Source organism: Oncorhynchus clarkii, chromosome 5, assembly GCF_045791955.1.
Source record: "Oncorhynchus clarkii lewisi isolate Uvic-CL-2024 chromosome 5, UVic_Ocla_1.0, whole genome shotgun sequence".
NCBI lineage: Eukaryota > Metazoa > Chordata > Actinopteri > Salmoniformes > Salmonidae > Oncorhynchus > Oncorhynchus clarkii.
Window position 1 is genome coordinate 9,055,359 of NC_092151.1, and position 144,179 is coordinate 9,199,537.

Genomic DNA, 144,179 nt, shown 5'->3' on the forward strand with positions numbered 1-144,179 from the left:
GAAAAAGCGTGTGTGCGAGCAAGGAGGCCTACAAACCTGACTCAGTTACACCAGCTCTGTCTGGAGGAATGGGCCAAAATTCACCCAACTTATTGTGGGAAGCTTGTGAAAGGCTACCCAAAACGTTTGACCCAAGTTAAAAGTTTAAAAGTATTTGGCTAAGATATATGTAAACTTCTGACTTCAACTGTATATAAAACCCATGTGTTATTGTGGCTATTATAAAGGGCAGACTTGTTCTAGAATCCAGTCAGTGTTTTTTGGACACGCGCTAGGCGTTAGCGTAGCTTAGCACTGGACCAATATGTCAGACTTGGTATAGCACTCTATATTCTGCTCTGTTCACACCGCCCAACCCTATCCACTCAGACACACACACTCTACGCAGACCGTGTCTAACTCAACAGAGCGCTTGGCCAATATAAATCACACTCCCTCTCACTCTGTTTCTTCAAAACCAGACCAGCTCAATGACCATGGCAGTGTGTGCCCCCCCCCCCCCCCCCCCCCCAATGACTGCTAGTTGCCCTCCAAAACACACACACATCAACACACCCAGTTACACACAAAAAGCACTTGTTGCTTTTGGCTGCTGTGGTGTCCTAATAAAGCCTAACAAAGTGATGATTGGAAGTTGAGGCCGATAAGCAAGGGGGGGTTGAGGCCGATAAGCAAGGGGGGGTTGAGGCCGATAAGCAAGGGGGGGTTGGGTGTCTGAAAGGAGTGGCGGACCTCCGTAGGTGTGGGACCCCTACTTGGGACTCCTTTACGTAAGCTGGGAAACAAAAGACTCATTCTAATGTCGGACAGGCCCTGTTTAATGTCCCAGGGAGCCCTAAGAAAGCTGGCAGTCACCCTCGGTTTGGGGTCGTAATTGTTCCTAGCCAAGGTCAAATAAATAGTGCTACGTCTGAGGGGCCATTCTGAAAGCCACGCACACTGAATGGAGCATGTTAACCAAAGTAGGCTACTGAAGAGAAGAGGATGGATTGAGATGGGGGAGGGGGGGGGTACACTCAAAATAATACAGTGCCTTGCGAAAGTATTCGGCCCCCTTGAACTTTGCGACCTTTTGCCACATTTCAGGCTTCAAACATAAAGATATAAAACTGTATTTTTTTGTGAAGAATCAACAACAAGTGGGACACAATCATGAAGTGGAATGACATTTATTGGATATTTCAAACTTTTTTAACAAATCAAAAACTGAAAAATTGGGCGTGCAAAATTATTCAGCCCCCTTAAGTTAATACTTTGTAGCGCCACCTTTTGCTGGGGTATGTCTCTATCGGTTTTGCACATCGAGAGACTGACATTTTTTCCCATTCCTCCTTGCAAAACAGCTCGAGCTCAGTGAGGTTGGATGGAGAGCATTTGTGAACAGCAGTTTTCAGTTCTTTCCACAGATTCTTGATTGGATTCAGGTCTGGACTTTGACTTGGCCATTCTAACACCTGGATATGTTTATTTTTGAACCATTCCATTGTAGATTTTGCTTTATGTTTTGGATCATTGTCTTGTTGGAAGACAAATCTCCGTCCCAGTCTCAGGTCTTTTGCAGACTCCATCAGGTTTTCTTCCAGAATGGTCCTGTATTTGGCTCCATCCATCTTCCCATCAATTTTAACAATCTTCCCTGTCCCTGCAGAAGAAAAGCAGGCCCAAACCATGATGCTGCCACCACCATGTTTGACAGTGGGGATGGTGTGTTCAGCTGTGTTGCTTGTACGCCAAACATAACGTTTTGCATTGTTGCCAAAAGTTCAATTTTGGTTTCATCTGACCAGAGCACCTTCTTCCACATGTTTGGTGTGTCTCCCAGGTGGATTGTGGCAAACTTTAAAAGACACTTTTTATGGATATCTTTAAGAAATGGCTTTCTTCTTGCCACTCTTCCATAAAGGCCAGATTTGTGCAATATACGACTGATTGTTGTCCTATGGACAGAGTCTCCCACCTCAGCTGTAGATCTCTGCAGTTCATCCAGAGTGATCATGGGCCTCTTGGCTGCATCTCTGATCAGTCTTCTCCTTGTATGAGCTGAAAGTTTAGAGGGACGGCCAGGTGTTGGTAGATTTGCAGTGGTCTGATACTCCTTCCATTTCAATATTATCGCTTGCACAGTGCTCCTTGGGATGTTTAAAGCTTGGGAAATCTTTTTGTTTCCAAATCCGGCTTTAAACTTCTTCACAACAGTATCTCGGACCTGCCTGGTGTGTGTTCCTTGTTCTTCATGATGCTCTCTGCGCTTTTAACGGACCTCTGAGACTATCACAGTGCAGGTGCATATATACGGAGACTTGATTACACACAGGTGGATTGTATTTATCATCATTAGTCATTTAAGTCAACATTGGATCATTCAGAGATCCTCACTGAACTTCTGGAGAGAGTTTGCTGCACTGAAAGTAAAGGGGCTGAATAATTTTGCACGCCCAATTTTTCAGTTTTTGATTTGTTAAAAAAGTTTGAAATATCCAATAAATGTCGTTCCACTTCATGATTGTGTCCCACTTGTTGTTGATTCTTCACAAAAAAATACAGTTTTATATCTTTATGTTTGAAGCCTGAAATGTGGCAAAAGGTCGCAAAGTTCAAGGGGGCCGAATACTTTCGCAAGGCACTGTATGATACAAGGCTAGGTAGTGACTTGTTGTGGATTGGTTGTTTCAGACGTACGAGCTGTTGATGTGGTCCATTTTATATATACACACACACACCTCTAATGTACCCCCAAGTGAGCTACCACCCTTCCATTCAGTGTGTGGTTACCTTAATAGGACTTCCTACTGTAACCCTCCTCACCTAAACTTGAATTCTGACTAAGCAATGATTCATCTTTTTAACAACACCTTAGCAATAACCAACCAAGACAATTCCCTTTGAAGTAGAACTTGGAGGAAGAGGCAAGAGTAGTGAATCATTCTTTTGTGGTTTGTCTGTCCCAAATGTGGCACCCTATATCCTAGTGCACCCCCCCCCCCCCCCCTCAGAGCATTGTCCCTTTCTGGAGGCTCATGGGAGAAGAAGAGGCTCTCAGGCTAGTACTGATAGTGGGGGCTGTTTCCGTGACAATGGTTCCCTAGCCCAATCAAACAGAGAACTGGTGGTAGATTAGTGCTCTGTCGTAAATACCAGACTGGAGCAATGCTTTTGTATCTCTGAGTACCCCTTTCTCCTCACTCCCCTCTCAATTTCAATTCAATTTAATGGGCTTTATTGGCATGGGGAACATACACTACCGTTCAAAAGTTTCGGGTCACTTAGAAATGTCCTTGTTTTTGAAAGAAAAGCACCTTTTTTGTCCATTAAAATAACATCAAATTTATCAGAAATGCAGTGTAGACATTGTTAATGTTGTAAATGACTATTGTAGCTGGAGACGGCTGACTTTTTAATGAAATATCTACATAGGTGTACAGAGGCCCATTATCAGCAACCATCACTCCTGTGTTCCAATGGCACGTTGTGTTAGCTAATCCAAGTTTTATCATTTTAAAAGGCTAATTGATCATTAGAAAACCCTTTTGCAATTATGTTAGCACAGCTGAAAACTGTTGTTCTGTTTAAAGAAGCAATAAAATTGTCCTTTAGACTAGTTGAGTATCTGGAGCTTCAGCATATGTGGGTTCGATTACAGGCTCAAAATGGCCATCAGTCTATTCTTGTTCTGAGAAATGAAGGGTATTCTATGCGAGAAATTGCCAAGAAACTGAAGATCTCGTACAACGCTGTGTACTACTCCCTTCACAGAACAGAGCGAACTGGCGCTAACCAGAATAGAAAGAGGAGTGGGAGGACTTTGTACATAGTCAAAGATTTATTATAATTCTGGGTCAGTCACAGTGGTCAGGTATTCTGCCACTGTGTACTCTCTCACTCTCCTCCCCTCTGTCCCCCCCCCCCCCCCCAGTCAAGACTCTGTAATGCTGATTGTTACCGCACCCACACATACTGATTTACAGAGCAAGGGAGAGATGCCCTGTGTTCAGAGATGTTAAACGAGAAAGAAGAGAACCACTCTCACCCTTTTGTCACCATGGGAGACGGAGTGTTGTGTGGGTTAGAATAAACCCCAGTGGAGCAGTGAAGAAGGCCCAGAGTTTTCCACTCATAGTTTTATATGTAATTACCAAGACCGAGTCTCACATGTGGCACAGAAGATGGTCCTGTCTGTTTTGTCACTGGCGAGATTTTGTTTTTCCAACTTGGTGAACAGCAGTTATTAACGGCCTGGCCGCGCTTCCATGTAAACCAATCTCTCCCATTTATTTAATTCATTATCGCCACCTTGTGGTAAAGTTGATTTGTTACTTGCACTGTCATTGACTGACACAAAGGCCACTGCATGAACCCTTTTTAATTTAATCCAGAGGCCAAACAAGTGACATTTCTGTAGCTTTCCCCTCTATTAGAAAAACAAACCACACTGCCTGTGCGTAAATACCTAATTGCCTCTAGTAACGCCATTAAACCCAATTTTCTCCCGGGAGGAAATCTGCTTACAAAACTCATTTACATGGCTTGGTGAATCCAGCCAAAGTAAATGAAACGGTCGTAAACTGTCACATATCACCTCAGAAGGTAATAATCACCTATCCGCTGAGGTAAATATGATGTTTCTCTGCCACCAAAGGCGAAGTTTTCTCTTCGTAGCCTGCAAGGACGCAATGGAGCTCTACCTTGCTGAGGGCCTCAGATCTTTATAGAGCTTCCTAGCAATTAGCATGCTTGTTTGTGGAGAGTTGTAATAGGTCACTTGCTACTTGGCATCGCCCAATCAATGCTGAGAACCCGGGAGTTGTGAGGAACTGAGGAAACGTCTCATCAGGCTTCAAAAGAGGTGCCAGCCTCCCTCTGTGAGTGTAATTCATGTGTGGCTTGTCTTACTTGGCTCAGCGGGCTTCGTGTGGAGATATGGGGCTGTTGTTTGTCAGGTGTGCACACTCTAAAGCTTGTGTTGTTTTTAAGTAAAATTAAGATAAGTTAAGCTATAGCTAAGTCTTTGCTCTTTATGACAAAGAGTCGAACGGTGTATGGGGCACTCTCAAAAGCCAGACAACAAACCAACAATTATTTTTAGCAGCAACCGTGTGCTTCATATTATGTTTAGTTATTGTTACTCCCAGTCCAACTCCACATACTAGCTCTGTTGACAGGTTGTTTGACTCAGAGAATCTCACCCTTTCTAAAAAACCTATAGAGTGAATGGAACTCTGGAGGCTTTTCTCCCCCTCATCCGGTGTGTTCACAACTAACTGCATTGTTTTTGAGCCGTCTGAAGAGTGTCAGACTAATTTGGCTACAGAGCTGAACAGCCTGGCCAATAGGAGCCTGTCTCTGATCCAATACACAGATTGACAATTACTACTGATTCTTGTAGAATATCTGGCTGCCAACGTAAAACGTGACCTTTAACCTAGTGATAAAGAATTTAGTTTATTATTACAATAGATGTAAATTAGAATAGGATGTATAAATGAATTGTTCACTTACAGTGAAAAATATGTATTTTACCTTGAAACAGAAACCAAATGTGTCACCTAACCAAAAGTACTTTCTAAAGAACTTGTCTGTTTCTGAAAACGTTCTTAAAGAGGTTTGCGATTTCTGGTGAAGGGGTCTGGTTTGTGTTAGTTAGGTTGCCATTTGCAAAATGGTTGTGTGTGTGTGTGTGTGTGTGTGTGTGTGTGTGTGTGTGTGTGTGTGTGTGTGTGTGTGTGTGTGTGTGTGTGTGTGTGTGTGTGTGTGTGTGTGTGTGTGTGTGTGTGTGTGTGTGTGTGTGTGTGTGTGTGTGTGTGTGCAGTTTGTGTTTCTACGTGTGTGTGTGTGTGTGTGTGTGTGCAGTTTGTGTTTCTACGTGTGTGTGTGTGCAGTTTGTGTTTCTACGTGTGTGTGTGTGTGCGTGCAGTTTGTGTTTCTACACGTGTGTGTGTGTGTGTAGTTTGTGTTTGTGTGTGTGTGTGTGTGTGTTGTGTGTGTGTGTGTGTAGTTTGTGTTTCTACACGTGTGTGTGTGTGTGTTTCTACACGTGTGTGTGTGTGTGTGTACAGAGCTTAATGCTGATCAGGTAGAATGTTTCCCTTATACAGGTTCTCTGTGTTCTGTGGCCCTCTGGCCTGACCTGGTTGCTTTCCCCTCTCTCCACTCTCTTGGACTCACACAAACCCTCCTCTGTCTCTCCCTCGCCCCTTCGCCCCTGTCCACACACCTTCAGGCTGGCTCCCCCCTGTGAAATGCCCAAACAAACGGCATTTCTGAACGTTGGGTTTCAGCAAAGGGAATTTCATATTTGGAACTTACATGTTATGTGCTTGTTATGTTACCCACTTCTCTCAGTGTGGAGTGGAGAAGGTTTGGAAGGGTGTTTTGTGATGCGGAGATTATGCTGTTTTTCCTGTGATAATCAGTACAAAGAGTTTATTTGGAGCTTGAATGTTATGATACCAATACCCCTCTCTCACTCTTCCTCTGTGTGTTTGGAGAGTTCTGGAGGCTTGGAGAAAAAAATGATACAGCTTTTGGTATTGTCTCGTTTTCTTTGCAGGGACAAACTACAAAGCCAAGTAATCAAGCCAGTCTTTGCAGATAATCAACATTGGGGGGGTTGGAAAAGTTTCCCTTCGTAGCAAAACAGCCCAACGGATCGTGCCGATTTTAAATTAGGTTCTTGAGTCTCTCCCCCTTTTGTGAAATCACATCGAAAACCATCCGGCAACTCGTCTTCGCTGCTATGGAGTTATTTTACTGTCCACAACCTTCTTGAATAAATATAGAGAAGGTTCCAGACTCTCTATATATTTTGTGCAGTCACAAGGATAATAGGTAGTTGAGGTCGAGAAGGAAGGCACAGCTTTACAGAAGTAGATGCTCTCATAGATCAAAAGCTGTTGGAAATTGCTCGCACCACATGAAGGCTTTTTAAAAATGTTCTATAAATACAATTCCTGTGTTTTTCAGTCCAGCTGATGTGAATGAGGGCTAAGTGAAGTTAATGATTATATAATTTTTTTTTGGTGCATAAATATCCAATTCAGTTTCCACACACCACACAATTGTACACTACACACATGTAGTTGTAATACTTTTTTGTGTGGAATGTGTGCTAATAATGCTTGAGCTGCATTTGTAAAAACATGGAGGTAAATCAATGCCATAAGTCTATAAACAATGTCAATGCCAGAGTAGCCTTAGAGAGTTCTTTCCGTCGGTTTTGAGTCTGTAGCTATAAACTATAGTGACCTCTCTCTCGTTCTGAAACTCATCTGACCCTCGGTGCCCACAAGCATTTTAACACACTCTAGCTCCCGTAGCTGCGTTTCGACTGTGTCCAGTTGGAAACGTTTTCCGTCCTCCCTTTTATTCACGCAAGTATTTATTTTTCACCTTCACCACGCATTCGTCGGCCAAAAGGAAGTAAGAAAGTAGGAAGTCGAACCTACAGTAATTCTTGTTAAACTTCAGTCTTCAAACGTGCGTTTTGGGCAAAAATCCCCCGCAGTTGATCCAAACTGGAGTTAAATTGTAACCATATGGGATATTGATGCTGAAAGGACTGCGGGGCTTAAAGCATTGACAGCTCTCCTGGCAACGTGCCTCTCTGGAGGACGTTGAAGCAAACGAGAAGTGAACGGAGCAGACATTCCTTTTCTAGAGGTGCCACCCTCTGCACCATATCCATTCACACGTACCATTTGTTTGAATAGAGAGAAAGCACAAATCGCACAAAAAAAAGCAACAAAAAAAACGCCCTGAAAAATAGGATCCATTTATCCAAGCTGTTGTAAACTTAACCCATGAATTGGAGAAAATATGTCATAGCACTGTTGCTCCTGACCTTTAAACTTTTACAGCAGCATTGTGCTCTCAAGCAGTCTGGTTCTAGTAAGTCCTTTTTTTGTTTACAATACGGCTGAACAAAGTCTGGACGAAGTCCCCAGGGGCCATGGCTGTTTTCAAAGTAGCCTTTGTTGGCCCGCCACATGCAATTATGCCCCCAGTTTACCTGCCACATCTACTCCTGCATTTCCCCTCTTCCCATTGAGGGACAACTACAAAGGCTCTCCTTTTATTTATGAATCAAGCAAGTTTCCTTTCTCTGAGGTGTAACGGCAGTTGACTGCTTTTTGCTCTTATGTTTTGACGTTTTGAAATGTGTCTCCTTTCCGCTCAAATCCACGACAACTTCACGTGTATCCGATGCTTTTTTTGTGAGCAATTGAAGCGGATGACGACCACGGATGACGACACTACAATATTATAGGTCATAGGGGAAAGATTCAGTCAGAGGTGTCAACGATAACTACCGTGAAGAGGATTATAGATAATCTGAGGAAGACTAAACACACTGAGGTACACGATGCACACAAGGCATGAGCACTCTCTGATTTGTGTTCCCTGAGATAACCTAGATTGATTTACGATGGCTGGTCGTCTGCTACTGATTACAGGGCAAGCCCAAACACAGCCTTAGGCCCCAGATCTCCTTAGACTGGATCTCACCAGTCTCTCGAATCTATATCTTGGTGTCAGTAGCATGCTAGCTGTTCCTGTAGACTTCCAGTCATTGCGCTAATGCTAGTTAGCAATTGCTCCAGAAGCTACATTCAACTTCCTTCAAACTGCAAGCAGAGACATCTGACTCTGGGTGAGTAAAAGAAAGGTTTAAGTGCCAAAATCCCTTTAAATCGGAGTTGGATGAAGTTGCCCCCTTGACACTGATCTGAGATCAGTTTATGTCCTGTATGGATTGTGGTTATGATTCATCTTTAGGATTAAACTGGTCCTAGATCTGTTCCTAGGGAAATACATGCCTTTTAGCTGGAAAGTGTGCATGTTCCCCTAATATGAATCTGGTATTCAAGAGCCGTGTGTGGTTATTGTACATTTTTAACAACTGGCTTTGGACCAGTGTTGTTATAGTTAATCTTGCTTAAGCTCAAGACTGGGGTTAGAGAGAACTGATCCGAATTCAGTTGTTAAGGGCACCGAGCAGTAACCGCAGCCTTGAGCTAGCTCTCCAGACAGTTTGTGTTGGTACGGGTTAAGAGATCAGTATCAGGTTTTCTGGATTGCTTGCTTGGGTTTGGAAAAGAGGATGTTCTCACTTCTTATTTTACTACTGCACCAAGATCCTTTAGGGAAAGCAAACGCATTGCACTCAAAGCGGAAGGTAAGCCTACTGTGTATCAAGAATACTGTGTAACCTACAAGAGTCTTACATAAGGGGAATTTTATCCGAAGATCCCCAACCCACAGTACTGTTGTTGTAGTACAGTACTGTTGTTAAACCTCCCCACTGGCCCACCACGTCTTTTCCTTTGCTTGGATCCCACTTTTCTATAATCTGGGAAAGGGCAGATCACGGGACACTAGAATGCTGAAGTCTCTCTTGGCGAGTCGACATACGTCATTGTGGCTTTGCTTCCCAGTGCTGTGGCTTTCTTTTTCCCTTCCCTCCTTCTGCTGCTTCCATATGGGCTGGCTCTGGGGGAAGTTTTCCCTGGTACAGATCTAGGATCAGTTTCCCCTCCCCAATCCTAACCTTAACCATTAGTGGGAAAGATGCAAAGCTGACCTAAGATCAGTGTCTAAGGGCAACATCTTCTACAGATCTAGGATCAGTTTCCCCTCCCCAATCCTAACCTTAACCATTAGTGGGAAAGATGCAAAGCTGACCTAAGATCAGTGTCTAAGGGCAACGTCTTCTACAGATCTAGGATCAGTTTCCCCTCCCCAATCCTAACCTTAACCATTAGTGGGAAAGATGCAAAGCAGACCTAAGATCAGTGTCTAAGGGCAACGTCTTCTACAGATCTAGGATCAGTTTCCCCTCCCCAATCCTAACCTTAACCATTAGTGGGAAAGATGCAAAGCTGACTTAAGGTCAGTGTCTAAGGGCAACGTCTTATACAGATCTAGGATCAGTTTCCCCTCCCCAATCCTAACCTTAACCATTAGTGGGAAAGATGCAAAGCTGACCTAAGGTCAGTGTCTAAGGGCAACGTCTTCTATACATATGGGGCTGCCTTGTCAGCTGAGAGGTCCGTGAGCGGCAGCCGAGTTTTAGGATTGGGAGCTTTGCGATATTCGATGTTCTTCCCGTCTCTCTCCCACTCTCTGTTGTGAGGAAGTATGATTCAAGCACATCCAAAGCAGTGTTTTCTACAAGTACATAGAGTAGCCAGCCAAATAGAAAAAGTAGCCAGCCAGGCGCCCCCGGGCCGAAGGAGCTCTCTCTTGGTGGCCTCTGGTAATGTTCTAATGCCTTCATTACATTTGAAATTAACAGCAAAATGATTGAATATTTATTCGTGTTTACCTCCCAGATTGGATTTTTGTTGTTGTTGTGGTATTGTGTAGGAAAGGCATGACTTTAAAATGTAAATGATTGAAAATGTATGAGTTCAGTATGTTAGTTGTTTTGGAAATGATCTAGGTCTAGGCCTATATGATCAGGACTATTTTCTAAGTAAGAGAACATTGAACTTTATTTCTATTTTTTTCATTTAACCTGTATTCTCTTGATTAAAGACTTGTTTACATTTTAACACTGATGTTAGTTCTTCTGTATTTGATTAAAACAGAAAGATTAAGTAAATAGCCCACATTATCTGGAAAAATACATTTATTTTCACTTATTTATTTTGATTCAGGTTTTTGTTCTCAAAATCACATCTTTTTAAATAGAAAAACAACATAATTGGATGTAAATCCACAACTATGCTTAAACCACATCAGGAGACCACTTTTGAGGTCTGGGAAAAGTTTGATTTTAGATTTTTGGGTAGTTACCCTGTAATTCCAGTGTCCACCTAGCAAGAGGTTGTTGTTTAGTGGTGTGTTTTTTTAGCGCACGTGATGTTAGTTTACAAAACAAATACCCACTGGATTGATAAAAGTAATCATGATATCATTCTGTAAGAATAAGCTACTTTGTAGTTAATATTTAATTGAGAATGTTTTTTTGGGGAAGCCTTTCCGTCTCTACCAGAAGACTGTAATCGTTAACATTATCGCTAACTGCTACACAAAGAAGTAGACGCGCACAGACAGGGGCATTCTCGTTCCCTCTTCAGAAAGTTGCAGGAAATACAAATCACTGATGCCTATCCTGGCCAAGACTACAAAATGATATACAGACAATATAGTAAAAAAACATAGAAATCACAGGAGTATAACGAAATCATAAAACAGCAAATTAAAAACATTGACAGGTCAAGGGATCAGCCTCAAAATCCTTCATCAATGATTTAAAAACAAGTTATTCCATTTTAAAACTATTTTTTTAAGGCATTCCAAGTCGATGGAGCAGAGTACATAATAGCCCGTTTACCAAATTCTGTTCGGACATTTGGAACAGAATGCAGGATAAAGTCCTGCGAACAAAGAGAGTGCCCACCACATTTCTGAAGAATCAAAATGCCCCAAAAGATGGTAGTAAACCCAAAATGGCATTATAAATAAAAGTATACCAGTGACTGAGCCTACGCATGACTAAAGAAGGCCAGCCAACCCTGGAATATAAAGTGTAGTGGTGCGTAAGGGTTTTGCAGTTTAAAATAAATCTCAGTGCTCCATGGTAAAGGGTGTCAATTCATCTCAAACACTGAGCGGAAGCATTCATATATAAAATATCCCCATAGTTTAGTAAAGGTATAAATGTAGCTGATACTAGCCTCCTGGCTTCAATAGAAAAACAGGCCTTATTCCTAAAATAAAATCCCAACTTCAGCTTACATTTTTTTTGTAAGTTGTGGAACATGCAATTTAAAAGAGAGGCCTTCATCAATTAAAATTCCAAGATGTCTATATGAGGTTACAGCATCAATATCATTGCCGACAGGTAATAGGTAATAGGTGAAAGGTTCAGAGATCTATTTCTTGCTATAGTCAGTATTGAGGATAAGCTTCAATTGACACAAGGTATGTTGAACAGTATAAAAAGCAGTTTGCAATATCTGGAAAGCTTTTGTGAGAGACGAGGCACAACAATAAATAACAGTATCATCAGCATAAAAGTGAAGTTGCGCATTTTGCAAACTTTTGTCTAAATTATTTATATAAATATTGAATAAGAGGGGACCAAGTACAGAGCCCTGGGGCACACCATTACAGACAGACAATTTAACAGACATGAGCCCATCAAATTGTTCTATCAGACAGATAGTTAGCAAAACATGCAACTGCATGCGACCTACACTCGACCTACACTCGATACTCTCTGCCTCAGTATAGCATGATCAACTGTATCAAAAGCCTTAGAGAGATCAATAAAAAGTGAGACAGTGCTGTTTTTGGTCAAGCCTTCAGTGATATCATGGCTGCTGTAATTGTGCTATGCTTCTTCCCGAAGCCCAATTGGTACATTGATCAAATAGAGTTAGTATATAAAAACTATTTTAGCTTTTCACTAACAATGGTTTCAAGTATTTTTGCTAAGGGTGACAGCTTTGAGATTGACCTGTAATTTTTTTTAAAGAGTTAGATCTCCCTCTTTTAAAAGTGGTAGGACACATGCTGATTTCCAGATCCTTGGAATTTCATTATATTCCAGGGTTAGATTGAACAGATGTGTAAGTGGTTCAGCTATGAAACCAGCTGCCAGTTTTAAAAAGCAGGGATCAAGAAGATCGGGACATGCAGGCTTTCTCTGATCTAAGGAGTTCAGGGATTTATGTACCTCCTGCACTGAGAATGGCAAAAAGCTAAAAGTTTGACCAGCTCTCACTGGTTCCTCCACACAGGGTTGTACAGAGACAGAGGATAATGAATCAAACAGCCTACCAGATTATACAAAGTGCTCATATGCCTACCTTCAGTCTGTATAATGAGTTTACACACTCAGTTCAATGTGTTTCCATATACCGGTTACTGAAAAGAGACATTTGCACAGAAAGTCACACACAACTTCTCAGGGATACAGAAAAATGATGCAACCCTTCCTACCCATTCTAGATCATGTGTAAACCTAAGGTAAGTCTCACGTTTCAGTAACATACAGGTTTTGTCACTGAAGTCACTGCTTGTTTGTGTTGGGGATTAAAGTCTGTAGTCGGCCCTGGCAGCTACCTAACTGACCTGGAACCAGATTTAAGCCCAATGCAAACACAAAATGCTAATGTTCTCAGAGAAAAGTTTCAAAACAAGGCAAGATTACATTAGACATTTCCCTTTGGTTTAGCTCACAGGCTTACCTGTACATCAGCGTACACAGCCATGAGGAATCGGCCCCAAAGCGGCCCTCTTCCGCGTGGCCGGAACTGATTGAATTGGCCCGGAATCGGGTGTCGGACTCTGCCTGGAATCAAAATGAATGACTGCCCAGAATCGGACCAAGTACATCGGGCCGTTTCCATCTACATCGGGCCGTTTCCGTCTACATCGGGCCGTTTCCGTCTACCGGAATTCAGCCGACTTTGCCGGCATCTTACTAGAACCCCCCCAGAAGCGGCCCGATGCAAATTTAAATAAATGTATACAAATTGTCAAATTTTTGTCATTTTAAATATTACTATTATACCCATCCACAAAATTTTTTTTTTGTGTCGGAGGAAACACCATACAGTCGTGGCCAAAAGTTTTGAGAATGACACAAATATTAATTTCCACAAAGTTTGCTGCTTCAGTGTCTTTAGATATTTTTGTCAGATGTTACTATGGAATACTGATGTATAATTACAAGCATTTCATAAGTGTCAAAGGCTTTTATTGACAATTACATGAAGTTGATGCAAAGACTCAATATTTGACGTGTTGACCCATCTTTTTCAAGACCTCTGCAATCTTCCCTGGCATTCTGTCAATTAACTTCTGGGCCACATCCTGACTGATGGCAGCCCATTCTTGCATAATCAATGCTTGGAGTTTGTCAGAATTTGTGGGTTTTTGTTTGTCTACCCGCCTCTTGAGGATTGACCACAAGTTCTCAATGGGATTAACGTCTGGGGAGCTCCCTGACCATGGACCCAAAATAGTGATGTTTTGTTCCCCGAGCCACTTAGTTATCACTTTTGCCTTATGGCAAGGTGCTCCATCATGCTGGAAAAGGCATTTTTTGTCACCAAACTGTTCCTGGATGGTTGGGAGAAGTTGGTCTCTGAGGATGTGTTGGTACCATTCTTTATTCATGGCTGTGTTCTTAGACAAAATTGTGAGTGAGCCCACTCCCTTGGCTGAGAAGCAACCCCACACATGAATGGTCTCAGGATGCTTTACTGTTGGCATGACACAGGACTGATGGTAGCACTCACCTTGTCTTCTCTGGACAAGCTTTTTTCCGGATGCCCCAAACAATCGAAAAGGGGACTTTACCCCAGTCCTCAGCAGTCTAATCCCTGTACCTTTTGCACAATATCAGTCTGTCCCTGATGTTTTTCCTGGAGAGAAGTACCTTGTTTCCTGCCCTTCTTGACACCAGGCCATCCTCCAAAACTCTTCGCTTCACTGTGCGTGCAGATGCACTCACACCTGCCTGCTGCCATTCCTGAGCAAGCTCTGTACTGGTGATGCACCGATCCCGCAGCTGAATCAACTTTAGGAGATGGTCCTGGCGCTTGCTGGACTTTCTTGGACGCCCTGAAGCCTTCTTCACTCGGGAGGCTCCATCCACAAAGTTTTTAATGCTTATCATTTGTCTTGCACAAAGTATCAAAATACTAAAATACTACACAGGACTCTTAAAGAATTTCATTTAAATGTTAATTGTATTTTTTCACAGAAACATTGAGAAAATATGGAAAAAATAATAAAGAAATGTTAATTATACAAAGCAGCCCATGTAATCATCTGCCAGAGAGTAGTCTCAATCTGCCCGAGCCCCAAGTAATACATTTGGGCCAGATAACTCACACCGGTATCGGCCCGAGCTCAATCCCCGCATCCTAGCCATAAGTAATACTGCCGAAAGCGGCCAAGTCTCGGGCCACATGACGTCGGCCGAGTCTGATTCTCAGCCAAATCCCCCGTCTCTCAGCCGAAATCGCCCCAGATCCACTGTGCTAGCTGGGAGGAGATGCTGTTATGTTAGCTCACAGGCTACCTGTACATCAGCGTAAACAGGAGAGGCTGTTATGTTAACTCACAGGCTACCTGTACATCAGCGTAAACAGGAGAGGCTGTTACAGTGCCTTGCGAAAGTATTCGGCCCCCTTGAACTTTGCGACCTTTTGCCACATTTCAGGCTTCAAACATAAAGATATAAAACTGTATTTTTTTGTGAAGAATCAACAACAAGTGGGACACAATCATGAAGTGGAACGACATTTATTGAATATTTCAAACTTTTTTAACAAATCAAAAACGGAAAAATTGGGCGTGCAAAATTATTCAGCCCCCTTAAGTTAATACTTTGTAGCGCCACCTTTTGCTGCGATTACAGCTGTAAGTCGCTTGGGGTATGTCTCTATCAGTTTTGCACATCGAGAGACTGACATTTTTTCCCATTCCTCCTTGCAAAACAGCTCGAGCTCAGTGAGGTTGGATGGAGAGCATTTGTGAACAGCAGTTTTCAGTTCTTTCCACAGATTCTCGATTGGATTCAGGTCTGGACTTTGACTTGGCCATTCTAACACCTGGATATGTTTATTTTTGAACCATTCCATTGTAGATTTTGCTTTATGTTTTGGATCATTGTCTTGTTGGAAGACAAATCTCCGTCCCAGTCTCAGGTCTTTTGCAGACTCCATCAGGTTTTCTTCCAGAATGGTCCTGTATTTGGCTCCATCCATCTTCCCATCAATTTTAACCATCTTCCCTGTCCCTGCTGAAGAAAAGAAGGCCCATACCATGATGCTGCCACCACCATGTTTGACAGTGGGGATGGTGTGTTCATGGTGATGAGCTGTGTTGCTTTTACGCCAAACATAACGTTTTGCATTGTTGCCAAAAAAGTCCATTTTGGTTTCATCTGACCAGAGCACCTTCTTCCACATGTTTGGTGTGTCTCCCAGGTGGCTTGTGGCAAACTTTAAACAACACTTTTTATGGATATCTTTAAGAAATGGCTTTCTTCTTGCCACTCTTCCATGAAGGCCAGATTTGTGCAATATACGACTGATTGTTGTCCTATGGACAGAGTCTCCCACCTCAGCTGTAGATCTCTGCAGTTCATCCAGAGTGATCATGGGCCTCTTGGCTGCATCTCTGATCAGTCTTCTCCTTGTATGAGCTGAAAGTTTAGAGGGACGGCCAGGTCTTGGTAGATTTGCAGTGGTCTGATACTCCTTCCATTTCAATATTATCGCTTGCACAGTGCTCCTTGGGATGTTTAAAGCTTGGGAAATATTTTTGTATCCAAATCCGGCTTTAAACTTCTTCACAACAGTATCTCGGACCTGCCTGGTGTGTTCCTTGTTCTTCATGATGCTCTCTGCGCTTTTAACGGACCTCTGAGACTATCACAGTGCAGGTGCATTTATACGGAGACTTGATTACACATAGGTGGATTGTATTTATCATCATTAGTCATTTAGGTCAACATTGGATCATTCAGAGATCCTCACTGAACTTCTGGAGAGAGTTTGCTGCACTGAAAGTAAAGGGGCTGAATAATTTTGCACGCCCAATTTTTCAGTTTTTGAATTGTTAAAAAAGTTTGAAATATCCAATAAATGTCGTTCCACTTCATGATTGTGTCCCACTTGTTGTTGATTCTTCACAAAACAATACAGTTTTATATCTTTATGTTTGAAGCCTGAAATGTGGCAAAAGTTCTCAAAGTTCAAGGGGGCCGAATACTTTCGCAAGGCACTGTATGTTAGCTCACAGGCTACCTGTACATCAGCGTACACAGGAGAGGCTGTTATGTTAGCTCACAGTCTACCTGTACATCAGCGTAAACAGGAGTGGCTGTTATGTTCGCTCACAGGCTACCTGTACATCAGCGCAAACAGGAGAGGCTGTTATGTTAGCTCACAGGCTACCTGTACATCAGCGTACACAGGAGAGGCTGTTATGTTAGCTCACAGGCTACCTGTACATCAGCGTACACAGTAGAGGATGTTATGTTAGCTCACAGTCTACCTGTACATCAGCGCAAACAGGAGAGGCTGTTATGTTAGCTCACAGGCTACCTGTACATCAGCGCAAACAGGAGAGGCTGTCATGTTAGTGTTAGCATGTAGCCTAGCCGAGATATCTGGCTGAACAGGCTCTCTGTATCCTGTGTGTGTGTCTATCTCTCGCTCCGCCCCGCCTATACAACGGTAGGGGAAACATTGAGTGAACCTGTGGTTCATTGTCTGTTTGTGTTCCTACAGGACGCATGAGAAGGGCTTCTGCCAGCCCTACCTGGGCATCGCTTGTGCCCGCTTCATCGGCAACCGCAGCATCTACGTGGAATCTCTGCAGATGCAGGGAGAGAGTGAGAACCGCATCACAGGTGAGATCACACCCCCTCGACCACCGTTATGCTCTGAGGGGAAAGTTCCCACTAGGTACAGATCTAGGATCAGCTTCCCCTCCCCAAATGCTAGCCTTCACTATTGGCGGGGGAAACTTCAAAACTGAACCAAGATCAGGGCCATCTAGGGGCAAATTCAGTACACTGTGTTCTGTCTCCATTACTACCAGAGAGATACAATGTTGTGTTGTCTTATTTTGATTTAAATCATAGTGCATTGATCAAGAATACCCTGACGACATCCATAATGTTGCATTCCAAGGCTAGTCCATTATTAGACAATAATGTAAATGTTCCATATTTAGTTCAACACCTAGAACTGGAAAACCGGACACTGGAATAAAAATGATCCCATGTCATTCAGATTTGACTTTGTCTGCTTGGTCGGTTTAGTAGTGATGTGCCTTGAATTTATCTCTCAATCATTTATTGTTCGCCAATTTGCTCCCCACTTATATTATAATGTTCTGACCCACCGTACAGCGCTTCTTTATTTTCACTGTGACTCATATGTCCTGGGTATGGTTCCAAAATTCCAGGAACTTTCAATAAATTCCCTGGTTTTTCCTAAATTCCAGAGGGAATAAGAAGGAAATCCGGATTCCTCCGACCAAGATTTCGGTTTAAACCAGGGAATTTTTTGAAAGTTCCTGGAATTTTGCAACCCTAGACCCGGGAATGCCGATGAGAAGTTATGTCCCTGGGCTGCCCGTGGGGAGGCACGTCCCGGGGCTGCCCGTGGGGCGGCACGTCCCCGGGGCTGCCTGTGGGGCGGCACGTCCCGGGGGCTGCCCGTGGGGAGGCACGTCCCGGGGCTGCCCGTGGGGAGGCACGTCCCCGGGGCTGCCCGTGGGGAGGCACGTCCCCGGGGCTGCCCGTGGGGAGGTATGCCAAAATACAGTCACAAGCTCTGCTGGAGTAAAACTCTGTCTGTTTCTCTCGCTCTCTTGCTTATTCACACCCGCACACAAAAATGCAAGCGCATAATCACTTCGCACAGGCATGATGTGTGTTTTGAACGTTTCCATGTTTTCCACGTGATGTAGATGAAGGGTCGTTTTGTAGGATGCATAAGGAAAGGATTGTTTTTACTTGAGTTGTGTATAGATCTGGAGGCTATTAAAGTATGTATGGCAACCAAATCTGACTGGTGAAAATTGCCCTGGCAGATCGTGGTACATATCAGATCTGTAAAATTGGGGGTTCTGGGGGGGGCATTTTAAACCTTCGGAATGCACGGGTTTTTACACAAAACAGATGCCAAGTACAGTTACCTAACTCGAGTTTAAGATACCATGAGGACATAGAAAATATGACAAAGAAGTATAATCTTATCGTTAAGCCCCTCAAATGAAATACATTTGAAGCAATAACTCTGTCAGAGAAGATATTGCCCCATGATTCCTCTGTCCCAAACTCGGCCTGCATCACAAATGGCACCCTATTCCCTTTTGACCATAGGGCTCTGGTCAAAAGTAGGGCCCTACATGAGGAATAGGGGGTGCCGTTTTGGGACGTACCCTGTTCTGTTTGGCATGGGTTCTCTCAGGAAATGAGGGTATTTTCTTTCATTACTTTCACTCCTCTATGTAATAATATCTTATAGTGAGGACATGGTGTCCCTACCTCAAGTAGAAGACCAACCCCCCAAAACAGAAAAGGCTTATGGGAAGAGTTTCCCGTTCACTTTGCTTACTTTGCATTGATGGCATACCAAAGTTGATATAAAGACAATAGTGCTTCAGAATGGACCCCAGGAAGAGTAGATGCTACCTGTGCTGCAGCTAATGGAGATCCTAATGAAAGGCTAAATACTAGAATCAGAATATACTCTTTGAATGGCATCTCTAAATTTGGCCAAACTCATCACCATCATATATTCTTGCGAATTCAAGGGGCAGTTTGACCAGGGCCCATATTCAATCCAATGTCTCAGAGTAGCAGTGCTGATCTAGTCAATTCTGCCTTTTAGGTCATAATGAATAAGATTTACATAGACAGTGGGCACCTAATCCTGAATCGGCACTCTTACTCTGAGACACATAATGGATAGGAGCCCGGAACAAATAGGGGTCCATTAAGAGTTCTGAACCTCTTGATGAGGTCACTAGGTGTTGAACTCAAGTCTCTATAATATAATGACTCACTGCTCCTGCTCTCCCCCCACAGCTGCGTTCACCATGATCGGCACTTCCACGCAGCTCTCGGACCAGTGCTCCAAGTTCGCCATCCCCTCCTTCTGCCACTACGTGTTCCCGCTGTGCGACGAGGGGGCTCGGGGCCCGCGGCGCCGCCAGCTGTGCCGTGATGAGTGCGAGGCACTAGAGAACGAGTTGTGCTACTCCGAGTACACCATCGCCCGCTCCAACCCTCTCATCCTTATGCAGCTGGAACTGCCCAGCTGCCACCTGCTGCCCCACCCGAGCTCGCCCGACGCTGCCAACTGCATGAGGATCGGGGTGCCCCTGGACAAGCTGGGCACATGTAAGTGGACAATAGACATAGACACATAGACATGAACACATAAGACAAGGACATGTAGGTGGACACCTGAACACAAACATACAGGCAGAGGTGGACAGACGGATAGACAGACACAGGTTGTCGCCTATATTTTGTAATATGCACATTTTTGAATTACATTTCATTACATCATCAGGTCAAGGAACTATGGTTGTTTGTATTGTGTATCTAGGGGGCCCTCTTGTGGCATTTCTGGAAATTGTTACTTTGGCACATTTAGGTAGGGAGAACAACATTTAAAGAAACTCAACACAACTTCAAACTTGCTTCTTCTTCCTTATTTGATTTCCTGGCAGTTATAATTCAAACATTGTAAAAACATAGATGAAGTCATCCAAAACTAACTTTTAATCTTCGTGAAAGATTCGCCAACAGATCACAGCTGCTACAATGGCAGCGGAGCCAACTACAAGGGCACGGTGAGCGTCTCCAAGTCGGGCTACCCCTGCCAGTCGTGGAGTGCCCAGTACCCCCACAGCCACCACCTGTCCCCCGTGGAGTATCCTGAGCTGCGAGGGGGCCACAACTTCTGCCGTAACCCCGGGGGCCAGATGGAGGGTCCCTGGTGCTTCACCCTTGACCAGCAGGTCAGAGTGGACCTGTGCGACGTCCGCCCCTGCAGTGAGTACTGAACCCTCATGGCTGGCCATTGATTTCCATGGAAAATACTCCTGGGCTACAGCACCCACATACTTATTTACTAAACTTAATAAGAGCTGAGCATGTCTTTTTAGAATTTTGTCACCGATTTGCCCCCCCCCCCTCCCCCCCACACTTCACATAAAAGGTGTGAGATCTAAGAGTCCCAGTCTGGTGGAAAATGTTAGGATGAGTAGTAAAAAAGTAATGTGTTTGTTTGTGATGCCAGTGGTACCATATGTGCATAATGATAGTGTTACCTTTTACTACATGCCATGCCATTCCTCTTACATGAGTACACTTGGACGTTTCTACATTGCATTATATGTACACACATAATAGGCCGGTTTTTCCGGACCCAGATAAAACCTTTAATGAACTAAAATCTAGGCTCAGTGAAGAATCTCCATTGAAAGTGCTTTTCAGTCCAAGAATCTGAATCTGGAAAATCTGCATTTAATCAATAAAAACACTAAAGTAGTTAACTCAGCAAGGCCCAGTTCAATGTAGAGTCAGCAATACAGTAAAGTAAAACCGCAATATCGGGTCAATTTCCAAACAAATAAATTCCTCTGTTTTGGTCCCATAGCTACCACATTGCAGCGTGAAGTGTGTCTGTGTAGATGTGCAGATACACTGTGTGAGAGCAAAGTCTTTCAACGTGTTCACTACCTAAATGTGTGAGGTGCTGCTTGCGGCGACATTATACTACTGAGTGTCAGTTTAAGGCTGACTAAAGGCATACCCTGTTTGACCTTTGCCCTCCAGCTCCGCCAGAGAACCTGAAGAAGGAGATCCTGTACATCTTGATCCCCAGCATCGCCATCCCACTGGTCATCGCCTGCCTTTTCTTCCTGGTCTGCATGTGCCGCAACAAGCAGAAGGAGCCCACTGACACTCCCCCTCGCCGTCAGCTCACTGCCTCGCCCAGCCAGGACATGGAGCTGCCACTGCTCAACCAGCACAAGCACCAGGTGGGCTAGCTACAGTCATAAGGGCTAACTACTGTAATGTATGCTAACTACTGTCATATGGGCTAGCTACTGTCATATGGGCTAGCTACTGTCATATGGGCTAGCTACTGTCATATGGGGTTGGCTAGCTACTGTCATATGGGGTAGCTACTGTCATGGGGTTGGCTAGCTACTGTCATATGGGGTTGGCTAGCTACTGTCATATGGGGTTGGCTAGCTACTGTCATATGGGGCTAGCTACCATCATATGGGGCTAGCTACCGTAATATGGGGTTGGCTAGCTACTGTCATATGGGCTAGCTACTGTCATATGGTGTTGGCTAGCTACTGTCATATGGTGTTGGCTAGCTACTGTCATATGGTGTTGGCTAGCTACTGTCATATGGGGTTGGCTAGCTACTGTCATATGGTGTTGGCTAGCTACTGTCACATGGGGTTAACTACTGTCATATGGGGGTAACTAGTGTCACATGGGGTAACTAGTGTCATATGGGGGTAACTACTGTCATATGGGCTAGCTACTGTCATATGGGGTTGGCTAACTACTGTCATATGGGCTAGCTACTGTCATATGGGCTAGCTACTGTCATGGGGTTGGCTAGCTACTGTCATATGGGCTAGCTACTGTCATATGGGCTAGCTACTGTCAAGGGGTTGGCTAGCTACTGTCATATGGGCTAGCTACTGTCATATGGGCTAGCTACTGTCATATGGTGTTGGCTAGCTACTGTCATATGGGGTTGGCTAGCTACTGTCATATGGGGTTGGCTAGCTACTGTCATGGTGTTGGCTAGCTACTGTCATATGGTGTTGGCTAGCTACTGTCATATGGTGTTGGCTAGCTACTGTCATATGGGGTTGGCTAGCTACTGTCATATGGGCTAGCTACTGTCATGGTGTTGGCTAGCTACTGTCATATGGTGTTGGCTAGCTACTGTCACATGGGGTTAACTACTGTCATATGGGGGTAACTAGTGTCACATGGGGTAACTAGTGTCATATGGGGGTAACTACTGTCATATGAGCTAGCTACTGTCATATGGGGTTGGCTAACTACTGTCATATGGGCTAGCTACTGTCATATGGGCTAGCTACTGTCATGGGGTTGGCTAGCTACTGTCATATGGGCTAGCTACTGTCATATGGGCTAGCTACTGTCAAGGGGTTGGCTAGCTACTGTCATATGGGCTAGCTACTGTCATATGGGCTAGCTACTGTCATATGGTGTTGGCTAGCTACTGTCATATGGGGTTGGCTAGCTACTGTCATATGGGGTTGGCTAGCTACTGTCATATGGGGTTGGCTAGCTACTGTCATATGGTGTTGGCTAGCTACTGTCATATGGTGTTGGCTAGCTACTGTCATATGGTGTTGGCTAGCTACTGTCATATGGTGTTGGCTAGCTACTGTCATATGGTGTTGGCTAGCTACTGTCATATTGGGGTTAACTACTGTCATATGGGGGTAACTAGTGTCACATGGGGGTAACTAGTGTCACATGGGGGTAACTAGTGTCACATGGGGGTAACTACTGTCGTATGGGGGCAACTACTGCCATATGGGGGCAACTACTGCCATATGGGGGCAACTACTGCCATATGGGGGCAACTAGTGCCATATGGGGGCAACTAGTGCCATATGGGGGCAACTAGTGCCATATGGGGGCAACTAGTGCCATATGGGGGCAACCAGTGCCATATGGGGGCAACTAGTGCCATATGGGGGCAACCAGTGTCATATGGGGGCAACTAGTGTCATATGGGGGCAACTAGTGTCATATGGGGGCAACTAGTGTCATATGGGGTTAACTAGTGTCATATGGGGTTAACTAGTGTCATATGGGGTTAACTAGTGTCATATGGGGTTAACTAGTGTCATATGGGGTCAACTAGTGTCATATGGGGTCAACTAGTGTCATATGGGGTCAACTAGTGTCATATGGGGTCAACTAGTGTCATATGGGGTTAACTAGTGTCATATGGGGTTAACTAGTGTCATATGGGGTTAACTAGTGTCATATGGGCTAAATACAGTCACATGGGCTAGCTGGTGAACTCTAATGACCTTATCCTTTGCAGCAGAGTTAACTCTGATCTTCCTTTCCTGTGGCGGTCCTCATACCATCATATTGGTTTTTGCGACTGCACTTGTTCCAGATTGACTGACTGTCATGTCTTAAAGTAGTGATGGACTGTCATTTCTCTTTGCTTATTTGAGCTGTTCTTGCCATGATATGGACTTGGTATTTTACCAAATAGGGCTATCTTCTGTATACCACCCCTTCCTTGTAACACAACTGATTGGCTCAAATGCATTAAGAAGGAAAGATATTCCACAAATTAACTTTTAACAAGTCACACCTGTTAATTGAAATGCATTCCAGGTGACTACCTCATGAAGCTGGTTGAGAGAATGCCAAGAGTGTGAAAAGCTGTCATCAAGGCAAATGGTGGTTACTTTGAAGAATCAAAAATGTTAAATATATTTTGATTGTTTACCACTTTTGGTTACTACATGATTACATATGTCTTTTTTCATAGTTTTGATGTCTTCACTATTATTCTACAATGTAGAAAATACTAAAAACAAAGAAAAACCCTTGAATGAGTAGGTGTGTCCAAACTTTTGACTGTTATTGTATGTGTTATTTTAACATCAGCATGAATCAGTGTCAGTTTAAAAAATACTCTAATTCTCTCTCTGTTTTCCCCTTGTGACCCAGGCAAAGCTGCGGGAGATCAACCTCTCAGCGGTGCGCTTCATGGAGGAGCTGGGCGAGGACCGCTTCGGCAAGGTCTACAAGGGCCACCTATACGGCACGGCGCCCGGCGAGCAGACCCAGGTGGTGGCCATCAAGACGGTCAAGGACAAGGACGAGGGCACTCTCCGCGAGGAGTTCCGCCACGAGGCCATGTTGCGCTCGCGCCTCCAGCACCCCAACATCGTGTGCCTGCTGGGCGTGGTGACCAAAGAGCAACCCATCAGCATGATCTTCAGCTACTCGGGCCTGGGCGATCTACACGAGTTTCTGGTCATGCGCTCGCCACACTCAGATGTGGGCAGCTCGGATGACGACAAGACGGTGAAGTCCACGCTGGAGCAGGCCGACTTCCTGCACGTGGTGACACAGGTGGCCGCCGGCATGGAGTATCTGTCCAGCCACCACGTGGTACACAAGGATCTGGCTACCCGCAACATCTTGGTCTGCGACAAGCTCAACGTCAAGATCCTGGACCTGGGCCTCTTCCGGGAGGTCTACTCAGCCGACTACTACAAGCTGATGGGCACCAGCCCCTTCCCCATCCGCTGGATGTCCCCGGAGGCTATCATGTACGGGAAGTTTTCTACCGACTCGGACATCTGGTCCTACGGTGTGGTGCTGTGGGAGATCTTCAGCTACGGCCTGCAGCCCTACTGCGGCTACTCCAACCAGGACGTCATCGAGATGGTGCGCAACCGTCAGGTGCTGGCCTGTCCCGACGACTGCCCCGCCTGGATCTACACACTCATGCTAGAGTGCTGGAGCGAGTTCCCGGCACGCCGCCCACGCTTTAAGGACATCCACACTCGCCTGCGCACCTGGGAGAGCCTGTCCAACTACAACAGCTCGGCTCAGACCTCGGGCACCAGCAACACCACCCAGACCAGCTCCCTGAGCACCAGCCCCATCAGTAACATCAGCATGAGTGCAACCAATGCCGCGCGCTACGCCAACCCCAAGAAGAACTCTCCCTTCCCCCAGCCCCAGTTCATGCCCATGAAGGGCCAGATGCACCGGCCCATGCTGCAGCAGCACCCGCAGCAGCTCTACATCCCGGTCAACGGCTACCAGCCCATGCCGGCGTACCCATACATGCAGAACTTCTACCCCATGCAGATGTCCATGCACCAAATGGCGCACCAGCAGATGGCGCACCACCCGCCGCAGATGGTGGCCAAGGCAGGATCGCACCACAGCGGCAGCGGCTCCACCTCCACGGGTTACGTCACCACGGCGCCCTCCAACGCCTCAGGTACGGAGCGAGCGGCCTTGCTCAGCGATAGCCCCAAGGCAAACATGGAGGACATGGCGGACGGTGCGTCCCAGAATGGGCTGGGGCATGGAGAGGACACAACAGTCCCCGAAACTGAATTACTGGGTGATAATGACCTGCCACAGACTGACGACATGGAGATGCACTCGGAGGCATAGGGGGACCGAAAGTCTGGAGGACTGGGGAACAAACTAGAGCTGAAATGCTCTGTGAACTTAATTTGTTTGAGTTCAATTGAGCGCCATGAATAAGTGAAGGGAACGCATTGGAAAAACAGTGACTGAATGTTATTTATGGGTTGTTTAGTTGTCACTGGTGCATCCGAATGATATCAGTGTCTCAGGTTCTTCCCTGCAGGACCCCTTTAGCGAAGTGTCATAAAACGAACCCTGAACCCTGAAAGCCGCTCGACAGAAAACGTCAATGAAGAGAACCATTTTCACCATTTGGGCTGCGGGTGCAACCGGCATGGACAGTGTTCTCACTTTGTTGCAAAGCCATTCAGAAGAATTTAGGTTCTTACTGTTTCTGTGCAACATTAATTATTTTCTTTTCGACAAAGGATTCCTGAAGTTGCCTTGTGTTAATGTTTTCAAAATGTTCAATTGTATAGTAGTAGGCCTACTCCAGAGACGATTTTACTGTGGTTTTACGTGAGACAGGAGTGTGTCAATTTGGCAGAATGTATGATGAATGGACAGAAACATTTATTGGGAGTTTACAGGACAATTCCACCACTTTTCAACCTCCATTTTCATTGTCTTAATATGTCTATATATGTTAAAATGGCACATGACATCATCAAAAGTTCAAATGTTTAAAAAGTGATTTTTAGAAACTCGTTGCCGATTTTGAAAATCGACGTCTTACTTTTAATCAAAAAAAAAATCGTACTTTTAATCCATACCATGTTATGTCACAGAGAAGCATTTGTTAGGACCACGGATCATAGAAATGCATGCAGTATGGAGATACTGGTAATGTGCTGGAAATAATGAATATGAGGTTGAAAAGTGGCAGAATTGCCCTATTAAAACCTTCCTTAGATACAGTATTTTGGAATAAAACTTTATCAAATAATTGTTATACTCAGTAGATTGATATTGCTCATGGAACATGGATGTGTCACTCACTACTCAACATACATCATGTGATAAGACAAGAAAGAACTGTACATGATAAGTATATTAGCGTGGGAATTGTTGATGTTTAGCCTTATTCCGTTTGAGCCTTATGCTCATATTCTCTTTCTTATGGGCTTGTATGTTACACGTTGCTCAACTTCAACTTTGATACCCTGTTTTACAGATTTGTAATTTATGTAATTATTATTTTTTTAAACACAATTTTTGTTTTATCATGCGTTGTTGGCAAAAAGGTGTTTAGTCTTGAGGTTAATACTTAAATGTCATTGCAACCAGATATTAGCTTTTTTTTTTTTTTCTCCATAAAGGTGTAATAACAAATGTTAACCATATATTGTATACATCCAGCCACATGGAGTATCCAATAAAGTGATACATTATAAAGACATCAGCCTTGTTCCTCTCTTTATTAAAGTCCACACTTTGCATGTTTGTTGCCTAAGTTTTAGGCCTAGTGCTTATTTGATTCATTATAGTTCCCTTCCTTGGTCATTACCTCCCAACACCTGTTTTTGCAGAGCCATAGTTCCCTTGGTCATTGTGAGGTTTGTACCAAAAGACTTATGATGGATTTTCATGATGTCACATAGTTCTATAGAAGCTGATATTCAGAGCATTATGGGTAATGTAGACATTCTTACGTTTCCTAACTGGCCTAATTAAGTAGTATGCATTGTGACATTAGGGTTACAGACGTGCCAAAAACCTTAAAAAAACACATACCAAACAATGAGCGGCCTGTGGCATCTTCTTTTGAGCCTAAAATGAAAATCTGTATAAAACTAGGAGCAAGTTTGTGGTATTACAATATAGATGTACACTTGATCCTCCAAACTCCTAGGGTGCATCCAAGATGGTACCCTATTCCATATATAGCGCACTTCTTTGGACCAGAGCCCTTTAAACTTGTCCCAGGGCCGTTGAGGACCCTGTTAACCAAACCAGACCAAACACTGCAGAGCTGTTGACAAACACAGGTAATGATTGACTATCACACACCTGCACAGGCTACGTGTGTGTGTGTGGGTTACAGTGGGGCAAAAAAGTATTTAGTCAGCCAACAATTGTGCAAGTTCTCCCACTTAAAAAGATGAGAGGCCTGTAATTTTCATCATAGGTACACTTCAACTATGACAGACAAAATGAGAAACAAAATCCAGAAAATCACATTGTAGGATTTTTAATGAATTTATTTGCAAATTATGGTGGAAAATAAGTATTAGGTCAATAACAAAAGTTTATCTCAATACTTTGTTATATACCGTAATTGCTGGACTATTAAGCACATCTGAATATAAACCGCACCCACTGAATTATTAAAAAATATGTATTTTGTACATAAATAAGCCGCACATGTCTATAAGCCGCAGGTACATTGAAACAAAATAACTTTACACAGCCTTTAAACGAAACACGGCTTGTAACAAAAATAAATAGGCTTAAACGAAACACGGCTTGTAACAAAAATTAAACAGTAGCCTACCAAGAAAGTCATTGGTCACTATATTCCTCCTCCTGTGCACTGAAACCACTGAAGTCATCTCCTTCGGTGTCGGAGTTGAATTGCTTCATCCGATGTTGGATCGCTGCCCTCTTCAACACGCAGCAGACCAGCCTTTCGAAACCCGTTGATGATAGTGGATTTTTTTACAATGCTCCACGCTGTCAGCAGCTCTATTTCCTTTTCCAACAGCCAGATCGATCGCCTTCAACTTGAAAGCTGCATCATATGCATTTCTTCGTGTCTTTGCCATGATGAGGGTGACAAAATGACTACCGTAATCAGAATGATGGGAAGTTTGAGCGCGCTCGATTTACGTCACATTATGTGACGGTGCTCAGTTTTTTATGTGACGGTGCTCAGGAGTGTGACTGTTTTGAGGTTGTGGACAGGTGTCTTTTATACTGATAACAAGTTCAAACAGGTGACATTAATACAGGTAACAAGTGGAGGACAGAGGAGCCTCTTAAAAGAAGAAGTCACAGGTCTGTGAAAGCCAGAAATCTTGCTTGTTTGTAGGTGACCAAATATTTATTTTCCACCATAATTTGCAAATAAATGCATTAAAAATCCTACAATGTGATTTTATTTTTATTTTTATTTTTTTCTAATTTTGTCTGTCATAGTTTAAGTGTACCTAGGATGAAAATTACAGGCCTCTCTCATCTTTTAAAGTGGGAGTACTTGCACAATTGGTGGCTGACTAAATACTTTTTTGCCCCACTGTACTTGCGCCTGCATATGTATGTGTGCATATAAGGGTGAGAGATATTCAGAGACTACCTCCTGTTCCATTAGAAAGGTGTGTTTGTGATATGAAGATGCAAGTCTTTGTTGTTCCTCTGCTACTGCTCACTCTGTCTGGGGTAGAGGTCACGAGAGGTCAACGTGAACAGTTCACTAAAGGTAAATGTGTAGAGTTCAAATCAAATCAAATCAAATTTTATTTGTCACATACACATGGTTAGCAGATGTTAATGCGAGTGTAGCGAAATGCTTTTGCTTCTAGTTCCGACAATGCAGTAATAACCAACAAGTAATCTAACTAACAATTCCAAAACTACTGTCTTATACACAGTGTAAGGGGATAAAGAATATGTACATACGGATATATGAATGAGTGATGGTACAGAGCAGCATAGGCAAGATACAGTAGATGATATCGAGTACAGTATATACATATGAGATGAGTATGTAAACAAAGTGGCATAGTTAAAGTGGCTAGTGATACATGTATTACATAAGGATGCAGTCGATGATATAGAGTACAGTATATACGTATGCATATGAGATGAATAATGTAGGGTATAAGGTAGTGTAGTGTAGGGTAATGTAGGGTAATGTAGGGTAAGTAACATTATATAAGGTAGCGTTGTTTAAAGTTCGAGACAAGAAAGGAGGTCAAAACGTCAACAGACAGACATCCGCCGAGCCGAACATCTGGGCTGAGAGCACTGGGGACCATGGTGGTGGAGCTGGGGACATGGTACCCCCAGCTCTCCATCTCATTCCCCCCAGCTCCCCATCCCATTCCCAACTCAGCACACCATCCCATTACTCCAGCTCCCCATCTCATTCCCCCCCAGCCCCCCATACCATTCCCCCCAGGTCCCCATCCCATTCCCCCCCAGCACCCCATCCCATTCCCCCCAGCTCCCCATCCCATTCCCCCCAGCTCCCCATCCCATAACCCCCAGGTGTAGAGTTCGAGACAGAATATAGGTCAACAGACGGACAGACATCTGGGCTGAGCTGAGAGCACTGAGAAACATGGTTATGGATCTGGGGACCATGGTGGTGGAGCTGGGGAAATGGTACCCCCAGCTCTCCATCCCATTAACCCCAGCCGAACATCACCCCCAACTCCACATCCCATTCCCCCCAGCCCAATAGCACTCCCAATTCACCATCCCATCATCAACCTGCCCAATATCACCCCCAACACCCCATCCCATTCACCCCCAGCCAAACATCACCTCCCAACTCCACAACTCCCCATTCCATTCCCCCCATCCCAACTTGTCCATCCAAGTTGGAATGCAGGTGGAAGAGCTGAAGAGAATGCAGGTGGAAGTGCTGAGTGGAATGCAGGTGGAAGAGCTGAATGGAATGCAGGTGGAAGAGCTGAATGGAATGCAGGTGGAAGAGCTGAAGAGAATGCAGGTGATGACACAGTAAACAAGATATTTTGGCAATTTTTTGGTGAATTGGATAACCTACCAATATTTTGTTACTTGTTACTTCAATCAATCAATGGTTAAACTCACTGGTTCCAGCCCTAGCCCTGGAGCTGAGGACTCTTGATGTCTGCTCCACCCAGACTGAGGACTCTTGATGTCTGCTCCAACCACACAGAGAACCTCTTGATGTCTGCTCCAACCACTCTGAGGACTCTTGATGTCTGCTCCAACCACACTGAGAACCTCTTGATGTCTGCTCCAACCACACGGAGAACCTCTTGATGTCTGCTCCAACCACACTGAGGACTCTTGATGTCTGCTCCAACCATGCTGAGAACCTCTTGATGTCTGCTCCAACAACACTGAGGACTCTTGATGTCTGCTCCGACCACGCTGAGAACCTCTTGATGTCTGCTCCAACCACACTGAGAACCTCTTGATGTCTGCTCCAACAACACTGAGGACTCTTGATGTCTGCTCCGACCACGCTGAGAACCTCTTGATGTCTGCTCCAACCACACTGAGAACCAGGTGGAACTCCAGGAGACTGAGGTGGAGAAGCTGAAGATAGAGAACACAGGTGAGACAAAGGTAGACTGGTCTTAGTTTACAATACGGTCTTGAGATACACCTACATAACTGGAACTGCCACATTAATCAACAACAAAATCACTTTTTTGGGTGGATCAGGCCTCTGGTGGGTATCGTTTGATTTTGAGTCTGATTTTGTGTGTGTGTGTGTGTTTCCTCTTACAGAATGGAAGGTGGCATTCCCTGTTACTTTGGGGACTAGTGGTTACCATGGATTACTTTGGGGACTACTGGTTACCATGGATTACTTTGTGGGACTAGTGGTTACTATGGATTACTTTGGGGGACTAGTGGTTCCCATGGATTACTTTGGGGGACTAGTGGTTACTATGGATTACTTTGGGGACTAGTGGTTACCATGGATTACTTTGGGGACTAGTAGTTACTATGGATTACTTTGGGGGCTAGTGTATACCATGGATTACTTTGGGGGACTAGTGGTTACCATGGATTACTTTGGGGGACTAGTGGTTACCATGGATTACTTTGGGGGACTAGTAGTTTCTATGGATTACTTTGGGGGACTAGTAGTTACTATGGATTACTTTGGGGGACTAGTAGTTACTATGGATTACTTTGGGGGCTAGTGTATACCGTGGATTACTTTGGGGGACTAGTGGTTACCATGGATTACTTTGGGGGACTAGTGGTTACTATGGATTACTTTGGGGACTAGTGGTTACCATGGATTACTTTGGGGGACTAGTGGTTACTATGGATTACTTTGGGGACTAGTGGTTACTATGGATTACTTTGGGGACTAGTAGTTACTATGGGTTACTTTGGGGAGTAGTGGTTACTATGGATTACTTTGGGGGACTAGTAGTTTCTATGGATTACTTTGGGGGCTAGTGTATACCATGGATTACTTTGGGGGACTAGTGGTTACCATGGATTACTTTGGGGGACTAGTGGTTACTATGGATTACTTTGGGGACTAGTGGTTACCATGGATTACTTTGGGGGACTAGTGGTTACTATGGATTACTTTGGGGGACTAGTGGTTACTATGGATTACTTTGGGGGACTAGTAGTTACTATGGATTACTTTGGGGGCTAGTAGTTACTATGGATTACTTTGGGGGACTAGTGGTTACTATGGATTACTTTGGGGACTAGTAGTTACTATGGATTACTTTGGGGGACAAGTAGTTACTATGGATTACTTTGGGGACTAGTGGTTACTATGGATTACTTTGGGGGACTAGTGGTTACTATTGATTACTTTGGGGGCTAGTGGTTACCATGGATTACTTCGTGGGACTAGTGGTTACTATGGATTACTTTAGGGGACTAGTGGTTACTATGGATTACTTTGGGGGCTAGTGGTTACCATGGATTACTTTGTGGGACTAGTGGTTACTATGAATTACTTTGGGGGCTAGTGGTTACTATGGATTACTTTGGGGGACTAGTGGTTACTATGGATTACTTTGGGGGACTAGTGGTTCCCATGGATTACTTTGGGGGCTAGTGGTTACCATGGAATACTTTGTGGGACTACTGGTTACCATGGATTACTTTGTGGGACTAGTGGTTACTATGGATTTCTTTGGGGGACTAGTGGTTACCATGGATTACTTTGGGGACTAGTGGTTACCATGGATTACTTTGGGGGACTAGTGTATACCATGGATTACTTTGGGGGACTAGTGGTTACTATGGATTACTTTGGGGACTAGTGGTTACTATGGATTACTTTGGGGGACTAGTGTTACCATGGATTACTTTGGGGGCTAGTGGTTACCATGGATTACTTTGTGGGACTACTGGTTACCATGGATTACTTTGTGGGACTAGTGGTTACTATGGATTACTTTGTGGGACTAGTGGTTACTATGAATTACTTTGGGGGCTAGTGGTTACTATGGATTACTTTGGGGGACTAGTGTATACCATGGATTACTTTGGGGGACTAGTGGTTACCATGGATTACTTTGGGGGCTAGTGGTTACCATGGATTACTTTGTGGGACTACTGGTTACCATGGATTACTTTGTGGGACTAGTGGTTACTATGGATTGCTTTGGGGGACTAGTGGTTACCATGGATTACTTTGGGGACTAGTGGTTACCATGGATTACTTTGGGGGACTAGTGTATACCATGGATTACTTTGGGGGACTAGTGGTTACTATGGATTACTTTGGGGACTAGTGGTTTCTATGGGTTACTTTGGGGGCTAGTGGTTACTATGGACCCTTCAACAAATATAATACCCTGGTCGACAAAAACATTCTCACCATCAACAAAGGGTGAATTGTAATGTATCCTTCACTGCAGTTTTATATTTTGAGGTGGGGGGGGAGTGTATATGTGTTCTTCTGTCTTTTCAAAGTTTTCAATGTTTCTTCACAGCACCAGTAGGGGGGTTATATGACTTCAGAATCATATTGTTTGGAGTCCTGAAAACCAGCGGCATACATTGCAATATTTGCACAAATGGCATTATAACCATGGAGGCAGGTACACTATATATACAAAAGTATGTGGACACCCCTTCAAATTAGTGGATTCGGCTATTTCAGCCACACACATTGCTGACAGGTGTATAAAAATCGAGCACACAGCCATGCAATCTCCATAGATAAACATTGGCAGTAGAATGAGCTCAGTGAGTTTCAACGTGGCACCGTAATAGGATGCCACCTTTCCAACAAGTCAGTTGTCAAATTTCTGCCCTGCTAGAGCTGCCCCAGTCAACTGTAAGTGCTGTTATTTTGATGTGGAAGCATCTAGGAGCAACAGCGGCTCAGCCGCTAAGTGGTAGGCCACACAAGCTCACAGAACGGGGCAGTGATGTGCTGAAGCGCATAGCATAACTTTGGGTCTTCCTTTCCTGTGGCGTCCTCATGAGAGGCAGTTTCTTCATAGCGCTTGATGGTTCTTGAAATTTTCCAGATTGACTGACCTTCATGTCTTAAAGTAATGATGTCTGCTCCAACCACACTGAGAACCTCTTGATGTCTGCTCCAACCACACTGAGGACTCTTGATGTCTGCTCCAACCACGCTGAGAACCTCTTGATGTCTGCTCCAACCACACTGAGGACTCTTGATGTCTGCTCCAACCACGCTGAGAACCTCTTGATGTCTGCTCTAACCACACTGAGAACCTCTTGATGTCTGCTCCAACCACGCTGAGAACCTCTTGATGCCTGCTCCAACCACACTGAGAACCTCTTGATGTCTGCTCCAACCACACTGAGGACTCTTGATGTCTGCTCCAACCACACTGAGAACCTCTTGATGTCTGCTCCAACCACACTGAGGACTCTTGATGTCTGCTCTAACCACACTGAGAACCTCTTGATGTCTGCTCCAACCACGCTGAGAACCTCTTGATGTCTGCTCCAACCACACTGAGAACCTCTTGATGTCTGCTCCAACCACACTGAGGACTCTTGATGTCTGCTCCAACCACACTGAGAACCTTTTGATGTCTGCTCCAACCACACTGAGAACCTCTTGATGTCTGCTCCAACCACACTGAGAACCTTTTGATGTCTGCTCCAACCACACTGAGAACCTCTTGATGTCTGCTCCAACCACACTGAGAACCTCTTGAGTGAGTTTTCGATACCTAGTATTTGTTGTTTCCCCAGTGTTACTGTGATCCTCCTGTTATCGTTTTTCAGTCAAGTATTTACGTTTATCCTAAACCACTGATTCCTCCTCTGGTCTCTTCTTGGCTCCTGGGTGCAACCTCATCACATCACAGTTCTTGCCATAATATGAACTTGGTCTTTTACCAAATAGGGCTATCTGCTGTATACCAAACCCTACCTTGTCACAACACAACTGATTGGCTCAAATGCATTAAGAAGGAAAGAAATTCCACAAATGAACTTTTAACAAGGCACACCTGTTAATTGAAATGCATTCCAGATGACTACCTCATAAAGCTGGTTGAGAGAATGCCAAAAGTGTGCAAAGCTGTCATCACGGCAAAGGGTGGCTACTTTGAAGAATATTTTTGTTTAACACATGTTTTGGTTACTACATGATTCCATGTGTGTTATTTCATAGTTTTGATGTATTCACTATTATTCTACAATGTAGAAAATAGTAAAAATAAAGAAAAACCCTTGGATGAGTAGGTGTGTCCAAACTTTTGACTGATACTGTATAAAAAACTATTTTTGCTTTGTCATTATGGGGTATTGTTTGTGGACAGGGGGGGAAAAAACGATTGAATCATTTTTAGAAAAACGCTGTAATGTAACAAAATGTAAAATGTAAAATGGGTCTGAATACGTTCTCGAATGCACTGTATATGTTCCCTTTAAGTTTCAACTGATCAGAGTAAACCTGAAAATAAAAGTCAAACAAAACTATTTCTTATTTTTCATTATTCCACGGGAGTGTAACTGAATATGTATAATTCAATGAATACAGTGCCCTCCATAATTATTGGGACAGAGAAGCATTGTTTCTACAATTGGCAATGACTACGAGGTTAAATTGCTGTCAGAACTGTCAGAACTTTAATTTGAGGGTATTTTCATCCATATCTGTAAGGTTCAGTATTTATATTCTTAGTCAACCTTGTGTTCTGTTTCTTTGTGTTCTTGAACGTAGCCCTGTCTTTCATTTTTGTTCATTGATTTCACCTGTGTTAGTTACTCACGTGGTCTCATCAGCTCCTTATATTAAGTTCATTGTGTTTGTGCCTTTGAGGTATTGTTCGTTTTGACTCTATTAAGCATTTTCCTAGCTCGTTTGTGAGAACCAGTTATAGCCTTCAGTCCTAGTTTTTGATTCACCTGCTTGTTTGCCTGCCTGTGACCACGATTCCTGCCTTCCTGCGAAGGCGAAATAAACACCTGCCGCGCTCTGCGCGTGAATCTATACCTTTTTCACTACAATCTCGGGTGAACCGTTTAGACATTACAGCACTTTTTTTTTGTACACAGTATACCCATTTTAGGGGACCAAGAGTATTGGGACAAATTCACTTATATATGTATTAAAGTAGTAACAGGTTAAGTATTTGGTCCCATATGCATAGCACGCAATGACTACATCAAACGGTTCACTCAATATGGACGAAAATACCTTCAAATTAAAGCTGACAGTCTGCTCTTTAACCTCCTAGTCATTGTTTGATTTCAAATCCAAATTTCTGGAGTATAGAGCCAAAAGAAGAAGAAATGCGTCACTGTACTAATAATTACGGAGGGTACTATATATCTATATATATATCTATATATATATATAGTATGTGTTATATATATCCACTTCATCACCTGAAGAAGAGCGATGTAATGTGAATTATTTTGTTGATAAAATATCCTCTGCTGATATTGTTCTTCAAAGAAAAATGGGGAGAAGGTTCCTTTTACATAACCTTTACCATCAAAAGACAAAATATATAAATGCATTACAATGAACATAAAATCGTATTAAAGTAAGAATATTTAAAAAAAATTCCTAATCTTTGCAGTGAACATACAAATTGAGTGGTTTTGATATCTCTGCCGTGCTGGCATCCCATTTTACGTTTTTGAAATGGGGGGGGGGGGGGGGGTGGCCTTGGTTCGGCTCAAAACGTCAAGCGCTGTAAAATGCTGCATTGTGATTAACAAAAGTGCACGAGCTGGCGCGTAAAAACATAACAGATACAGCTTCACTCGATTTATCCTTGTGGTTTTGCAAAGTGTAGGCGTGCCTCACTGATCCAACTGACAATGACAGCATCCTCGAATGTCACTCTGAATTCACTTAAAAGGCATGCACATAGATGGACCTCGAAGTTGTGGCCTACAGAATGAACGTTGCCCGTGCACAGAAAAAAGGTTGGATTTACGCACATAATTTATGGCAAAACAATGGATAAGTGTAGGTGGGATGCAGACTAGCCAAGATACATCGCTTTATCCAAAAGTGATGTCCACGACCACCATGTTGTCCTCTCCTTCTCAGGAGTCTGGTGACAACACCAGCAGCCCTGTGCCTCTTTACGCAAACTCAGTTTTGGGATTAAATTCGACCTTTAGTCCTAAAGGGAGACTACGAGTGCGCAGAAAGAGAGAGTTCATACCCGAGGAGCAAAAAGATGTCAATTATTGGTTCAAAAGGAAAAGAAACAACGAGGCAGCGAAAATGTCAAGGCAGCGTCGGAGAATGGAAGGGATTCTGTTAGAGGGGCGAGCAAATGAACTTCTCAGAGAGAACGAAAAACTAAGAGCGACCCTTTCAGCCGTCCAATATCGCGCCATTGGAGTGGACGGTGGTCGTGATAAACCCGTCGATGAACAACACTTCTCAACACATTGTTTTCATCCGGCCTCAACTAGTGTCCCTCGTGCGGCTCCTTGGATGCTGCCACCTGATGTGTCATTTGACACAACGTTTAATGTTTCAAAAGATGTGTCGGACAATACATTTACTCCTGGATTCACCCATAACCCAGATTTCCCCAATGTTGGCACCTGTCGAAGAACCCATCTTAACTGTTCAGATGTTTCTCACCAATTCCATTCTCCGGACAAGGAATGTTTCTCCGGAGCTGGAGTACCCGATTCTTATCCACCTGTGCCAATTTTGAATGACTATCAGTGCTACAGAAATGTTGGTATTGCATGCAATGTTGGACATTATCCTTCTCATATATTTGAATCACCATCCAGATATAGCACCTCTCCAAATGTCGGCATATCATACTCAGTGATTCGGACAAGCGCTCAATACTCCAATGCACGTGCGCACCATGCACGAGATGCCAACATTGAAGATTTTGCAAATGGAAACACACCTGTGGATCTCGACCGCGCAAATAAAGTAATCTCAATTGACGGTCAGAGTCACGGTACAGAACCGTGCTCTTCGGAAATAACTGAAAGGGGCGCACAAGCCCATGACAGAACAACCACCGACGGTGGGACAATGTACCTTTTACCTCACAAATTGAGGTTCAAAGCTAACAAACCTCTAAAAGAACAAACGAATTTGTTGAACAGAGCTTCTACAGATAACGACAATGAAATAAAGAACAGTGGTCAACTGTGCATCTACAATGGGACTAGGCCTATGCGCCATATGGATGAGCAAGAATTGATACAATGGGATTGCGAAAAAGAAAGTAAGCCTAATTCAAGTAGGTCTAACGTTCAACCTGAAAAAGACAAGTTGCCGCAATATTTTGCCAGCTCTTGCAGTAAATTGTTAGTGTCAAAAGAAGCAACGACGCCAGAAATAATGACAAGTTCACCTGCTACAATCGTCTCAGGTGAAATGATTGAGAATGGACATTTAAGGCATCAGTTGGCGTCGCTATGTGCCGAGGTGAAAAACCTAAAGCAAATAATTTTGTCAAAATCGCACAGATTTTTGGATTGAATCCCCATTGACTGTTCTAACCTTTTTTATTTATTTTTTTGATATTTTGCTGCTGTGTTGCCCTTCCAAAATCTGTTTTGGCTTAAAACTATTGAAGCCTATTATAAAATGTAAGTTAACGGTATGTTATGATTAAAATTCCCTAAATGACAATGGTCCTATTGTATGCCTAGTTCGTTTATTATTCAAACATACGTTGAACAGTAAATTACATGAATATGGTCTTTGCCGCCAGGTGATGTCGCACTTTCTTTATAAAGAGCATGAGTCTGTAAACCCTACCTACACATTAGTACTGCTCATACTAATTTGTTTTTCATCCTTCATCCCATAATTTAGCAATTTGGATAACTGATCTTACTTGTGTTAATAAGTTAGTCTAGTCATTGTTGAGGGCAGGTGTAAATAGTCATTGTTGAGGGCAGGTGTAAAATAAATAGGCACGGTTATATGCTCATGTTCCATTACTCCAAGTCTTTTTCCTGAGTAGCCTAGAAACTAAACTGCACAATTCGATTCATATTAACTTGGCCTAAGTTATGGTCATTTAAAAAAAAAAATATATATATATATATATATATATATATATATATATATATATATATATATATTGTAACCAAAATTATTTAAACGGCCTCTAAATATGGCATCAAATATGGCATCATATCTAGTTTTGATATATTTTAGTCAATAGAGGACACTCTTGTTTTGCAGGGTCACGTCATTGTTATAAATGTACAATATATGGTGGTGTATGCTAGCTCACTAAAGAGTTGACTTTGATTACTTTAATGCAAAAATCTTTAACATTAATGTTTTTTTTTCTAGAATCATATTTGTACTCGAAATGTTTCCATCTAATTAAAATATTAAAAATTGCCATCAATCAAAATTCACAATGTTTTAAATTCTTCCATTGATATGAATATCTCATTGTTACTGTGTTCCCCGAAAAAGATTTGCGACTTCACGAGCATCAGACTTGATATGTCTACTGGAATAAAGAATCATTGGCTCAAAACAGAAAATGCTGGGTTTCAATTGGCTGCGTGGGCTTTCACTCACTGCACGCCGCCAATACACTTCTCCACTGACCTACTAACACAAATTCACGAGGCAGCGGTCACTTCGATTACTGTTCTCCTGGCAACAGGATATTATGCTCGAAGCACGATTGCAGATTTTTTTTTTTTTCCTAAGTAGGGTTGGGAATATTCAGTAGGGTCTGTAGAATCTATATATGGGTTTTGTTTCTTGGGGGACTGTGGTCTAAACACCCTTTCTACTCCACCCATTCCATTGGTCCAATTCCAACACACTGTAGGGCCTATCAATTACATATTGGCTTATAGAGAAATACAATTGGCTAAAGTGTTATATATATTTTTTTATTACCTCATTTTTTTCTTTATAAGCCAATGTGTCATTTACAGGCATTACAGTGAATGGAATGGTTGGAGTATATACTGCTGCTGGGTATATAGACCTAAGTACCCCCAAAACACCATCTATAGATTCTACAGAGCCTATTGAGTATACCCAACCACACTTTAACTAAAGGCATATAGAATCGTTTTTTCTCTATAAGCCAATATGTAATGTATAGGCCCTACAGTGCATTGCATTGGGACCAATGGAATGGGTGGAGTGGAAAGCCCAATATTGTGAACATTGTCTGAACATTGTATTTTTTCGATATGGTTGTCTTAAAAAATGTTTTTAGAAGCATATGTGTAATTGTTTCCATAAAGTCCTTATTTCATTCGCTTCTAATCACAATAACATGTCCATTGATTAAAATCTAATATCTTAAATGAATTAGTTAACCACATTGCAATGTTTTGAAATGCGGGCTTTTATTTTGAATAATTCTTCATTAGCATACGTCACCGTTTATGCTGCTGGCAGAATACTAGTGTCACTCCGAAAGGAAAAGCGAAGCAGACAAGGAACGTTTCTCCAAATTTACTGGATTTTTACCTCCGGCAAAACTATTTGTTTTTGTAAATCAGAAATTCAGCCTATACTCTTTTACACGGTATACATCGGAAAACAATACTTTTTTTTTATCACCCTGATGCTTGAAAAGGTAATTTTTATTTTAGTTAAGCGTTGGAAAGCCAGCCATACTGGTGGAAATTATGTTTACGCAGTCTAGTTGGCCGCCCTAACTATTTAGTCTCTATGGACAAAATCTCTAGCTATTGTATTGTACCATATTCATTAATTTTAAAAGTTTACCTGTTATTTTTTTTAAAAAACGTATTACATTAACTCATAACAAGTGTATTACTGTGTAATTAGCTAGTTGGATAGCTGTGGTATCACGCATGATGTAACGTATGAGGTTCGCCTGCTTGGTTAGCTGTAACCGCTGGAGACTTCACATGTTGCTACAGTAGCGAGCGTGCGGGTTAGTTTGATATTTTGTATCATTTTAGGCTCGATAACTACCAGTAAACATTACGCGCAGACGGAACATGGCACAGTGACCTGGAATTCGATGTGGGTGGATTTGCTGCTGTCTCTCTGCGGATGGAAATAAGTAAAAAAATGTTTTAAAAAATCGTATATATATATAATAGCCTAATATGCCCGTGTTGGTAGCTTATCCAAGTACTGCTTTACATCACACCGTTGCAGTTTAAAATGGGCATTAGCCTACATACCCATACAGCAAGCAAAACATGCATGGGACTATCTATGTGTGATGCTTTCCATTGAGGAAATAGGCTTGGATAATGTACTTCAAGTAGACATGTATTTGTTCTTAGTGTTAGATCATTTTTCTTTAAACAAATTTACCAGTCCTGTATAGGCTAACATTGCATAACCTCCTCAGCCTCAGAATTTGCTGGGGAGGGATGGAGTTGATCGCGCTTATTTTATAATCCTGACACAATGAAGTAATCAGGGGCAATGGGACATGACGGTGAACGAGCACCTCATTCTTTCGGGTCCTGTTCTGACTGACAATCAGAACATTCCGTCGCTGTTTAACGATTGAGGAACTTTGCACGTTACACCTATAGACTGTCAAGAGTTTTTGCTCATAGGCTAAAATGACTCACAAATCCGAGCATGGTATCAAAAAAAGAGCGGGGAATCAATATTTGCAGAGTGTATTGTTCAATTTGGTACGCGTTTGGCGACATTGTAAGCAACCGTAGTATAAAACGTTATTGTACCGTTGTTGCCTACACTATTGCCGCGATATTGACTCAAGTTCATTCCAAAAAACAACTCCATTATAAATGTATAGAAAAACATCGCAGACTCATTCGCACGTGTTTCGGGCCTTTAGTTAGCATAGTGTCAATTGTGAGAGTCTGACGTCATTGTTCCCTGATTTTGTTTTATTTTGTTGTTTCTGTCCGACCACGTGTGATGATTATGACTGGACGCATTCCTTTGTTCCTTGCTTTTGGGAGTTATGGGAGCACGGTGTAGGCTTCAATATAGGAACACAATGTAACTACAGTATAGCTGTGTAGTTTTTTTTATTCCATTGCTGCTTAATCTGACTATAAGCCTAGGCTGTGGTTACTAAAGGACCACGCCTTTTGTAAAGCCCACGCATTTGGCTCCGAGTTGTTTATCTCATTCGATTTGAACGCACCGCCGAGTTTGACCATTGAAGGTCATTGTCAGGCAGTCTCTCAGCTCTTTTACGACTGGAGCTAAACATCTATGTTTAGGGTAGTGGGTTTACGGCACTAATAGATCTTGCTGTTCAACTGACTTGCCGCAAGAAAATAGCAAATAGCTTTTCCTCCTAGACTGTTTTGAAACGGGCATTGTTTCAGTGTGCATGACTTAATGCTTAGACCTCTGGCGATGACATCATTTGTAGAGCCTGAATGGGGTCGTGCGCGCTCAAAAATCGCATAATTTTCGTCACTCTCCGACCAATGGATTTCGCAGTTGTGTCATCCTAAAATGTCAGAGTAGTCTTGTCCTCCATTCGTCCTGGAAAACGTTGTACTTGTTACACGCATCTACTTTGTCTGTAGATACAGATGGACAGTCTAATGCATTTATGATAATGTTTTTACCTAATTCCTCCACTGTACTTTTAGAAGGAGAAAGAGAGAGAGGGAGAGAAAGAGATCAAGAAAGACTTGCTTTGGCCATGTAAACATGTTTCCCATGCCAATAAACCCATTTGAATTAGAATTTGAGAGGGAGAGAGAGAATGGGACCCAACTAATGGTAATAGTTAATAAAACATTGAATCCACTGTAATACATTTTCTCTAGTGAAGAATGAAGATAGGGCATCTGATTGGTCTGTTATAATAGGGAAATGGAGACCTGATTCAGCAAGCATATCCCTCTTGATATTGTGATCTCAAGAGGTTGCAAAGTTTAACAGTTTATGTCCCCTCTTAGGATGAGTAGCATCAATCAATCAAATGTATTGATAAAGCCTTTTTTACATCAGCAGATGTCACAAAGTGCTTATACAGAAATCCAGCCTAAAACACCAAACACCAAGAAATGCAGACGTAGAAGCACAGTGGCTAAAGAAAAACTCCCTAGAAAGGAGAGGACCTAGGAAGAAACCTAGAGAGGAACCAGGCTCTGAGGGGTGGCCAGTCCTCTTCTGGCTGTGCTGGATGGAAATTATAAGAGTAGATGGCCATTAAGGCAAGATTGTTCTTCAAGATGTTCAAACGTTCATAGATGACCAGCAGGCTCAGTGTTGTAAGATGTGTGGCCAAGGGCCACCCTCAGTGGTGTAACCTGCTCACAGGCACCCTGTCAGTAAACAATACAGAATTAAGCAATAAGGCCCGAGGGGGTGTGGTATATTGCCATTATATCACAGCTAAAAACTTTTCTTACGCATGAGCCTGGATACAGAAATATTGGCCAAATACCACAAGCCCCTGAGGTGCCTTATTGCTATTATAAACTGGTTGCCAACATAATTAGAGCAATAAAAATAAATGTTTTTGTCATACCCATGGTATACGGTATCTGATATACCACAGCTGTCAGCCAATCAGCATTCAGGGTTCGAACCACCCAGTGTATAATAAAGAATGATACATACCTATACCTAAACAGTGTATTGGACATGGACTGGTGTAAATCTACTGTTAAGCAGGAGGTGAATGTTAAAGACATTACATAAGCTTGCTATGCAGACATTCCGTCATTTGTTACAAAGCTCAACTGAGCTCAGACATTCATTTTCCTCTGCTGTAAAAGTCGCTTTACATTATGGTGTAATAATACAAGATGTCCAAAGTCTAGATTACAAAATGGGTTTTAAATAATGGCGTGGAGGATATTTCACGTCTCAAAACCGCTGAGGATTTCAGCTACTTTGAGAGTCAGTTATACTAAACGTTATGAGATTATTATGGCATCACGAACTCCAGATCCAGTTTTTCAAGTTCATCCACCTATAGCTGCTATACGTTTGAAGACAAAACCATATTATGGTGCCTGGCTTGCTTAACAAGCCTGGCTACTCCTTTGCGGGTATATATGATATGTTCTGCACAAAAAAATCCCAGTCAAACACAAAACGTGCCCTTTATTACGCAGTATGTAGAAAAGGTCAGCGTGCACATAATCTTCAGAATGTGTTTCTTACAGTACTCTATGAGTACTAAGCAACATCTATGTTTACTCAGCCGAAAGATTCATGTGATAGTGATGTACACTGTGACCAAGCACATGAAATGGAAGCCAAAGACAAATGTGAAAAGCCATCTGATCTTAAACTTTGATATCTAAAACTTCCCTTTTTCTTTTCTCAACAGCTTTGGTGAATTCTAAAGAACCATTCCCCTGTTGGAACTACCATTGTTGGACACAAATGTCATTGGTACCTTTTGGTTTAAGATAACGAGATGTCCAGTCAAAAGGACTAAGGACCTATGAGTTTCTTGAACACAAATATCCCAATCGTTGAAATATGCAGACCATCAAGAGTGAGCCACTGTCAAATGGCTCCTACAGCGGAGAGGACGCCCTGGTTCTGGCTGTGGCCCTTCAAGGGGCCGACAGGGATCTGATGGACCACAAGCTCTCCACCATGCCCTTCAAGGCCAAAGGCACCTCCTGCCGCAGGAAACGGGAGTTCATCCCCGACGAGAAGAAAGACAATCTCTACTGGGAGAGGCGGCGCAAGAACAACGAGGCGGCCAAGCGTTCGCGGGAGAAGCGGCGCCTCAACGACATGGTGCTGGAGAACAAGCTGCTGGCCCTGGGCGAGGAGAACGCTTCCCTCAAAGGAGAGCTGCTGGCCCTGAAACTCAAATTCGGCCTGGTCAGCTCTGCGGCCTACACGCAGGAAGTGCAGAAGATCTCTGTTACAACGGCCGCCCTCTACCACGACTTTGTCTCGCCGGGCGAAGCCCGAGACTCTTGCATCAGGGACCTAGAGTCCCCTCACCTGGGCAGCAGCTGCATATCGGTCATCAAGCACTCCCCTCACAGCACGCTGTCTGACATGGCCGAAATCTCTGCAGCGACCAAGGGTAGCATGTGCAGGACCCCCGAGATCATCAAGCAAGAGCCAGCTGAGCACGGAAGCTACGTGCGTGAGAGGAGCAGTCCATACGAACTGTACAGGAACTACATTACCAGCCCTTTCCCCGGGGTTTACTCCCAACCCTCCCCGTTCCTGCCGCTCACCAGGTCGATCAGCAACTCCCCGAGGACCTCGGACGACGGGGCCGTGAGTAAGTCCTCGGACGGCGAGGATGAGCAGCAGGTCCCCAAAGGCCCCATGCCACATGCCGCTGACCCGAAGAGCGTCATCGTATCCCGCCTCAAAGTGCCAGATGCTTGTTCGTCGGCTCTGCCCCACAAACTGCGGCTCAAGAACAGGGCCATTCCAATCAAAGTGGAGGCCATCGACCCTGACTACGACTCTTCTGGAAAGTCCTCCTCTCCCATCGACATGTCGGCCAGAGAAGACTACCAGAGGGGCCAGGGTGCCGTGGCAGACTACATGCAGTCGCCCCTCAGCCCCTTGTCACTCCAAGTGACCAACATCCGGGATTGGACCCACCGACCAGAGCACTGGCACAAAGACAGCTCAGAGAAGCCACAAAATGGCTACCAGAACAGGCTCTCCCCGGTCCCTGTCTCCAAAAAACTCACTCTGGACCTTGAAGACGGCTCCTACGCCCACTCAGACTCTGAGAACTTGTACTTAAAACGAGGCATAGCTGACCTGTCTGCAGAAGTTTTGTCTCTGAAAAGACTGATAACATCGAGACAAGGGTCCGTGATAGAATCAACCAAAAGCACTACTGATCATGAGTCATTATCGAAAGGATGTTACTCAAAATGAGTTCTGTTTGCACAATGCCTTGTTTTCCACTGTATTTACTATTGCACTGTGCGGTTGATATGGTGTATAAATGCAGTACATTTAAAATGAATGGTGTGTTGTGCACTTGCTGTTGTAGTTCGGCGTATCTTCTTCATAACTCCACCTGTAACCCAAAGCCAAATGTCAGGCTGAGGCTACTGTACATGCACATTTTATGTCAACTTTTGAAAGTTTTGTTGTAAATGGTGACTTTTTTTGTTGACAATAAATATGTGTAAGCACTGAACCGTGTGCGTGTGTGTCTTTTAGCAGTGTTATTTTCAGTTGATCTGTTAAGTATTTCAACAAACAGTTCACGACAAGGATGCAAATAAATCATTGTCTCTGACACTGGTAGGATTAATGCAATACACTCATCGGAAACGGTTCATGTCCATTACAATCTCTGAAGAGTTTAGCAGGGGAAGCAGGGGAAAAACTACAGGTGAGACATGTACATGAAGGGAGCTCTGCAGATGCCCGCTTTTGTGTTCCCAACCCAGACAAGTTAAAGAAACACTACGTGAGTTAAATTGCTTATTGTTTACATACAATTTTGGATAGACTCTTTGCTGATTGGTTCCTAGTCATATACATTTATGATAATTATCAATTTCTTACAGTATATCATGAAACCACACAAAGTATTAGGCCAACAATAGCCTATATGCTTTTTGCTGATAAGTGTGGGGAGGTGTTGCCCTTTCTGTCCAATGAGGTCATTTATGGACAATATTTCTGTCCATTTAAGGGGACCCTTTTTGGCCCAAGAGCACCCCTAAGCAAAACAATAGTCTTTTTAACCATGAAAATCAGCTGACTAACATACAACTAACTATACAACCTTACCTTGAAATTAGAACATTACATTTACATATACAGTAAATTAATAATTATGAATAAATTAGTGCCATCTGAAGCCAACAAATATATCCCATTGAGAACTTGTTTTCTCACAGCAACCAGCCTAACTTGCATTTTGTCCATTTTTTTTATTGATTTCGGTCATATGGCCACAACTATAACAAAGTAAAGCATTGAAGACCATGTTGGCTCTGTCCCCAGTATCTTGGTCAAATCAAATAATCAAATCACATTTTATTAGTCACATGCGCGGAATACAACAGGTGTAGCCCTTACAGTGAAATTCTTACTTACGAGCCCCTAACCAAAAAAGCAGTACAAATAAGAATAAGAAATAAAAGTAACAAGTAATTAAAGAGCAGCAGTAAAATAACAATAGTGAGACTATATACAGGGTACCAGCACAGAGTCCATGTGCGGGGGCACCGGTTAGTGGAGGTAATTTGGGTAATATGTACAAGTACAGTTATTAAAGTGACTATGCATAGATGATAACAACAGAGAGTAGCAGCGGTGTAAAAGAGGTGTGTGTGTGGGGGGGGGGGGGACAATGCAAATAGTCTGGGTAGCCATTTGATTAGATGTTCAGGAGTCTTATGGCTTGGGGGTAGAAGCTGTTAAGAAGCCTCTTGGACCTAGACTTGGTGCTCCGGTACCGCTTGCCGTGCGGTAGCAGAGAGAACAGTCTATGACTAGGGTGGCTGGAGTCTTTGAAATGTTTTGGGCCTTCCTCTGATACAGCCTGGTGTAGAGGTCCTGGATGGCAGGAAGCGGTGCCCCAGTGATGTACTGGGCCGTACGCACTACTCTCTGTAGTGCCTTATGGTTGGGGGCCGAGCAGTTGTCATACCAGGCAGTGATGCAACCAGATGCTCTCGATGGTGCAGCTGTAGAACCTTTTGTAGATCTGAGGACCCACCTGAGGACTCATGCCAAATCTTTTCAGTCTCCTCAATTACATTATAAGATAATGCCTGGGATGTAAGTCTACAGACACGTAATAATAACAATATCTCATTAAATCTGGGTCAGTAATCCAGCCTCATCACAGCAAAAACTACTATACAGTCGGCATGTCTACATTCCTTCACTGGCTGACTGGGGTACTACTGAAATTATTGGTTTAAAGACTACAGTCTCAGTCATTTAAATGATTGAAATACCACATCATTTTCATTAATAGCCTACCTTAATGAGATTAATACAACTGTCTTTCTTAATCCATTATAACCATAAAACTAAGCCACAGGAGAACAATGGTGTCATGCAAAGTCATGTTTGCTAATAGCAAACTGCTTAATTTCATTGAATATAATTCCTTGAGTACTGCACACAGGATCAAAGGGCAGTTACGATGTAAAGAGATACAGCACACTGCAGTGTTTACATTTTGTTGGTGGTTTCACTCTTTGATGGACAACCTGAGACCAACGCATCTTGAGTGCAGGCAACAATTCAAGTTGCTTCGTTTTTGTCCCATCTAATGCATGTTTGGGCAAAAAATGCGTTTGTGCCATAGCTCAGAATTTCACTGTAGTGTTTATTACGGCCTCGACGAAGATACACAGGTCAAAGTGATGGATTTCGATGGCGAGTTTTTTGTTTGTTTAAACAATTATGGAGAGAGCATTGTTTTATGGCTGTAACTAGCAGAGGGAATCCTATTCTGCGGCTGGTCACGTGGTCAACCCCACGTCACACTCGGTTCAAAGTTGAAAGTCAAAACAACACTGCAGCACGACAGTATGGCGGTTCTTGTGGGTTGCCGAGTACTTCTGCAAGCTATTCGACCCCAAACGGGTACCATCGAGGGAGTGCGCAGATTGCAGGAGCATACGAAGTCTTTGCACAATGTCCTCAACAACAAACTACAGTACATTCGTCCGACAAGCAATGGAGCGACCCGTCATTACAGCTCCGATATTAAGGATGACTTGAGCATTAGATATCTGGACGGAGAAGATTCAGGTAGCTAGCCATTGCCATTAATGTATAAAACAATCCCAAATCGTGTTGTTGGTGTAAGACGACTTTGTTTCAGGAAGTGTGTTGCCAAATCAAAAAGCTATAACAACTCAACGCGACACGCTTGAGTTGCCTGCAGATAAAGCTGCTCTGTTAGCTGCTACGCTATCTATCGCTCAACATCTTAACTGTCAAAAACAATGTTGCAGTGACTAATCCTTGAAAGAGAAACATTGTTTCTTAAAATATGTTACAATGTCCTATGCTAATTACCAAACGTTGAAAGAAAACGTATAGAACGAATCCTATTTCACTAGTGTAGACTGTAAAGTGAATGCTGTGGTGAAACCACTAATCATATCACTTGGTCCAAGCTTCCTGACATCTAGGCTCTTTATACCAGCCGGTGTCAGAGGAAGGCCCCCAAAAATGGTCAGACTCCAGTTACCCCCAGTTACCCCCCCCCCTCCATTTTGTACACTGCTACTACTCTCTGTTTGTTTGTTACCTATGCATAGTCACTTCACCCCAAACTACATGTACAGATTACCTCACCTAGAACAACTAATCAAATGGCCACCCGCCTTTGTTTTTACACTGCTGTTACAAGCTGTTTGTTATCTATGCAAAGTCACTTTACAAATTACCTCGACTAACTTGTATCCCGCACATTGACTCGGTACCGGTACCCGCTCTCTATAGCCTCGTTATTGCTATGTCCTTTTCTTGGTACTTTTTAATTTAATTTAATTATTTTACCTTAGTTTATTTCTTGAACTGCATTGTTGGTTAAGGGCTTGTAAGTAAGCATTTCACGGTAAGGTGTCTACCTACACCTGTTGTACATGACCTATTGCCTACATAGCGGATTTGAATGACTGACACATAACACTAAAGAAAGCTTAAATTGCCAATATTTTCTTTATTTTAGTATTTTTTGCTGGGGACTATTTTGGTAAAACAATTCCCAACTGATCCAATTGTAAAACTAGATAAATCATCTCCAAAAAAGATTTGTCACATTTTCTCTAGCTATGTCAGAGATAACTATCCAGAAGTCGTCTACGTACAACATCCATGTTCAAACTGACTCCAAGGTATTTGTCAGTGTCAATTACTTGACTCTGCAAAATCTCACCACTTCCCAACTTTGTGATCTTGTCCTAATGTCAATATAAAGGATGATGAGTTTGGTGTTATCCCTTCAATCCCCAGTCCAGGACTTGCCAGTTAATGTCAAAAGTATTTTGCTCAATTCCTCGCCGGCTTATCGAAATGTCAGAGAGAGTACTGCTTCCCTCTGACGTCTTTCATGAACCCCCCCCCCCCCCCCCCCCCCCCCTCGCCTTTTCATGAACCCCCCCTCGCCTTTTTTCTGCTGCTGCTAATCGCTGTTATCAATGCATAGTCACTTACCCCCTACCTACATGTCAATATTACCTCAATTACTTAACTATCCTGTACCGTGCACATTGACTCGGTACCGTTACCTGTGTGTGTATATATATATATATATATTATTTAACCTTTAACTAGGCAAGTCAGTTAAGAACTAATTCTTATCTACAATGACGGCCTACCGGGAACAGTGAATTAACTGCCTTGTTCAGGGGCAGAATGACAGATTTTTACCTTGTCAGCTCGGGGATGATTCAATCCAGCAACCTTTCGGTTACTGGCCCAAACCTCTAACCACTAGGCTATAGCCTCATTATTGTTATTTTGTGTTACTTTAAGATTTAAAAAACTACTTGAGTTTATTTAGTTTATTTTTCTTAAAACTACATTGTTTGTTAAGGGCTTGTAAGCATGCATTTTTCACTGTGAGGTCCAGGATTTTCCTTGCCTCCTCAATCAAAACAAATCAAATGTTATGTCACAGGTGTAGGTCACACCTGTTGTATTCGGCGCATGTGACATAACATTTGATTTGTTTTGATTGAGGAGGCAAGGAAAATCTTGGAGGATTCTAGAGAAACACTTTTGAGATTCACCCATGGCCATTGGCCTCTGTCTGGAGACGTGGAACCAAGAATACATTCCCACAACCCTCTGTGGGCTCAGTGCCATAGTGTTATCGATGGTATTCAGTATGATCACAGACGTAGTATGTCATGGTGATGTCTCGTTATTCCATAGGACACATTTACACAATAAGGGATCATATTGATTTATGGCGCACCAGATTATATAATTTCCATGTTATATCATAGTACTATGGGTGTACTATATTCAATCATAGTGCTATGGTACTGTACTATATTATATCATAGTGCTATGGCACTATACTATATCATGCTACTATACTATATCATAGTACTATGGTGCTGTACTATATTATATAGTACTATGGGTCTATATTATATCGTACTACTATGGTACTACTACTGTAGTATAGTACTGTACTATATTATGGTACTGTACTCTATTTTATCATCGTACTATGTTACTGTACTATATTATATAGTACTATGGGTGTACTATATTATATCATAGTACTATGGGTGTACTATATTATTTCATAGTACTATGGTACTGCACTATATTATAGTACTATGGTACTGTACTATATTATAGTACTATGGTACTGTACTATATTTTATCATAGTACTATGGTACTATATAATATCATATATCATGTTTGTTATTCATGGCCCCCACTCTGTCTGCTATTCATGGCCCCCGACTCTGTCTGCTATTCATGGCCCCCCACTCTGTCTGTTATTCATGGCCCCCCACTCTGTCTGTTATTCATGGCCCCCCACTCTGTCTGCTATTCATGGCCCCCCTCTCTGTCTGCTATTCATGGCCCCCCACTCCGTCTGCTATTCATGGCCCCCCACTCCGTCTGCTATTCATGGCCCCCTCTCCGTCTGCTATTCATGGCCCCCACTCTGTCTGCTATTCATGCCCCCCCCCCCACTCTGTCTGCTATTCATGGCCCCCCACTCTCTGATATTCATGGCCCCCACTCCGTAGTCCTAACGTTTCATCTATCTTTTAGGGATTGTCGTCTTTGGGATCAATCGACCAAAGCAAAAAAATGCCATCAGCAAAAACCTTGTCATTCAGGTATGTATGGACATCCGTGAGGTAGCCTACACATAGTGTGGCTGTCATTAGCACCCGTTTTGATTGTGTTCTCTGTTAGATGACTGAGGCTGTGGAGAGTGTAAAAAAGAACAGCAAAGTGCGGACTGTCATCATTTGTAGCATGGTGCCTGGGATATTCTGTGCAGGTACACAACAACTTTATATCTTGGGTGACAATAGGGGTCAGACAGTTGGAACTATACCCATGATGCATTTACTGTGTAAGTGATAGTCTTAGAAATAAATACAAATCTATGGGTATGTTGTTAATTTAAAGGCTGACATTTATTTGTGTACATTTGAAAATATCCTGCATGTATTTTTTATAACTCACTGGGGTGTGGAATCAGTTACCGCTAGCCGTAATCTGTGTACATTTTTGTTGCTTTTATGGTGTCTGTAACTGTAGCGTAGATGCTGGCGGAAAAGCTGGGGGGGAGAGAGAGCACATTTTCATTCTATTACATGATTTATTGGATGACAATGACATGTTGTTTTCTCTGTACAGGTGCGGACCTTAAAGAGAGGGCCAAAATGCACCAGAGTGAAGTTGGACCCTTTGTGTCCAAGGCAAGGGCACTAATCTCAGAACTCGGTGAGGGAATTGTTGACGACTTATTTCATAGGGACGGTACCAGTATCGCAATATTTTTTTCCCAATACAAAAAAAAAAAAAATGGAAACACGAAGCAGACCAAACTCTTTGCTACTTTAAACAGACATATGTTTTGTATTATAGAAATTAGATTTCCGCAGGGGCGTGGACATCGACTCTTAAGGGGTTAAAAAAACTGCTGTATGTAAAATATTGTGTGCTATAGCTTGGAAAATCAGGTAATGTGACTCTGGATGACAACATAATGATGTTTTTTTTTCTTCCAACATTAGGGAAGTTAAATCCGCTTCGTGTTTTGTTTCCTTTCCACGATACTAACTAGTATCGCGATACTGGTATTGTCGCGGCCCTGTTGTCGCGGCCCTAGTATTTCGCACAAATTAGTCTGGACATTATGTCCCAAATTGTTTCATGTTCACAAAGCAGCACATGAATCATTTCATCATCCTCAAATCCATTCGAGTCATTGATGATAATTGCTCATTTCCTGTGGTTATAAATTCATGCCAGGTGGACTGGGAATGAGATGACTCATTCCATTCCATTTTTAGAGTCTTGTTATTCACTAGGCCAGTGGTATTCAACTCTTACCCCACGAGGTCCGGAGCCTGCTGGTTTTCTCCTCTACCTGAAAATTAATTGCACCCACCTGGTGTCCCAGGTCTAAATCAGTCCATGATTAAAAGGGAACAATGAAAAAAAAACAGTGGAACTGGCTTGGAGGTCCAGAGTTTAGTTTGAGGGCACCTAGCCTATATGGGATAAACACTGAGCTGCCACACTGCACCTATAGTGCATTCGGAAAGTACACAGTCCCCTTGTCTTTTCCCACATTTTCCCCTTCTAAAATTGATTAAATAGTTTTTTCCCCTCTTCAACCTACACACTATACCCTCTAATGACAAAGCAGAAAAAGGCTTTTAAATAACAAAATGGAAATATTACATTTACATAAGTATTCACACCCTTTACTCAGTACTTTGTTGAAGCACCTTTGGCAGAAATTATAGCCTTGAGTCTTCTTGGGTATGACGCTACAAGCTCGGCACACTTCTATTTGGGGAGATTCTCCCATTCTTCTCTGCAGAACCTGATGGTCACTTCCCTGACCAAGGCCCTTCTCCCCCAATTTCTCAGTTTGGCCAGGCAGCCAGCTCTAGGAAGAGTCTTGGTGCTTCCAAACTTCTTCCATTGAAGAATGATGGAGGACACTGTGTTCTTGGGGACCTTCAATTGTGCAGAAATTTGTTGTGACACAATCCTGTCTCGGAGCTCTACAGACAATTCCTTCGACCTCATGGCTTGGTTTTTGCTCTGACATGCTCTTCCAACTGTGGGACCTTATACAGACCGGTGTGTGCCTTTCCAAATCATGTCCAATCAATTGAATTTACCACAGGTGGGACTCCCAAGTTGTAGAAACATCTCAAGGGTGATCAATGGAAACAGGATGCACCTGAGCTCAATTTCGAGTCTCATAGCAAAGGGCCTGAATACTTATGTAAATAAGGTATTTCTGTTTTTTAATTCTTATACCTGTTTTTTCTTTGTCATTATGGGGTATTGTGATGTCATTATTGGGGTATTGTGTGTAGATTTGATGAGGGGGAAAAAAAACAATTTGAATCCATTTTAGAATAAGGCTGTAACGTAACAATATGTGGAAAAAGTTAAAGGGTCTGAATACTTTCCCGAATGCGCCGTATGTATTTACACAAGGTTCAGTTCTTCAGGGAGATGTGTTCATATTGTCTGTACACATTTTACTCTGTTGTGATTGAGGGCTAAGGACTCATTGCTAATTCATAGAGTCATTTATACATATTTCATTATGTTATTGTTTTATGTTGTGGATGTGTGTGAGACATACCTGTCTTCAGAGAGATGATCGATGACATGTCTTCTTATTTTCTTTGTGTCTACTGGAGGAAAAATGCTTTCCATCCATACTCCATTTTGACAAATACCCCTGTTTCTGTGTAGGCAATCTTCCCATGCCAACAATCGCAGCTATCGATGGAGCCGCCCTTGGTGGTGGTCTGGAGATGGCTCTGTCCTGTGACATCAGAATTGCCTGTAAGTAACCCATTGTGCTAAAATGGGTGTGCCGGTGCTTGTATGTAAACAGGTACATATAGGTAAGCAGGTAGCCTAGTGGTTAAGGGTTTTGGGCCAGTAACCGAATGGTCACTGGTTCGAATCCCAGAGCAGACTAGGTGAAAAATCTGTCGATGTGCCCTTGAGCAAGGCACTTAAACCCTAAATTGTTCCTGCAAGTCGCTCTGGATAAGAGAGTCTGCTAAATTACTAATATATAGGGGTGTAGCATAGACATTACAGTACACACAGCTAGAATTTCTCTAGAGCCTCCAAAGATTCATACTAGCAAAACAAAGTGTTGACACAGTGTCTTTGTGCTGGGTCGATTATAAGACATGATAACATTCCTGTTCAACAGAGTTAATGTACATGTTTTTTCAAATACTGTACTTCTCTAGTTGACAAATGATCACGAGCAAATATAAGAGAGTGCACATGCCCCCACATGCCCTGATGAATGAATAGACTGTACAGAACAGATTTAGTAGAATTTACCTGACCTATATTTTGTTTCCCCACATTGAGAGATTAGACTATGGCAGTTGGTTGATTCATTTACTGATGAAATTAGTATAATTTGATTTAGCGTTATGATATTTGTAAGATGAATGCCTATCTAAAACATCACTGTATTTGATCAAATTGTTGTTGAACGTACATGTTGTTGTCCTCGTCAAGCGTTTATAAGTCCCTTCTATTGAGATGCACACGGCTTCCATTCGCTGGAGCGAATCAACGCTCCATCTTTAAAAATTACCAAGGAACAGATGTCAGCGTGTGCAATGTTTTTCCTCAGCCTCAGAATTAAATCTGTTCCTCGTTTCTAGCACGTCACTCCCCTCCCCCGTACGAGAGAGCTGCGATATTCCCTATTCTTTCACACATGTTCTCTGATGAGTTTATTAGCATCTATTTTAAGCATCGGATTGGATGGGGGGAGGGGGATGTGTTCACAGATGAAAGTGGCTTTAAAGTTTCATGGCATCATAGCACCACAGATTGGATGTGATCATGATGATTGGATGTGATCATGCTGATTGGATGTGATCATGCTGATTGGATGTGATCATGATGATTGGATGTGATCATGATGATTGGATGTGATCATGCATGTCAGACTTGAGTGAGTGAAGAGTCCTCTCTGAATGAATCAACTGTCGACAGCCATAGTGGTTGTCATTGTTGTTAGTGAGGGATGAAACTAAAGTATTTTGTGAGGGCCGACTCAGTAGCTGTGTGGTTCTTGGTGCCTGGGTGGGTGCAGAAAACATTTTACAACCTAGAATGTATAAGTCCCTCCTTTATTTACATTAAAGATACCTGCAGCAGTTCTGTGGCCTGTAAGCCAAAAGGTAAACACCAAAAATAAGGGTGCAACAACGGCATGGTAGTTATGTTTTTAACCATTGCCGTCTGTTACCGATATGAATATATTGTGCATCCTTACAAAAAAAAAAGTCACTCACATTTCACACCCTATGTAGGGATGGAGAGCAACTTGCACCCTCTCTCTTGTTTCCCTTGTTTTCGCAAACAACCAACTAGACTTAAAGTCTTTCCATATTTCCCTTGTTTTTAAACAACACCTGCAATGGTAAGAAAGCATACCCAAACACGCTTCAGCCCAGCTTGAAACTAAAAGGGGAATCGGGTGCTCGACCCAGGGACTCCCCAAAATATTATTTACCCCAGGACACGTCAACTGGTGAAATAAAGAAAAAAGAGCATTTTGTTTCTGCATTATTCATCCAATATTTATTGGCAGGACATGAACAGGCTTACCTTCCTGCAATGGATTCACTTTATAAGTTACTGACTTTTCAAAACTGGGTGGTTCGAGCCCTGGATGCTGATTGGCCGACAGCCATGGTATATCAGACCATATACCACGGGTATGACAAAACATGTATTTTTACTGCTCTAATTATGTTAGTAACCAGTTTATTATGTCAATAAGACAACTCGGGGTTTTGTGATATATGTCCAATATACCACGCGTTGCGTAGCGCCGAAGAACAGCCCTTAGCCGTGGTATTTTGGCCATATACCACACCCCCTCAGGCCTTATTGCTTAAGGATAAGTCCCTCTAAATATACATATTCAAGCCAAGACATATTGGATTTGTTAGTTTGCTCTGAGCCGATGCTGGAATTCCCTTTCTATTGAAAGGAAATGGATCAAAGATGTTTGTCTAGAACTGATTGATTCCAGATATTCTGACTCTGTCACATTTCCCTTTTTCTGTAGCTAACAATGCAAAGCTCGGCCTGACTGAAACCAAACTCGCCATCATTCCAGGAGCAGGTAAGGTTTAATTTCCTAGAGTGCTGTTGTGCCTTTGTGTGCTAAGACTACAATTCGTGAAATTGACAATCAAACCAAAAATGCTTACCTTTCAAATTTGATCACAAGCGATATGGTGAATATACAACCACTTTCTAAATTACACAGTTTTGTATTTCTAAGAAATGTCAATCTCAAGTGCATGTTGTTGTTTGAAATAAATTGCGGCATTTGTCCAGGCGACATTCTCTCTCTTGGCTGTTAACACGTCCTACGTCGATGGGCCACATGGCCTTTTTCTTTCCCAGAATCCCTGAGGGTTCTTTATTTAGTATCCCTGGTGTACCAACTCTCAAATGTTGACCAGATATGAGGTTGACTGGGTCAATTTGGATAAAATGGTGCAGCGCATGACAATGTACACAGAGATATATTTTGGTTGCAGAATTGTTTAATGTGGCAAGAAAATCAAAGCTTAAGACAGTGTCTGTGTCTCTGTCTAACCTAAAAGAAAAGCTGCTTCGTAAGCACGGGAGAGAGATGTATCCTTGTGTCCTAGCCATGTATGTGGAAAAATGCCTGTTTGTTTCCTGCCTTTTATCATCAATTGTAACCAGGAAGGAACACACTTCTCATTTGTTCGCCTACAAATGTACACAACCTTGACCTGCTGTGGGTCAGCCTTTTATTAGGAGAAGCTTACACTGACTCATTCTAGCACATATTCCTCAACAGTTTTTATGGCACATACAGTATGCTACCCAAACTCTTTGGACATCACTTAACCAATATAATTGTGTCATATTTGCAACATGAATTGATGAGTAGTTATAAGGGAGGTCACAGTAGGGAACTAGGTCAATCCATGTCTGATTGAGCTACACTGGTGTTGAACCCCCTCCAATGATTGTTTAATAAAACCAGCTTACTTCTCTCCAGTCTTAAGAGTAGAGAGGCATCAACAGAGGTCTTGTGTCTGTTTATAGCTATTAGCTGCACAGCCACCCAAAGGGGAATGGAGAGAATTCTGAAGATGTGTAGACTGCTAAACCTGTCGAGCATAATGAAACGTAGTTCTCTATGGTAGACTGCATCTAACGGCTTTAATGAAGTGACAGCTGCGTTCATATAGATGATGTCGCCGTAGTCTAGGACCAGTACGAAAGTCGACTGAATGATCCTCGTTCTACTATTGAGCGAGAGGCTTGACCTGTTTCTATCTTTCTTGTTTTTATAGAAGTCCCTTTTTATTCTCAGATTAATAGTTAACTCATCAATGTGTTTTTTTTTTTAAAAGACAAAAGACAAAGGCACCATGTTGGACCTATCTGTCACAGAGATGTACATTTGTCTGTCGGTGTGAATTCTGTTCTGACAGGTGTTCTGACAGGTGTTCTGACAGGTGTTCTGACAGGTGTTCTACATTACATAGAGTATGTCAGTCATTTCTGAGGCACCACCAGCCCATTGCTGTACGATTCATCAGGGTTGATGTCAGACCTTTGTCCGTCTCTGTTCAGTCTCATCCAGGGATTCAGGTGCCCTTTGTCTTCGTCTCTCGCAAGGCCTAAGGGATTTAGCTCTTGACATTTCGCTGGCTGCCTCTCTGAAAAACAATTTCTCTCTCTGCTGATCCTCTCCTCACACTTTTTATTTTTGTGGGATATTTGACAGCCACTGTTGTCACACGTTTCATTATTTTTAAAGTCAAATTTGACTATTGAGGATTGACCTAATGAACTGTCAATGGTTCTAAAATGTATCATTGAAGTTTTACTTGTGATTTGTTTTCATTACAGTATCAATCGTGTCCACGGATAAGCTCTTGCAGCATCAAATGTTTCCCAAAATAACAGATTTGATGTTGACGGATTCAAACCCAAATGAACTTTAGGAAGACAGCTGGTGATTTGCATCTCATTGTTGCACTATTTACTTAAATCTTGTGTAAATAACCTCTGCCTTCTCGCTGGGCATCGTTTAACATTTTACATATCACTTCCCCTTAAAAATAATGTTCTAAGGATTATTTGGGGATTCTTTTTTGGAGTGTGGGGGGGGTGAAAGGTCCTCTAAATTAAGAGCAACAAAGAGCTCTTGAGGTTCTCCAGTATCCACAGCTGAGAAACTGAAGGAAGTCAGTCCAAGGGTGTGTCCCAATAATATCTCCTTTCTCCTGAAGTGTGCACTTGCGTTGGATTGGTGTAGCCAGAGGCTAGTGGGAGTGTTTCCACCGTATTTCTGACACATCATTTCCTTTCAATTCAGTGAAGGGAATGGAACAAGTGCACACTTATGGAGGAAGGAGAGATAATTGGGACATTATTCAACACTATCCTCCCCTCCCACTCCATCAGGCTGAAGGAGATTCTAGAGCCCTGTAAAAGCAGTCATTTTATTATTCACCACCAACATTTTCACAAATTTAGTTTTTTCCATTTTGTTTTTCCCAGGTTTCAGTTTTCGATTTTTTTTCTCCAGATTTTTGCTTTCAAAATCACACTTTTTGAAATAGAAAAGCAACAAAAATGTATGTTTTAAGTCCACAACATTAACCCACTTCAGTAGACCACTTTTTTTAACTCCGGGGAAAAAATCTAAGAAATGTAGATTTTTTAAAACATTTTAGTAATTTAGCAGAGGCTCTTATGCATACATCCAGAGTGATTTTACAATTAGTGCATTCATTTTAAAATTGCTAGGTGAGATAACAACACATCACAATCGTATCAAGTACATTTTCTCTGAATTTTGGGGGGTAGTTACCTTTTTAATGCAAGTGCAGACCAACCATTGTTTTGGTGGTGTTTCTTTAGTGCTCATGGGATTGCAGAGTTTGCAAAACAAATGTCCACTGGGAGGATGCCAATACTCATAATTTAATTCTGCAAGGTAAGGCATAGGCTACTTTGTAGTTAACATTTAATTGAAAAGGTTTTTGGGAAAGCCTTTCCATCTACTAGCAGACAGTTATCGTTAGCATTATCGCTAATGGCTACACAAAGTGTAGACTAGACATACCTGCGCCTCGCAACACACACTGACGGGAATTCCTGTGCCCTTTAAGAAAGTTGCAGGAAAATACCAATCACTGATGCAAATTTGTTCATGTCTTATGATTAACTTGGCCAAATTAAATAATTGTCTATGAAGTTCAATACATTTAGTTGAGTTCCTACTAAATTCAATACATTTTGTTGATATCAACACATTTTTGAAAATTGTTGAATTCCATTTTAATGTCTGGATTCTGTGATTCCGTTCGTGTTTTCCGCAACATAGATTTTATACGGGCCCAAAGCTTCACTACAACAGCTGAATAGACCCGTGACCAAGCAGCGGATCAGAGAAGACTGCCTGTCTTCTAATGAGGTTTCACTAATGCACCCAAATGCCTTTATTTATTTATTTTTAAATCTGTTCGGTCTCTATTGAAATTTGAGAGCGAGATATTCTTATCTAGGCCGGAGAGGGGGAGAGAGAGAGAGAGGAGGGGAGAGAGAGAGAGGGAAAGAGAGAGAGAGAGAGAGAGAGAGGGGGGGAAGAGAGAGAGAGAGGGGGGGAGAGAGAGAGAGAGAGGGGGGGGGGAGAGAGAGAGAGAGGGGGGAAGATAGAGAGAGGGGGGGGAAGAGAGAGAGAGAGGGGGGGAGAGAGAGAGAGAGGGGGGGGGAGAGAGAGAGAGGGGGGGAAGAGAGAGAGAGGGGGGGGGGAAGAGAGAGAGAGGGGGGGGAAGAGAGAGAGAGAGGGGGAGAGAGAGAGAGAGGGGGAGAGAGAGAGAGAGGGGGGAGAGAGAGAGAGAGAGAGAGGGGGAGAGAGAGAGGGGGGGAAGAGAGAGGGGGAGAGAGAGAGAGGGGGAGAGAGAGGGGGGGAAGAGAGAGAGGGGGAGAGAGAGGGGGGGAAGAGAGGGGGAGAGAGAGGGGGGGAAGAGAGAGGGGGAGAGAGAGAGAGGGGGAGAGAGGGGGGGGGAAGAGAGAGAGAGGGGGGGGGAGAGAGAGAGACAGACAGAGAGAGAGAGAGCGCTCCACCTGGTTGAAAATAGGTCACCAAATCCTTGGCACCCGTCCAAGTCTTTGGAGATTTATTCACCGCTGCCGCCGCACTCCCTGGAAATGTGGGGGTGGGGTGGCAGGGGAGACGTCAGCAGGATACAGTTTTTGTCTGGCAGGCGTGTCGTCCTGTGCCCTGGAAGACATTTACTCACTGGCCTGTTATTAAGCGGCGTCTATCTGAAGGGCTGTTGCAGTTACCCACGGAAATGTCTGGCCCCCTATGTCTGACCACTGGCCCTCCAACCTGTCCGTCTGGGTGTGCGCTGTCTCTCTTTGTGTTTGAGCTGTCTGTCTGTGTGTTGTGTGAGAATTTCCATGAGAAAAATGTGGGGGAAGATTTTAATTTACTGGCCATTTTCAGAAATGTACCGGTGCGTAAATATTTAGCATTCATCTTAACATACCATGCAACTCCTGTAATCAAATAAAACATCATTTTAAAACGTTTGCCAAAATGTAGTTTTACGAGATAACAACATTCTAAACACTGCACCTGATGTGAACCTTACGTAACAGAGAGGAAAATCTCCCTCATAGGTACACTTCAACTGTGAGAGACGGAATCTAAAACAAAAATCCAGAAAATCACATTGTATGATTTTTAAGTAAATAATTAGCATTTTATTGCATGACATAAGTATTTGATACATCAGAAAAGCAGAACTTAATATTTGGTACAGAAACCTTTGTTTGCAATTACAGAGATCATACGTTTCCTGTAGTTCTTGACCAGGTTTGCATACACTGCAGCAGGGATTATGGCCCACTCCTCCATACAGACCTTCTCCAGATCCTTCAGGTTTCGGGGCTGTCGCTGGGCAATACAGACTTTCAGCTCCCTCCAAAGATTTTCTAATTGGGTTCAGGTCTGGAGACTGACTAGGCCACTCCAGGACCTTGAGATGCTTCTTACGGAGCCACTCCTTAGTTGCCCTGGCTGTGTGTTTCGGGTCATTGTCATGCTGGAAGACCCAGCCACGACCCATCTTCAATGCTCTTACTGAGGGAAGGAGGTTGTTGGCCAAGATCTCGCGATACATGGCCCCATCCATCCTCCCCTCAATACGGTGCAGTCGTCCTGTCCCTTTTGCAGAAAAGCCTCCCCAAAGAATGATGTTTCCACCTCCATGCTTCACGGTTGGGATGGTGTTCTTGGGGTAGTACTCATCCTTCTTCTTCCTCCAAACACGGCGAGTGGAGTTTAGAACAAAAAGCTATATTTTTGTCTCATCAGACTACATGACCGTCTCCTATTCCTCCTCTGGATCATCCAGATGGTCATTGGCAAACTTCAGACGGGCCTGGACATGCACTGGCTTGAGCAGGGGGACCTTGCGTGCGCTGTAGGATTTTAATCCATGATGGCGTAGTGTGTTACTAATGGTTTTCTTTGATACTGTGGTCCAGGCTCTCTTCAGGTCATTGACCAGGTCCTGCCGTGTAGTTCTGGGCTGATCCCTCACCTTCCTCCTGATCATTGATGCCCCACGAGATGAGATCTTGCATGGAGCCACAGATCGAGGGTGATTGACCGTCATCTTGAACTTCTTCCATTTTCTAATAATTGCGCCAACAGTTGTTGCCTTCTCACCAAGCTGCTTGCCTATTGTCCTGTAGTCCATCTCAGCCTTGTGCAGGTCTACAGTTTTATCCCTGATGTCCTTACACAGCTCTCTGGTCTTGGCCATTGTGGAGAGGTTGGAGTCTGTTTGATTGAGTGTGTGGACAGGTGTCTTTTATACAGGTAACGAGTTCTAACAGGTGCAGTTAACACAGGTAATGAGTGGAGAACAGGAGGGCTTCTTAACAGGTCTGTGAGAGCCGGAATTCTTGCTGTGTGGTAGGTGATCAAATACTCATGTCATGCAATAAAATGCAAATGAATTACTTAAAAATCCTACAATGTGATTTTCTGGATTTTTGTTTTAGATTCCGTCTCTCACAGTTGAAGTGTACCTATGATAAAAATGACAGACCTCTACATGCTTTGTAAGTAGGAAACACTGCGGATTTTGCAGGTTATCAAATTCTTGTTCTCCCCACTGTATGTGAGAATGCTATTCATTAACTACAGCTCAGCGTTCAACACCATATTGCCCTCAAAGCTCGTCAATAAGCTAACAACCCTGGGACTAAACACCTCCCTCTGCAACTGAATCCTGGACTTCCTGATGGGCCGCCCCCAGGTGGTAAGGGTAGGTAACAACACATCCGCCACACTGATCCTCAACACTGGGGCCCCTCAGGGGTGCGTGCTCAGTCCCCTCGTGTACTCCCTGTTCACTCTTGACTACACGGCCAGGCACAACTCCAACAACATCATTAAATTTGCAGATGACACAATAGTGGTAGGCCTGATCACCGACAATGACGAGACAGCCTATAGGGAGGAGGTCAGAGACCTGGCCATGTGGTGCCAGGACAACAACCTCTCCCTCAACGTGATCAAGACAAAGGAGATGATTGTGGACTACAGGAAAAAATGGACCCAATCTCATCGACGGGGCTGCAGTGGAGCAGGTTGAGAGTTTCAAGTTCCTCGGTGTCCACATTACCAACAAACTAACATGGTCCAAGCACACCAAGACAGTCGTGAAGAGGGCACGACAAAACCTATTCCCCTTCAGGAGACTGAAAAGATTTGGCATGGGTCCTCAGATCCTCAAAAGGTTCTACAGCTGCACCATCGAGAGCATCCTGACCGGTTGCATCACTGCCTGGTATGGCAACTGCTCGGCCTCCAACCACAAGGCACTAAAGAGGGTAGTGCGAATGGCCCAGTACATCACTTGGGCCAAGCTTCCTGAATCTAGGACCTCTATACCAGGCGGTATCAGAGGAAGGCCCAAAAAATTGTCAAAGACTCCAGCCACTCTAGTCATAGACTGTTCTCTCTGCTACCGCACGGCAAGTGGTACCGGAGCGCCAAGTCTAGGTCCAAGAGGCCTCTAAACAGCGTCTACCCCAAAGCCATAAGACTCCTGAACATCTAATGGCAAACCAGACTATTAGCATTGCCCCCCCCCCATCCCTTTTCACCGCTGCTACTCTCTGTTGTTTTCATCTATGCATACATTGAGGGGGAAAAGTATTTGATCCCCTCTCCAGAAAACGCATGTCAAAAATGTTATACATTTATTGGCATTTTAATTAAATCAAATCAAATCAAATTTTATTTGTCACATACACATGCTTAGCAGATGTTAATGCGAGTGTAGCGAAATGCTTGTGCTTCTAGTTCCGACAATGCAGTAATAACCAACAAGTAATCTAACTAACAATTCCAAAACTACTGTCTTATACACAGTGTAAGGGGATAAAGAATATGTACATAAAGATATATGGATGAGTTATGGTACAGAGCAGCATAGGCAAGATACAGTAGATGGTATCGAGTACAGTATATACATATGAGATGAGCATGCAAACAAAGCGGCATAGTTAAAGTGGCTAGTGATACATGTATTACATAAGAATACAGTAGATGATATAGAGTACAGCACATACGTATGTATACATATGATATGAATAATGTAGGGTATATAAACATTATATTAGGTAGCATTGTTTAAAGTGGCTAGTGATATATTTTACATCATTTCCCATCAATTCCCATTATTAAAGTGGCTGGAGTTGAGTCAGTGTGTTGGCAGCAGCCACTCAATGTTAGTGGTGGCTGTTTAACAGTCTGATGGCCTTGAGATAGAAGCTGTTTTTCAGTCTCTCGGTCCCAGCTTTGATGCACCTGTACTGACCTCGCCTTCTGGATGATAGCGGGGTGAACAGGCAGTGGCTCGGGTGGTTGTTGTCCTTGATGATCTTTATGGCCTTTCTGTAACATCGATTAGGGAAATAAGTGCACGCACCCCTGCTCAAGAAAGCACATATACATGCCCGTCTGAATAGTTCACTTTTTTTCAAATGCAAATTGTCTGGATAACCATTTGACGATATGTTCAGGAGTCTTATGGCTTGTGTGTAATGATCGTGGGTCAGGTTTGTCTGTTAAAGTTGAGGGTGCGTGCACACCTGAGCACATATAGACATAGCCTACCTGACCTGCTGCTCATAAATGTAAGGAAGTGTCCATTGGGGGATGTCTGATTGTCTTAACTCACCTCGTCCACCACTAATAAGCTCTGCTTCTCAGTCATTTTTTTTCCTTCACCTCACACAGTAAGTCAACAACGTATATCTATTGCGAATGATAGCCTAATAGTTCCTCACAATAGTCCTATTTGAAAAATCTTTTCAACAATCTCCCCCTCGATAATCACCAAGCCTCGGTGTGAAAGAGCAAAATATCATTATCTGATGATTCCATATATCCAGTAGAAACATCTTAAAATATATTTTCCTTGCTCAAAAATAGCTGTCTGTCCCTAAGCTCACTGGCAAATATACCTCTGGAATAGACTAGTTTATACAATGTTGCAAGTTCGCTAGAGACAGCTTTTGGCTGGATCCAGTTGATTGATTTGATACAATGTTGCGCTTCACTAGCAGTAGCTCAAGTCAAGACAGATAGAAGGGCAGACAGACAGGCTTGTAGAGAGCTTCATGTGATTGAATGAACCTGCATTTTAATCAGTATATTTTCTACTGTTTTTATTTGTCGGCTTTATGTCTTTTTACTTGGTTGACAATGGAAGTTATAGGTCAACGGCTGCATTGGCCATCTCAGAGTTCCATGTGCTCGTTTAGGCTATTTATCTGCCAATGATCACTGTGTATCACTGTGTCCATATAGCAGAGGCCAATGATCACGGTGTATCACTGTGTCCATATAGCAGAGGCCAATGATCATGGTGTATCACTGTGTCCATATAGCAGAGGCCAATGATGACGGTGTATCACTGTGTCCATATAGCAGAGGCCAATGATGACGGTGTATCACTGTGTCCATATAGCAGAGGCCAATGATGACGGTGTATCACTGTGTCCATATAGCAGAGGCCAATGATGACGGTGTATCACTGTGTCCATATAGTAGAGGCCAATGATCACGGTGTATCACTGTGTCCATATAGCAGAGGCCAATGATGACGGTGTATCACTGTGTCCATATAGCAGAGGCCAATGATCACGGTGTATCTCTGTGTCCATATAGTAGAGGCCAATGATCACGGTGTATCTCTGTGTCCATATAGTAGAGGCCAATGATGACGGTGTATCACTGTGTCCATATAGCAGAGGCCAATGATCACGGTGTATCACTGTGTCCATATAGCAGAGGCCAATGATGACGGTGTATCACTGTGTCCATATAGCAGAGGCCAATGATGACGGTGTATCACTGTGTCCATATAGCAGAGGCCAATGATGACGGTGTATCACTGTGTCCATATAGCAGAGGCCAATGATGACGGTGTATCACTGTGTCCATATAGCAGAGGCCAATGATCACGGTGTATCACTGTGTCCATATAGCAGAGGCCAATGATGACGGTGTATCACTGTGTCCATATAGTAGAGGTCAATGATCATGGTGTATCACTGTGTCCATATAGTAGAGGCCAATGATGACGGTGTATCACTGTGTCCATATAGTAGAGGCCAATGATGACGGTGTATCTCTGTGTCCATATAGCAGAGGCCAATGATCATGGTGTATCACTGTGTCCATATAGTAGAGGCCAATGATCACGGTGTATCACTGTGTCCATATAGTAGAGGCCAATGATCATGGTGTATCTCTGTGTCCATATAGCAGAGGCCAATGATGACGGTGTATCACTGTGTCCATATAGTAGAGGCCAATGATGACGGTGTATCACTGTGTCCATATAGCAGAGGCCAATGATCACGGTGTATCACTGTGTCCATATAGTAGAGGCCAATGATGACGGTGTATCACTGTGTCCATATCGCAGAGGCCAATGATGACGGTGTATCACTGTGTCCATATAGCAGAGGCCAATGATCACGGTGTATCACTGTGTCCATATAGTAGAGGCCAATGATGACGGTGTATCACTGTGTCCATATAGTAGAGGCCAATGATGACGGTGTATCACTGTGTCCATATAGCAGAGGCCAATGATCACGGTGTATCTCTCTGTCCATTTGCTGGTGCTCTCCAGTTAGTTGAGTTTTTACTTTTATATTTGTATTGTTTTCATTAAGATTTATACAGTATAATTAACCACGTGATTTTGAGAAATAAAAACATAATTATTGAAATTAAACTGTTCCACATGTGCACATGAAAATCATAACTGGCACGTAAATCGCTAGAAATAGTAGCTAGAATACATTATATGCTTCCCCAAACTTTGAAGTCTTTATAATGCTTCTATGGTTGGATTTTCAAGGTAAAACCTGAAGTAAGACATTCAGGTTTCAAACAGGTTTTCCGATTTTTTTGTTGTTGATAAAAGCCGTTGATTACCGGCTAACGGAAACCCTGGTGTGGGTGGGTGTGTGGGCGGGTGGGTGGTTGTGGGTGTGCGCTGTCTGTAAATAGTCATTAAGGATGTAACCATATTTTGTGTCTTCATTTTTAGCCCCAGTCAGAGTGTAGCCCCAGTCAGAGTGTAGCCCCAGTCAGAGTGTAGCCCCAGTCAGAGTGTAGCCCCAGTCAGAGTGTAGCCCCAGTCAGAGTGTAGCCCCAGTCAGAGTGTAGCCCCAGTCAGAGTGTAGCCCCAGTCAGAGTGTAGCCCCAGTCAGAGTGTAGCCCCAGTCAGATTGTAGCCCCAGTCAGAGTGTAGCCCCAGTCAGAGTGTAGCCCCAGTCAGAGTGTAGCCCCAGTCAGAGTGTAGCCCCAGTCAGAGTGTAGCCCCAGTCAGAGTGTAGCCCAGTTACTTCCTCACTAAGGAAATGGAGCACACTTGAATGCGAGATGAGTTAGAGCTATTTTCATTGCTCTCTGTTTTGTGTGTTTTATTATAAAAAATAACGAGTTGTAGTCTCTATTTATAATCAGCTGACGGATCTCTTAGTCAAGCGGACTGTAAAGCTTAATTCCGGAAGAAGATATACACTGACACACAGATCTAGATTTAGGACATGAGAAAACACCGGCCCAGAGGCCACCACCAGTTAGGTTAGAACCACCTATTAGAACCACCGATTAGAATCACCAGTTAGAACCACCGATTAGAACCACCGATTAGAATCACCAGTTAGAATCACCAGTTAGAACCACCGATTAGAATCACCAGTTAGAACCACCGATTAGAATCACCAGTTAGAACCACCGATTAGAATCACCAGTTAGAACCACTGATTAGAACCACCGATTAGAACCACCGATTAGAATCACCAGTTAGAATCACCAGTTAGAATCACCAGTTAGAACCACCGATTAGAATCACCAGTTAGAACCACCAATTAGAAATACTAGTTAGAATCACCAGTTAGAATCACCAGTTAGAACCACCGATTAGAATCACCAGTTAGAACCACCGATTAGAATCACCAGTTAGAACCACCGATTAGAACCACCAGTTAGAACCACAGATTATAATCACCAGTTAGAACCACAGATTAGAATCACCAGTTAGAACCACCGATTAGAATCACCAGTTAGAACCACCAGTTAGATAGCTAACTTTTGAATCCATTAGACTTTTGACTCCATTGGCACCCAGCAAGCACATTCACTGCCGTCTTCTGAGGGCTTTGTATGTCTTAAAAACAAAGGGACCTTTGACTGATGCCGCTCTCTCTCCTCAGCGAGTGACAGAAGCCAAAAATCAACAGGCTAGTCCAGTGGTCACCAACCTTTTCTGAGTCAGGATCACTTTCTCAGTGAAAAAGCAAGCTGAGATCTACAGCTCAGATTCTTTTTTTAAACTTGTAACATTAACTTAATAAAAATGAGGTTTATGCAGTGGGCCTAGTACATTACCACAGCATATTGGCTACATGCCTGGCCTCTTTTCCTTTCTTCTCAGGCGATATTATATTTTAAAACGCTAGCTTTGATAACAAAATATATCAGTTGGTGTAGCACTTGTGAGGTACAGCTGAGCATACATTGAAATAATTTGCAAATAATTAGCTTTTCTATTTTACTGGCCTGATGGCACCTGCATCTGATAGTCATGGTGCTTTCAAGACAACTAGGAATTCGGACAAAACAAGATCAAAACATGACGTCAGTGATCTTATGGTCAGAAAGTCAGAGCTCTAGAAAAATATAAAAAAAGTTTCCGAGTTGGATGACCATTCAAAACTATTTTTCCCAGTCAGATCTCTATTTTTCTTTTCTTCCAGAGGTCCCAGTTGTCTCGAACGCACTGAAGTCGGAAGTCAGAGATTTCCGAGTTCCCAGTTGTTTTTAACACAGCATTAGTCTCAACGGAGGGAGGGAGAGAGCAGCAGAGGGTCTGCCTCACACGGTCCCTGCTTTCTCCTTCCTTTCCTCCGGTGAGACTGACCAGAGAGAGGAGACACCGTCTTCCACGTGATGGCGAACCCTGAATCGCACCGCATCTGCCTCGTGCACAAATTCATGTTGTTCCTATGACCAGAGAAAGTGAAATATTCCTCGATATTAAAATAGACACAACGAGCTGCTAATAATAATAAAAAGCAGGGCTGTCGATACACTTGGCTACTCGTTTGTTGCAGGGCCAGTGGAAGTACGGAGGAGTTTTGTAATAGTTTTGAATAAAAACAGTCTTGACAGTGCTGAATACAAACTTAGACATGAATTCACTTGTAAAAACAGCAGCTATTTGCTGTATTCTTTGACAGTTTCTCTCTGGTCAAGGTTTTAAGTTATGAATCTCACGTTTTTTTTAAATGTATTTGTCCTTTATTTTTAACTAGGCCAGTCAGTTAAGAACAAATTAACTGCCTTGTTCAGAGGCAGAACGGCAGATTTTTACCTTGTTAGCTCGGGGATTCGATCTTGCAACCTTTCGGTTACTAATCTAACACACTAACCACGAGGCTACCTGCTGCCCACGTAACTTAGTATCAAACTTTGCTTGTGGTTGTGGAAACTGTATACACAGTGATTTGAGCTATCTGATTGGCCAGAGCATTAGGCGCACCACAGATCTCCCGGTCTACCGGGTAGGCGGAGTATGTCTGAATCAAGTGCATCTACTGCCAACATAAACACAAAAAAAGCAGTTCAAACCTTTATCGTTGGCTTTTCTACTGAAATGTTTGATCGCGATCAATTGTTATTGAAAGAAAATACAGGTAGGCTATAACCCCATCTTCTCATAAAATTTGCTCATGAAACAGTAGTTTCACATCAGTAGATCTGCGTATTCCCACAAAACTGATTGTGATCAGATGGGTTAGTATGCGCAGATGCAGCTCATGTAAAACGTGAAGAAATATAATTAACGATTGACAGTGATGATGGACTATTTTGAAATTAGATCTAATTTAAATGGTATTAAAAATAGAAACATTTCCGTGAGCCGATATGTGTATGTATAGGCAGACATTGCAACTTTGATTGAGAAATGATGTCATTTTTTAAAAACCGCTTGGCACCTGAAGAAATGGCACTACACCACTGGTCCCTCTACGTTTTGGCCTGTTGGCTTCCATTTAGTTCCTATTGAACACAACCCCAGTCCTCTGAACTGTTGTTGTTTACAGTAACCAAGGCTTGTCATTATCTCTCTATGTAATCCTAATTGGAAAAGTGTTTCACTTAGTGCCTGACTGTGGTTCCCTATGTGAGGAGACACCCATTGTAGTATAACAAATGTGATATTTTACTACTAACGGCTACTGGTAAGTACCAACATAAAGTGTCTTAACAGGGTGTTAGGCCACCATGAGCCAGAACTGCTTCTATGCGTCTTTACATAGATTCTACAAGTGTCTGGAACTCTATGGGAGGGATGTGACATCATTCTTCCACGAGAAATTCCATCATTTGGTGTTTTGATGATGGTGCTTGGACAACTACAACTATCTTAGGCACCGCTCCAGAATCTGACATAAGTGTTCAATTGGGTTGAGATCTGGTGTCTGAGACATACGTGCACACACACACACACCCTTTAAACCCCCTATGGTCCTTTGAGACCTCTTTCAAAGTCTCAGATCTCTTCTAACCACGGTAGCCAAAATAATGGGCAAGTGAGCGTTTTTATACATGACCCTAAGCATGATGGGATGTTAATTGCTTAATTAAATCAGGAACAACACCTATGTAGAAGCACCTGCTTTCAATATACTTTGTATCCTGCATTTACTCAAGTGTGTCCTTTATCTTGGCAGTAGCTGTGTATATAAGTGTTTGAACACCTACCTGTATAGCCAGAACATAGAACAAAGAGTGGTTGTTTCACCTGCTAACCTGTGATGTTTGGTATTTGGAAAGTAAGTGGTTAACCCGTGAACTGAATTACTGTTGTATACAATGAAATAACAGCTAGAATGTAAAACCTCGCTGTGTATTGTAGAGAGTATTCCAAGCCTCAAATGCACGTCACTTTCAGTCATTTGCTAATCCGCTCACTCAGTTGTTACGAATGGGATATAATCAAAATAATGTTTCTCCCCAACTATAAACACGAAACAAAACCTTAAAAGGTCATGTGCATGCCATTCTCCCTTTGCCCTTCCAAAGTTCCCTACGTTGAAACCCTTAGCTCCCTGGCAAACCCTTTGGCAGCCGACTGAGCCATTTTCAGTGATTCAGCATTCAACGCCAAGGCCAGAGAGCGGTCTGTACAGAGACCTTGTTTTCACACTCAGACCTGACCTATCAGGTGACAGCGTGTCTTAGAGGTTGATGGTTGATGGATGCCTTGACATGTGAGGTGCAGGCCTGGAAGGGGTCAGGAAGGGGTCAGGGAGCTCCAGGCATCCCAGGGGGATCTTAAAGGTGATGTGTTATCCGAGCTCAGGTGGATTATGCTGGGGTTAAAAGTCGAGGGCTGTCCAAGCTGTTTGGATTGAATAACGTTCCTTGAACAATGCAGAAGTTGTATTCTTTCCACATTGTTGTATTGGAAATGTGTATTGTTGTAGTTTATAATGCCCCCATCTAAAGTATATTCCCCATGTATTTTTTTGTATTTGAGGGAATCTATAAGGAAGGAAGGTGAATTAACACATTAAGTGCAACTGAGCACTCCGTGGGTCTGTCTGTATAATGAAAGAATTTCAGATATTGCTTGTTTTCTTTGTACTTTATTTTTAATGATGTCGATATGCCTGGGAGCTGTTGTTATCAGGGGTTATCTGCCTTGCTACCACACTGGGAGCTGTTGTTATCAGGGGTTATCTGCCTTGCTACCACACTGGGAGCTGTTGTTATCAGGGGTTATCTGCCTTGCTACCACACTGGGAGCTGTTGTTATCAGGGGTTATCTGCCTTGCTACCACACTGGGAGCTGTTGTTATCAGGGGTTATCTGCCTTGCTACCACACTGGGAGCTGTTGTTATCAGGGGTTATCTGCCTTGCTACCACACTGGGAGCTGTTGTTATCAGGGGTTATCTGCCTTGCTACCACACTGGGAGCTGTTGTTATCAGGGGTTATCTGCCTTGCTACCACACTGGGAGCTGTTGTTATCAGGGGTTATCTGCCTTGCTACCACACTGGGAGCTGTTGTTATCAGGGGTTATCTGCCTTGCTACCACACTGGGAGCTGTTGTTATCAGGGGTTATCTGCCTTGCTACCACACTGGGAGCTGTTGTTGTGGGGGGTTAACTGCCTTGCTACCACACTGGGAGCTGTTGTTGTGGGGGGTTAACTGCCTTGCTACCGCACTGGGAGCTGTTGCTGTGGGGGGTTAACTGCCTTGCTACCACACTGGGAGTTGTTGTTGTGGGGGTTTAACTGCCTTGCTACCGCACTGGTAGCTGTTGTTATCAGGGGTTATCTGCCTTGCTACCACACTGAGAGCTGTTGTTGTGGGGGTTTAACTGCCTTGCTACCGCACTGGTAGCTGTTGTTGTGGGGGGTTAACTGCCTTGCTACCACACTGGGAGCTATTGTTGTGGGGGTTTAACTGCCTTGCTACCACACTGGGAGCTATTGTTGTGGGGGGTTAACTGCTTTTCTCAAGGGCAGAACGACCGATTTTTCACCTTGTTAGGTTGAGGATTCAAACGGGCAACCAGTAGGCCACCTGCCGACGTTGATAATAAAGACATTGATATTAAAGATGTTGATGATATAGACATAATTAATAAGATGCTGAAAACAGACATAATTAATAAGATGTTGATGATATAGACATAATTAATAAGATGACGATGATATAGACATAATTAATAAGATGTCGATGATATAGACATAATTAATAAGATGTTGATAATATATACATAATTAATAAGATGTTGATAATATAGACATAATTAATAAGATGTTGATAATATAGACATTGGTAATGAGATAAGACGTTGTTAATATAGACATTGGTAATGAGAAGACGTTGTTAATAAAGACGATAATAAGATGTTGATAATAAGACGTTAATAAGACGTGGATAATAAGACGTTAATACGTGGATAATAAGAAACGGACAATAAAGACGTGGATAATAAGACGCGGATAATAAGACACAGACAATAAAGCCATGGATAATAATACGCGCATAATAATACGCGCATAATAATACGCGCATAATAAGACGTGGATAATACGACGTGGATAATACGACGTGGATAATACGACGTGGATAATAAGACGTGGTTAATAAGATGCGGTTAATAAGACTTTATAATTAATAAGATGTTGATAATATAGACATTGGTAATGAGATAATAAGACGTTAATAAAGACGTTGCTAATATAGACGATAATAAGACACGGGTAATAAGACACAGGTAATAAGACACGGCTAATAAGACGCGGTTAATAAAGATGCGGATAACAAGGCGCGGATAATAAGACACAGATAATAAGCCGCGGTTAATAAGATGCGGTTAATAAGACGCAGATAATAAGACGCGGTTAATAAGACGCGGTTAATAATACGTTGATAATAAAGACATTGATAATGAGATGGTAAAGACATTGATAATGAGATGGTAAAGATATTGATAATGAGATAATAAAGACATTGATATTAAAATAATAAGTGCCCTTGTCATCTGAGGGGATTTCCGAAATACTCAGGGAAGTGTGGTTCCTGTGCCCTATTTGGCACCCTTTTCCCTATATAGTGCCTTACTTTTGACCAGAGCCCTATTAGAGTAAAAGTGTTGGTCACCAGTATGTTGGAAATATGGTGCCTTTTGGGATGCAGCCGTGTCCCGGGCAAACTTTTACCAACTATGACACACCTAAATTCTAAGAATACAGTATCCTTACACAGAATCTTGGCATGTTCTTTAATGAGAAAACCAGTTAGGATTTACGGGAAAAGAAATGAAAGCTCATTTGTTTGGCATGGCCATGACTAGGGATTTTCCAAATTTGTTTGCCTCATAGTCTGCTGGTTTCCAAGTGAGCTCTACTTGGATCAATGCATACCGTGCTTTGACTAAAGTCTGGACTGCAATGCCATCATTTTATGATTTCAATTAGTTTACAGCCTAGTAAACTAATTGACATTTTCGTTATGTGTCGGACCCCTGTAAGACTACCTGTCGCCATTGGCGTCGGCTAATTGGGATCCTGACAAATCTAATAACAAATAATAATAGAAAGTATTAATGCATTGTTATTGTTTGGTAAGTATGTTGTATCATACCAGAATTAGGCCTAATTCTGAAAGACTTTGATGCGTTATGAAGGTGTAATGAATCTTACGTAGTCCTTCTGTTTAAGTATTACTCAACTGTGAATGTTACAATCTTCATTTTATATCAACAGTGATTTCCTGTGATGATGGTGTTTGCATCAGCTCTGATTCTAAGAATTCAGGATGTGCTTTACTCCTCTCAGGATGTAGTGGTTGCCAGGATGCAAATTGGACAGAAAACATTCTACCTTGTTATTAATTTCTTGACATTGCCAAAGGAGCTTTTCTTTTATTTCAAAAAAAGGTAATTCACCATTTCTGAGAAATCTGAATTTCCTCTGTACTAATGACAACCTCATCCCCATTTAGTTTATTTTAGAAAGGGTGACCAAAAGGTTAGAGCGAGCAGCGAAAAATTGCTGCAGTGAAATATTTTAATACAGCTAGTTGTTCAAAGGGTTGTCTATTCAATTTGCCTTTCACACAGTTCCAATTTCGCTTTTTTGAAAGCATACTTAGTAACCGGGTTCAAAGTGCACTTGGAAGTATTGTTCAAACCTGAGAATACTTATTCCCTTTTTCATTCCTTGTCATCTGGTACCTCTATGAAGACTGTGGTTGAATCCCAAATGGTCCCTATATAGTGCACTGCTTTTGACCCAGGAATAGAGTGCCATTTGGGATGCATATTTAATATATAAATACCAGACACCAATACTGAGAACATGGTGTTATGACATGTTTTGCTCCCAATCATAAAGTGTGCCAACAGGTACCACTTGCTGTGAAGTGCAACATACTGTATCTGTGAAGTACCACATACTGTATCTATAAAGTACAACATACTGTATCTCTGAAGTACAACATACTGTATCTGTGAAGTACAACCTACTGTATCTGTGAAGTACAACCTACTGTATCTGTGAAGTACAACCTACTGAATCTGTGAAGTACCACATACTGTATCTATGAAGTACCACATACTGTATCTGTGAAGTACAACATACTGGATCTGTGAAGTACAACATACTGTATCTGTGAAGTACCACATACTGTATCTGTGAAGTACCACATACTGTATCTGTGAAGTACAACACTGTATCTGTGAAGTACCACATACTGTATCTGTGAAGTACCACATACTGTATCTGTGAAGTACCACATACTGTATCTGTGAAGTACCACATAGTGTATCTGCGTGACTCCATTGACCCAGTTCATGGTCTCCTCATAACAGTCAGTGCTTGGCCCAGATCCTTTTAAAAGAGCCTCTTTGTCTCAGAAGTAGGCGTTTTTAATATCACAGGCCCATTATTAATGTCCAGCAACCCCGTGGGGATAACAGACAGGACATTATATAAGCATATCTAAAAGCACTGTATCAGGTAACTCAGTAGCATAGTGGCATGGGGTTTGCTCCCCCCCCCCTCTTTGACCTACAGTAAACAGAGAGACAGTGTAGGAATATAAGTATTTGTTTGGTGCAGATAATAAAAAATGTTCTCTTGTTTGTGAGCACGCTTCGGAACCATAGTTACGCATTTGCCACGGTCAGAGTTCAAAACTGGGCCAACTGAGATAGAACTCAATTGATGAATTGGATAATGGCAAATGTTGTCAACAGCAGTGTGAGCAGAAATGTTAACAAACCCAGGTTGAATGGAGCGCCTTGAAATAGGCTAGCACAGTAGAGCCCTGTTGCCTAGTGATGAGCAACGGTAACACAAGAAGTAGATCCCTGCCTGTAACTATATATATATATATATATATCTATCTCCCTATTTTTCCCCTGAACAAAGTTCCAAGCATGCGCCAAGGTACATGTTCGTGACATCGCTGCCAAGTCTCTCGCAAAGCATCCTGCTACAGTAAAGTAAGTTTTGTTTAGTAAGTTTTGTTTTAGTTCCACAGTTGCTGTCAACAAAAACATGGCCCCATGTAGGCAACACTTTATGTAGGCCACAAAGGAGGAATTCAGAGGTGAAATGTAGCCTATATGTGTACGTTTGTATTGCTCACTATGCTCACTTTTATTTTTTAAAATTATTATTATTATTATTTTTTTTTTTTACAGATTATGCTCATGAAAGTGATGGGTTATTGAAACCATTAATAAAGCATTAATCAAAGGAGTTATCGGAAGTTACCATGTGTTGTACCATGCTCTGTACAATTTGGAGTGTATTTTGTAATTGATTTAGAATGGTTTGCTTTCCAAAGCCATGTGGTTTTTGTTTTGTGTCTAATGAAATAGAGATCGCATTCTATTTACTTTTCAAGATTGCAATACAGCGATGTTTCTTGGGGGGGGGGGGGGGGGGGGGGGTCAAAGTGGGGTTTGGGTGGTGGGCGTAGGGGGGACTTGGCTGTGGGCGTGGCCACTGGTGTGGTCGCAGACCGAAACATTTTAGAGGCCCTCCTTTTGGCCGCAGTGAAAAAATGGTGCAAAAGAGCATTTTGAAGTTTTAAAACAAAAAAATTAACACATTTTGCTTTTAGGCTTAGATAAAAAAAAAAATCCTTCAATTCTACACATTTTGGCTGGGCTTGTGCTATCTGAGTGACTGAAACATTCTAACAAAATCACTGGGGGCCCCATGCCATGTCAAAAATACTTATTGTTAGTTTTCAAAGATCTTATTTAAAAATACACTGAGTGTACAAAACATTAGGAATACTTCCTAATATTGAGTTGCTCCCACTTTGGCCCTAAGAACAACCTCAATCTGTTGTGGCATGGACTCTACAAGCTGTCAAGCTTTCCACAGGGATGCTGGCCCATGTTGACCCCAATGCTTCCCACAAGTTGGCTGGATGTCCTTTGGATGGTGGACCATTGTTGATACACACAGGAAACTTTTAAGTGTGAAAAACCCAGCAGTGTTGCAGTTATTGACACACTCAAACTGGAGCGCCTGGCACCTACTACCATACCCCGTTCAAAGCCACTTAAATATTTAATCTTGCCCATTCACCCTCTGAATGGAACACGTACAGTGCATTCGGAAAGTATTCAGACCCCTTGACTTTTTCCACATTTTGATACTTTAGAGCCTTGTTCTAAAATGGATTAAATAGTTTTTTTTCCCTCATCAATCTACACTCAATACACCATAATGACAAAGTATAAACAACAGGTTTACATTTTGTTTTGCAAATGTATAAAAAAATAAATAAATGAAATTACATTTACATAAGTATTCAGACCCCTTTACTCAGTACTTTGTTGAAGCACATTTGGCAGCGATTACAGCCTTGAGTCTTGTTGGGTATGACGCTGCAAGCTTGGCACACTTGTATTTGGCAATGTCGTTGAGTGGCCCAGCCAGAGCCCGGCCTTGAACCCGATCGAACATCTCTGGAGAGATCTGAAAATAGCTGTGCAGCGACGCTCCCCATCCCAAATTATTTTCAATGTTTTCTTGTTTTACCGTTTGGATATAGGCAGCTGAAAAAACACCCTTTTCTATGCAAAAAACCCACTGTCCGTGTACAAGCGGTTGACATTTTTCCATGTCATGTGAATATGACTTTGTAATTTGTAGAGGCCCATCCTTTTATTTAACCGGGCAAGTCAGTTAAGAACAAATTCTTATTTACAATGACGGCCTTCCCCTTGCTAAACCCGTACGACGCTGGTCCAATTGTGCACCGTTCCTATGCGACTCCCAATCACGGCCGGATGTGATACAGCCTGGATTCGAACCAGGGACTGTAGTGACGCCTCTTGTACTGAGATGCAGTGACTTAGACCGCTGCGCCACTCGCAAGCTCTAATTTATTTATTATTCATTTTGATCTTGCTCAAATGCTAGCATACCCTTGCATCACTACTATGATATTTGAGACTACTACACAATCTGCTACAGTAACTTCCTGATTGATGGATTAACCTAGATATCTACTTTTACATTTCTGTGCTGTTTTTATGGTAACTCTTTACATTAAGGTCATCTTTAATGATGGTTGTAAAGTCATTGTAAGTCATTTTATTAGACAGTTATATTTTAGTTAATAGTATAGGCTAGTATATAAGTCATTAACAAACAGTTACGATTTAAGACTTTGGTTCGAACTGTGTGATTTTGGTGCTTGCAAAATAAACTAATAAATCCTTCACAACCCCCTTAAAGGTTATCTTAATGCAAAATGTTAATGGTTTTTATTCGTTCATTAAACAGTTTGGTTTTGTTAATCCTGTCACATGACCTGGATTTGAACCTTTTTATTTAAAGCTTTTTCATCAAACTGTCCCATTTGTCTTTTTATGGTAGATGGTCCAGCACCAATATCCAGCACCCATATCCAGCACCAATATCCAGCACCAAACCTTCCAGCACCATTCTCAGATCATTTCCTTTCATTTTTGGTCTAACTCTCATTTCTGGAAAAGGCTGAAAACAACAATATTCCCATTGCATTTGGATAAATGAATCAAATAAAATGACGTACAACACTGTATTAACCTAATTGTGGTACCTTTTGTACCGAAAGGGACATCTATCATAACCCAGCTGTATTGTAATAGCCTTCCATACTACATACTGGTATCCTGAATGTATTCAAATCAAACTTTGTCACATGCGCCGAATACAACAAGTGTAGACTTTACCGTGAAATGCTTTACTGACAAGCCCTTAACCAACAGTGCAGTTCAAGAAGAAGAAAATATTTACCAAGTAGACTAAAATAAAATATAACACAATAACAATAACAAGGCTATATACAGGGGGCACCGGTGGTACAGGCTAGTTGAGGTAATCTGTACATGTAGTTGGGGGTGAAGTGACTATGCATAGGTAACAAACAAACAGAGAGTAGTAGCAGTGTACAAAATGGAGGGGGGGGGGGGGGTTAATGTAAACTGTCCGGTTGGCGATTTTATGAATTGTTCAGTCTTCTAGCTTTAGGGTAGAAGCTGTTGAGGAGCCTTTTGGTCCTAGACTTGGCGCTCCGGTACTGCTTGCCGTGCGGTAGCAGAGAGAACAGTCTATAATTTGGGTGACTGGAGTCTCTGACAATTTTATGGGCTTTATTATACCTCATTGTACCATTTTTCGTCTTGTTACACATACACACAACGCTTGCCTGTGGGGTCCACGTGAGTGACAGCAGAGCATACTGTGGTGACATCACTAGTCCACCTCGCCCAGGTTGTTATTGTGGGTTACCTCGGTGTGTGTGTGTGTGAGTGTATAAAAGAAACGTCCCTTTTTCAGGACCCTGTCTTTCAAATAACTTCACAGATCTTCATTGTAAAGGGGTTTAAACACTGTTCCCCATGCTTGTTCAATGAACCATAAACAATTAATGCACAAGCACCTGTGGAGCGGTCGTTAAGACACTAACAGATTACAGATGGTAGGCAATTAACGTCACAGTTATGAAAACTTAGGACATTAAAGAGGTCTTTCTACTGACTCTGAAAAACACCAAAAGAAAGATGCCCAGGGTCCCTGCTCATCTGTGTGAACGTGCCTTAGGCATGTGGCCAGGGCAATAAATTGCATTGTCCGTACTGTGAGACGCCTAAGACAGCGCTACAGGGAGACAGGACGGACAGCTGATCGTCCTCGCAGTGACAGACCACCTGTAACAACACCTGCACAGGATCGGTACATCCGAACATCACACCTGCGGGACAGGTACAGGATGGCAACAACAACTGCCCGAGTTACACCAGGAATGCACAATCCCTCCATCAGTGCTTAGACTGTCCGCAATAGGCTGAGGGCTGTAGGCCTGTTGTAAGGCTTGTAGGGCTGAAGAGCCTGGATATCAATCCCATTGAGCACATCTGGGACCTGTTGGATCGGAGGGTGAGGGCTAGGGCCATTCTCCCCGAAAATGTCCGGGAACTTGCAAGTGCTTTGGTGAAAGAGTGGGGTAACATCTCACAGCAAGAATGGGCAAATCTGGTGCAGTCCATGAGAAGGAGATGCACTGCAGCACTTAATGCAGCTGGTGGCCACACCAGATACTGACTGTTACTTTTGATTTTAAACCCCCCCTTTGTTCAGCGACACATTATTTAATTTCTGTTAGTCACATGTCTGTGGAACTTGTTCAGTTTATGTTTCAGTTGTTGAATCTTGTTATGTTTTTACAAATATTTACACATGTTAAGTTTGCTGGAAAATAAACACAGTTGACAGTGAGAGGACATGTATTTTTTTGCTGAGTTTATATATAGTACGTGTTGTTCCCAGGGTGTCAGCCAGCCAACACCACTTCTGCCAGCTCTCCTTAAAAGCTCTAGAATACCTAATAGCCTAGTTTATGTCTAAGGCTGGCCTTATTTGGCAGTCTGTTTCCATAAGATACAACATTTTGATTCAGATTAATTTTTAAATAAGACTCTCGAGTGGCTCAGTGGTCTAAGCCACTGCATCTCAGTGCTAGAGGCGTCAGTACAGAACCTGGTTCAAATCCAGGCTTTATCACAACCGGCCGTGATTGAGAGTCCCATAGGGGCGGCGCACAATTGGTCTGGGTTTGGCCGGGGTTGGCCGTCATTCTTAACAGACTTTCCTGGTTAAATAAATAAATACAAATAATAAATTTAATTTTGCATTTGACAAAATCAGGTCTGTCCTATCAAGATTGTTTTTATCATCTTCATTAAAAAAAAATAATTAAAAAGTACTTTTATATAGATATTGAAAAATGTCTTCTGTTATAGTATATATAGTATGTGATTAAGTCAATGTTGTTCTAACGTAATTTGTCACGTATTGTGACGTGGAATCTATGTGGAAAATAAATTGGATTTGCAGAAAAGTTTACAAATTATATCTCCAATTTAACCAAAAATGAAAGTTAAGGAATAGGATTAATTTGTATTTATTTTTTATTTTTATTTCAGCTTTATTTAACCAGGTAGGCTAGTTGAGAACAAGTTCTCATTTGCAACTGCGACTTGGCCAAGATAAAGCATAGCAGTGTGAACAGACAACACAGAGTTACACATGGAGTAAACAATTAACAAGTCAATAACACAGTAGAAAAAAAGGAGAGTCTATATACATTGTGTGCAAAAGGCATGAGGAGGTAGGCAAATAATTACAATTTTGCAGATTAACATCAAATGATCAGATGGTCATGTACAGGTGTGCAAAAGAGCAGAAAAGTAAATAAATATAAACAGTATGGGGATGAGGTAGGTACAATTGTGTGGGCTATTTACCGATGGACTATGTACAGCTGCAGCGATCGGTTAGCTGCTCAGATAGCAGATGTTTGAAGTTGGTGAGGGAGATAAAAGTCTCCAACTTCAGCGATTTTTGCAATTCGTTCCAGTCACAGGCAGCAGAGAACTGGAACGAAAGGAGGCCAAATGAGGTGTTGGCTTTAGGGATGATCAGTGAGATACACCTGCTGGAGCGCGTGCTACGGGTGGGTGTTGCCATCGTGACCAGTGAACTGAGATAAGGAGGAGCTTTACCTAGCATGGACTTGTAGAATACCTGGAGCCAGTGGGTCTGGCGACGAATATGTCGCGAGAGCCAGCCGACTAGAGCATACAGGTCACAGTGGTGGGTGGTATAAGGTGCTTTAGGAACAAAATGGATGGCACTGTGATAAACTGCATCCAGTTTGCTGAGTAGAGTGTTGGAAGCTATTTTGTAGATGACATCGCCGAAGTCGAGGATCTGTAGGGTAGTCAGTTTTACTAGGGTAAGTTTGGCGGCGTGAGTGAAGGAGGCTTTGTTGTGGAATAGAAAGCCGACTCTAGATTTGATTTTAGATTGGAGATGTTTGATTTGAGTCTGGAAGGAGAGTTTACAGTCTAGCCAGACACCTAGGTACTTATAGATGTCCACATATTCTAGGTCGGAACCATCCAGGGTGGTGATGCTAGTCGGGCGTGCGGGTGCAGGCAGCGAACGGTTGAAAAGCATGCATTTGGTTTTACTAGCATTTAAGAGCAGTTGGAGGACACGGAAGGAGTGTTGTATGGCATTGAAGCTCGTTTGGAGGTTAGAATTCACAGTGTCCAAGGACGGGCCGGAAGTATACAGAATGGTGTCGTCTGCGTAGAGGTGGATCAGGGAATCCCCCGCAGCAAGAGCAACATCATTGATATATACAGAGAAAAGAGTCGGCCCGAGAATTTAACCCTGTGGCACCCCCATAGAGACTGCCAGAGGACCGGACAGCATGCCCTCTGATTTGACACACTGAACTCTGTCTGCAAAGTAGTTGGTGAACCAGGCAAGGCAGTCATCAGATAAACCGAGGCTACTGAGTCTGCCGATAAGAATATGGTGATTGACAGAGTCGAAAGCCTTGGCAAGGTCGATGAAGACGGCTGCACAGTACTGTCTTTTATCGATGGCGGTTATGATATCGTTTAGTACCTTGAGCGTGGCTGAGGTGCACCCGTGACCGGCTCGGAAACCAGATTGCACAGCGGAGAAGGTACGGTGGGATTCGAGATGGTCAGTGACCTGTTTGTTGACTTGGCTTTCGAAGACCTTAGATAGGCAGGGCAGGATGGATATAGGTCTGTAACAGTTTGGGTCCAGGGTGTCTCCCCCTTTGAAGAGGGGGATGACTGCGGCAGCTTTCCAATCCTTGGGGATCTCAGACGATATGAAAGAGAGGTTGAACAGGCTGGTAATAGGGGTTGCGACAATGGCGGCGGATAGTTTCAGAAATAGAGGGTCCAGATTGTCAAGCCCAGCTGATTTGTATGGGTCCAGGTTTTGCAGCTCTTTCAGAACATCTGCTATCTGGATTTGGGTAAAGGAGAACCTGGAGAGGCTTGGGCGAGTAGCTGCGGGGGGGGGCTGAGCTGTTGGCCGAGGTTAAGCCAGTAGCTCTGATGAAACTATCCGAGGAGTTTTGTTATTCAACCCCAAAATGTGTAACTCATCCATGGCCACATTTTGAGGTTACTGTAACTACAAGATTTTTATTGTGTAATCATACAAAGTCTTCACAATGTTGATAATCTGTGCAGAATCTCACTTGCACAATATACATTTAAAGTAATCAGAACTATAATCCAGGTCATTTGGTTCTGCTGTTATATGTGGTAACACATTATTTTTAAAATACAACATAGACATTGTATTTCACATTTGAACTTTGTTGTGCTTTTTAATGGATGAATACGCAGTGATAACACCTTAAGATGACAACTAAACCAAAACCATTGTTTTTCTATTGGAATTTGGTTTTGCTTTTAGATGGTTGAAAGCATAGTGATAACACATTGGGAATTCAACAAACTTTTTGTAATTCGGTACTCAGCAGAGCTAAGGTCCGTTCCAGCAAGATTTCAGTTATTGAGGTATTTCACCATGTTACACTTGACGAATTGTCTGGTCATTTCAATCCTGAATTGACCCCAACCTTCTGTGGTAAACAGCAACATTGTACTAGACAAAAGTCTATAGTGCTGGCTATTGGGAAGGGTTAATGTTGCGATTCTAGGAGCCTCATTTCTGCAGAAAGTGTCTTGACTCCTCACAAAGCTGTCACGAGTCCTCTTCAGCACCGACCTTGAACTTTTCTTTGAAGCCAAAATGCATTTTCACTTCACTTCGTTTGCTGTCCGGCTCACTGATTTCAAACACACACCCCTAAAGGCAGCTCCTTGACATGATAGCACTGTGCAACACTATTTGCACTACATCATACTTTCTCAAGGCATGTCAAGACACTAACTGAAGCTTTTCCCCATTGTGCAATGTTTACGGTTCAGGCAATGGTTAAGCAATGAGAAAATTGACCAACCGCCATGAGGAAAATGGCATTGTGACAATGATTTCTCAGAAGTTGTTGCACCATTTTCCCCCTGGTGTATTTAAACTTAGTTACACAATGTTATGCAACGCTACGAGGTCAAGCCACAGAAGTTACCAGAATTGTGTGGTTAATAATGTAAGTGACGAGTGACACAACGATTCCATGTAACATCTTATCTCTCATCTGCCTTTTTCTTCACTTGTGTGTTTGTCGAGGATGTCTTGAATATGTTGTCTGAGAATTTGCAGTGCACTATCTTGCACTCTGTAGAATGGGTAAACAATAGCTACATTTTTTGGGCTAATCAAAATGTTTAGCCTTCAAAGTTCTGTTATTATGTTATGTTGCGCTATTTTAAGCTAACTGTTATGAGTTTATGAAGCAAGTAAGAAATGAGGCAATCCAAAGCAAAGAGATGTAGACAGACACAGAGAAAACAGTCCAAAGCAAAGAGATGTAGACAGAGAAAACAGTCCAAAGAGATGTAGACAGAGACACAGAGAAAACAGTCCAAAGAGATGTAGACAGAGACACAGAGAAAACAGTCCAAAGCAAAGAGATCTAGACAGAGACACAGAGAAAACAGTCCGAAGAGATGTAGACAGAGACACAGAGAAAACAGTCCAAAGAGATGTAGACAGAGAAAACAGTCCAAAGAGATGTAGACAGAGAAAACAGTCCGAAGAGATGTAGACAGAGACACAGAGAAAACAGTCCAAAGAGATGTAGACAGAGAAAACAGTCCGAAGAGATGTAGACAGAGACACAGAGAAAACAGTCCAAAGAGATGTAGACAGAGAAAACAGTCCGAAGAGATGTAGACAGAGAAAACAGTCCAAAGCAAAGAGATGTAGACAGAGACACAGAGAAAACAGTCCAAAGAGATGTAGACAGAGACACAGATAAAACAGCAATTGGCAACAAATGAGTGTTTGTCATTGCGCCATCAGGGTTCTGTGATAATTCATGCAGGCTCCTCCACGGGTAAACACTTTCCCATCCAAGTTCTTGTGTAAGAGTTGAGCAACAAGGACCGCTTCAAACCAACAAAAACAGATGGCATTTATTTACATACGAAAGTCTGGAACAGCTACATTCTACATTCTACCTTGTGTATAGTTTACCTGTAATTTATAGAAATATACAATAATAATAATAATATGTAACTTTTTAGTGATGTCGCTTATTTTTTCCGTGTTATCATTTTGTCTTAGTCGACACAACGCGGGCTGTAGCAGCTGTCAGAATGATAACACAACTAACAGAGAATACTGTTGTCACCACCACTCCTCTGCCCTGTTCGATCAGCTCAACCTGATCAATTCAGAATGACTGAATACGTGTGAGCATCCTGTCCGGGAGGTGAGAATGTGTCTGTGATCACTGTCAACATACTGATAATACACGCTGCTAATTAAGTGACTGACCCATATTCACTCTAAGCCCTATATTACCAAGGAATTGCACTGTCGTTTGTTTAAAAGGTTGTTTTATTTTCCTCCGGACTATGTGCATTGCATTGTTTGTATGTAAATGTTTCATTTCCTGTAGAAATGCATCCGGACTGAGGTTATTACCTTGGTGAGCAATGCCAAGAGCAATATAACCGCCATTCTAGTCTGATAAGGAAGTTAGTCATAGTGTTCGTGTTAACTAACCTCCAGACGAGCTTCAATGCCATACAACACTCCTTCCGTGGCCTCCAACTGCCTTTTAAATGCTAGTAAAACTAAATGCATGGCTCTTCAACCGATTGTTGCCCGCACCTGCCCGCCCGACTAGCATCAGTACTCTGGACGGAGAATTTGTGGACATACAAATACCTAGGTGTCTGGTTAGACTGTAAACTCTCCTTTCAAACTCACATTAAGCATCTCCAATCCAAAATTAAATCTAGAATCGGCTTCCTATTTCGCAACAAAACCTCCTTCACTCATGCTGCCAAACATAGTCTCGTAAAACTGACCATCCTACCGATCCTTTTCTTTGGCGATGTCATTTACAAAATAGCCTCCAACACTCAGCAAACTGGATGTAGTCTTTCACAGTGCCATCCATTTTGTCACCAAAGCCCCATATACTAACCACCGCTGCGACCTGTATGCTCTCGTTGGCTGGCCCTCGCTTCATATTCGTCGCCAAACACACTGGCTCCAGGTCATCTATAAGTCTTTTCTAGGTAAAGCCCCGCCTGATCTCAGCTCACTGGTCACCATAGCAACACCCACCCATAGCACGAGCTCCAGCAGGTATATTTCACTGGTCACCCCCAAAGCCAACACTTAATTTGGCCGCCTTTCCTTCCAGTTCTCTGCTGCCAATGACTCAAAGGAATTGCAAAAATCACTGAAGTTGGAGTCTTATATCTCCCCTCACTAACTTTAAGCATCAGCTGTCAGAGCAGCTCACTGTCCCTGTACACAGCCAATCTGTAAATAGCCCACCCAAACTACCTCATCCCCATATTGTTATTTATCTTCTTGCTCTTTTGCCCACCAGTATCTCTACTTGCACATCATCTTCTGCACATCTATTACTACAGTGTTAATGCTAAATTGTAATTATTTTTGCCTCTATGGACTATTTATTGTCTTACCTCCCTACTCTTCTACATTTGCACACACTGTACATAGATTTTTATATTGTGTTATTGACTGTACGTTTGTTTATATGTAACTCCGTGTTGTTGTTGTTGTTGTTGCTTTCCTTTGCTTTATCTTGGCCAGGTCACAGTTGTAATTGATAACTTGTTCTCTACTGGCCTACCTGGTTAAATAAAGGTGAAATAAATAAATACACATTTCAGGAAAGCTATCTACTTTAGCATTTTTAAGAGAAGCCCAATAAAAAGCACATTGCTGTTTATCTCAAATTTCTCCCTTTTTTTGTACCCCTCATTTAGTTCACCTGCTAGATATTTGATGCATCTAGATCTAGGCTTGACATAACTGCTGCCAAGTGCATCACAGCTCCTGCAAGACGAGGTTACTGTATATTCAGGTGGTGAAAAGCCAAGACCTTCTTTGTCTTTGTATTTCACCTTCAAGATATGTGACTTCCACAGACGGAGTGAGGTAATTGCTTGCCCTGAATGAGAAAGGTCAAGATTTACAGTGTCCTTTCAACAAGGAAGAAATGTATTCACTACTGTACATGTTTTCCACCCCAAAAGATACAGAGAAGTGGAGTATTATAGAATGTTTAACCACGATCCACAGTCCAGTACATCGCAGTCCAGTACATCACAGTCCAGTACATCACAGTCCAGTACATTGCAGTCCAGTACATCACAGTCCAGTACATCACAGTCCAGTACGTCACAGCCCAGGAGGTCACAGCCCGGGAGGAACGTGCTATGACCCACAGCATTGTTCAAACACTGCTTTTCATCCTTATCTCATTTGTGGGGAATATTCCTTGTCAAATCATCACAATAAACTCAACTGAATAGTGAATTCAACTGAATTCACAAATAGAATTATAGCTCATATTTTGTTCTGTTTCAGCAGGCTAGCCATATTTATTCATTAACATAATGTTACTCACTATAGTGTTCGATCTCTTCTCTTATTTCACCTCCTCTTCCTTCTCCTCCCCCTCCACCCCCCTTCCTCCTCCACTTCCTTCTCCTCCACAACCTCCTCTTCTTTCTCTTCCTCCTCCACTTCCTTCTCCTCCACCCCCTCTTCTTCCTTCTCCTCCTCCTCCACCCCCTCCTCCACTTCCTTCTCCTCCACCCCCTCTTCTTCCTCCACTTCCTTCTCCTCACCCCCTCTTCTTCCTTCTCCTCCACCCCCTCCTCTTCCTTCTCCTCCACCCCCTCCTCTTCCTTCTCCTCCACCTCCTCCACTTCCTCCTCCTCCACTTCCTTCTCCTCCACCCCCTCCTCTTCCTTCTCCTTCACCTCCTCCATCCAGGTGGTACCCAGCGACTACCCAGGGCCATCGGGGTAGCCCTGGCTAAGGAGCTGATCTTTGCGGCGCGGGCGATTGACGGAACGGAGGCGAAGAGACTGGGCCTGGTCAGCCATGCCGTGGAGCAGAACAAGAGCGGAGATGCCGCCTACCTCAGAGCGCTGGACCTGGCCCGCGAGTTCAACCCAAATGTGAGTATATGATAAAGCATGTACGTACAGTGCATTCAGAAAGTATTCAAACCCCTTGACATTTTCCACATTTCGTTAACTTACAGCCTTGTTCTAAAATTGATTAAAAATATGTTTTTCTTCTTCCTCAATCTACACACAATACACAATAATGACAAAGCAAAAAACAGCTTTTTAGAAATGTTTGCAAATGTATTAAAAATACTACATTTAAATATCACATTTACATAAGTATTCAGACCCTTTACTCAGTACTTTGTTGAAGCACCTTTAGCTTCTTGGGTATGACACTACAAGCTTGGCACACCTGTATTTGGGGAGTTTCTTCCATTCTTCTCTGCAGATCCTCTCAAGCTCTGTCAGGTTGGATGGGGAACGTCACTGCACAGCTATTTTCAGGTCTCTCCAGAGATGTTCGATCGGGTTCAAGTCCAGCCTCTGGCTGGGCCACTCAAGGACATTCAGAGACTTGTCCCGAAGCCACTACTACGTAGTCTTGGCTGTGTACTTAGGGTTGTTGTCCTGTTGGAAGGTGAACCTTCGCACCAGTCTAAGGTCCTGAGGGCTCCGGATTAGGTTTTCATCAAGGATCTCTCTGTACTTTGCTCCGTTCATCTTTCCCTCGATCCTGACTAGTCTCCCAGTCCCTGCCGCTGAAAACATCCCCACAGAATGATGCTGCCACCACCACGCTTCACCGTAGGGTTTCCTCCAGACGTGACGCTTGGCATTCAGGCCATAGAGTTCAATCTTGGTTTCATCAGACCAGATTGTATCTCATGTTCTAAGAGTCCTTTAGGTGCCTTTTGGCAACCTCCAAGCGGGCTGTCATGTGCCTTTTTACTGAGGTCTGACCACTCTACCATAAAGGCCTGATTGGTGGAGTGCTGCAAAGATGGTTGGCCTTCTGGAAGGTTCTCCCATCTCCACAGAGGAACTCTGGAGCTCTGTCAGAGTGACCATCGGGTTCTTGGTCACCTCCCTTACCGAGGCTCTTCTCCCCCCGATTGCTCCACCGTCGGCCAGCTCTAGGAAGTGTCTTGGTGTTTCCAAACTTCCATTTAATAAGAATGATAAAGGCGACTGTGTGTTCTTGGGGACCTTCAATGCTGCAGAAATGTTTGGTACCCTTCCCCAGATCTGTGGCTTGACACAATCCTGTCTCGGAGCTCTACAGACAATTCCTTCAACATCATGGCTTGCTTTTTGCTCTGACATGCACTGTCAACTGTGGGACCTTATATAGACAGGTGTGTGGCTTTCCAAATCATGTCCAATCAATTGAATTTACACAGGTGGACTCCAATCAAGTTGTAGAAACATCTCAAGGATGATCAATGGAAACAGGATGCACCTGAGCTCAATTTTGAGTCTCATAGCAAAGGGTCTGAATACTTATGTAAATAAGGTATCAGTTTTTTATTTTGTATAAATTTGCACAAAAAAATGTAAACCTGTTATCACTAGGTCATTATGGGGTACTGTGTGTAGATTGATGAGGGGGGAAAGTATTTGATCCATTTTAGAATAAGGCTGTAACGTAACAAAATGTGGGGAAAGTCAAGGGGTCTGAATACTTGACGAATGCTATGTACATTGTACACTGTACAAACCAGAGTAATACCACCTTTAAGCAGGGATGTTATTACACATTGGCTGTGTCTGAAATCGTGTCCCCTTACTTGATTATCAGCTGTGTCTAAAAATGTAATTTTCTTTCTCAATTTGTGCAGCGAATTCATACTAGATTTAAAAAATGAAATTACTTTTACATCCTGGCATATAAAGTGTACTAAATGTTTGGAAATTTCACATAATATAAAACGTTTTATTTTTGCATACCCAATGAGCGTACTCTTTACGAGTATGGGTGTTCCGACATGGCCGTTGACTCTGTGGTTTCCCTGAAATCAAACCTGTTCTCAGATTCTCAGAATAGGCTGCTACACTGAATGATTTGGAGTGTAGCACACAGTCGTGATGTATCAACTTCTTAGAAATAACACCTGAGCGAATGCAGATGTTGTACCTTTTATGTACGGATTAGATTTCTAGTGACCTGCAACATTATACCGGGGAACCACCTGTTATATAGACTCAGGGTAGACACAACAACCATTGTTATCTTGTTATGGCTGAAATCCCGTTAACGGGATCGATTTGACAACAGCCAGTGAAAGTGCATGTCGCCAAATTCAAACAACAGAAATCTCATAATTAAAATTCCTCAAACATACAAGTATTATACACCATTTTAAAGATAAACTTGTTGTTAATCCCACCACAGTGTCCGATTTCAAAAAGGCTTTACGACGAAAGCATACCATGCGATTATGTTAAGTCAACGCCTAGTCACAAAAATCACAGCCATTTTTCCAGCCAAAGAGAGGAGTCACAAAAAGCAGAAATAGAGATACAATTAATCACTAACCTTTGATGATCTTCATCAGATGGCACTCATAGGACTTCATGTTACACAATACATGTATGTTTTGTTCGATAAAGTTCATATTTATATCCAAAAATCTAAGTTTACATTGGCGCGTTATGTTCAGTAATGTTTTGCTTCCAAAACATCCAGTGATTTTGCAGAAAGCCACATCAATTTACAGAAATACTCATCATAAACGTTGATGAAAGATACACGTGTTATGCATATAATTAAAGATATACTTCTCCTTAATGCAACCGCTGTGTCAGATTTCAAAAAAGTTTTACGGCAAAAGTACACCATGCAATAATCTGAGTACAGCGCTCAGCCACAAAAACAAGCCATACAGAGATACCCGCCATGTTGTGGAGTCAGTAAAAGTCAGAAATAGCATTATAAATATTAACTTACCTTTGATGATCTTCATCGGAATGCACTCCCAGGAATTCCAGTTCCACAAAAAAAATGGTTTTGTTCGATAAAGTCCATAATTTATGTCCAAATACCTCCTTTTTGTTTGCGCGTTTAGTCCAGTAATCCAAAATGCACAAGGCGCGAGCACTAGGTCCAGACGAAAAGTCTAAAAAGTTATATTACAGTTCGTAGAAACATGTCAAACGATGTATAGAATCAATCTTTAGATGTTTTTATCAGAAATCATCAATAATGTTTCAACCGGACAATTCCTTTGTCTTTAGAAATGGAAAAGGACCGGAGCTCTTACTCACGCATGACTAAACTAATGGCTTTCTTCCAGACCCCTGATTCAAACAACTCTTATTCGCTCCCCCTTCATAGTAGAAGCCTGAAACAATGTTCTAAAGACCAAAACTACAAACCTCAGATTTCCCACATCCTCTTTGGATTTTTCTCAGGTTTTTACCTACCATTTGAGCTCTGTTATACTCACAGACATAATTCAGACAGTTTTAGAAACTTCAGAGTGTTTTCTATCCAAATCTACTAAAAATATGCATATCTTAGCTTCTGGGCCTGAGTAGCAGGCAGTTTACTCTGGGCACGCTTTTCATCCGAACGTGGAAATAGCGCCTCCCAGCCATAAGAAGTTATTTACATGTACTTTTGACCATAAACAAACTATTGTTTTGCTTTGATCTCTTCAGGGTCCCATTGCAATTAGGATGGCAAAGTTGGCAATCAACCAGGGCATAGAGGTAAGACTCATACATACCGGTACTTTTTCCATCTCTGTAATAAGTGATCAAATGTCCCCAAATTCAGTTTTCAGTCAACATACTGGTCTCAAGTACAGTATTTTATAATTTGACCAAATCTGTTCACATGTTTATTATTGAATGGTTAGAGCACAGGTTAAGTCATTTTGATGTTCTAAGCAGACCTTAGAACATCAAATCATATTTAAGATTGACCCCTTAGGAATTACCTTTTAAGGATGACCTAGTATTTGGGAATGACCTCAGGTCTAAGTAATAGTATTTGGGAATGACCTCCTAGGTCTAGTAATAGTATTTGGGAATGACCTCAGGTCTAAGTAATAGTATTTGGGAATGACCTCAGGTCTAAGTAATAGTATTTGGGAATGATCTCCTAGGTCTAGTAATAATATTTGGGTATGGCCTCAGGTCTAAGTAATAGTATTTGGGAATGATCTCCTAGGTCTAGTAATAGTATTTGGGTATGGCCTCAGGTCTAAGTAATAGTATTTGGGAATGATCTCCTAGGTCTAGTAATAGTATTTGGGAATGATCTCCTAGGTCTAGTAATAGTATTTGGGAATGATCTCCTAGGTCTAGTAATAGTATTTGGGAATGAGCTCCTAGGTCTAGTAATAGTATTTGGGCCTCTTGGGTCTTGCTGCATTTAGGGATCGGTGCCACAAAGCATGGTGGAGGATTGAAGTAAGCATAATTTGTAAGCATAATTGACATAATTGAAGTAAGCATAATTTGACCAAATCTGTTCACATGTTTATTATTGAATGGTTAGAGCACAGGTTAAGTCATTTTGATGTTCTAAGCAGACCTTAGAACATCAAATCATATTTAAGATTGACCCCTTAGGAATTACCTTTTAAGGATGACCTAGTATTTGGGAATGACCTCAGGTCTAAGTAATAGTATTTGGGAATGACCTCCTAGGTCTAGTAATAGTATTTGGGAATGACCTCAGGTCTAAGTAATAGTATTTGGGAATGACCTCAGGTCTAAGTAATAGTATTTGGGAATGATCTCCTAGGTCTAGTAATAGTATTTGGGTATGGCCTCAGGTCTAAGTAATAGTATTTGGGAATGATCTCCTAGGTCTAGTAATAGTATTTGGGTATGGCCTCAGGTCTAAGTAATAGTATTTGGGAATGATCTCCTAGGTCTAGTAATAGTATTTGGGAATGACCTCAGGTCTAAGTAATAGTATTTGGGAATGATCTCCTAGGTCTAGTAATAGTATTTGGGTATGGCCTCAGGTCTAAGTAATAGTATTTGGGAATGATCTCCTAGGTCTAGTAATAGTATTTGGGAATGATCTCCTAGGTCTAGTAATAGTATTTGGGAATTATCTCCTAGGTCTAGTAATAGTATTTGGGAATGAGCTCCTAGGTCTAGTAATAGTATTTGGGAATGATCTCCTAGGTCTAATAATAGTATTTGGGAATGAGCTCCTAGGTCTAGTAATAGTATTTGGGCCTCTTGGGTCTTGCTGCATTTAGGGATCGGTGCCACAAAGCATGGTGGAGGATTGAAGTAAGCATCTGATTCAGTAGTCAGTGAGTCAGCTCACTTGCCAAAGGGATCCATGTCACATCTGAAGGCCGTCAGAGAAACCTGAGAGAATCTGTTGAGTGACTTCGTTATCCCAGAGGCCAATGGTCACAACTGACACATAAATCGCACTTTCTGACAGGTGCTGTGTCATTTGTAGACAGCCTGTTCTACCATGTTAATGTATCATAGGCTACACAAACTGCAAATATCCATATTGGGGCCAACTTTGACAAATGGTCAAATCACACGCAAGATCAGCCTGGTTTCATGTAGTTTTCTCGGGTTATATGAATACAGGTCAACAGCTGGCCCACTTGAAAGATGCACATTTTTAAACAGAGAGAAATTCTTCTGTGCATTCCTTTATAAAATTGCTCAACAACGATCTCTTTAAATGTAGGTTATTTTCTAAAGGAGAGTATGTTACAGGAGATATTTCTGGTTCAGTTAAATGTCAAGGTAACCTATGAAAGTAGGTTTCTCCTCTCTCTGTGCTGTCAAGGAAAATAAATGCTGCCCCTAATTCTGTATAATTCAACCTTTTAAAGTGTGAATTTGGAATGGGTCTTGGATCTAGGTAGGTTTGTTAAAGTTGGTGAACATTTTACCAATGCACAGACATATGCTCAATACAGATATAGGATCGTAATTTGAGCCAGTTTGTGACGGCTAGAAAAGAATCCTACAGCAACAGGAAATGTTAATTATTATGTGGATTATACACTGAACAAAAATATTAACACAACTTCAAACATTTTACTGAGTTACAGTTCATAAAAGGAAATCAGTCAATTTAAATAAATTCATTAGGCCCTAATGTGCCCTATGATTTCACATAAATGGGAATACAGATATGCATCTGATGGTCACAGATACCTTTTTAAAAAGTAGGGGCGTTGATGAAAAAAAACATTCAGCACCTGGTGTGACCACCATTTGCCTCCAGCAGCGCAACATGTCTCTTTCGCATACAGTTGATCAGGCTGTTGATTGTGGCCTGTGGAATATTGTCCCACTCCTCTTCAATGGCTGTGCAAAGTTAATGGATATTTGCGGGAACTGGTACACGCTGTCGTACATGTCGACCCAGAGCATCCCAAACATGCTCAATGGGTGACATGTCTGGTGAATATACAGGCCATGGAAGAACTGGTACATTTTCAGCTTCCAGGAATTGTGTACAGATTCTTGCGACATGGGGCTCTGCATTATCATGCTGCAACATGAAGTGATGGCGGCGGATGAATGGCACAACAATGGGCCTCAGGATCTCGTCATGGTCTCTGTGCATTCAAATTGCAAGCGATAAAATGCAATTGTGTTCATTGTCCATAGCGTATGCCTGCCCATACCATAACCCCACCATGGGGCACTCTCTTCACAACATTGACATCAGCAAACCGCTCACCCACACGACACCGTACACGCGGTCTACCATCTGTGCGGTACAATTGAAACCATCATAGATGAGCATTTGGTGATGTCGACGAGCTCGCAGATGAGTTTCCTTGACAATTTGTGCAGTAATTATTCGGTTGTGCAAACCCACAGTTTCATCAGCTGTCCAGGTGACTGGTCTGAGACGATTCCGCAGGTGAAGAAGCCGGATGTGGAGGTCCTGGGCTGGCATGGTTACACGTGGTCTGCGTTTGCGAGGCTGGTTGGACGTACTGCCAAATGATCTAATACGACGTTGGAGGCGGCTTATGGTAGAGAAATTAACATTAAATTCTCTGGCAACAGCTCTGGTGGATATTCCTGCAGTCAGCATGCCAATTGCACACTCCCTCAAAACTTCTGTGGCATTGTGTTGTTTGACAAAACCGCACATTTTAGTTGCCTTTTATTGTCCCCAGCACAAGGTGCACCTGTGTAGTGATCATGCTTTTTAATCAGCTTCTTGATATGCCACACCTGTCAGGTGGATGGATTATCTTGGCAAAGGGGAAATGCTCACTAACAGGGATGTAAACAAATTTGAGAGAAATAAGCTTTTCATGCGTATGGAAAATTTCAGGGATCTTTTATTTCAGCTCATGAAACATATGACCAAGGCTTTACCATTTGCGTTTATGTTTTTGTTCAGTGTAATTAATGGAAAATCAAGTCTGAAATTTCAGTGGAAATTACAAACGTGAGAAGCCTTTTTAAACCTCAAATAATACACTACAAGTTTTAAATTTCCATTGCAGGAATGTTCTTCTGTAACAGGGTGATCAAATTAAGACGCTACATCTGTAGTTTCGATCCTGTAGGAATGACAGGAAACGATGAAACAAGGAAACCACATAGCTGGTCAAGAATAAAGATGGTAGAAAATAGCTATTTTATACGGTTTATATTGCTGCATATGTTTGTTATTTTCTCTAATATCTTGATATTTTTCAGGTGGATTTAAATACGGGATTAGCAATTGAAGAAGCATGCTATGCCCAGGTACGTCTAGTCATGAACAAGAACTTCAATTCCACAACCCTTCTGTTAAATAGCCCAAATACGGTTAAATAGCCTATATTCTGTTAAATAGTCCATATTCTGTTAAATAGCCTATATTCTGTTAAATAGCCCAGATGCTGTAGATTTCTGACGCTTATTTTTCTGCTAGAACAATTTAAAATGTACACTTCTTTTTATATGCAGTTCACATACAATGATGCCACGATTTTGTCAAGGTTAGATAGTGTCTATTGACATAGTGTACCTCTTCCACCTGCTGCATATCTACGCTCACTTTGGACACCACTTTGAACAGTCTTCAGTTGTACATCAAACAACTCACACAGTATGACGCATAAAACAACAACCACCATCGCTCGCAGGATCACTCAAAATAGAACATATACGTTGACGTTGTTGTCTTTCATTTCCAAGGTGATTCCGACGAAAGACAGGCTGGAGGGACTGGCTGCGTTCAAGGAGAAGAGGCCTCCTCGCTTCAAGGGAGAGTAAACACCACCCTGGGCCAATCAAGGTGGAGTAAACGTTCACCCTGGGCCAATCAAGGGAGAGTAAACGTTCACCCTGGGCCTATCAAGGTGGAGTAAACGCCACCCTGGGCCAATCAAGAGCAATCGCAAATGGCTACCTTCAGTTCTCCTCCTTTCACTGCTTCTGTCAGATTCCCATAAGACGGCAATATAGGCAGTACCATCCTCTCTATAACTGGAGTGGGGTGTCCTAACCGAGACGTGAGATGTCACATAAAAGTACTGTATCCGGACAGAGATAGAAGTTATGGAGAGAACAACTTTACAGCTGATTTAATAACCAGAACTGCTAATCTGCATGATGTCATGAGTTGCCTTTCCTTGTTGTCGTGCCCAACATGTGGTCTGTTTGCTGTATGTTAACATCATCGAATTTTTGTTCTTCAGTGATTCAGAAGATCAGAATAATTAAGAATTTGCAAATATGATGAGATGAGATTGGATCCTTAATATTACGCAGAAAAGAATAGTCCCCGAAATTCCCTATTTATTTGACGAGCGTGTGGTCGTCAGCGCATCCAATCCATTTTCTAATTACATTTCATGATATCAGGCAGGCTAACAGCAAATCACATGATAAAAGCCATGCACTTCCCAAGTTCGCTGTGTTTTCTAATGTTTGAATGTTAGAGAAAAAGGATCTGTTCCTAGATCACAGAGGAAACCTTTGTAGAGCTATCACAATAAAGTTCTGTCTCAAACTCTGTCACCTGTCTATGCTTCTTGTCTCATGTTTTGAAGCTAGTTACACATTACATACTGTAGTGTAAAAAGACCTTCTGCCAACCTTGGATCTAAACCCAGTTTCTTGACATCAAATGATTATCAATGTATTGATGTTTCATGACCTTTCACCCTAAGAGAAACTCTCTCATGAGAACAAGTCAGTAGTTTATGAAATGTACTGTTTAAATGCTTTCGGCCTTACAGCGAACATGTTTTCCATGAAAAATTATCGGAGAATGGCTTTTCATCCCCCTTCATAATATATATTTTTTTAACTAGGCAACTAAGTTAACTAACAAATTCTTATTTTCAATGACGGCCTAGGAACTGCCTGTTCAGGGGCAGAACAACAGATTTGTACCTTGTCAGCTCGGGGGTTTGAACTTGCAACCTTCCGGTTGCTAGTCCAACGCTCTAACCACTAGGCTACCCTGCCGCCCCATAAATTTCACTCTGAATGCATTTCAAAGGAAGTGGCTAAGTGGTTAAACATTAGTAGACCTTTCCTGAGATTATTATTTTTTTCTTGTGGGAAGGTTAATCTCATACTTCTAACAGTCAGTTGCAAAAACATTAGCATTTGGGCTGAAGGTTAGCCAATTTGTCTGCTTGAGGACATAGTTTCCTCAGGGCTGAAGGTTAGCCAATTTGTCTGCTTGAGGACATAGTTTCCTCAGGGCTGAAGGTTAGCCAATTTGTCTGCTTGAGGACATAGTTTCCTCAGGGCTGAAGGTTAGCCAATTTGTCTGCTTGAGGACATAGTTTCCTCAGGGCTGAAGGTTAGCCAATTTGTCTGCTTGAGGACATAGTTTCCTCAGGGCTGAAGGTTAGCCAATTTGTCTGCTTGAGGACATAGTTTCCTCAGGCCTGAAGGTTAGCCAATTTGTCTGCTTGAGGACATAGTTTCCTCAGGGCTGAAGGTTAGCCAATTTGTCTGCTTGAGGACATAGTTTCCTCAGGGCTGAAGGTTAGCCAATTTGTCTGCTTGAGGACATAGTTTCCTCAAGGCTGAAGGTTAGCCAATTTGTCTGCTTGAGGACATAGTTTCCTCAGGGCTGAAGGTTAGCCAATTTGTTTGCTTGAGGACATAGTTTCCTCAGGGCTGAAGGTTAGCCAATTTGTCTGCTTCAGGACATAGTTTCCTCAGGGCTGAAGGTTAGCCAATTTGTCTGCTTGAGGACATCGTTTCCTCAGGGCTGAAGGTTAGCCAATTTGTCTGCTTGAGGACATAGTTTCCTCAGGGCTGAAGGTTAGCCAATTTGTCTGCTTGAGGACATAGTTTCCTCAGGGCTGAAGGTTAGCCAATTTGTCTGCTTGAGGACATAGTTTCCTCAGGGCTGAAGGTTAGCCAATTTGTCTGCTTGAGGACATAGTTTCCTCAGGGCTGAAGGTTAGCCAATTTGTTTGCCTTCAAAAAGTATTCACACCCCTTGACCTTTTCCACATTTTGTTATTACAGCCTGAATTTAGATTGGATTCAATTGAGATTTTGAGTCACTGATCTACACAAAATACCCCATGTCATTTTTTTTACTAGTATTCAACCCCTTTGTTAAGCCTAAATAACTTCAGGAGTAAAAATCTGCTTAAAACGTAATATAATGAGTTGCGTGGACTGGCTCTGTGTGCAATAATGGTGTTTAACGTGATTTAAAAAGGTCCCTCAGTTGAGCAGTGCATTTCAAGCACAGATTCAATGACAAAGACGAGGGAGGTTTTCCAGTACCTTGCAAAGAAAGGCACCTATTGGTAGATGGGGGAAAAAATACAGCAGACATTGAAGATCCCTTTGAGCATGGTGAAGTTATTAATTACACTTTGGATGGTGTATCAATACACCCACCCAGTCACTACAAAATACAGGTGTCCTTCCTAACTCAGCAGTTTCCTTCCTCTCCATCTACTAAGGGAATTTCACCATGAGGCCAATGGTGATTTTTAAACCAGTTACAGAGTTAAATGATAACGATAGGAGAAAACTGAGAATGGATCAACAACATTGTAGTTACTCTTCAATACTAACCTAAATGACAGAGTGAAATGAAGGAAGCCTGTACAGAATAAAAAACATTCCAAAACATGCATCCTGTTTGCAATAAGTTTGTAATACTACAACAAATGTCAGAAGAAAATTCACTTTTTGTCTTGAATACAAAGCATTATGTTTTGGGTAAATCCAACACAACACATCACTGAGTACCACTTCATATTTTCAAGCATGGTGTTGGCTGCATCATGTTATGGGTATGCTTGTCATCGGCAAGGGACTAGGGAGTGTTAGCCACTTTGTCTGCTTAAGGACGCATAGTTTCCCTCAGAAATGTTCTATTTATATTTTATTTAACCTTTATTTAACTAGGCAAGTCAGTGAAGAACATATTCTTATTTACAATGATGGCCTACCAAAAGGCAAAAGGCCAGGATTAAATAAACATTTAGGACAAAACACACATCACGACAAGAGAGACAACACTACATAAAGAGAGACCTAAGACAACAACATAGCATGGCAGTAACACATGACAACAAAGCATGGCAGCAACACAACATGACAACCACATGGTAGCAACACAACATGGCAGCAGCACAACATGACAACCACATGGTAGCAACACAACATGACAACCACATGGTAGCAAATCAACATGATAACCACATGGTAGCAACACAACATGACAACCACATGGTAGCTACACAACATGACAACCACATGAGAACAACACAACATGGCAGCAGCACAATATGGTAGCAGCACAAAACAGGTTACAAACATTATTGAGCACAGACAACAGCACAAAGGGCAAGAAGGTAGAGACAACAATACATCACACAAAGCAGCCACAACTGTCAGTAAGAGTGTTCCTCCTGTTACATATCTTGCACTCATCTCATATGTATTTACTGTATTCTACTATACCTTAGTCTGTGCCTCTCTGACATGGCTCATCCACATGTATATATTCTTAATTCCATTCCTGTACTTGATGTGTGTGTATTGGGTATATGTGAAATTGTTAGATATTACTTGTTAGATATTGCTGCACTGTCGGGAACTAGAAGCACAAGCATTTCGCTACACCCGCAATAACATCTACTAAACACGTGTATGTGACCAATAACATCTACTAAACACGTGTATGTGACCAATACAATTTGATTTGAAGTACTGTTTATTAACTGAGCTGGAACTGTGCTCCAAGGGGTCATGGGGGGGGGTCACCTTTTACTGCGGCATTTTGGGATTGATTAGCCAACATTATGTAATGCTTATCTTATAAACACAGAGGGAACAGGGAAATAATTTGCAATGTTTTTCTTCACGATCCACATTCGGCACATAAAGCTCATTTCTTTCATATAAAACTAGCCGCTTATCAAGGAAGTTAACACAGAAGTTGTACAGACGCAAGATCGATCTGTACACAATCTGTTTTAAAGGATTTTTATGACACTTTTTTGCTCTTGTTTCAGCAGTTTGTGTACATAGTTTTGTCTTTGACTTAACGATCATAAAAAAGGTTTTAAAGTAGTGATGGGATGGGTTAGTCGGAAATATTAAGCAAACACGCCCCGTTACGGGGCGGCAGGTAGCCTGGTGGTTAGAGTGTTGGGCCAGTAAAAGAAAAGTTGCTAGATCAAATACCCGAGCCGAAAAGGTAAAAATCTGTCGTTCTTCCCCCGAAGAAGGCAGTTCCTATGCTGTCATTATAAATAAGAATTTGTTCTTGACTAGATTGCCTAGTTAAATATTTTATTTTACAAAAGAGCAATAAAACTTCAACAGGGTAGGAACTGTGTAGGCGTTTGAACAGGTTGGAGCCTGATAACGTCTCATGATGCAACAATAATACAGTTGAAGTCGGAAGTTTACATACACTTAGGTTGGAGTCATTAAAACTAGTTTACATACACTTAGGTTGGAGTCATTAAAACTTGTTTTTCAACCACAAATGTATTGTTTTATAGTTTTGGCAAGTCGGTTAGGACATTTACTTTGTGCATGACACAAGTCATTTTTCCAACAATTGTTAACAGACAGATTATTTAACTTATAATTCACTGTATCACAATTCCAGTGGGTCAGAAGTTTACATACACTAAGTTGACTGTGCCTTTAAACAGCTTGGAAAATCCCAGAAAATTATGTCATGCTTTAGACGCTTCTGATAGGCTAATTGACATAATTTGAGTCAATTGGAGGTGTACCTGTGGATGTGTACCTTCAAACTCAGTGCCTCTTTGCTTGACATCATGGGAAAATCAAAAGATATCAGCCAAGACCTCAGAAAAATTATTATAGACCAACACAAGTCTGGTTCATCCTTGGGAGAAAGGTACCACGTTCATCTGCTAACACATGAGAATGCAGGGCATGTTTCATTTCATATCACGTCAAGTTTCTTTGTTTGGGCCAACCGAGTGCCGCATCGGTCTAAGGCACAGCATTGGAGTGCTAGCTGCGTTACTACAGATCCTGGTTTGAAACCGGGTTGTGTCGCAGCCGGCCACGACCAGGAGACCCATGAGGCGATGCACAATTGACCCAGCGTCATCCGGGTTAGGGGGCGGTTTGGCCGGCCCGGATGTCCTTGTCCCATCGCGCTCTAGCGACTCCTGTGGCGGGCCAGGTGCATGTACGCTGACACGGTTGCCAGTTGTACGGCGTATCTTCCAACACATTGGTGCAGCTGGCTTCCGGGTTAAGCGAGCATTGTGTCAAGGAGCATTGCGGCTTGGCGGGGTTGTGTTTTGGAGGATGCACGGCTCCCGACCTTCGCCTCTCCCGAGTCCGTACAGAAGTTGTAGCGATGGGACAAGACTGTAACTACCAATTGGATACCACGAAAAGGGGTCAAAACAAAATATCAGGTAAACCGATTCAAAGCCGTTTCATCGCAGCACATGACGTGCTGTTTTGTCTGAAAGCTCGTAGAAACTCTTCTCAATGATAAGAGCCTCTATTATGGTTAGTGAGCCTGCAGGGAAAACAGTGACTGCATGGGCAAATCATGAACTTAACCCATTTCCCCCTGTCACATTGAACAGAAACCCAGAGTATTGTTCTTATCACAAACAGAGCCTCTACCCTTATAGAACAATTTTCCCGACCCTTTTCCAGGTGTTGTCAACCAAACTTGAGAGACATTTCACCACTGTAGACCTTTTCACCACTGTAGACCATTTCACCACTGTAGACCATTTCACCACTGTAGACCTCACCACCAGGCTACTGTCCCCCTTAGTCAGTGTGACAGCACTGGCTCTCCCAACTGTCCCCCTTAGTCAGTGAGAGCACTGGCTCCCCCAACTGTCCCCCCTAGTCAGTGACAGCACTGCCTCCCCCAACTGTCCCCCCTAGTCAGTGAGAGCACTGGCTCCCCCAACTGTCCCCCTTAGTCAGTGAGAGCACTGGCTCCCCCAACTGTCCCCCTTAGTCAGTGAGAGCACTGGCTCCCCCAACTGTCCCCCTTAGTCATTGAGAGCACTGGCTCCCCCAACTGTCCCCCCTTAGTCAGTGAGAGCACTGGCTCCCCCAACTGTCCCCCTTAGTCAGTGAGAGCACTGGCTCCCCCAACTGTCCCCCCTAGTCAGTGAGAGCACTGGCTCCCCCAACTGTCCCCCTTAGTCAGTGAGAGCACTGGCTCCTCCAACTGTCCCCCCTAGTCAGTGAGAGCACTGGCTCCCCCAACTGTCCCCCTTAGTCAGTGTAACAGCACTGGCTCTCCCAACTGTCCCCCCTAGTCAGTGAGAGCACTGGCTCCCCCAACTGTCCCCCTTAGTCAGTGAGAGCACTGGCTCCCACTCTCCTATGCTCTCTAAAGTTAAACAATCGAGGGCGACACACACACACACACACACACACACACACACACACACACACACACATGAGGAAGCACAGTTGACCACCACACAAAGAGACCCAGCTGCCAGCTCATAGCCTGTGTGTTTATAGGCCCCGGGGTCCAGGCCTACGTGTTCCTCCACCCCCTTTCAGCTGTGCTGACGAAATACCTTGCATTCCTTCCTGGAATAGAGAGGCCACAGAAGCAGGCTGCCACAGCCCTGCGGGGCTTTGCCCGGTTGAAGGCAACGCAGTCGTAATAGTCATCAGTGGAGGCAGGGTTGACAGGCATGGCTGCATTTAACAAAGATTTGTTTGTTTTAGAGTGATATACAGGTAACTGCCAAAATAAAGGAAACACCTTATGTCACCTTGGCATCGGTTCTACAAGTGTCTGGAACTGATTCTTCCATCATTTGTTGTTTTGTTAATGGTGGTGCAAAACTCTGCCTCGGGTGCAGCTCCAGAATCTCCCAGAAGTTTTCAATTTGGTTGAGATCTGGTGACTGAGACGGCCGTGGCATGTTTACCTAATTTTCATGTTCATCAAACCATTCAGGGCCCAGCTAGCAATGAGGAATTGGCCCAGAAGTGGCACTGTTCCAGGGGGCCGGAACTGATTGAATCGGGACGGAATCGGGTGTCGGACTCGCCCCGGAATCAAAATGAATGACTGCTCAGAATCGGCCCAAATACATCGGGCCGTTTCCGTCTACATCGGGCCGTTTCCGTCTACATCGGGCCGTTTCCGTCTACATCGGGCCGTTTCCGTCTACATCGGGTCGTTTCTGTCTACATCGGGCCGTTTCCGTCTACATCGGGCCGTTTCCGTCTACATCGGGCCGTTTCCGTCTACATCGGGCCGTTTCCTTCTACATCGGGCCGTTTCCTTCTACATCGGGCCGTTTCCTTCTACATCGGGCCGTTTCCGTCTACATCGGGCCGTTTCCGTCTACATCGGGCCGTTTCCGTCTACATCGGGCCGTTTCCGTCTACATCGGGTCGTTTCTGTCTACATCGGGCCGTTTCCGTCTACATCGGGCCGTTTCTTTCTACATCGGACCGTTTCCGTCTACATCGGGCCGTTTCCTTCTACATCGGGCCGTTTCCGTCTACATCGGGCCGTTTCCGTCTACATTGGGCCGTTTCCGTCTACATCGGGCCGTTTCCTTCTACATCGGGCCGTTTCCGTCTACATCGGGCCGTTTCCGTCTACATCGGGCCGTTTCCGTCTACATCTGGCCGTTTCCGTCTACATTGGGCCGTTTCTGTCTACATCGGGCCGTTTCCGTCTACATCGGGCCGTTTCCGTCTACATCTGGCCGTTTCCGTCTACATCGGGCCGTTTCCATCTACACCGGGCCGTTTCCGTCTACATCGGGCCGTTTCTGTCTACATCTGGCCGTTTCCGTCTACATCGGGCCGTTTCCGTCTACCAGAATTCAGCCGACTTTGCCGGCATCTTACTATAACCCCGATGCAAATTTAAATAAATGTATACAAATTACTCGATTTAGTCATTTTAAATATTACTGTTACACATTTTATGCATACAAATTATACCCATCCACCCCCAAAAAATTATGTCGTAGGAATCACCATGCACCTGGTGACCGTGTCAGTGTGCATGCGCCTGGCCTGTCACAGGAGTTGCTACAGCACGATGGGACAAGGACATACCGGCCAGGCCAAAACCTCCCCTAACTTGGACGACGCTGGGCCAATTGTGAGTCACCTCATGGGTCTCCCGGTTGCGGCTTGCATCGAACCAGCATCTGTAGCCACACAGTTTGCATTGTGTTTAAGACCGCTGCGCCACTCGGGGAGGATCCATCAACAAAGTTTTTAATGCTTATCAATTGCATTGCACAAACTATCAAAATACTAAAATACAACTTGAACAGGACTCTTAAAGAATGTAATTTAAATGTTAATTGTGTTTTATGATCACAGAAAAAAAATATGGATAAATAAATAAATAATGAAATGTTAATTATATAAAGCACCCCGTGTAATCATCTGCCTGAGAGTAGCCCCAATCGGCCCGGCCCCAAGTAATACATTTGGGCCAGATAACTCACACCGGAATCGGCCCAAGCCCCAAGTAATACATTTGGGCCAGATAACTCACACCGGAATCGGCCCGAGCTCAATCCCCGCATCCTAGCCTTAAGTAATACTGCCGAAGGCGGCCAAGACTCTGGCCACATGACGTCGGTCGAGTCTGACTCTCAGCCGAGTGCCCCGACTCTCAGCCGGAATCGGCCCAGATCCAGTGTGCTAGCTGGGGGACTAGTCGTACCCTGTGGATGAGGGCATTATCATCCAATAGGCGCATAGCCATGGTTGCCAAAATAATGGCTACCATAATATAATAATGGCCTACCCAGCATTTTTATACAGTGCATTCTGAAAGTATTCAGACCCCTTGACTTTTTCCACATTTAAAAAAATGTTACAGCCTTATTCTATAATGGATTAAATAAAACAAATTGCTCATCAATCTATATACAATGTAGGTTTTGTGGTGGTGCTGGAGGTGATTCATTTGATATAGGGGTGGTGCTGGAGGTGATTCATTTGATATAGGGGTGGTGCTGGAGGTGATTCATGTGATATTGGGGTGGTGCTGGAGGTGATTCATTTGATATAGGGGTGGTGCTGGAGGTGATTCATTTGATATAGGGGTGGTGCTGGAGGTGATTAATTTGATATAGGGGTGGTGCTGGAGGTGATTCATGTGATATTGGGGTGGTGCTGGATATGATTCATTTGATATAGGGGTGGTGCTGGAGTTGATTCATTTGATATAGGGGTGGTGCTGGAGATGATTCATTTGATATAGGGGTGGTGCTGGAGATGATTATTTTGATGTTGGAGTGGTGCTGGAGATGATTCATTTGATATAGGGTTGGTGCTGGAGATGATTCATTTGATATAGGGGTGGTGCTGGAGATGATTCATTTGATATAGGGGTGGTGCTGGATATGATTCATTTGATATAGGAGTGGTGCTGCAGATGATTAATTTGATGTTGGAGTGGTGCTGCAGATGATTCATTTCATATAGGGGTGGTGCTGCAGATGATTCATTTGATATAGGAGTGGTGCTGCAGATGATTAATTTGATGTTGGAGTGGTGCTGCAGATGATTCATTTCATATAGGGGTGGTGCTGCAGATGATTCATTTGATATAGGAGTGGTGCTGCAGATGATTCATTTGATGTTGTGTGTAGGAGAACAGCTGTTTATGGTGGTAAAGTGCTTTTTATCTGCAAAGAATGGTGAGCATTTCTCACTTTAGATCTGATGGAAAGTGATTTGGTTTTCCCAAGGAATAGATTATAGTCCTAGTAAGGAATAGATTATAGTCCCAGTAAGGAATAGATTCTAGTCCCAGTAAGGAATAGATTCTAGTCCTAGTAAGGAATAGATTATAGTCCTAGTAAGGAATAGATTATAGTCCTAGTAAGGAATAGATTATAGTCCTAGTAAGGAATAGATTATAGTCCCAGTAAGGAATAGATTATAGTCCTAGTAAGGAATAGATTATAGTCCTAGTAAGGAATAGATTATAGTCCCAGTAAGGAATAGATTATAGTCCTAGTAAGGAATAGATTCTAGTCCCAGTAAGGAATAGATTATAGTCCTAGTAAGGAATAGATTCTAGTCCTAGTAAGGAATAGATTATAGTCCTAGTAAGGAATATATTATAGTCCTAGTAAGGAATAGATTCTAGTCCTAGTAAGGAATAGATTATAGTCCTAGTAAGGAATAGATTATAGTCCTAGTAAGGAATAGATTATAGTCCTAGTAAGGAATAGATTATAGTCCTAGTAAGGAATAGATTATAGTCCTAGTAAGGAATAGATTATAGTCCTAGTAAGGAATAGATTCTAGTCCTAGTAAGGAATAGATTATAGTCCTAGTAAGGAATAGATTATAGTCCCAGTAAGGAATAGATTATAGTCCTAGTAAGGAATAGATTATAGTCCTAGTAAGGAATAGATTATAGTCCTAGTAAGGAATAGATTCTAGTCCTAGTAAGGAATAGATTATAGTCCTAGTAAGGAATAGATTCTAGTCCTAGTAAGGAATAGATTATAGTCCCAGTAAGGAATAGATTATAGTCCTAGTAAGGAATAGATTATAGTCCTAGTAAGGAATAGATTATAGTCCTAGTAAGGAATAGATTATAGTCCTAGTAAGGAATAGATTATAGTCCTAGTAAGGAATAGATTATAGTCCCAGTAAGGAATAGATTATAGTCCCAGTAAGGAATAGATTATAGTCCTAGTAAGGAATAGATTATAGTCCTAGTAAGGAATAGATTATAGTCCCAGTAAGGAATAGATTATAGTCCTAGTAAGGAATAGATTATAGTCCCAGTAAGGAATAGATTATAGTCCTAGTAAGGAATAGATTATAGTCCTAGTAAGGAATAGATTATAGTCCCAGTAAGGAATAGATTCTAGTCCTAGTAAGGAATAGATTATAGTCCTAGTAAGGAATAGATTATAGTCCTAGTAAGGAATAGATTATAGTCCCAGTAAGGAATAGATTCTAGTCCTAGTAAGGAATAGATTATAGTCCCAGTAAGGAATAGATTCTAGTCCTAGTAAGGAATAGATTATAGTCCTAGTAAGGAATATATTATAGTCCTAGTAAGGAATAGATTATAGTCCTAGTAAGGAATAGATTATAGTCCCAGTAAGGAATAGATTATAGTCCTAGTAAGGAATAGATTCTAGTCCCAGTAAGGAATAGATTATAGTCCTAGTAAGGAATAGATTCTAGTCCTAGTAAGGAATAGATTATAGTCCTAGTAAGGAATATATTATAGTCCTAGTAAGGAATAGATTCTAGTCCTAGTAAGGAATAGATTATAGTCCTAGTAAGGAATAGATTATAGTCCTAGTAAGGAATAGATTATAGTCCTAGTAAGGAATAGATTATAGTCCTAGTAAGGAATAGATTATAGTCCTAGTAAGGAATAGATTATAGTCCTAGTAAGGAATAGATTATAGTCCTAGTAAGGAATAGATTCTAGTCCTAGTAAGGAATAGATTATAGTCCTAGTAAGGAATAGATTATAGTCCTAGTAAGGAATAGATTATAGTCCCAGTAAGGAATAGATTATAGTCCTAGTAAGGAATAGATTATAGTCCTAGTAAGGAATAGATTATAGTCCCAGTAAGGAATAGATTATAGTCCCAGTAAGGAATAGATTATAGTCCTAGTAAGGAATAGATTATAGTCCTAGTAAGGAATAGATTATAGTCCCAGTAAGGAATAGATTATAGTCCTAGTAAGGAATAGATTATAGTCCCAGTAAGGAATAGATTATAGTCCTAGTAAGGAATAGATTATAGTCCTAGTAAGGAATAGATTATAGTCCCAGTAAGGAATAGATTCTAGTCCTAGTAAGGAATAGATTATAGTCCTAGTAAGGAATAGATTATAGTCCTAGTAAGGAATAGATTATAGTCCCAGTAAGGAATAGATTCTAGTCCTAGTAAGGAGTAGATTATAGTCCCAGTAAGGAATAGATTCTAGTCCTAGTAAGGAATAGATTATAGTCCTAGTAAGGAATATATTATAGTCCTAGTAAGGAATAGATTATAGTCCTAGTAAGGAATAGATTCTAGTCCTAGTAAGGAATAGATTATAGTCCCAGTAAGGAATAGATTATAGTCCTAGTAAGGAATAGATTATAGTCCTAGTAAGGAATAGATTATAGTCCTAGTAAGGAATAGATTCTAGTCCTAGTAAGGAATAGATTATAGTCCCAGTAAGGAATAGATTATAGTCCCAGTAAGGAATAGATTATAGTCCTAGTAAGGAATAGATTATAGTCCTAGTAAGGAATAGATTATAGTCCTAGTAAGGAATAGATTCTAGTCCTAGTAAGGAATAGATTATAGTCCCAGTAAGGAATAGATTATAGTCCTAGTAAGGAATAGATTATAGTCCTAGTAAGGAATAGATTATAGTCCTAGTAAGGAATAGATTATAGTCCTAGTAAGGAATAGATTATAGTCCTAGTAAGGAATAGATTCTAGTCCTAGTAAGGAATAGATTATAGTCCCAGTAAGGAATAGATTATAGTCCCAGTAAGGAATAGATTATAGTCCTAGTAAGGAATAGATTATAGTCCTAGTAAGGAATAGATTATAGTCCTAGTAAGGAATAGATTATAGTCCTAGTAAGGAATAGATTATAGTCCTAGTAAGGAATAGATTCTAGTCCTAGTAAGGAATAGATTATAGTCCTAGTAAGGAATAGATTATAGTCCTAGTAAGGAATAGATTATAGTCCCAGTAAGGAATAGATTATAGTCCTAGTAAGGAATAGATTATAGTCCTAGTAAGGAATAGATTCTAGTCCTAGTAAGGAATATATTATAGTCCTAGTAAGGAATAGATTATAGTCCCAGTAAGGAATAGATTATAGTCCTAGTAAGGAATAGATTATAGTCCTAGTAAGGAATAGATTCTAGTCCCAGTAAGGAATAGATTATAGTCCTAGTAAGGAATAGATTATAGTCCTAGTAAGGAATAGATTCTAGTCCTAGTAAGGAATATATTATAGTCCTAGTAAGGAATAGATTATAGTCCCAGTAAGGAATAGATTATAGTCCTAGTAAGGAATAGATTATAGTCCTAGTAAGGAATAGATTATAGTCCTAGTAAGGAATAGATTATAGTCCTAGTAAGGAATAGATTATAGTCCTATTAAGGAATAGATTATAGTCCTAGTAAGGAATAGATTATAGTCCTAGTATAAACTCACCCAGCTATCCAATGATGTCGTCTTCCACATGTAATGTTAGCCACTTGACATGTCTTTGGTAGCTTTTATGTGTGTGAATGTACTGAATGTGTCGTGTGTGTGTGTTTTCGTGCGTGCGTGCATGAGTGTATATCCATGTCAGCTCTAGTTTAATAATAATCCTCTCCATTGGTGTCAGTGGTTTTGAAACCCTAGCTGCTGTTAAGACTGGGTGGTGAAAGGCCATGAAAGGCCCCCATCAATGAAGAACACATCATGAAAGGCCCCATCAAGGAAGAACACATCATGAAAGGCCCCCATCAATGAAGAACACATCATGAAAGGCCCCCATCAATGAAGAACACATCATGAATGGCCCCCATCAATGAAGAACACATCATGAAAGGCCCCCATCAATGAAGAACACATCATGAATGGCCCCATCAATGAAGAGCACATCATGAAAGGCCCCCATCAATGAAGAACACATCATGAAAGGCCCCCATCAATGAAGAACACATCATGAAAGGCCCCCATCAATGAAGAACACATCATGAATGGCCCCCATCAATGAAGAACACATCATGAAAGGCCCCCATCAATGAAGAACACATCATGAATGGCCCCCATCAATGAAGAACACATCATGAATGGCCCCCATCAATGAAGAACACATCATGAAAGGCCCCCATCAAGGAACAACATATCATGAAAGGCCCCCATCAATGAAGAACACATCATGAAAGGCCCCCATCAAAGAACAACACATCCCTTTATCAATGTCCCTCCTTCCTGCTGTCACATTCCTGTCCACTTCCCAAATGGCATTTTGTTTCTTATGGGCCCTGGTCAAATGTAGTGCACTACATAGGGAATAGGGAGCCATTTGGGGGCAGCCCTGCTGGGCTCCTACAGTCCAGCTCTCCCTCCCAGGACAGCTGCTCTCTCTCTCTTCACATGTGTGCTATTCCGGGGGAAAATCTTTAAATAGACTCTCTGTTTCACAGTCTGTGCCCCCCCCTTACCAACAAGTGCCGTCAGCTCTTCAAGCCAAGGGCTTGGAGTGCTTGCGAGTCAGCAACTGTCCCACTGTTTATTCCTATCCCTCTCTCTCTGTCTCTCTCTCTCCCACTCCCTATCTCCCTCTCTCTCTCGCTCTCTCCCACTCCATATCTCTCTCTCTCCCTCTCTCTCTCGCTCTCTCCCACTCCATATCTCTCTATCTTTCTCTCGCTCTATCCCACTCCATATCTTTCTCTCTTTCTTTTTCTCCCTCTCTCTCTCGCTCCCAATCCCACTCCCTCTCTCTCTCTCTCTCTTTCTCTCTCTCTTACTCTCTCCCACTCCCTATCTCCCTCTCTCTGTCTCACTCTCTCCCACTCCATATCTCTCTCTCTCCCTCTCTCTCTCGCTCTCTCCCACTCCCTCTCTCTCTCCCTCTCTCTCTTTCTCTCGCTCTCTCCCACTCCATATCTTTCTCTCTTTCTTTTTCTCTCTTGCTCTCTCTCCCACTCCATATCTCTCTCTCTCCCTCTCTTTCTCTCTCTCTTACTCTCTCCCACTCCCTATCTCCCTCTCTCTGTCTCACTCTCTCTCCCACTCCCTCTCTCTCTCTCCCTCTCTCTCTTTCTCTCGCTCTCTCCCACTCCATATCTTTCTCTCTTTCTTATTCTCTCTTGCTCTCTCTCCCACTCCATATCTCTCTCTCCCTCGCTCTCTTTCTCTTGCTCTCTCTCCCACTCCCTATCTCTCTCTCCCTCTCTTTCTCTCTCTCTTACTCTCTCACCCTCCGTCTTTCTCACCCCCTGTTGAGTAACTGACCTCCCATATGGTTTGCAAAGACACTATGATGCCCCGCTTTGAAATGAAACCATTTTCATAGATTGAGCCATCTAACCGTTGAATTAATTCAGCATGTCTGTTCTGTGTAACCATACTCTGAACCAAAGCTTATGTACTTATATTACCAGAGCTTAGCGTAGCTTCTTGTTTCTTGTTGTTGAAACTGGAATGACATCAAATGTGTGTCAATTGGCCTATTTAATGGTCCCCAGGTCCTCATTTCAGAGTTTGGGGTCAATTCCTTTGCCATGCCTTATAGAAAACCAAAGGGCCCGTTTCAATTACAAAATTACATTTGAAATCATTTACGCCTGCCGACTTGAACCAGAAGTATTTTTATTTTGTCCTCAACAGAAAGAAATGAATGAGAAGGGGGATGAAACAAGCAGAGAGTCCTTGTCCTTTCATCTGTGTGTCCTTGTTTGTGTTCCACCCTCTATTCAGGGTCAGTCTCACCCTTGTCTCCCCATGCTCTCAACCCTCTTTCAGTTGAAGGCATTCAGTTGTTCACCTGACTAGATATCCCCATTTACCATTTCCCTTCTTCCGCATACCCCTCTATGTTCAGTGTGTTACCTTACGTTCACGTGTTTCGAACATCTGAGATAAACTCCAGTTGCTCGGCAACCCAGCAAAGAGAAAAATATTTAGCGCAGGCCTAATAACTACGGTGAATGACGCAAACGACACTTATAATCGTCTTTTAAGGGCTCTATTCAGTCTGTATCGCTGAAGTGGTACAGGTTTGCGTGACAGAAATGTAAAAGTCATTTTAGATTGAGCTGACATATGCACCGTTTATCGTGAATGCGGTCTCCGCCAACGCGGGAATGTTGCCTTTAAATTTCAATGGGGCTTCAGCTCTGAACTTCTGCTTTACGGATTGAATAGAGCCCAAAGTCTTCCTTTAGTGGTCTAGCTAGATCTTCTTAACATTTAGCTCTGAAAATACTTGTCAGTGCATCAGATCCTAGCCATACCTCCAAATTAATAACAGCCATACCCCCATATGAGTAACAGCCATACCTCCAAATGAATAACAGCCATACCTCTGTATGAATAACAGCCATACTCCGTATGAATAACAGCCATACCCCCATATGAATAACAGCCATACCTCCGTATGAATAACAGCCATACCCCCATATGAGTAACAGCCATACCTCCAAATGAATAACAGCCATACCTCTGTATGAATAACAGCCATACTCCGTATGAATAACAGCCATACCCCCATATGAATAACAGCCATACCTCCGTATGAATAACAGCCATACCCTCATATGAGTAACAGCCATACCTCCAAATGAATAACAGCCATACCTCCGTATGAATAACAGCCATACCCCCATATGAGTAACAGCCATACCTCCATATGAATAACAGCCATACCTCCATATGAATAACAGCCATACCTCCATATGAATAACAGCCATATGAGTAACAGCCATACCTCCATATGAATAACAGCCATACCTCCATATGAATAACAGCCATACCTCCATATGAATAACAGCCATACCCCCATATGAATAACAGCCATACCTCCATATGAATAACAGCCATACCTCCATATGAATAACAGCCATACCTCCATATGAATAACAGCCATACCTCCATATGAATAACAGCCATATGAGTAACAGCCATACCTCCATATGAATAACAGCCATATGAGTAACAGCCATACCTCCATATGAATAACAGCCATATGAGTAACAGCCATACCTCCATATGAATAACAGCCATATGAGTAACAGCCATACCTCCATATGAATAACAGCCATATGAGTAACAGCCATACCTCCATATGAATAACAGCCATATGAGTAACAGCCATACCTCCATATGAATAACAGCCATATGAGTAACAGCCATACCTCCATATGAATAACAGCCATATGAGTAACAGCCATACCTCCATATGAATAACAGCCATATGAGTAACAGCCATACCTCCATATGAATAACAGCCATACCTCCATATGAATAACAGCCATACCTCCATATGAATAACAGCCATATGAGTAACAGCCATACCTCCATATGAATAACAGCCATACCTCCATATGAATAACAGCCATACCTCCATATGAATAACAGCCATACCTCCATATGAATAACAGCCATACCTCCATATGAATAACAGCCATACCTCCATATGAATAACAGCCATACCTACATATGAATAACAGCCATACCTCCTGTGAAGGTAGGATTGTGATTGGGTCTTGATGTCGCCATGGAAACTACCACCTTGCTGAAAACCATTAATTAATTACAGTGATCTGTGTGCAGAGACTAGGCCTTGTCTGATTCATTCAGCCTTTCCCTGTTGCCACGGTGAAAAGTTGTTGCTCGTGCCGTTTTTAGAAAAAAAAAACGTTGATTGCACTACGCTAATTTAAGTCATATGACTATATCAGACTATATCAGACTTCTTTGGTGTTGTTTTGATCACACATAAAACTTTCCCATACTTGACTTCGGCCTCCATTTAATGAAAAGATACACTATTAAAAATGTAATTTACGGCCTCCCGGGTGGCGCAGTGGTTAAGGGCGCTGTACTGCAGCGCCAGCTGTGCCATCAGAGTCCCTGGGTTGCGCCCAGGCTCTGTCGTAACCGGTCGCGACCGGGAGATCCGTGGGGCGACGTACAATTGGCCTAGCGTCGCCCGGGTTAGGGGAGGGCTTGGTCGGTAGGGGTGTTCTTGTCTCATCGCGCACCAGCGACTCCTGTGGCGGGCCGGGCGCAGTGCGCGCTAACCAAGGTTGCCACGTGCACGATGTTTCCTCCGACACATTGGTGCGGCTGGCTTCCGGGTTGGATGCGCGCTGTGTTAAGAAGCAGTGCGGCTTGGTTGGGTTGTGTATCGGAGGACGCATGACTTTCAACCTTCGTCTCTCCCGAGCCCGTACGGGAGTTGTAGCGATGAGACAAGATAGTAGCTACTACAACAATTGGATACCACGAAAAAGGGGTAAAAAATAAAATAATAATAAAATAAAAAAATGTAATTTACTGTACAGAAATATGTACACACTCAGGGGCGCAACTTTGGTTATAGTAGGGGGACATAAATTAGAAAAAAATCATAATATTCCAAACAGCCTACCCGGAGACGTCCTCATGGTCCTAAAGCACAGACTTGCCTCGTTTTGTCTCACATTCCAATGATAAAACTGGGGATGACAAAAATGCAATTTCAGAATGTGTGTGTGTGGCCCCCGTCTCCAGTGAAAGCTGCGTCTCTGTGCCATCTGTGGTGGCAGAGAAGGCATAGCATGCAAGAGGCCATAGTAAAGGTGTATAGTAGCCACCTTGCCTGTGTGTGCACTGAACCAAAGGGTAAGGGGAGATTCCTGCTCAGTTGTACAACTGAAATGTGTCTTCCGCATTTAACCCAACCCCCTCTTAATCAGAGAGGTGCGGGGGGGGGGCTGCCTTAATCAACATCCATGTCTTCGGCACCCGGGGAACAGTGGGTTAATTGCCTTGCTCAGGGGCAGAACAACAGCTTTTCACCTTGTCAGTTTAGGGATTCGATCCAGCAATCTTTCGGTTACTGGCCCAACGCTCTAACCACTAGGCTACCTGACCCCCCCTCTAACCACTAGGCTACCTGCGTATGGGGTACACCAGTTATCACTCTGTGAGCTGAGCTATCTTGTCTTACATATAGTTGAACACTTCACATACCTTTAAGAATGTTACATTAACGACTGTGTTTAACTCAATCACAGTTTCACGATAATGTTACTGCTCAAAATGAGCTTTCAAAAACTCAGAGAAGGTTTCTATTGGGCAATTTTCAGGCTCTACATACACCACCCAGAGGGGACTACATTCACCACCCAGTGGGGACTACATTCACCACCCAGAGCGGACTACATTCACGACCCAGAGCGGACTACATTCACCACCCAGAGGGGACTACATTCACTACCCAGAGGGGACTACATTTACCACCCAGAGGGGACTACATTCACTACCCAGAGGGGACTACATGCACCACCCAGAGGGGACTACATTCACCACCCAGAGGGGACTACATTCACCACCCAGAGGGGACTACATTCACCACCCAGAGGGGACTACATTCACCACCCAGATGGGACTACATTCACTACCCAGAGGGGACTACATTTACCACCCAGAGGGGACTACATTCACTACCCAGAGGGGACTACATGCACCACCCAGAGGGGACTACATTCACCACCCAGAGGGGACTACATTCACCACCCAGAGGGGACTACATGCACCACCCAGAGGGGACTACATGCACCACCCAGAGGGGACTACATTCACTACCCAGAGGGGACTACATACACCACCCAGAGTGGACTACATTCACCACCCTGAGGGGACTACATTCACCACCCAGAGGGGACTACATGCACCACCCAGAGGGGACTACATACACCACCCAGAGGGGACTACATTCACCACCCAGAGGGGACTACATTCACCACCCAGAGGGGACTACATTCACCACCCAGAGGGGACTACATTCACCACCCAGAGGGGACTACATTCACCACCCAGTGGGGACTATTATTTGAAAATAGAAACATAGACAGAAGATAGACAGTGCTTTCCATCCGCAAAGATGAAATCTCAGTTTTGTCAGTAACTTACCTTACAGTGGTGATTATGTTGCATTGATAAAGCCTTAAATGCATGACATAAAGAGTCATAATGAAGATATCACTTCTCCTCTTGAGTTCAGAGTAGGAAGCTGGGAAAGTGGAGGCATAGAACCAACAGACAAGACAAGCTATTGTAAGGGAGTGTGTATATTGCATACCTCGTTCTCTACAGTAAGCTCCTGTTTGCCATCCACAGCTGATTGTGGATCAGTGTGGAAGTGGACGTGTGGAATGTGACATGGGCCTGACATGGCGTAAGCACAGCTGTTGTTTCCCCCTGGACACACACTGGACACCACACTGGACACCCCACTGGACACCCCACTGGACACCCCACTGGACACCCCACTGGACACCACACTGGACACACACTGGACACCCCACTGGACACACACTGGACACCACACTGGACACCCCACTGGACACCACACTGGACACCACACTGGACACACACTGGACACCACACTGGACACACACTGGACACCACACTGGACACCCCACTGGAAACACACTGGACACACACTGGACACCCCACTGGACACACACTGGACACCACACTGGACACACACTGGACACACACCTGACACCACACTGGACACCACACTGGACACACACTGGACAGCACACTGTACACCACAATGGACACCACACTGGACACACACTGGACACCACACTGGACACCACACTGGACACACACTGGACACACACTGGATACACACTGGACACCACACTGGACACCCCACTGGAAGCACACTGGACACACACTGGACACCCCACTGTACACATACTGGACACCCCACTGTACACCACACTGGACAAACACTGGACACACACTGGACACCCCACTGTACACCACACTGGACACCACACTGGACACACACTGGACACCACACTGGACACCACACTGGACACACACTGAACACACACTTGACACACCTTTGGACACTACACTGGATACACACTGGACACCACACTGGATACCACACTGGACACACACTGGACACCTCACTGGACACCACACTGGACACCCCACTGGACACCACACTGGACACACACTGGACACCACACTGGACACCCCACTGGACACACTGGACACCACACTGGACACCACACTGGACACCACACTGGACACCCCACTGGACACCACACTGGACACACACTGGACACCCCACTGGACACACACTGGACACACACTGGACACACACTGGACACCCCACTGGACACACACTGGACACACACTGGACACCCCACTGGACACACACTGGACACCACACTCGACACACACTGGACACCCCACTGGAAACACACTGAACACACACTGGACACACACTGTACACACACTGGACACCCCACTGGACACCACACTGGACACCACACTGGACACCACACTGTACACACACTGGACACCACACTGGACACCCCACTGGACACACACTGGACACACACTGGACACCCCACTGGGCACCACACTGGACACCACACTGGACACACACTGGACACCACACTGGACACCCGACTGGACACACACTGTACACACACTGGACACCCCACTGGACACCACACTGGACACCCCACTGGACACCCCACTGGACACCCCACTGTACACACACTGGACACCCCACTGTACACCACACTGGACACCCCACTGGACACGCACTGGACACCCCACTGTACACACACTGGACACCCCACTGGACACGCACTGGACACCCCACTGTACACACACTGGACACCCCACTGGACACCACACTGGACACCCCACTGGACACGCACTGGACACCCCACTGTACACACACTGGACACCCCACTGTACACCACACTGGACACCACACTGGACACACACTGGACACACACTGGACACCCCACTGGACACCACACTGGATACACACTGGACACCACACTGGACACCCCACTGGAAACACACTGGACACACTCTGGACACCCCATTGTACACACACTGGACACCCCACTGTACACCACACTGGACACCACACTGGACAAACATTGGACACACACTGGACACCCCACTGGATACACACAGGACACCACACTGGACACCCCATTGTACACACACTGGACACCACACTGGACACCACACTGGACACCACACTGGACACACACTAGACACCACACTGGACACACACTTGACACCCCATTGGACACCACACTGGACACCACACTGGACACCACACTGGACAAACACTGGACACCCCACTGGACACACACTGGACACCACACTGGACACACACTGGACACCACACTGGACACACACTGGACACACACTGGACACCACACTGGACACACACTGGACACCACACTGGACACACACGACACCACACTGGACACCACACTGGGCACACACTGGACACCCCACTGGACACACACTGGACAGCACACTGGACACCCCAATGTACACACACTGGACACCCCCCTGTACACCACACTGGGCACCACACTGGACACACTGGACACCACACTGGACACCACACTGGACACACTGCCAACTGGCCTCTTGTCCATTGGGTTATGTAACCCGTCTGACCACTATCTGGACTCACAAACACAGTATGTCTCCCTACATGGTGACACTTTGCATCTTGAAAGTCCAATAACTTAAACACCTGACTGCTGACATGCAAAACATCAGTGGGCTAATGAAAAAATACCAACAGATAGTTTTAATAAATCTCTCTGTTTGTCTAAGGCTATGTCCCTTCTGCCTAGGGCCATGTCCCCTTTATCTAAGGCTATGTCCCTTCTGCCTAGGGCCATGTCCCCTCTATCTAAGGCTATGTCCCTTCTGCCTAGGGCCATGTCCCCTCTGTCTAAGGCTATGTCCCTTCTGCCTAGGGCCATGTCCCCTCTATCTAAGGCTATGTCCCTTCTGCCTAGGGCCATGTCCCCTCTATCTAAGGCTATGTCCCTTCTGCCTAGGGCCATGTCCCCTCTGTCTAAGGCTATGTCCCTTCTGCCTAGGGCCATGTCCCCTCTGTCTAAGGCCATGTCCCCTCTGTCTAAGGTCATGTCCCCTCTGTCTAAGGCTATGTCCCTTCTGCCAAGGGCCATGTCCCCTCTGTCTAAGGCTATGTCCCTTCTGTCTAGAGCTATGTCCCCTCTGTCTAAGGCTATGTCCTTTCTGTCTAGAGCTATGTCCCCTTTGTCTAAGGCTATGTCCCTTCTGTCTAAGGCTATGTCCCTTCTGTCTAAGGCTATGTCCCCTTTGTCTAAGGCTATGTCCCTTCTGTCTAAGGCTATGTCCCTTCTGCCTTGAGCTATGTCTCCTATGCATAGGGCTATGTCCCTTCTGTCTAGAGCTATGTCTCCTATGCATAGGGCTATGTCTCCTCTGTCTAGAGCTATGTCTCCTATGCATAGGGCTATGTCTCCTCTGTCAGTAAATGATGTCAGTAATAAACAAAGTAATCAGTTCACTAGTACTCATTACCAACCGTTCTGAAACAGCCTTATCTCTGCTTCATTACCAACAGGCCTGAAACAGCCTTATCTCTACTTCGTTACCAACCGGCCTGAAACAGCCTTATCTCTGCTTCATTACCAACTGGCCTGAAACAGCCTTATCTCTGCTTCATTACCAACAGGCCTGAAACAGCCTTATCTCTGCTTCATTACCAACAGGCCTGAAACAGCCTTATCTCTGCTTCATTACCAACAGGTCTGAAACAGCCTTATCTCTGCTTCATTACCAACCGGCCTGAAACAGCCTTATCTCGGCTTCGTTACCAACAGGCCTGAAACAGCCTTATCTTTACTTCATTACCAACATGCCTGAAACAGCCTTATCTCTACTTCGTTACCAACCGGCCTGAAACAGCCTTATCTCTGCTTCATTACCAACAGGCCTGAAACAGCCTTATCTATGCTTCATTACCAACTGGCCTGAAACAGCTTTATCTCTGCTTCATTACCAACCGGCCTGAAACAGCCTTATCTCTGCTTCATTACCAACAGGCCTGAAACAGCCTTATCTCTGCTTCATTACCAACAGGCCTGAAACAGCCTTATCTCTGCTTCATTACCAACCGGCCTGAAACAGCCTTATCTCGGCTTCGTTACCAACAGGCCTGAAACAGTCTTATCTCTGCTTCGTTACCAACCGGCCTGAAACAGCCTTATCTCTGCTTCGTTACCAACCAGCCTGAAACAGCCTTATCTCTGCTTCGTTACCAACAGGCCTGAAACAGCCTTATCTCTGCTTCTTTACCAACCGGCCTGAAACAGCCTTATCTCTGCTTCATTACCAACAGGCCTGAAACAATATAGATTTACAGCAGCTGCTGTAGCCACAGCTGAAGAGCCCATCCCCCTTTTAGTTAATTTCTATTTAATTTTCTCTTTTCTCTTTTGACTTTCTTCTAGATTACTGTTGAGCAGTATTGTCTCTTGGTCTAAGTGTAGTATATGAGATGTATCTAAATTTAGTAGGCCTATATAGATAGGCCTGCGCTTGCAGTAGATAGTTACAAATACACAGTTACCGAAGACACAAGCCAAACATGCTTTGAAGTCCAAAGTCCAGTTTGTTTTAGCCCCGGCACAGCTGCTTTTGTAGGCCGACAGCTGACCCAATTTTAGCTGCTTATCAGTGACTAGCTGTATGCCGCAATTCTGATATAATGTTGGTCCACGATTATGAACTAGCTCGATGTGCTGAATGCAGCTGGAATGTTGAACGGTGAGCCATGCCCACTGCACTCATTCCAGAAGCCAATTGCTAGCTAGCCAGCGCTTGTGTATCGTCCCTCTCACGTGGCCCAGTCAGAAAGGCATGTTTGCCTCCGGGGGGTCAACAAGTTTGGCCGTGGTGTATTATGAATAAGGGTGGGGGTGGGGGGGGTTTCTGTTTGTGTGTGTGTGTGTCTGAATTTCTATGTGAATGTGTGTTTCTATCCATTGTGTGTGTTTCCAAGCTGCAGGAAGTCACCCCATTGAGTGTGATGATGTCATAGTGCTGAATGTACTGTAGCAGCTTTGATTAAGCATAGAACCAAGTAAGACGAGTGGCCTTTTCACGTGGTCTGTAGACTCGCAAACAGCCCACTGCCGCACACACTTTCTACTGGCTGGGGGGACCCCTCTATTAAACAGTGGAGTATATTGGTTCAGAACCCCTCCAGTTGAGCCTTACTGACATGTGGGTGGAATAAACATTGGAGTGTATTGGTTCAGCTAGAGGTGAGATGTGCTGTATATTCTACCCATCTGACATTTTAGTCGTTTAGCGGATGTTCTTATGCAGAGCAGTTAGGGTTGAGTTACCGGCCTAACCGAAGTTTCACATGTACACAGCCTTCAGAAAGTATTCACACCCCTTGACTATTTCCACATTTTGTTGTGTTACAAAGTGGGATTAAAATGGATTTGTCATTTTGATTTTATGTCACTGATCTACACATTATACCCCATAATATCAAAGTGGAATTATGTTTTTAAAAATGTTTCTAAATTAATAAAACACGAAAAGCTTGAAATGTCTTGAGTCAATAAGTATTCAACCTCTTTGTGATGCCTAAATAACTTCAGGAGTAAACATGTACTTTAAAAGTCAGATAATAAGTTGCATGGACTCACTTTGTGTTCAATAATAGTGTTTTTGAATGACTACCTCATCTCTGTACCCCATACATACAATTATCTGTAAGGTCCCTCAGCCGAGCAATGAATTCCAAGCACAGATTCAACCACAAAGACCATGGAGGTTTTCCAGTGCCTTGCAAAGAAGGGCACCTATTGGTAGATGGATAAAAAAGTAGACATTGAATATCCCTTTGAGCATGGTGAGGTTATTAATTACACTTTGGATGATGTATCAATACACCCAGTCACTACAAAAAACAGGTGTCCTTCCTAACTCAGTTGACGGAGAGGAAGGAAACCGCTAAGGGAATTTCACCATGAGGCCAATGATGATTTTTAAACCAGTTACAGAGTTAAATGGTTGTGATAGGAGAAAACTGAGGATGGGATCAACAACATTGTAGTTACTCTTCAAAACTAACCTAAATTACAGAGTGAAAAGACTACAGAATACAATTATTCCAAAACATGCATCCTGTTTGCAATAAGGCACTAAAGTAATACTGCAAAAAAAATGTGGCAAAGAAATTAACTTTTTGTCCTGAATAGAAGTGTTATTTTTGCGGCAAATTCAACATCACTGAGTACCATGCTTCATAATTTTCAAGCATGGTGTTGGCTGCATCATGTTATGGGTATGCTTGTCATCGGCAAGGACTAGGGAGTTCTTTAGGATAAAAATAAAAGGAATAGAGGTAAGCACAGGTAAAGTCCTAGAAGAAAACAAGATCCAGTCTGCTTTCCCACAGTACCTTTCTGCAGGACAATAACCTAAAACGCAAGGCCAAATATACGCTGGAGTTTCTTACCAAGATGACATTGAATGTTCCTGAGTGGCCTTAGTTACAGTTTTGACTTTAATCAGATTGAAAATCTATGGCAAGACTTAAAAATGGCTATCTGGCAATAATCAACAACTAATTTGACAGAGCTTGAAGAATTGTTTTAATAATAATGGACAAATATTGTACAATTCATTAATATAATTGTTATCATATTTATTTATCTTCCACTTTGACATTATAAAGTGCTTTGTGTAGATTGCTGACAAAAAAAATGACAAATCCGTTTTAATCCCGTTTTGTAACACATGTCACGCCCTGACCTTAGAGATCCTTTTTATGTCTCTAGTTTGGTTTTGTCAGGGCGTGAGTTGGGGTGGGCATTCTATGTTTTGTGTTCTATGTTTTCTATTTCTTTGTGTTTGGCCGGGTATGGTTCTCAATTAGGGACAGCTGTCTATCGTTGTCTCTGATTGGGAACCATGCTTAGGTATCCCTTTTCCCCACCTGTATTTGTGGGTAGTTGTCCATGTATAGTTGCCTGTGAGCACAACGTTGGTGTCACGGTTTAGTTTTTGATGTTTATTGTTTTGTTGGCGACATCTTATAATGAAGAATTATGTACGCTGCACCTTGGTCCACAGTTTCCACCTTAGACGATCGCGACAACACAACGACATGGAGAAAAAGTAAAGTGGTGGGGATACTTTCTGAGGTCACTGCATCTATTCAAACTGAGTGGACCTATCCCTTTGTTTTCATCCTGAATGTAGATGAAAATAGTTGGTTTTGTATTACAATGTCTAGAAATAAGCTATATTAAATGTAACCATCAGCTCCCTTAGAAAGGTAAGCACTCCTCTCTATCGACGGTTGAACTGTACAAATTTGGCACTACCCACTGGGCAAAAGCTGGTTGAAATCAACATCGTTTCCACATCATTTCAACCAAAAACGAGAGAAATGTGATGACATTGAATCAATGCGGAAAACTGATTGGATTTGAAACAAGTAATCAAGGGGATTTCAGCTTGTTTTCACCCAACTTTTAACCTAAATCCAATGCATGGTGAAATGTTTGGTTCATTTCACACTGAATTCACGTTAGTTGACAACTCAACCAAATGTAAATCAATGCTAGAACCTTAAATAGAAACACTGCATAATGACAATTATAACAGTCAACTGGAAATGACGCAAATGAAGATGTAATTCTAGAAAGATTCCGTCTACAGTTTACTGTGATGGTTTTGTAATTTATCTACTGTAGATAAATTACTCTGCTGTAAAAAAAAAAAAGTACTCTACTGTAGTTAAAGTACTGTACAGGAGATAAAATCACTCTACTGTAGAAAAAATAATCTACTGTAGATAAAATCACTCTACTGTAGAAAAAAAGCACTCTACTGTAGATAAAATCACTCTACTGTAGATAAAGTACTCTACTGTAGATAAAATACTTTACTGTAGATAAAATACTCTACTGTAGATAAAGTACTCTACTGTAGTTTAAGTACTCTACTGTGGAAAGTTTGAGTGACAGGCACAAATACAAATCAGGCAAAACAGGCCCTTTACTTCCTGTGACTGCCCCTATTGGCCTGTTGGCCCGGGAGCATTAAGGAGGCTGCTTTTGCAAGATTGTTTTTGGTCCACGTTCACAATCATTTATTTTGATTTCCAGACCTTGTTGATTATTTGTTTAGACTTGTTTCTTCTCTACACATATAGAGTTGGTCTCAATTAGGAGGCTGTGATAAAACCAGCATCAAGGTCATTTATCTCCTACTAGACTGAACACTTCATCAGCGCTGTTATTTCTAGCTCTCAAGCAGGAAGTAGTTGATGCCTCTGTCGAAATGTCTTGTAACATCTGTCAGAAGCATGTATGAGCATTTACAATGTCTTATTACAAGGCTTATAATGTATTATGTCTATCCATCTAGCAAATTTTCAACTGATTTAAAATGGCTACCATATAAGACATTATAAGGAGGTCATACATGCTCTCAAGTTGGGAGCAGCAGGAGGTCATACATGCTCTCATACATACTCTCAAGTCACAATAAAGGAAGTTAAATTTACATAAGCCCACAAAAATGTTTCTTAAGTCAGGCCAAGCCGTGAATAGCCCTATTGCGTCTGCATGTCATAGTCCTGAATCACCAGCGTGGGCTGGACTATGTCAACATCCACTTCCTGTGGATGAAGGTATGAGGTCTTTGGCACAACATGTGTGAAGCATGTGTACATGATGATATAACATGCAGAGGTTGTTATAGCTATTCAGTGGATTTCCAACTGGCACGCCGCAGTTGATTTTATTTGTCCCCTCCCCCAAGTCTTATTATTTTTGGACATAAAAACTGCAAAAACACCAGCCAATCAGCACCAAGTGATTTTTTAAATTATGTAAATTTGTTCCAAAGAATTCCGCACCCCTGACCAACTGCTCAGGAAAGAATCGTCCCACTGCTGAATAGTTGATGATACCTGCTGTAGAGGATGCAATAGACAAGCAGTTGTTGGTTGGAACAGTTTGTGACACTGGTAAGACAAAGCCCTGAGACGGTGGTAAGACAAGGCCCTGAGACGGTGGTAAGACAAGGCCCTGAGACGGTGGTAAGACAAGGCCCTGAGACGGTGGTAAGACAAGGCCCTGAGACGGTGATAAGACAAGGCCCTGAGACGGTGATAAGACAAGGCCCTGAGACGGTGGTAAGACAAGGCCCTGAGACGGTGGTAAGACAAGGCCCTGAGACGGTGGTAAGACAAGGCCCTGAGACGGTGGTAAGACAAGGCCCTGAGACGGTGGTAAGACAAGGCCCTGAGACGGTGGAAAGACAAGGCCCTGAGACGGTGGTAAGACACTGCCCTGAGACAGTCAGTCTTCCTCTGTGCACGGGCCTCCTCTAGTGGTTGATAAAGGGACTAAGCATGTGTTCAGTGACTCACTTGGTACACGAGCTCCCACTGTACTCCAAATCCATTTTTAACATCCCTTTCTCATGTTTTATGTAGTGTATATTCAACTTGTCGACAAGTCGGCTGTTCTGCAGCTGAATGATGATATTCAACTGGTTGACGAGGCGACTGTTCTGCAGCTGAACAATGACGATGAAGATTTAAAACTAGTTGACTGTTCTGGTCGACTAGTTCAGGGGTTCCCAAAAATGTTTGGGGCCCCCCTTCCAGCATTGCCCCCCACTTCCAGCATTGCTCCCTTTCCAGCATTGCCCCCCTTCCAACATTGCTCCCCTTCCAGCATGGCTCCCCTTCCAGCATGGCTCCCCTTCCAGCATTGCTCCCCTTCCAGCATTGCCCCCCTTCCAGCATTGCTCCCCTTCCAGCATTGTTCCCCTTCCAACATGGCCCCTTCTAGCATTGCCCCCCTTCCAGCATTGCACCCTTCCAGCATTGCCCCCCTTCCAGCGTTTCCCCCCTTCCGGCGTTGCTCCCCTTCCAGCATTGCCCCCCGAACTAGCATTGCTCCCCTTCCAACATTGCTCCCCTTCCAGCATTGCCCACCTTCCAACATTGTCCTCCTTCCAGCATTGCCCCCCTTCCAGCATTGCCCCCCTTCCAGCATTGCTCCGCTTCCAACATTGCCCCCTTCCAGCATTGCTCCCCTTCCAGCATTGCACCCCTTCCAGCATTGCTCCCCTTCCAGCATTGCTCGACTTCCAGCATTGGCCCTTCCAGCATTGCCCCCCTTCCAGCATTGCCCCCCTTCCAGTGTTTCCCCCCTTCCAGCGTTGCCCCCTCCCAGCATTGCTCCCCTTCCAGCATTGCTCCCCTTCCAGCATTTCACCCTTCCAGCATTGCCCCCTTCCAGCATTGCCCCCCTTCCAGCATTGCCCCCTTCCAGCATTGCCCCCCATCCAGCATTGCACCCTTCCAACATTGCCCCCTTCCAGCATTGCTCCCCTTCCAGCATTGCCCCCCTTCCAGCATTGTCCCCCTCCCAGCATTGTCCGCCTTCCAGCATTGCTCCCCTTCCAGCATTGCCCGCTTCCAGCATTGCCTGCTTCCATTATTGCCCCCTTCCAGTATTGCCCCCCTTCCAGCATTGCCCCCTTCAGCATTGCCCCCTTCCAGCATTGCCCCCTTCCAACATTGTCCCCTTCCAGCATTGCCCCCTTCCAGCATTGCTCCCCTTCCAGCATTGCTCCCCTTCCAGCATTGCTCCCCTTCCAGCATTGTCCCCCTTCCAGCATTGCCCCCCTTCCAACATTGTCCCCTTCCAACATTGCCCCCTTCCAGCATTGCCCCCCTTCCAGAATTACTCCCCTTCCAGCATTGCTCCCCTTCCAGCATTGCCCCCCTTCCAGCATTGTCCCCCTTCCAGCATTGCCCCCCTTCCAGCATTGTCCCCCTTCCAGCATTGTCCCCCTTCCAGCATTGCCCCCCTTCCAGCATTGCCCCCCTTCCAGCATTGCTCCGCTTCCAGCATTGCTCCCCTTCCAGCATTGCTCCCCTTCCAGCATTGCTCCCCTTCCAGCATTGCTCCCCTTCCAGCATTGCCCCCCTTCCAGCATTGCCCCCCGAACTAGCATTGCCCCCCTTCCAACATTGCTCCCCTTCCAGCATTGTGAAACATCCCGCGCTCCCCCTATGCGCCCCTGCACATGCCACGTCTATTTCTATGGGCACAAGCATTGTTCACGACACAAACGGTTCACACCCCTCTTGTTGCATGTTTCAAGCATATTTCCTTAAATTCTACACATTCTGTCATGGGGTGCAGAGAACATTTTGCACCTTTAAAGCTCCAATTCTATACATTATGCCTTACGTGTGTAATGTGTATTCCCTACCGTTTGGGAACCAATGGACTAGTCAACTGTTCTGCAGCTGAACGATGATGATGATGATGATATTCAACTAGCAGATTTTGTTTGGCGGCAGATGGCAGTCCGCTAACACAATGTTGACTTTTAAGCCTTTCTCTAACCCTAACCTTACTGAAACTAAACCTAACCTTAACCCTAACCTTACTGAAACTAAACCTAATCTTAACCTTAACTCTTGTCCCTAAACCTAATCTTAATCCTAACCTTAATTCAGTTAGACCCTTATGCTTAATCTTCATTTTTTTGTTTGTCCTGCCAGTGTAATATACTCTTTATATGTTTCATAGCTAAGGGTTAATCAATTCTGTTGAGATTCAGAGTGACATTAAATAACACACAACCCATGATTTAGCATATATTTGACCTGTGAAGTCACAGCAGAATAAACAGATCATATCGATGTAGATTATTGGACCAAAAACGCCTGTGTGCTAAAGGAACCTACAAGAACCTACAGGAGTCCACAGGAACCTAAAGGAACCTACAAGAACCTACAGGAGTCCACAGGAACCTAAAGGAACCTACAAGAACCTACAGGAGTCCACAGGAACCTAAAGGAACCTATATGAACCTACAGGAGCCCACAGGAACCTAAAGGAACCTACGTGAACCTACAGGAGCCCACAAGAACCTACAGGGACCTACAGGAGTCCACAGGAACCTAAAGGAACCTGCATGAACCTACAGGAGCCCACAGGAACCTAAAGGAACCTACATGAACCTACAGGAGCACTCAGGAACCTAAAGGAACCTACATGAACCTACAGGAGCCCTCAGGAACCTAAAGGAACCTACATGAACCTACAGGAGCCCACAGGAACCTAAAGGAACCTACATGAACCTACAGGAGCCCACAGGAACCTAAAGGAACCTACAGGAGCCCACAGAAACCTAAAGGAACCTATATGATCCTAAAGGAACCTAAAGGAACCTACATGAACCTACAGGAGCCCTCAGGAACCTAAAGGAACCTATATGATCCTAAAGGAACCTAAAGGAACCTACATGAACCTACAGGAGCCCCCAGGAACCTAAAGGAACCTACATGAACCTACAGGAGCCCTCAGGAACATAAAGGAACCTATATGATCCTAAAGGAACCCTCAGGAACCTAAAGGAACCTACTGGAGTCCACAGGAACCTAAAGGAACCTACAGGAGTCCACAGGAACCTAAAGGAACCTATATGATCCTAAAGGAACCTAAAGGAACCTATATGATCCTAAAGGAACCTAAAGGAACCTATATGATCCTAAAGGAACCTAAAGGAAGTCAGAAGATATTGCTTTAGATATAAAACACAATTCTGGTCTTGGGGACAGACAGGGTGTGCAGGCATTTGTTCCAGCCCTGCACTACACACCTGATTCACCCCAGGCTTTATGATGATTTGATTAGTTTAGTTAGATTGTGGTTCCCCAGGATCAGGCTCAAAGATCCCTGCTTTACAGACCAGAAAGGACAACCAAATATGATTCAAAGTAAGTTACATGTTCTCTATAGAAAGAACACCCACAAAATATTTTAACCTTTTCAAAGATATATGTTTTTGATAGCAAAATACAAAAAAAAATGTGAATTGGTCAAGTTGATACATTTGGCAATTTCTGACTAAATATAACTTAATTTCAGATTTGTATACCTTTATACAATATGTTCCATCACACATCAATGCTTTTCATCCACTTTCATGTGATTTTTTATAGAATTGCACAGTTGTCTTACCACAAAAGTTTCCAACCATTGAAGCCCAACGTAGCATATTTCCAAATTAAATTTTTTTTAAAATTATGAACAGAGGCCTATTACAAGTATTCCTGAGGAGTAGTGAAAATGTTTCCTCGTTTGGATCTATGCTTGGGGTCTCACAGGGTTGTTAAGGATTCTACACACCTATCCAACTTTAGTCACAGGGTTGTTAAGGATTCTACACACCTATCCAACTTTCGTCACAGGGTTGTTAAGGATTCTACACACCTATCCAACTTTAGTCACAGGGTTGTTAAGGATTCTACACACCTATCCAACTTTAGTCACAGGGTTGTTAAGGATTCTACACACCTATCCAACTTTAGTCACAGGGTTGTTAAGGATTCTACACATCTATCCAACTTTAGTCACAGGGTTGTTAAGGATTCTACACACCTATCCAACTTTAGTCACAGGGTTGTTAAGGATTCTACACATCTATCCAACTTTAGTCACAGGGTTGTTAAGGATTCTACACATCTATCCAACTATAGCCAACCCAACCACCTATGGACAGTTGTTGAAAGAATCTGCTCGGTGTGTAGTCCGTGGATCTGCTAGTTTGCTGTAGTGAGATAGCCTCTGGGCATTAGCTTAGCATTAGCTCCCAGCTAGTGGCTCTGCAATACAGTTACTGGCAAAGGTCTACCGCAGGTCAACCACACAGGACCCAGGGAAGATTCAGTCTGACTGTATAGACTTCTAATGGATATCCGGTGGTTTGAAACTGGCAGCCGCTTCCACTGCACACAGTGTAATAAATTAAACTTCACACCACATAGGACCTTTATCACTGTCTCCTCATACGGGGGTTATTCAATACTGTAGTTGAGCACCTAGTAACCACACGTCAGTATGACATACAAGTGACTGTTGGGATTAGAGATATTGTTGGTCGACTGTGATTACATTTGTTTAGTTCACTCTTCGTTGACTTTAGAGAGGGCACAGTTTTATTTACACAATATGTACAGTGAGCTCCAAAAGTATTGGGACACATTCTTTGTTGTTTTGGCTCTGTAATCCAACACTTGGATATGAAATTATACAATGACTATGAGGTTGAAGTGGAGACTGTCAGCTTTAATTTGAGGGTACTTTCATCCATGTCGGGGGAACCGTTTAGAAATTACAGCACTTGTTGTACATAGTCCCCCCCCATTTTACTGTGTATTAAAGTAGTAAATAGTATTTGGTCCCATATTCTTAGCACTCAATGACTACATCGTGACTCTACACATTTGTTGGATGCATTTGCTGTTCGTTTTGGTTTTGTTTCAGATCATTTTATGGCCAATAGAAATGAATGGTCAAATCCAAAGTGCTGGAATACAGAGCCAAAACAACAACATAAAATGCACCATCCCAATGCTTTTGGAGATCACTGTTGGTGTAATACGTAATGTAGATGGAAGGGGTTAGGAGCACTGTCGCAGAAGTTCACAAATGCTGTGAAGGAATGGATGTAGTCCTTTGACAATATGCCCAACTATTTACTTTTTTACTACGCTAGTAGTTTGCGGATGCTTGACTTTCTAATATATTTTTTGTTACTTGGTGTTAACCAGGACACAGACACTTGGCGATAATCAGAGCAGGCCTTTTTTTCAGTTGATGTAAACACTAATTTTCTTCCCTTGTGGCAAGGAAGAATGGATTTCAGTCCTGCTTTGCTCTTTGAATTTAACTAATTGCGCTGTTGTAGAATAATATAGAGTAGAAAATATATATATCTGCACACTGTTATGCTGCTCCCAATGTGTTTAAGAAGAGAAGTACAACTAGGTCTTTGTCAGGACCTGACGTGATATTATTGTAGAACCATAACAGGTGAAAATGAACAGGGAGCATAGAGGTGAATTTAGCGCAGAGTTCTGCAAGTCCGCTTGCGTTTAGAAGTGCAAACTGTGCCTTTAACTCAAATTGACAGTTGAACCGCTCCAAAGACCAAAATACCTCAGAACCAGGAGTAACAGGTGCCACTTTCCACTAGAACCCAGTCTACCACAAGCAGACACAATGCCTCTCAGAACTATTCTTAATTTTGTCAGAAATAATATCTGGTTTACCAGCCCAGTGTTTCTCATGTCATTGCGTGTGTGTGTGTGTGTGTGTGTGTGTGTGTGTGTGTGTGTGTGTGTGTGTGTGTGTGTGTGTGTGTGTGTGTGTGTGTGTGTGTGCGTGTGCGTGTGCGTGTGTAGAAGTCTTCAGGGGGCCTCTGGCTATCTATCACACCCTTGCAGACAGGCAGACAGACTGTTAGGGCCCTGACCAGAGCTGCTGTTTCAGGCCTGTGAAGCCTGAGACAAGGCTGCATGCACATCCCCACTGTGGCTGCCCTGTTTCCGGCAGATGCCCCAGCACTGAGCCGAGGGGGATCCCACCACAAAGTGAAGGTTGCGTAAAAAAACAATAAAATAATTTTAAAAAAAGAAAAAGAGAGGCTCCCTCCTTCAACCTGAGGGCCGACTCTTTCCGCTGGCCGGGCTCGTGGGAGACATCCTAGGTGCACTGTGGTCGACATCCACTCCGAGCAGATGTTTGAGAAAGTCAACCTTTTTTTGTTGAGTTGTCACCGCAGCCCAACCAGCGTAACGGATTTGTCTTCCTCCTCATTTCGAGTAACCGTTTCTCTTCTACTGTACGTCTAAACAAAGCTGGAGAATGTGGTTCATCTGGAGCATTCTTCAGCAACACACCATTTCAATATATATATTGTAGCATTAGCAAATTCTTTAGGAGATAAGTGTCTCAGTTGTTTATTCATAGTGTAAAACATGTACTCCACGTCACAGTCATGTCGGTATTATATCAATAGACTGAATTAACTTAGATGTACTGTATGTGCATGTGGAACGGCTGGTAGTGTGTCCTAGTTCTGTCAGACTCCTAGTTCTGTCAGACTCCTAGTTTTGTCAGACTCCTAGTTTTGTCAGACTCCTAGTTGTGTCAACTCAAGGGCCTGTATCAACTAAGGGTCAAGAGTTTGTCATTCACCAGCTCAGATGCCTCTCGTGCACAGTACACCACGTCCACTGTATTAATAAAATACAACAATCTTATGTCATGTGAGGTTGACAGTTAATGCACGAGGTGAAACTGCGTCCACCACTGGTCTCCCCAGGCACATTTTGTTATTGTTTGGTTTATGACATGGAGCAGAGGATCATTCTGCACCGTGGTAAAACCAAAATATGTACTACCTAGTCTGCTGTTCTATCGCACTGGCAATGATGTCAGAGGGTATAAAACAGTATATGTTGTTGTAATATCGCAAACGGACGAGGCACTTTCACCTCTACGGATTACGGCTTTAAAGGAAACCCAAACTTAACCGTTATGTTAGTTAGCAACTGATTCTCATCTCCACGATTTTAAACATTTAAAGCAGTGGAATATTAACCTGAAATTTAAAATGTATTATACGCATATTCTTAAAGGGCATGTAGTGTGGCAATACCAAATTTACAAATTACTGGAGTAGTTTGAGGTAAATGTGTACATGTAGGCAAGGATTAGGAGAAAGTGACTGGTAGCAGGATGAATAATTATAATAATAGTAAACAGTATGGCAGCAGCATAAGTGGTATAAGAATAATGAGAATAGTTTCATTTTACTTAAAATATGGAAATTATTGTTATTATATGAGGAGTAATATATAATTTAATAAAACAAATAAAAATAATGGAACAGCAGAGACTGGGAAGAGACACACAGGCACAAACACATGTATACACACACACACACACACACAATAACATGCGCACTATACACATTCATTTTGTGTTATAGATATGTGGTAGTAGAGTAGTGGCATGAGGGAACACAATGTGTTTTGAAATCTGTTGTGAAATGTATTGTGATGTTTAAAAAAACTGTTTTTTGCTGGACCCCAGGAAGAGGAGCTGCTGCCTTGGCAGGAACTAATGGGAATCCTTAAGGCCAGGCTCCACAGGCTAATATGGATTTATTTGTTCTTCTTTACTCTCATCAGACTGAAACTTTACCAGTTGAAAGTATACATAAATTCAATATATTATTGTATTACAAGTTTTATTTATTTGTAAATTAAAATATGCAAATGAGGCAACCTACCCTTAAATATGTGCTAATTTGCATATTACAATAATATGTTTTTCAACACATTGCTTCAATGCAGAATGTTATTTTTTTTTGTTTGGTTACAGATCAGTTCATCAAAATATTGTCATTTCATGGAATTATTTAAAAAACACTATTCACATGTATGACGGATGCATATTTAGCATATATTTACACATAAAATGACACTTAAAATCAAAACGACACAAGATATTTAAAAAAAGCCTCTGTAAAAGTCTGACTATAAGACCTAAGAATCTGTGTGTGGAATAATGGGAATGTGTGTCGTTTGAAGACTGAGAAACATGAATTGGCACACCGGGAACATGTCATTTTGAGAAAATGGCCGATAAAGACAGGCTAATGCAATTAAAATGTACTTTCCATAAATATGACCATTTATGTCACATTAATTAAACTCTTATTCATATATCACTTCTAAACTGACAAATGAACATCAAATATATATTTTACACATGCATTAGCACATTGAATATGTTTGTTTCAAGCAGTAGAGCAAATGCTTTGAATACTGGTCTGTTGGGCAAATATGCAGTTTTGGGCAAATTCTCATATCCCTTTGCTCAATTTGTCACATGTAAGGATTTTGTATGGCTGTTGAAATGTGCAGAACATTAATCAGCTATGCCTGCCCCATATGTAAGGCCCTCTTTGAGTTGTTGCTGGTGACAATTTACTTTCTTGACTGTACCTACGCTTGGCACCCTCCATTGAAGAAGCATCAACTCTCACAACTCCTCTCTGATTGCTCCAGTGTCACCAAGTGCTGTCAAGCCATAATTTGTTCATCACATTTGCTATAGCAGTGGCTCCCTCATTGAACGTGGCTACTGCCATACTGGATGCTCCGTCAATGTGGCTTTTGCCCACGAAGACAGTTTTGTGGCATCGCGACTATATTACAGAGTTCAGACATTCCTTTGCATTCTGGGTACCTCCGTGCTACATTCTTCGGAGGACGTTATCATTTGACATCCTATGATATACAGCTACCATTTTCTGTGCAACCTCTCTATTAAAAATGTATGGCCTCTTAAGGTTTTTGTGACAGGTTGGATCTTCCCCATTTTCTATGGCTCGCTGATACAAGAACCAATGCACACACCTATCCCGTAGTTGGAAGTGAATCCTCTCTTGTGCCATTGAAGGATACATTCATGTCTATGATGTCATCCTCATCCTCCTTCAGCATCTCTGCTATGTCTGGGTCTATATCTGCTCTTCTAATTATCTTTGCAGCACTCTCCATTGACTGTAGCCCTCTCTGAATCTCTGTGGGGGGGAAAAGTACTTATTACCGTGCCTTGAAAAAGTATTCATTGGTGTTCGCCAAAAGTCATGTGGGAGACTCCCCAAACATATGGAAGGTACTCTGGTCAGATGAGACTAAAACTGAGCTTTTTGGCCATCAGGAAAACGCTATGTCTGGCACAAACCCAACACCTCTCATCACCCTGAGAACACCATCCCCACAGTAAAGCATGGTGGTGGCAACATCATGCTGTGTTTTTCATTGGCAGGGACTGGGAAACTGGTCAGAATTGAAGGAATGATGGATGGGGCTAAATACAGGGAAATTCTTGAGGGAAACCTGTTTCAGTCTTCCAGACATTTGAGACTGGGAAGGAGGTTCACCTTCCAGCAGGACAATGAACCTAAGGATACTGCTAAAGCAACACTCAAGTTGTTTAAGGGGAAACATTTAAATGTATTGGAATGGCCTAGTCAAAGCCCAGACCTCATTCCAATTGAGAATCTGTGGTATGACTTAGATTTCTGTACATCAGAGGAACCCATCCAACTTGAAGGAGCTGGAGCAGTTTTGCCATGAAGAATGGGCAAAAATCTCAGTGGCAAGATGTGCCAAGCTTATAGAGACATACCCCAAGGGACTTGCAGCTGTAATTACTGCAAAAGGTGGCTCTACAAAGTATTGTCTTAGGGGGGGTGAATAGTTATGCACGTGTAACAGTATAGACTTTACGTCCGTCCCCTCGCCCCGACCTGGGCTCGAACCAGCTACGCTCGGCACACGTCAACAGTCACCCTCGAAGCATTGTTACCCATCGCTCCACAAAAGCCGCGGCCCTTGCTGAGCAAGGGGAACCACTACTTCAAGGTCTCAGAGCGAGTGACGTCACCGATTGAAACACTACCAGCGCGCACCACCGCTAACTAGCTAGCCATTTCGCATCGGCTACACACGCTCAAGTTTTCTGTATTTTTTTTGTCTTTTTTCTTGTTTGTTTCACAATAAAAATGATTTAGCATCTTCAAAGTGGTAGGCATGTTGTGTAAATCAAATGATACAAACCCCCAAAATATCCATTTTAATTCCAGGTTGTAAAGGCAACAAAATAGGAAAAATGCCAATGGGTGTGAATACTTTCGCCAGCCACTGTATGTCTGTCGACGTTACAGACATAACTGCAGGATGAAATATCAGCATGTTACCCTATGTAAATATTAGCATATCAGCATGTTACCCTATGTAAATATTAGCATATCAGCATGCATTTACGTTTTGTAAAGCTAATTTCTCACTAATCACATTAGGCTACAGCCCTATGACACTGTAGGCCTATGTGACAGTCTCATTGTATAGTTGTTTTCCTGTCACTCTGTTTTGTTAACGTTGAATACATTTGCTGGAGCAAGGAAATAAATATTATTTATCCACAGCAAGTCACCTGACAATAATGGGCTACTCTCCCTAATCATTTACCTGGCATGTCTCTGATATGAGCTGAGAAGCAAGGAAGGAATCCCTAAGACTGACTGCATGACCAAGTCCAAGTTCATGGGCTAGAAGAATAATCAAATGCCACATCTCCCCTGGAGTTGTCCAGCAGCATGGAGGAAGTGTAAACACTCATCTTAAATGCATCATGATCACCTTCACAGTCTGCACATTCTATCATGACAGAATTACGAAATCACTGGTTGGTGAAGTCTATGGTGATTTTCAGTCCAGTGTTTAGACAATTAGGGAAAATCAAATAATGTACCGTTTGGTTTATTTGAGACATGTGGAATAAAAGCAACTGTTGGCTGGCTACTGTCTGCTTGATCGCTGCTTGTTGTCATCTTCATTTCAACTCATTTGTGTCTCAACGCGCTGCTGCGGGCTACCTCCTTTTCCTCCTCTACCTATAGTGCCACTGCCTCGATCGGCGAATCAGGAAAATGTTTTCTTTCATTCACTGCTTTTCTCGCATTGGCTAACTGAGATCGCCTATTTTTATTCACATACCGTAGGTATATTCTTTGACATTTTCTCATTTGGTCTCTCTTTACATTTGATTTTTCGCGGGAGATATTTTCAAACAAGAAAGCGCTTTGCCGGAAAGGGCCTTTAAATGCCAGTAACCAATCGGATGTCAGGAAATGACTAATCTTTCAGCACTAGGCACTACGTCTACAAAGGATATAGCCATGTATGGACAAGCTAGCGATATGCTCCGGAAAACAAGCTTTTGAGTGATATATGATTCAATATATGATTCTATATATGATTCTATTTTAAAATAGTGGTTGAAGTTCTACATGAAACATGCTATCAAGAACGGCATTTATGTTAGGTGAAGTTGACGGAGATGGGATAAAAGTATACAAATAAAGTATTTATATACATTATTGCCGATATATTTTTGTACATTTTATAAAAGTATTAGTTGCAAAATATCCCAAAATCTGAAAATGGACAGATGGAAGCAACATTTTTTTGCCTGTGGTGCCTGGCTTTAATATATACAAATGTCTCTGTTTTACTCGTGTCAATATAGTGGACTGCATGCTTAACACTATCCGGTTCGATCTAAAAATACATTTTTGTGAAATTAGCAAGTATAGTGGTGGTCTTCAATTAAATTAAATTCAATTCAAGGGGCTTTATTGGCATGGGAAACATGTGCTAACATTGCCAAAGCAAGTGAGGTAGATAATATACAAAAGTGAAATAAACCATAAAAAGTAACAGTAAACATTACACATACAGAAGTTTCAAAACAATAAAGACATTACAAATGTCAAATGTCATATTATGTATATATACAGTGTTGTATATATAAATAAATAAGCATAACTATGGGTTGTATTTACAATGGTGTTTGTTCGTCACTGGTTGCCCTTTTCTTGTGGCAACAGGTCACAAATCCTGCTGCTGTCATGGCACACTGTGGAATTTCACCCAGTAGATATAGGAGTTTATCAAAATTGGATTTGTTTTCGAATTCTTTGTGGATCTGTGTAATCTGAGGGAAATATGTCTCTCTAATATGGTCATACATCTTTATCAGAAGTGGGTCACTTGAGAAATGCGGTTCTGTCTGTCTTGAGCCGACATCGAAATGAATCAATACTGCCATCTAGTGTTAATGGGTAATATAATAACACATATTTTTTTAATGTATTTTTTAAATTAGTGGATGGATGGATGGGTTGAAGTCTTTTCTAGTTGGTTTAGGACTATAATGGAGTTCAATGTCTAGACGGTCTAGGTCTGTAATCGAGTTGGATGTCTAGTCTATGAAATCAGTTCTATAGTGGAGTACAATATCTAGTCTGTCTAGTCTGTCTAGGTCTATAGTGGAGTTGGAGGTGTTGGATGTCTAGTCTAGCTCTGGTCCATCTATATTTATAGAGTTGAATATCTAGGCTGAGTAAATGCTGCAGTTGTAGGCTCAAGCTGAAATTACATTTAAATGTAAAGCCCTATACTCTAGATAAGGGGCGTCAAACACAATCAGTACAAAAAGCCATATTGAAAAAACACAAGGGATTCGTTAGCCATATTGAAAAGACACAAGGGATTCGTTGGCCATATTGAAAAGACACAAGGGATTCGTTGGCCATATTGAAAAAACACAATGGATTACCGGGCCATACATAGACTGCTATGGTATGATTGTTTTACATATGATAAAATATGTCCCTTTATAATGCATATAGCCGTATTAACATATTGAAACAAAAGAAGATATCAATATTTGTCCAGCCTTTGCTGCTATTCTGGCAGATGAGCATAATATGCTGCGATTCTAATCAAAAGGTATTTAACTCCAAATACCAAAAACTTGTTACGGTGAGTGAATGAGGACCCAAAAGCGAACTAACTTAAACAGAGCTTCTTTAATAACCAAACATAGGTAGGCTCAGATAGACCGGCAGATTCCGACAGGACAAGGTTACAGCAAACATGACGATAGTCTGGCTCAGGCATGAAACACAACAAACAAGAATCCGACAAGGACAGGAACAAAAACAGAGAGAGATATAGGGACCTAATCAGAGGGAAAAAGGGAACAGGTGGGAAACGGGGTGAATGGGTAGTTAGGAGGAGACAAGGCACAGCTGGGGGAAAGAGGGGGAGAAAAGGTAACCTAACAACGACCAGCAGAGGGAGACAGGGTGAAGGGAAAGGACAGAAACACACAACATGACAATACATGACAGTACCCCCCCACTCACCGAGCGCCTCCTGGCGCACTCGAGGAGGAAACCTGGCGGCAACGGAGGAAATCCTCGATCAGCGCACGGTCCAGCACGTCCCGAGAGGGAACCCAACTCCTCTCCTCAGGACCGTACCCCTCCCAATCAACGAGGTACTGGTGACCACGGCCCCGAGGACGCATGTCCAAAATCCTGCGGACCCTGTAGATGGGTGCGCCCTCGACAAGGATGGGGGGGGGGGGGGGGGGGAAGACGAGCGGGGGCGCGAAGAACGGGCTTAATACAGGAGACATGGAAGACCGGGTGGACGCGACGAAGGTATCGCGGAAGAAGAAGTCGAACTGCGACAGGATTAATGACCCGAGAAATACGGAACGGACCAATGAACCGCGGGGTCAACTTGCGAGAAGCCGTCTTAAGGGGAAGGTTCTGAGTGGAGAGCCAAACTCTCTGACCGCGACAATATCTAGGACTCTTAGTTCTACGCTTATTAGCAGCCCTCATACAACAGGTGTAAAAGGTGAACGAAAAATCAAAAAAGAAATGGTTTCGCTATGATTACCAGAAACAGTGAGGGTTAAAGGTAGCGTCTCACGCTGAATCCTGGGGAGAGGACTACCATCCAGGGCGAACAAGGCCGTGGACTCCCTTAACTGTCTGAGAGGAATGTCATGTTCCCGAGCCCAGGTCTCGTCCATAAAACAGCCCTCCGCCCCAGAGTCTATTAAGGCACTGCAGGAAGCTGACGAACCGGTCCAGCGTAGATGGACCGACAAGGTAGTGCAGGATCTTGAAGGAGAGACAGGAGTAGTAGCGCTCACCAGTAGCCCTCCGCTTACTGATGAGCTCTGGCTTTTACTGGACATGAAGTGACAAAATGACCAGCAGAACCGCAATAGAGACAGAGGCGGTTGGTGATTCTCCGTTCCCTCTCCTTAGTCGAGATGCGGATACCTCCCAGCTGCATAGGCTCAGCTCCCGAGCCGGCAGAGGAAGATGGTAGTGATGCGGAGAGGGGGGCAACGGAGAGCGCGAGCTCCTTCCCACGAGCTCGGTGACGAAGATCAACCCGTCGCTCAATGCGAATAGCGAGTTCAATCAAGGAATCCACGCTGGAAGGAACCTCCCGGGAGAGAATCTCATCCTTTACCTCTGCGCGGAGACCCTCCAGAAGACGAGCGAGCAAGGCCGGCTCGTTCCAGCCACTGGAGGCAGCAAGAGTGCGAAACTCAATAGAGTAGTCTGTTATGGATCGATTGCCTTGACATAGGGAAGACAGGGCCCTGGAAGCCTCCTCCCCAAAAACAGATCGATCAAAAACCCGTATCATCTCCTCCTTAAAGTCCTGATACTGGTTAGTACACTCAGCCCTTGCCTCCCAGATTGCCGTGCCCCACTCACGAGCCCGTCCAGTAAGGAGAGATATGACGTAGGCGACACGAGCAGTGCTCCTGGCGTAAGTGTTGGGCTGGAGAGAAAACACAATATCACACTGGGTGAGGAACGAGCGGCATTCAGTGGGCTCCCCAGAGTAACACGGCGGGTTATTGATTCTGGGCTCCGGAGATTCGAAAGCCCTGGAAGTGGCCGGTGGATCGAGGCGGAGATGGTGAACCTGTTCTGTGAGGTTGGAGACTTGGGTGGCCAGGGTCTCAACGGCATGTCGAGCAGCAGACAATTCCTGCTCGTGTCTGCCTAGCATCGCTCCCTGGATCCCGACGGCTGAGTGGAGAGGATCCGAAGTCGCTGGGTCCATTCTTGGTCGGATTCTTCTGTTACGGTGAGTGAATGAGGACCCAAAAGCGAACTAACTTAAACAGAGCTTCTTTAATAACCAAACATAGGTAGGCTCAGATAGACCGGCAGATTCCGACAGGACAGGACAAGGTTACAGCAAACATGACGATAGTCTGGCTCAGGCATGAAACACAACAAACAAGAATCCGACAAGGACAGGAACAAAAACAGAGAGAGATATAGGGACCTAATCAGAGGGAAAAAGGGAACAGGTGGGAAACGGGGTGAATGGGTAGTTAGGAGGAGACAAGGCACAGCTGGGGGAAAGAGGGGGAGAAAAGGTAACCTAACAACGACCAGCAGAGGGAGACAGGGTGAAGGGAATGGACAGAAACACACAACATGACAATACATGACAAAACTTGGTAGTGAAATAGTCTACTTTTGCTCTACTAACCTTAGTTACATAATATCTCTATTACAAATACAAAACAGAAATATCACAGTTACATATTCACACCCTTTACTCAGTACTTTGTTGAAGAAACCTTTGGCAGCGATTACAGCATCAAGTCTTCTTGGGTATGACGCTACAAGCTTGGCACACCTGTCTTTGGGGAGTTTCTCCCATTCTTCTCTGCAGATCCTCTCAATATCTGTCAGGTTGGATGGTGAGCGTTGCTGCACAGCTATTTTCAGGTCTCTCTAGAGATGAACGATCGGGTTCAAGTCCGGGCTCTGGCTGGGCCACTCCAGTATATTTAGAGACTTGTCCCAAAGCCACTCCTCCGTTGTCTTAGCTGTGTGCTTAGGGTCGTTGTCCTGCTGGAAGGTGAACCTTCGTCCCAGTCTGAGGTCCTGAACGCTCTAGAGCAGATTTTCAACAAGGATCTCTCTGTACTTTGCTCTGTTCATCTTTGCCTCGATCCGGACTAGTCTCCCAGTCCCTGCCACTGAAAAACATCCCCACAGCATGATGCTGCCACCACCATGCTTCACCGTAGGCATGCCAGGTTTCCTCCAGATGTGATGCTTGGTATTTACGCCAAATAAATATTGGTTTCATCAGACCAGAGGTGCTTTAGGTGCCTTTTGGCAAACTAGAAGCGGGCTGTCCTGTGCCTTTTACTGAGGAGTGGCTGCCGTCTGACCACTCTACTATAATGGCCTGATTGGTGGAGTGTTGCAGAGATGGATGTCCTTCTGGAAAGTTCTCCCATCTCCACAGAGGAACTCTAGACCTCTGTCTGAGTGAGCATCGCGTTCTTGGTCACCTACCTGACCAAGGCCCTTCTCCCCAGATAGCTCAGTCTGGCCGGCAACTGTGTTCTTGGGGACCTTCAATGCTGCAGAAATGTTTGGTACACTTCCCTAGATCTGTGGCTTGACACAATCCTGTCTCAGAGCTCTACGGACAATTCCTTCAACCTCATGGCTTGGGTTTTGCTCTGACATGCACTTTCAACTGTGGGACCTTATATAGACAGGTGTGTGCCTTTCTAAATCATGTCCAATCAATTGAATTTACCATAGGTGGACTCCAAGTTGTAGAAAAATCTCAAGGATGATCAATGGAAACAGGATGGACCTGATCTCAATTTCAAGTCTCATAGCAAAGGGTCTGAATACTTATGTAAATAATGTATTTCTGTTTATTTATTTTTTATCAGCAAACATTTTGCTTTGTCATTATTAGAGGTCGACCGATTATGATTTTTTAACTCTGATACCGATACCGATTATTGGAGAACCAATTAAAGCCAATACCAATTAATAGGCCGATTTTTAAAATGTATTTGTAATAAAGACAATTACAACAATACTGAATGAACACTTATTTTAACTTAATATAACTTAATATAATACATCAATAAAATCAATTTAGCCTCAAATAAATAATGAAACATGTTCAATTTGGTTTAAATAATGCAAAAACAAAGTGTTGGAGAAGAAAGTAAAAGTGCAATATGTGCCATGTAAGAAAGCTAACGTTTCAGTTCCTTGCTCAGAACATGAGAACATATGAAAGCTGGTGGTTCCTTTTAACATGAGTCTTCAATATTCACAGGTAAGAAGTTTTAGGTTGTAGTTATTATAGGAATTATAGGAATATTTCTCTCTATACAATTTGTATTTCATATACCTTTGACTATTGGATGTTCTTATTGACACTTTAGTATTGCCAGTGTAACAGTATAGCTTCCGTCCCTCTCCTCACTCCTACCTGGGCTCGAACCAGGAACACATCGACAACAGCCACCCTCGAAGCAGCGTTACCCATCGCTCCATAAAAGCCGGCCCTTGCAGAGCAAGGGGAACAACTACTCCAAGTCTCAGAGCGAGTGACGTTTGAAACGCTATTAGCGCGCACCCTGCTAACTAGCTAGCCATTTCACATTGGTTACACCAGCCTAATCTCGGGAGTTGATAGGCTTGAAGTCATAAACAGCGCAATGCTAGAAGTATTGCGAAGAGCTGCTTGCAAAACACACAAAAGTGCTGTTTGAATGAATGCTTACGAGCCTGCTGGTGCCTACCATCGCTCAGTCAGACTGCTCTATCAAATCATAGACTTAATTATAACATAATAACACACAGAAATACATGCCTTAGGTCATTAATATGGTAGAATCCGGAAACTATCATCTCGAAAACAAAACGTTTATTCTTTCAGTGAAATAAGGAACCGTTCCGTATTTTATCTAACGAGTGGCATCCATAAGTCTAAAGATTCCTGTTACATTGCACAACCTTCAATGTTATGTCATAATTACGTAAAATTCTGGCAAATTAGTTCGCAATGAGCCAGGCGGCCCAAACTGTTGCACAGACACTGACTCTGCGTGTATTGAACGCAAGAGAAGTGACACAATTTCACCTGGTTAATATTGCCTGCTAACCTGGATTTCTTTTAGCTAAATATGCAGGTTTAAAAATATATACTTCTGTGTATGGATTTTAAGAAAGGCATTGATGTTTATGGTTAGGTACAGTCGTGCAACGATTGTGCTTTTTTCGCAAATGCGCTTTTGTTAAATCATCCCCCGTTTGGCAAAGTTGGTTGTCTTTGTTAGGAAGAAAAATTCTTCACACAGTTCGCAACGAGGCAGGAGGCCCAAACTGCTGCATATACCCTGACTCTGTTGCAAGAGAAGTGACACATTTTCCCAAGTTAAAAGAAATTCATGTTAGCAGGCAATATTAACTAAATATAGCAGGTTTAAAAATCTATACTTGTGTATTGATTTTAAGAAAGGCATTGATGTTTATGGTTAGGTACACGTTGGAGCAACGGCAGTCCTTTTTCCCGAATGCGCACCGCATCGATTATATGCAACGCAGGACACGCTAGATAAACTAGTAATATCATCAACCATGTGTAGTTAACTAGTGATTATGATTGATTGATTGATTGTTTTTTTATAAGATCGGTTTAATGCTAGCTAGCAACTTACCTTGGCTTCTTACTGCCTTCGTGTAACAGGCCGGCTCCTTGTGGAGTGCAATGTAAAGCAGGTGGTTAGAGCGTTGGACTAGTTAACCGTAAGTTGGCAAGATTGAATCCCCGAGCTGACAAGGTAAAAATCTGTCGTTCTGCCCCTGAACAAGGCAGTTAACCCACCGTTCCTAGGCCATCATTGACAATAAGAATGTGTTCTTAACTGACTTGCCTAGTTAAATAAAGGTGTTAAAAAATTATATACCAAAAAAAATCTGACAAATCAGTGTCCAAAAATACACATTTCTGATTGTTATGAAAACTTGAAATCGGCCC

The 144,179-nt window shown here is 43.0% G+C and overlaps 3 protein-coding genes across 8 annotated transcripts in view; all 3 read left to right on the plus strand.

Annotated features, from left to right (window-relative positions):
• Window positions 1-27,104, plus strand: part of LOC139408296 (receptor tyrosine kinase-like orphan receptor 2) — a 131,650-nt gene extending 104,546 nt beyond the window's left edge. Inside the window, exons 5-9 of one of the 2 annotated variants that reach the window (XM_071152008.1) lie at window positions 17,259-17,380; window positions 19,571-19,885; window positions 20,300-20,545; window positions 21,332-21,537; window positions 24,260-27,104. In XM_071152008.1, the coding sequence (XP_071008109.1) occupies window positions 17,259-17,380; window positions 19,571-19,885; window positions 20,300-20,545; window positions 21,332-21,537; window positions 24,260-25,729 (2,359 nt within the window). In that variant the 3' untranslated portion in view covers window positions 25,730-27,104. Of the gene's footprint in view, window positions 1-17,258; window positions 17,381-19,570; window positions 19,886-20,287; window positions 20,546-21,331; window positions 21,538-24,259 lie in introns of both variants that reach the window. The other variant, XM_071152007.1, reaches the window with a different exon arrangement.
• Window positions 27,105-40,233: 13,129 nt separating this feature from the next.
• On the plus strand, window positions 40,234-45,912 carry LOC139408300 (nuclear factor, interleukin 3 regulated). 5 transcript variants are annotated; one of them, XM_071152013.1, is made up of 3 exons: window positions 40,248-40,416; window positions 40,769-40,872; window positions 44,104-45,912. In XM_071152013.1, exon 3 carries the CDS (start codon window positions 44,259-44,261, stop codon window positions 45,642-45,644), a length of 1,386 nt encoding a protein of 461 aa, XP_071008114.1. In that variant the 5' UTR covers window positions 40,248-40,416; window positions 40,769-40,872; window positions 44,104-44,258; the 3' UTR covers window positions 45,645-45,912. The 5 variants fall into 5 exon arrangements, with proteins under 5 accessions (XP_071008113.1, XP_071008114.1, XP_071008117.1 ...); XM_071152016.1 differs by lacking the exon at window positions 40,769-40,872 and adding an exon at window positions 42,774-42,976 and having other exon boundaries at window positions 40,257-40,416; XM_071152015.1 differs by lacking the exon at window positions 40,248-40,416 and adding an exon at window positions 42,771-42,976 and having other exon boundaries at window positions 40,451-40,872.
• A 2,262-nt stretch (window positions 45,913-48,174) lies between these two features.
• Window positions 48,175-96,988, plus strand: LOC139408301 (AU RNA binding protein/enoyl-CoA hydratase). Its single transcript, XM_071152018.1, has 10 exons — window positions 48,175-48,497; window positions 51,499-51,566; window positions 51,646-51,733; window positions 52,096-52,182; window positions 54,187-54,279; window positions 56,552-56,608; window positions 87,933-88,120; window positions 91,676-91,726; window positions 95,681-95,728; window positions 96,164-96,988. The coding sequence occupies exons 1-10, from the start codon at window positions 48,275-48,277 to the stop codon at window positions 96,239-96,241; spliced, it is 981 nt and encodes a 326-aa protein (XP_071008119.1). The 5' UTR covers window positions 48,175-48,274; the 3' UTR covers window positions 96,242-96,988.
• The last annotated feature ends 47,191 nt before the right edge of the window (window positions 96,989-144,179 follow it).

Coding starts and splice junctions, on each gene's coding strand:
- LOC139408301 (XM_071152018.1), top strand. CDS start 48,275: ATGGCGGTTCTTGTGGGTTGCCGAGTACTTCTGCAAGCTATTCGACCC. Junction 48,498..51,498: donor TCTGGACGGAGAAGATTCAG/GTAGCTAGCCAT, acceptor TCTATCTTTTAG/GGATTGTCGTCTTTGGGATC. Junction 91,727..95,680: donor CAATCAACCAGGGCATAGAG/GTAAGACTCATA, acceptor GATATTTTTCAG/GTGGATTTAAATACGGGATT.
- LOC139408300 (XM_071152012.1), top strand. CDS start 44,259: ATGCAGACCATCAAGAGTGAGCCACTGTCAAATGGCTCCTACAGCGGA.